This window comes from Pituophis catenifer, unplaced genomic scaffold (genome assembly GCF_029215685.1).
Source record: "Pituophis catenifer annectens isolate HBS135680 unplaced genomic scaffold, rPitCat1.0.hap2 SCAF_6, whole genome shotgun sequence".
Taxonomy (NCBI): domain Eukaryota; kingdom Metazoa; phylum Chordata; class Lepidosauria; order Squamata; family Colubridae; genus Pituophis; species Pituophis catenifer.
The window spans coordinates 264,245-402,630 of NW_027256886.1; the positions used below are offsets into that span (position 1 = coordinate 264,245).

At 53.2% G+C, this 138,386-nt stretch overlaps 5 protein-coding genes across 7 annotated transcripts; 4 read left to right on the forward strand and 1 right to left on the reverse strand.

The window, feature by feature from the left end:
- Nucleotides 1-15,163: 15,163 nt before the first annotated feature.
- FAM43A (family with sequence similarity 43 member A) lies at nt 15,164-16,966 on the reverse strand. The gene has a single exon (XM_070945567.1). It carries the CDS (start codon nt 16,964-16,966, stop codon nt 15,584-15,586), a length of 1,383 nt encoding a protein of 460 aa, XP_070801668.1. The 3' UTR covers nt 15,164-15,583.
- Nucleotides 16,967-19,933: 2,967 nt separating this feature from the next.
- On the forward strand, nt 19,934-36,841 carry LSG1 (large 60S subunit nuclear export GTPase 1). 2 transcript variants are annotated; one of them, XM_070945368.1, is made up of 14 exons: nt 19,934-20,005; nt 20,127-20,247; nt 20,323-20,437; nt 22,050-22,136; nt 24,781-24,867; nt 25,173-25,233; nt 31,448-31,624; nt 31,985-32,362; nt 33,196-33,297; nt 33,676-33,818; nt 34,379-34,503; nt 34,675-34,754; nt 35,355-35,537; nt 36,328-36,841. In XM_070945368.1, the coding sequence occupies exons 1-14, from the start codon at nt 19,934-19,936 to the stop codon at nt 36,505-36,507; spliced, it is 1,911 nt and encodes a 636-aa protein (XP_070801469.1). In that variant the 3' UTR covers nt 36,508-36,841. The 2 variants fall into 2 exon arrangements, with proteins under 2 accessions (XP_070801469.1, XP_070801470.1); XM_070945369.1 differs by lacking the exon at nt 34,675-34,754 and having other exon boundaries at nt 36,328-36,506.
- A 4,050-nt stretch (nt 36,842-40,891) lies between these two features.
- Nucleotides 40,892-92,836, forward strand: ATP13A3 (ATPase 13A3). Its single transcript, XM_070946419.1, has 33 exons — nt 40,892-40,950; nt 56,859-56,938; nt 58,856-59,029; nt 60,084-60,278; nt 60,568-60,638; nt 60,727-60,807; nt 61,128-61,197; nt 71,256-71,390; nt 73,031-73,103; nt 73,484-73,615; nt 73,709-73,888; nt 75,863-76,020; nt 76,274-76,462; nt 78,230-78,291; nt 78,506-78,656; nt 78,753-78,869; nt 79,120-79,137; nt 79,239-79,392; nt 79,491-79,611; nt 80,196-80,320; nt 81,038-81,216; nt 82,191-82,313; nt 82,811-82,890; nt 83,351-83,393; nt 83,496-83,605; nt 84,103-84,199; nt 85,346-85,418; nt 85,828-86,005; nt 87,994-88,175; nt 88,422-88,510; nt 88,804-88,884; nt 89,302-89,421; nt 89,947-92,836. Exons 2-33 carry the CDS (start codon nt 56,891-56,893, stop codon nt 90,142-90,144), a joined length of 3,807 nt encoding a protein of 1,268 aa, XP_070802520.1. The 5' UTR covers nt 40,892-40,950; nt 56,859-56,890; the 3' UTR covers nt 90,145-92,836.
- Nucleotides 92,837-98,729: 5,893 nt separating this feature from the next.
- On the forward strand, nt 98,730-111,100 carry LOC139318256 (chondroadherin-like protein). The gene is made up of 6 exons (XM_070945625.1): nt 98,730-98,813; nt 101,653-103,382; nt 104,211-104,373; nt 105,960-106,038; nt 106,198-106,351; nt 108,880-111,100. Exons 2-6 carry the CDS (start codon nt 101,658-101,660, stop codon nt 110,305-110,307), a joined length of 3,549 nt encoding a protein of 1,182 aa, XP_070801726.1. The 5' UTR covers nt 98,730-98,813; nt 101,653-101,657; the 3' UTR covers nt 110,308-111,100.
- A 1,635-nt stretch (nt 111,101-112,735) lies between these two features.
- LOC139317818 (carboxypeptidase N subunit 2-like) lies at nt 112,736-120,080 on the forward strand. 2 transcript variants are annotated; one of them, XM_070944909.1, is made up of 2 exons: nt 112,736-115,243; nt 119,538-120,080. In XM_070944909.1, the coding sequence occupies exons 1-2, from the start codon at nt 112,952-112,954 to the stop codon at nt 119,658-119,660; spliced, it is 2,415 nt and encodes an 804-aa protein (XP_070801010.1). In that variant the 5' UTR covers nt 112,736-112,951; the 3' UTR covers nt 119,661-120,080. The 2 variants fall into 2 exon arrangements, with proteins under 2 accessions (XP_070801010.1, XP_070801009.1); XM_070944908.1 differs by lacking the exon at nt 119,538-120,080 and having other exon boundaries at nt 112,736-117,437.
- The last annotated feature ends 18,306 nt before the right edge of the window (nt 120,081-138,386 follow it).

The following is a 138,386-nucleotide window of genomic DNA, read 5'->3' on the forward strand; positions in this document are numbered from 1 at the left end:
ATTGAAAATGAATAAAATAAAATTTTAAGTGATATTAATTTCACTGTAACGGGTTGGGGGGATAAATCACTGTGTGGTGCAAACGCAGCCCACCTGGAGAGATTGGGAGTATGGTGCAGAGCCAGAAAACGGGGAGGGGGCTCCCATTAAGGGGGAAGGATGGGAGGGGAGAAAAGACGATGTCCACTCTTGGGACTATGGCAAGTATCCCCCGTGCATCTCAGGGCCCGGCAGGGACATGGGTGGGGAGGCTTTGCCTGCCTCTTTGCAGTCCCTTTAAGCAGCCGGCAGGGCTCAATGGCAACCTTGACTTCTGCCTGGGAGGGAAGGAAGCCTCCCGCTTGTCTGGCACAAACTCCTGCCTCTCCCTCATGCCCGGTCCTCCCAACAAGGAGCACAAGAGATCTCCCTCCTAGTGGCTGGAGAGCCTTGCAAGCCCCGCCCAGCCTTGCTGGTGGACTCCCAGGAGAGGCACAAGGCTTGGGAGTGTTACGAGGATTGATGGATCTCTTTGTGTCAGTGAGTCGACACTTATCTTGGGATGATTCTCTTTCCATCCCTCAACCTTGATGCCTTGGAGGTTGGGTTTGGGCCTGCTCCCTTCCTGTCTATCTACTGTCTCGCTTTTGTTTTGAGCTTGCTCGGTTGGACTATCCTCTCGCTTGGTGGGTACCTCGTTTAAGTGTATTCTGGACCAGTTGGCTTGTTCATGGAATGCTGCTGTTCTAGATACCACGAATCTATTATTGCTGTCCACAAACCTGAAGCCCTTGGTTCCTGGCTTGTATCCCATAAACCTCAGACTTCTGGATACCTTATCCCCTTTCTTGCGTAACTGCTTGGGTATGTGTACATCAGCAGTCACGCCGAATACGTGTAAGTGTGCTATCTGGGGCTTCTTGTTATACATGAGCTCGTATGGTGTTTTGTCTATCACACTGGACCATGTTCTGTTAAGTGTGTAGTTGGAGTAGACCAGGGCTTCAGACCAGAAATGTTGGCCAATGCCCGCGTCCTCTAAGGCGCACCTGATCATTGTTTGGAGCGTGGAGTTCCGTCGTTCTACGACCCCGTTCTGAAAGGCAGAAAATGGGGATGACGTAAAGTGAATCACGCCTTTGGACCTGAGCCAATGGGAGAAGTCCTTAGATAGAAACTCAGATCCTCTGTCGGTTATGATTTGTTTGATCCGGGTGTTGTTTTGAGTTTCTACTCTTTTGTAAAACTCCTTGAATTTTTGGAAGGCCTCATCCTTTTTTCTTAAGGTATAGACGAAGCCATATCGGCTATAGTCATCTACTATGGTGAGGAAGTACCTTTTCTTATAATTTACGGATGGCCTTAGGGGCCCTACCAGGTCCATGTGTATTAAGTTGAATATTTGTTTGGCGGCACGTAACGACTTCTTGGGTCTGGGTTTTACCTTTAATTTAGAACACTTGCACACCGAGCACTCGAGGTAGTTTTCACAGTTTTTTATTTTGATACCCTCGGTACAATTGGCCATTTTCTGGACCACGGGAAAACTGGCGTGCCCTAGCTTCCGGTGTAGCAGGTGAGCACAGTCGTCATGTATGGGTTTGCCTATTGAGGGGCCCCTTTGGGTGTGCTTGTTGTGTTGTGTTCCTTGTGTCGTGTTACTATCGTTATCTACCTCTCTCTTGTCTACCTGTTCCCCTTCAGTCCTACCCTGGTCAGTGTCCTCTGTGATCTCCGAGTTGGTGTACACGCTGTGGGTGTCTTTCTCGTAGAAAGCTATATAAGGTAACCCTTGGTTGATGGTTACTCTCCCTATATCTTCCCCTTCCTTGCTAACTTTGACATTACCTTTGGTAAAAGTCACCTCAACCCCTGATTCCTTGCTGAGCTTCACTGCGGCTAGGATGTTGTGGGGTATCTCCGGGACTAGCAGTACCCCCTCTACCTTTCCTATGCCTGGCAAAGTAACTGTCCCCTTGCCCGTCACTTTAACCTGGTTTTGGTCCGCAACTTTGATCGAAAAGTCCTCCCTCTTAAATGATGAGAGTAGTTTCTGATTGTAGGTGGTGTGGTTGGAGGCTCCCGAGTCTAGGAGCCATGAGCTGGTACCTATGTCCTGATGTGTGGTGTGTGTGTGCTCCCCTATCCCGTATAAGGATCCCGTCCTGCTGTCGCGCGAGCTATCTCTGTTCCCTCTCCTGTCCCTGGGATTGGGTGAGTCCCTGCGCCTATATCTCTCTTCAGATGTGTGTCTTTCCGTTTGTCTGTACCTATGCTCGGGCCTGCTCCTCTCCCTATAGTTCTTGGGGCAGTCCCTTTTGATGTGACCCCTCGACCCACAGATGTAGCACTCTGGCATGTTGTGCTGTTTCTCTTAGAAGACTACTCTCTTCTCACTCTTGTGTTCTCTGGGAGGGCCGGGGCGGCCTCTCCTCAGGTTATCTTCCGCGATTAGCTTGTTGGATAGCTTCTCCACGGATAGCATTCCTAGACTAACGGTGTCTAAGTGTGTTAAAAAGTTATTCCATGAGTGATCTAAAGAGTTGATTATCACGCTCTTCATGATCTGGTCGGAAATAACTTCTCCCCTAAGGTGTAGCTCTGCTCTGGTACCACTTAAGGACACTAGGTGCTCACTCATGGGGGTCCCTGGTTTGAGTCTGGCGGAAAAGAAGTCCTTGGAAATTTGTGTGGTGGTGGACACACTCTCACTATAAAATAATCCAAACATTTTCCCTATAATTTCTGATACTGTGAGGTTATGGCCAATACAGTGATAAATTGTGGGGGATATGCTGGCAATTAAAATATAGAATGCTCTGTGGTGCATGCAATCCAGCTCTAAAGTCCATGGCCTATCTGGGGGGTCATTAATAAAATGAGACATGTTTTCTTTTAGGAACACCACCTGGAGCTGCTGTGACCACTCTAGGATATTGCCCCCATCCATTCTCAACTTGGGAAAGTCTACTGGTAAGTTCCCAGCACTATTTGTAAAGTTACTTACTGCTGGCTGCTGTCCATGGTTCCTTATGTGCCTATAGCAGCAGTAAGGCATGGGAACGCTTGCCGGTAGTTTAAAAGTCCCGCTTTGTAATTTTTTTCTTTTTTCTTCTTCTAGGCGGAAGAGCGCATGCGCGAAGTCCATTTCAGCTCCGCCGTTGCCGTGGAAGGACCTGTTCATCGCGGCTCCGCTGTAGAGGCCTCTATCGGTCGGGTAGGCCTCGGCTTCGGTCTTGGGTATCCAGGTGTGCTCCGGAAGGCGTCATTCAGCAGCTGCTTCTCCGGAATGAAGATCCTGGTGGCGCTGAGGCTCCCGCGACGGTTGTAAGTAGCTGCCCCAGTCCATGCGTTCCGGGGTGTGTGGCCTGGGCGATCGGAGGCGCGGTGTCCCTGGGGTGCGTAGGTGGGCTGGCGAGCTAGCACGGGCGTCGGTGGCTCTCGGGTGGGTGCTTCGTTGCCCCTCTCCTCGCCTTCCTTTCTGTTTTGGCCTCTCCGGTTTCTCTTTGGTAATTTTGAGGCCTGGGCCGAAGGCGGCAGCAAGGGTCTTCATGGCCTTATCTACTTGCCGCTCGCTGGGGGTGTACCAGGGGTCTGAGTCGGATTCAGTCCCCTCTTCCCGGTCACTTTCTTCATGGTTTATGGTCCGGCATTTTTCGCGCGCCGGCCATTTTGAATTCTGGTTGCCGATTGGTTGGAGGTCGGCCATCTTGTCCGACCACGTGGACAAAGATGGCCGCCGTTTCAAATTTTGAGCGGGGCTTCGGGGCTCGGTGGCCGTTGGGGGTGCCCTTTTGGGCGATCCACTCACCGAGTCCAGCTCCTCGAGTTCGGAGTCCGAGTCTCCTTCGCTCCTTGCCACCTCGCGGTCGATTATGAAGCTCTGCAGGTCGGCAAGGAGGTTCTTGTCGCCGGCTCGCTCTTTCAATAGTTGCAGGACGTCGAGTCGCAGCTTTTCCTCTTCTTGGTCGTTGTGGTGAGCCCTTTTCTCTTTCAGGATCTCCCCCTTTTCTTCCATCACGGTGGTTTTGGGGGCGGTCGGGGTTTCTACCTCCCCAGGCAAGTCCGATGGGTTGCCTTCCCGTTGCTTCAGACATGTCGCCATTCTGTAGGTAGGTATGGGTCCTCATCTTGTGGTTTGGTGTCACTGGGCCTTACCAACCATCCTCTGCTACCATTTTGTTACGAGGATTGATGGATCAGGCCCAATGAAGAGATTTGAGACATCGGATTAAATATCTCTCTTTTATTTACAGGTTCTGCACATCATTGCTAGTTACATCAGGATCTGGACAACATGGAGGAGTGTGTCCACCTTTTATACCTGTGGGTGGGGATTCAGGTAAGGAGGGGTCTATGGGTGGAGCTGACCAGGTGGATGTCTGGGTTAACCCCTGCACTACTGAACTGTAGCTGATCCTTGGCACGGGTAGGGCATTTATACCTGACAGGGAGGGGGGAGGGGGGGAGGGAGGGAGGGGAGGAGGGCAGGTTGGCCTGGAGTTGGGCCCGGGCAGGACAGAGCTGGCAGGGAGGACTGAGGAAGAGTGGCTGCCCTCTGGCTTTAGGTTGGCCAATGGTGGGGGAAGCTTCCCTGGCACAGGAGCTCTGCCCCCCCCCAAAGAAAAAGGTTTTCTAGGACCGAATCCATTGTGTGTGTGTGATTGTATGATAGGCTCTTGGTGCTGGGAAGGGTCACCCCCCCCTTTCAACAGAAGCCCTGGCTGTGAAGGGGGCTTTTCCTCAAAGGCCTTCTGCTTCCCAGCCATTTATTTATTATTGATTTGGTTTGATTTGATTTGATTTTTATGCGCCCTTCTCCAGCAGGACTCAGGGCGGTGGACAGCCAAAGTAAAAACATACAAAAATTAAAACAGTTTTAAAAGATATTAAATAATGTCGGTCCACAATTTAAAACAACCCAGTTAAAATTAATTTCAAATTAAAACCAAAGGATGGGATCAAGCCAGCCTGACTAGATGAAGTAAGTGAGTTTTAAGGGCCCGACGAAAAGTCCGGAGGTCCGGTATCGTGCGTATCTCTGGGGGTAGGTCATTCCAGAGGGTGGGTGCTGCCACAGAGAAGGCCCTCCCCCTGGAGAGCCTGGAGCCATGTCTCCTCCTACCCCTGAATGAAGGGTGCAAGTGGAGAAGGTGCCCAGAGCGGCTCCTGCTTCAACCCTGAGGTTCTTCGATCAAGCAGAATAGATCAGGAAGGGACTTTGGAGGTCTTCTAATCCGACCCCGGCTCAAGCAGAAGACCCTAGACCATTTCAGAGGCTGTCCAGTCTTTTCTTAAAAACCTCCAGTCATGAAGCACATATAACTTCTGAAGGCAACCTGTTCTACTGGTTAATTGTCCTGTCAGGAAAGTTTCTCTTATTCCAGGGTGCTTCTCTCCTTGATTAATTTCCATCCATTGGTTCTTGTCTTGCCTTCTGGCGCTTTGGAAAATAAGTTGACCCCCCTCTTCTTTGTGGCAGCCCCTCAAATACTGGAAGACTGTTATCATGTCCCCCCTAGTCCTCCTTTTCTCTAGACTGGCCATACCCAAATCTTGCAACCGTTCTTCAAAAGTTTTAGTCTCCAGGCCTTTAATCGTCTTAGTTGCTCTTCTTTGCACTTTTTCCGAAGTCTCAACATCTTTTTTGTAATGTGGGGACCAAAACTGGATGCGGTTTTCCAGGTGTGGTTTTATTAAGGATTTATAAAGTGGTACTAATATTTCACGTGAATTTAATTCTGTGCTTCTGTTTATACAACCAAGGATTGTATTAGCTTTTTTGGCTGCTGACGCACAGTTAACTCACGTTTAAGGAATCATCCGCTAGGACTCCAAAGTCCCTCTCACATTTCCTGTTTTTGAGCCAGGTTTTGCCTAATCTAAAAACGGTTGGTTTTTCCTGCCTAGGTGTAAAGCCTTGCTTTTCTCCACATTAAATTTTATTTTGTTGGATAGGGCCCATTGTCTGTCAAGATCTTTTTGGAGCCTGAGCTTGTCTTCTGGTTTGTTCCCCTTCTATTCCCGCATCTAAGTCATTCATGAAGATATTGAAGAGTCCTGGGCCTAAAATAGTGGTACCCTCCCTACTTACTTCCCACCATGTAGATGTAATACCATTAAGGACTACTCATTGAGTACGGTTTTTCAGCCAGTTACAAATCCATCTCATGGTGATGGTGTCTAGCTTACTAAGAAGCAGGTTGTGGTTTACTTTCTTGAATGCCTTGCTGAAGTCTAAGTATACTATGTCTACAGCATTTCAGTGATCCATTAATTTAGTCATTTTGTTGAAGAATGAAATAAGATTGATTTGGCATGATCTGTTTTTGACGAACCCATGTTGGCTTCTGGTTATAATTTCTAGGTGTTTCTTGCTTCTAGATGTTGATAGATCTGTTTTTTTATTATCTTTTCCAAGATCTTCCCAGGTATTGATGTTAGGCTGATTGGTCTGTAGTTTCCTGGGTCTGTTTCCCCCCCCCCTTTTTTTTTTTTTTGGAAGATGAGAAACGCATCAGCACTTTTCCAATCCTCAGGTAGTTCCCCAGTGCTCCAGGATTTTTGAAAGATGTGGTGCATTGGTTCTGAGATAACACCTGCCAGCTCCTTCAGAAGTCTGGGATATAATCCATCAGGTCCCAGTGATTTGTATTCATCAAGGCCAGACAGGTATTCTCTTACCGTTTTCTTGCTTCCACGGATCTGCTGGGCCCACAGCGCTGCTGGCTGGAAAAGTGCCTGGCTCCATCCGAGGTGTGACGTCAAGCCAGCCTGACCATCTTCATCCCCACAGATGACCCATGGATTCCAGCTCTCAGTAAGGGTAGAAAACAGGAAAGCCTGGAAGCCTCAACACAGGAAGCCAAGCCGGGCTGTGGGGGGAGGACCTGGGGGGGGAGGAAGGGGAGGCTGGGAGGAGGCAGTACATCCAGATTCAGGCTAAGGTCTCAGGAGGGGGAGAGGCAGGGATGTTTAGTGGGGGGGGGGACAGTTAATGAAGTTCTTATTTGGGAAAGGCAGCAGGGCTCCTCAAGGGCAAATCATACCAAGCCAACTAATCCTTTCTCCCTTTCTGGGTTCTGAAAGGGGAAAGAAAGGATCTATGGAGCCTCCACAAGTAGGGGCAGTGTACCTCGCAGTACCAAGATCAGGGACAAGCTTCACCCCTGCAGGCATTGGATGAATGCTGGAGGGCCTACAGGAAAGAAAGCCTGGCAAGGGAAGGGACATGCAGAAGGACAGTGCAGCCCCCACCCCCTAAGGGGCACCTAGCAGTGGCTGCCCTGGCTCTGTTACAAAAGGCAAGAGGACCAGTGGGCAGGGGACGACAAGCCGGGAGCTGTGAAGGGCTTTAAGCAAAGATCTCGGGGATTTGACTGCTAAGCCCAGGGTGTCTCTGGGAGGAGCAGAGCCAACCTTTGGAGCAGAGCCCCTGGCACACAGTAGGGCAGAGTGGGGGCCAGGGTCCTAAAATATGACCCCCTCAGAGGGCCGCCTCCGAGACCAGAGGTCGTGTATTAGAAGCCGCAGGGTAGCTGAGCAATGCTGCTACTTCACAGCTAAGGCCAGAGCAAAACGGGGGTGGGGGGGGGGGTGGGCTGGCTGCAAGGTGCAGCTGGGGAGGGGTGAGTCCTTCCGGGAGGAAGGCTGCAATCATCCCCTTCAGCGGAGCAGCTGCTGTCTCCGTTCTGGAACAACAGCAACCCATAATTACCCAGCCTGGCAATTGCCTTCAACAAGAATAGCTTTTGTGCCACAGACCTGCTGGGCCTCGTTAGAGGGGGGGGGGGGCTGCAGCAGCGGGGGGGGGGGGAGGAATTGCTGGGCTGGGGGGCAGTTTCAGAAGCAAGGCAATGCCCAGGCCGCCCCCCTCCACAACAGTCAGAGGAGCTGCCAAAAACTGGGCTCTGGGGCAGGCAACTCATGGATCGGCAGGAGGAAATTCTTGCCAGAGGACCAACTACCATTAATGCCCCAGATGCCACCCTGGACCCCCAGCCCCACTGCAATCAAGCTGTACATAGTCCCCACCCTGGCACTGCTTGCCAGCGGTTTTCCTTCGCAGCTGCCAGAGAGGGTGTAGGTCACAGAAGGGACGCTGCTGCCTAACCCCACCCCCCGTGAGGATGCTATCCAGTGTCCAGGTTCCACTTGTGCGAGTTCAGAGAAAGGAGTCGGCGGCTCTGGGAGTGCTCTGTGCCCTCCCTTTTAGAGTTCCTGATTCTGGGGTTCACTGCAGACTCCACCCCATGCCCAAAGAGCTGGCAGGTGGCACAAACCTCACAACTCAAGGGACACCCCTTGGCAGCCCGCAGAGATGTTCTCCTCCTTGGCTCAGCGTTGCCCTTATGGACCCCCATGGGCAACTGACACACACATTCCCTGTGTGCCACCCACAGTCTCCTCGGGCAGAGCTGCCCATCTTCACAGCAGTGTCCCTGGCACCTCATCCAGGACTGCTCAGGCCTTGAAGATGCTGCCAAACATGTTGTTATTTTATCTGGCCTGGCCTCCAAACCCCCAGAGGAAGGAAGGAAAATCCCCAGCCTGCTCTTTGTATCGTGACCATTTCCAAAACAAGCCCTCTTCTCCTCCTGTTGGGAAGCTGCCAGCCAGGCAGGGAGGAGGAATCAGGCAGGCAGGCAGCCTTGAGTCATTGTGCAGCTACAAGAGACCTTGGGCTGCCCCCCCCCTCCCCAAGCTCCGCAGGACCTTATCTCTTTGCTCCCAAGAGAAGGCGAGCCATCCAGAGAGGTTCTTGTAACGCAGGCAGATTGCAATAAAGTAGTCAGCTTGAACCTTCATCTGTGGATCTAATTGCCTGTACCTGACACATCCCAGTTGATACTACTAGGTCAATCCATTGAAAAAAACTGCCCTTTTACATTCCCATTTCCACTTTCTTACACAGGGGTAAAACTCAAGTTTGTACTGTAAAACCAGCAAAAAGGTTAAGATTTTAGAAAAGCACCAATCCGGAAGCAGATCAAGCAGAAAAATTGAGTCCTTCGATTCCTCCCCACTTCGGCAGCCCCACAGTTGGTCTGCAGCTGCCCAACATCCATTGTTTAAGCCAGGAAAGGGAAAGAATCTGCTGGAGGGAGGGGGGAGGGCAAGACCGCCTGCAGCTGCTTCCTTGCAAAGACCATCCAGGGATGTCCACAGCAGTGGAGAGGGAAGGGAGCCTCCCTCTCTCTCTCTCTCTCCCTCTCCCTGCCTCCCTCCCTCCCTCTCTCAGCAGGACAAAGGGTGGCCTGCTGCTCTCCTTTTCAGTCCTCAGCATAAGCAGGGCAGGGGATCCCCAAGTCCGGCCGGCCAGCAAATGTCTCACGACTGGCCTGGATGTTTTAATGAGTATCCAGAAGGAGGCTGCTTACAAAAGGCCAGCCCTTCCTACTTATTGTTGCCAGCTGCAAATGACTCCAACTAGATGATCATCACTTCCTTCTTTTGTCTCATCTAGGGGCTTGATACCCCCGAGAGCAACCTCGTGCCCAGCCTTGGGAACTTTTAAGACTTGTGGACTTCCCAAGGTTGGACACCCTGCTCCAGACACTTCATCCTCATCCATATCTAACCTTCCCTTGCTGGTGCCTCTGCTAAGCACCCTGCAGGGAGCAACCCAAAGTCCCCGTGGGGTCTGAACGGCCTGGGGACTCTATGGCCAGAAGAGCCTCTGGCAGGATGTCCCAAAGATGGACTCCCCCACCAGCTTTCCCAGGCCAGTGGAAGAATGAGCAGTGCTTGGCAGTCCTGGAAGGGGCAGAAAGGGCACCAGTCCTTTCCTTCCCATCAAGCTAGGAGGTGGCTGACATTACCCCAAAGGTCCCAAAGGAGACACCCCCATGTGGCTAGCAATGGGAAAACCCTTTTGCAGACCCCTAGGGCAGTTGTCCACCCCCACCCCAAAAAGCTGGGGGGGGAGGGAAGATGCTCAAGTCCATCCAAAGGGAGGCGTTGCACCGTTGCGCCTTAGGAACTGGGAGCTTTTTTCCTTCCCCAAGCTCTGGTCTTGGATCCACATGTTGCCACCTCCTGAGTGGATTCTGATTTGGGGGGAGGGGCACGGGGAGCCCTGTCATTTGCTGGTTGGGACTTTCTTCCTAGTTCTGCATCCGGGGGGGCTTTCCAGTGGAATTCTAACAGGATGTTTTCTGAAATTCCCGTGTTGCTGGCTAGTTTAGGATTTGCGGGATGAGAGCAGGAGGACATTAAAGGAGGTGCCAGGACTGAAGCAACCATCACTATGTTAAATTGTCCCATTATCTCCTTACAGCCCCAGGAACCTCTGCTAACCTACCACAGTGACCCCCAGAATGGTCTTCAGAAACCGAGGGTTGCTTTCCCACTGGCCGGCATGCCCACTGTTGCCCTCCATCCCCAGAGGTGCTTAGCAGAAGGTTCGCTATGGATGAGGATTAAGTGTCAGAGCAGGGCTGTCCAACCTTGGCAACTTTAAGACTTCTGGATTTCAACTCCCAGAATTCCCCAGCCTTTTGGCTGCAGCCAACCCTTGACAAGGCCTTCAGCCCCCCACCCCCACACCTGTGGATTTGCCCTTTGGGGCTTGTCATCCTGATTGATCTGCCCTGGTCTCCTTTTCCAGGCCAAACCACTAAGCTCCGTTAGCCTCCATGTTGGGCTTTTCCAGGGTTCTGCCATTTGGATCCTCCTGGGGATTTCTCAGGATTGGCCTTTCGGCCGGTGCTGCAGGGCACCGGCTGTGCCAGGCAAGAAGGGCGGCCTTTAAAGAGTGCCTGCTTCCTGGACTGCCAAGCACAGCTTGTTCTTCCACTGGCCTGGGAAAGCTGGTGGGGGAGTCCATCTTTGGGACGTCCTGCCAGAGGCTCTTCTGGCCACCCCACCATGTCCCCAGGCCGTTCAGACCCCACGGGGACTTTGGGTTGCTCCCTGCAGGGTGCTCCAACCATCTTTGGGCAGGATGGTTTTGCCAGTGCCAGAAAGAGGTGAGGCAGAGGAGCAGCTACTTCCTTCCTTGCCTTTCCTCAGAGGTGCCTCTTCATGCCAGGTGGCTGTGGCAGCGGCAGTGCTACCTCTCAGAGCCAATCCAGGCTGGTCCTGTGGCTTCTTCAGCGCTGGTTCCGGCTGGACCAGCTGCTCCGGTCATGGCTGCCACCTCCGCCAGAACAGGCTGGGCTGAGGAATCTTTGTTCTGCAGGGGGGGGGTTCAATCCCACTCACATGCCCGGCTGCTTTCACACAGATGCTCTGCTGGGCAGAGTCTTCCAAGCAGGGCTTGGATCTCCGAGCTTCCCCTGGGCTGATCAGATGACAGCAGCTGCCCAGCCAGCTGCTCCTGCTGCCCAGCCTCTCCCAACTGGGGTGGAACAAGACCTGTGCCCAGAGCCCCTCACCACCCCCTCCCTCGCCAACAGAGCTTGCTATGGCTTCTCAGGGGCAGCCTGGGGCTTCTGCCCGCCTCAAGCTGGCCTGGGGCTTTAAGGGTCCTGCAAGGCGTACCCCTGCTTGGCTGGGCTGAAGGGGAGTGGGGGCTGCTCCCTGGCCAGTGCTTGCGGCAGCGGCCGAGCGTTTCGCCTGCACAGGGGGCGTCCGGCGGCTCTTCACCGGGAGGCGGGACTGGCTCCTCCGGCTGGATCCTGAAGCTGCGCGGATGGAACGCGAGTCCCCTGAAAAGAGAAGCCGCCGTTCTAAAGAAAAACCCGGACGGCCACAAATGGCCGAGTTTCCCGCCACTCTCGAGGCCGCCCTTGGAAAGCGCCGAGTTCGGGGGGGCCGCGGTCCCTGACCGGCCATTCCCGGCCTCCCTTCTCCCAGGGAGGGGCTGCGGGCGAGCCCGGCCGGAGCGCAGCATTTGGCCTCCGGCCAAGCAGCCCCTCGGGCCCCGCCGAGGCATCTGGAGAAGGCAGAGCCGGGCTTTCGTTCCCCCGCTGGACCCCCGGCCGCCTTCTCGGGGCTAGAGCGCAGCTGGGCCCTCGGCGGCACCTGACGCAGGTGAATCACCGGCTTGGTGTGTGTGTGTGTGGGGGGGAGAAGGTTCCCGAGCGCGCCTGGCTGTCAGGACGGATGCGGCCGTCGCTTCTCTCTCGCTGAGGGCGGGATCCGTGGGCGACGCGCGCCGTGAGTCACCGCTCCGCCCGACGCTCCTGAAAGACCCTCTGGCTGCGGGAGACCCGGTTTCGCCCCGCCCCGCCTTGCCTTCTCCGCTTCGTGGGTGCTTCGTTATCCGTTTATTAAAAACATTTCTGTTCTAGTCCTTTGCTGAAAAATCCTGAAGACAACAATAATATTTGCAAACAAATACCTCTAAACAAAAGAACTCCAACAGATTAAAAGTTGAATTAAAACCATCCATTCAACTCCAGAGGGAAATGTTAGTAGAATTAATGACAAATGAAAGGCAACATGAAAAGTTATTTTTTCTATAGGTGCCAGAGAACCATCCGGCATTACTGGGCGCAGCACGAAGGGCGAGCTCCGTCCATGGGCTCCTCCTGCATGAATCCCACCACCTTCTTTCGCTCTGGCTGGCAGGCCTGGAACTCTTGGGGGGGCTACACCTTTTTGCTGTGTAAAGCCTCATTTCCTGCTCTCCACCTTTCCACCCTGGGTATTGGCCACTCTCAGCTCCCCCTCTTTCTTTCCCTGGTAGCACACTCCCCCATTGGGCAAGGGCGATGCCCAGAAGGTGGGCCGTACCATTTCCCCAAGTTATAGGGCAAAGGTTTCTTTGCCACTCGGAGCAGATCTCTGAAAGAGGCAACTGGAGTTCTGCACCTCCTCCTGTCGGTTTTCCACCTGAAGGCCTTTGCTGCTAGAATCATTCACACAGCAGTCTGCTAACCTTGGTTCGAGGCCTCTAGTACCTTTGGATTTTGCCCCAAGGTATTGTGTGAATCCAAAAGAAACGGTTCATCCAGTGCCCCATGCAGCCTGTTGTCCAGAGCAGAACTTCCATAGTTCCTGCAGAACAAGGGGTCTGTGGGTGACCATAGAGTGAATGGGGGCTGTGGGGCATCAATAAGCAAAATTAAAATCCTTTAAAAACTCCCAGTGGCTTTTCCAAACCCTGAGCAAAGGATTTCACTGACATCTCAGGACCAAACTGCACTGCCAACAACATTCCTATCAGAACAAACGGTGGCTGCCTCTCTCGGGACCATTGTTTGATTCATGAAACTCAGATTAAAAACCTCTCGGCTACATTCACACAATACACTAGGTTTGGCTACTTTTAACCTTTTTTCACTGGTTTAGCATGTTAGGTGATTGCAGGTGCTACATTTCTACCTGACCAAAAAGTATATTCTGCAAACTCAGCTCCTTTGGATAGCTTAGGGCAGGGGTCTGCAATCTTAAACGCTCAAAGAGCCATTTGGACCCATTTCTCACAGAAAAGAAAACACCGGGAGCCACAAAACCCTTCCCGTGCCTGACTATTTTTTGAGCGGCCACAAAACTAGCATATGTGGTTGAATTAAATGTTCTGTTTTCTTCTGAAACATTTCTTTTCTTGGGTTTATCCATGGTTGGCCTACTGGGGGTTGAACAGCTCAATAAATCACGTGCTGGCAGGTGTCGCACATTGGTGGTTGTGATGCATATTTTGAATGATAGGGAGCCGGAGCAGAGGGGTGAAAGCCCCGCATGTGGCTCCAGAATTGCGGGTTGCTGATCCCTGGCTTAGGGTCAAGGTTCCCCAGTGGGCTAATTAATTAAACCAGCTGTGCTGCATGGAACCTCCCTCCCTCATCCCAAGTGATGAGGCTGATGGATAGGCAGAATAGACATGGAGAGGCCAGGAGAGCCCCTGCCACCCCTTCAGGGCCCAGCCAGAGGGCAAAGCCGGCCTTCGTTGCATAGTGAGGCCAAGAGGCAAAGGGGAAGGAAAGGATCCCACCCAAAAGGCTGCTGGTTGGCCAACCTCTGGCCCTCCTGGTGCCTTCAGTGGGGAGGTTTCCTTCTTCCTAGCAACTCACCTCCCTCCAAGGCAGAGGTGCATCGGGGCCTAGTAGGACGGGGGCAGGGAGGCTAGGGATGATGGTACTACTTCCCTGCCTAAAGGCCCAGTGAATCTCCTGGATCTGTCCAGAGATCTGTCTGGATGGAGAAAGCAAAGCCCCATGAGCCACAGCCACACTGGCTCACCTGGACAGAAAGGACCAAAGGTGGTCTCTGCCCATCGGAGGACACTGCTGGCACCCACCTGCTGGAGTTCCTGCTGCAAACTCCCCACTTCCAACAGCCTACAGTCCCTCCCAGGCTGATCATCCAACTGTTTTGAAGGAGGATTGAAACCAAGCCTGTCGTGAGCCTGAATTAATTATAGCTCAAATGACACCCAGATAGGCGTCCCAGAGAACTGAGCTCTCAGCCTCCATGCTGCTCCATCCAGCAGGCTACCCGTCTGGTTGTGGGCCTTGGGGGCAATGTCCAAGAAGGCCCAGTCCAGCCCATTGGCCACATTCCTCAGAGCAGCATCCAAGGCCTCTCCATGGCCCCCTGGGAATGGCTCCTTTTGGCCAGGGGCTCCCACAGCTCCAAGTGATTTGAGGTCTGGGGCAGATGGAAGCTTGACTGAGAAGGCACCGAGAAGCTACCATCGCCCAAACCAGGTCTTGCAATGAAACCAAAAGCAATACAGATGGGGCTCCCTGGCCCTGCAGGTGAGATGGAGCAGGACTGGGAGATGCTGTGGAAGCTGTGAAGTGCCAGACCAGGGGTAGGGGGCAAACCTCCAGAAAAGCTCACCTATGGCAAGGAGGGCTGAAAAACAATCTCCCCCTCTCCACCATATCTTGCACCAGCAGGGAGATGCCAGGGCTGGGTGCAGGCTGCCCCATCAAATGAAGGGGTGTGTGTGTGTGTGGTGTCAATGTGATTAGCTGCCTCCCTGCCCAGAAAAGGTTGTAGGATCCAGTCCTGCTGGAAGTAAATCCCACGATTCTTATTCTTTAACTAAAAAAAAAAAAAGCTCCAGGAATCAGGCTGCAAACTGGGACAATTGTTCAAATTCTTGCATCGAAAAAGTTCCTCCCACCCCCAGAAGAGCCGCCTAAGACAGGACTCCAACAGGCAGCGCCAGCCCCTTCCCAATCCAACCCCCACCACCACCCGAAGCCCAGCTGGGCTGTGGGAGGGGCTCAAGAGCAGGACCCTCCCTGCCCGGGAAGCACAGCAGCGCTGCCGCTTTTCTGTTGCTTTTATTGTATGCAAGACAAACCGAAACAGCCAAAATCCAGGTACCCCCCACCAAAGGGGGCAGCGACTCCTCAGGTTCCAGTGAAGATCCACACGGTCCAGTTTCTTTTTGCACAGCAAAAGATCCGGGGTGGGGTGGGGGAGAGGGAAGGGAAGATGAGCCCCAGGGAAAGACGCCCCTCTCCCCGCAGAGCGGGACCCACGAAGGAGACCCCGCCCTTTCAGACGCCAAATTCCACGGCTGTAAACAAACGCGCCCCTCCCCCATCCCGAGGACCGACCGACGTTTGGCCGCAGCTGGCGGGGAGGGGCGCCAGGCAGGCCGACCTCCGGCGCCCATCCCGGGCCTTTCTCCGCCGGGCCGCCCTCTTTCCTGGCGCCGTCTGGGGCCCTGCAGGGCTGCGGGAGGAAGCGGGGCTGGTCAGCCGCAGTCGGGCTCCGGGCTGTGGCAGGACCGCAAGGACGGCGGGGGTGAGGAGCCCCCTCCGCCGCCGCCGCCCTCGTGTCCGTTGCTCTCGATGGAGGACTCGCTACCGGTGCTCTCCCCGGAGAGCAGGCGAGTGACGCGCAGGTCGGCTCGGAGAAGCGCCACGTCGTTGCCGATGGCCAGCTCGCCCAGGCCGCAGATGAGCTGCCCCAGGCTGGACCCCGCGGGCGCCGCGCCCTCCCCGTCCTCCTCCTCCTCCAGCGGGGCCAGCAGTTCGTCTTCCTCGTCCTGGGCGCCGTCGCAGTCCTCGTCCTGGGCGCCGTTGACGCAGCCTGGCCCAGCGGCGCGCTCCTCCAGTTCCTCGCCCAGCGAGTCCTCGGTGATGGAGCCCAGTTTGGGCGCGCTGCGACTTCGCTCGACGGGCGGCTTGTAGCAGCCGCCCGGCCCGTGCAGGAGCAGCTTGCGGAGCGGCACCAGCGGGATGGCGCCGTCGGCCCCGGGGCCCACCTGCTGCAGCTGCTGGTGCCGCGCGTCGGCTCGCTTCTTGAGGCGGCGGAACTCGGCCAGAGCCGCCGCCGACGTCTGGTACAGCAGCAGCGCCATGGCGCGGGCCTTCTCCGCCTTGGAGACCAGCACGGCGTGGCAACGGAGCAGCACCGCCTTGTGCTTCACCTCGTGGCGGTAGATCCAGGCGAAAAGACGCGGCAGGCGCGGGTCCGCCACGCAGTAGGTGACCCGGTGCAGCAGGTAGAGGTGGCCCGGGCGGGAGGCGGCCTCGGCCGGCACCGCGGGCGCCAGGCGGATACCCTGCGGCCCGATGGTCAGCTTCATCTTGGTGCCGTGGCGGCCGGCCTCGCTCTTGGCCCAGATCTTGGCCACGGCCACGTCGGTGCAGCCCTCGCCCTTGGCCTGCAGCGTCGTGGCGTTGCCCAGGTAGAGCGCCGTGTAGGTGGGCGCCTCGCTGCTCACGCGGAACTTCTTGCGCTTGGAGCGGAACAGGCTGCCCATCCTGGAGAGGGCACTCTCGGCCGGGCAGGCGCGGGCCAGAGAGCCGAGGGCGGCGGAGCAGGGCAGGCTCCCGGCGCCCGCCTGGCAGTGGTCCTTGGCCTTTCCCGACAGCTGAGGAGATGCGCCGCGCGGGCCCGTTTGCTGCTGCCGCTCCCGGCGGCGGCTCTGCTGCTGCTGCGGCGGCGGCGGCGGCTGGGGTTGTTGCTGGCACGCCTCGTCCGCGGCCAGCAGCTCGAATTTGTGCCTCTTCCAGGGCAGCATCGCGGCGCCCCCGCCGCCTCCCGACGGCGCAGCCAGTCCGGGGCGCTGCGGCTGCTGCTCCCGGTCCTCAGCTGGACGCGCCCGCCGTCGCCCCGGCCGCCCGCGCATCCCGAGGGACCGCCGGCCCGGGCCCCGCCGCCTGCCGCCGCCGCGCGCGCGCCCGCCGCCACTCCGTCGCCATCGCCGTCGCTGCCGCCGCGCGCGCGTTACATGCCGGCCTAGCCCCGCTCCGCCGCCGCGCCTCTGCTGGCGCTGCTTGGCCGCGCTGCTACATATAGGCCGGCTGAGGGAGGCCGCTGCGCCGGGAGGCGGCGCCCGCGATGCCGGTAGCGAGCCGAGGGGGCGGGCCGAGGCAGCCGCCGCAGGAGGGGCCGAGGATGTGGCCGTTGGGTCTGGGGGCTCCCCGCCCTGCTCGCTCCCGGGACCCTTGCGGCCAGTCGGAAGTCCCCGCGGCCAGGGCGGAGGGAGCCTGGCCTTCTGCCCCAGGACGAAGCACAGCGCCTTCTTGCCTCGGGAGAGCCCTCCAAAGAGCCCCGTCGCCCCGCGCGCCTGGAAGGGGCTGCGACCGGGCGCCCACCTGCGGAGCCGCATTACGGTGGCCTGCTCCCCGCGCCGCCGACCTCTCCGCCTCTGCCGGTCGCAGCCCTTCCACCGGTGGGGCCACCGCAACGCTTTCCCTTTGGACAAGCCTCGCCCATCTGAGCCATTTCCTGACCCGCAGTGGGGGCTTTAAAGCGCCCCCGGCCTCATCCCACCAGGCTCGGCCTGACAGGCCGGGTATTGCACCAGGAGGGCTGCTGATGCCGGGACTGGAAGCTTCTGGTGCTTTCCGGGTTTTTGCTGCCAGATAAACCAATCCTGAACAGCGGATTTTTGTTCCCGTTTTGCTTCTCTGGTTGATGTTATGGAGGATTTTACACTTCGGGTTTCAGAGGTAAACAGACCATCTCAAAAAGTGTATGACTGTGCACTTAACCTGGTAACTGAATTAACTGATATATTGATCGACTAATGGACAAAGCTGGGTTTGCTACAGCACTAAGCCACAATGGATTGAAGAACTGGTAAACCAAGTTTAATGTGAGTTCTCAGGTGTACCTGTTTACTCAGCTTTCTGGTCACAGTGAAGAGACAGACACTGGGACCAATTTTATCCTAGAGTTGTATGAACTTGTTCCAGCTGGCACTTCTGAGCAGGAAATGTTGTGGCATTCGGGCCTTTTCTCAAAGATGCTGGCTAGCCATGGGAAGTCCCAGGGGGAAGACTATCCCATGGACTGCAACTAAGGTGCTGCACTGGCATCGGGCAGACACAGGTTCAAACATCCCATAGCTATGGAAATCAGAGTAACAGAGTTGGAAGGGGCCTTGGAGGTCTTCTAATACAACCCCCTGCTGAAGGAGGAGCTCCTATACCACTTAAGACAAATGGTTGTCCAACCTCTTCTTGGAGCACCCACAACTTCTGGAAGAAAGCCGTTCCACTAATTGTTCTCATGTCAGGAAATTTCTCCTTAATTCTAGGTTGGATCTCTCTTCAATGATCTTCCACCCATTGCTTCTATCTGGTCCTGCCTTCAGGTGCTTTGGAACATGGGTTGACCCCTTCTTTTTGGCGGCCCCTCAAATATTGGAACATGGCTATCCTGTTGCCCTGGTCCTTCTTTTCACTAAACTAGACATACCCAATTCCTGCAACCACCCTTCACATGTTTTAGCCTCCAACCCTCTTAATCAGCCCCCTAATTAAGATGCACAGTCTGCCCTACCGCACAGGGCTGTTGTGGGGAAAAGAGGAAGCATTATGTATCCTGCCTTGAGCTCCCAAAAGGAAGGTGGGAATCAAATCTTAAGAAATAAAGATAGAAATAGATCTTTCTCCATTTCTGCTGGGGGGGGGGGGCAGGATTACCGATCTAGACAGAGGGGCAAGGGGAAGGAGAAGCAGTGCCACACAAACACAACTCCTTGCATGCTGTGCTAGAAGGGAAGATGGGGGTGGGCTTAGTCACAGGCCAGTGAAAGATTCTTCAGCCGGCAGGATCTGAGTGTTAGGGGGTGGAGCAGGATCTCAGGCAAGTCCCAGTAAGCGGAAAGGGGTTGTTATCCCTCTTCCCTCTGTTGGTGCTGGACTCCCAACCCAACGCACTCGATGAGGCCAAGATGTGCTTCCTGCCATTGCTGGACATCTTAGCTTGGAGGCTTTGCCTTTCTTTGTCCAGAAAGAACACTTTCTGGACAAAGAAAGTTGTCCAGAACTTTCTTAGGGCAGCCTAAAGCTGTGCCCAACCAAATCGTCATTCTCAGCTTAAAAGCCATCCCAGAACCTGCTCGGTGGAATGGAAGCGGCCTGAGACCGGCCAATTCCCCTTCTCTCTGCTGGAGCCTTAGCGTTCCCTGGCCTCGCACACCCAGCCCCGCCAGGTGCTCAGGCTGACTTCGGACGTTTTGGCGCTCAGCCGGTGTGTCCTGGGAGCAACAAACTCGCCAGGCTCCCCTTGCACGTGCAAGCGCTTACGCCGGCTCTCCCCCGCCCCAAGGCGTGGCCGGACGGGCCTTCGGACCAACCCCGCGGCCGGACAGAGGCGTCCCTTCCTGGCCTCCGCCTGAGCGTGCCCCTGGCGCTTGGGCCACGGCAGGCCTTCCGTCCCCTGCAGACGGCGAGGCCTCGGCCGTTTTCGGCACAAGGAGCCAAGCGGCGCCTTCCTGACACCGCCGCCCCCTTCAGCCGGCGCGAAGGCGGGATGGGGATGGGGATGGGGCGGGTGAAAAGGCCACCCGCGCTCGTCTCCGTGTTCTTTGCCCGGAAGCCTGAAGGGTCGGCCGCCATTAGCCAGCCGCCTTCCAGCGCTCCCCCCCCCCCACTTCAGCCTTAAGTTTCCGCTCCTCCCCCTCCCCCTCCGAAGCTCCGCCGAGGAAAGCGGAAGGAGCGGCGGCCCTTCAGCGCCCCCTCGAGGCCGCCGTCGCCGGAACGGCCGGTTTCCGGTTTCTGCCCGGAGCCTTCGCGGCGGCGCTCTCGGCCGCACCGCTGATTGGCTGCGGCCCGCCACGTGGACCGGAAGCGTCGGGCGCGCGATGGGCAAGAAGCAGGCGCCGGGGCTGGGGCGCTCCCTCCGTCGCGGGGGCCGGGCGGGCGGGGCGGGATGGGTGAGCCGCGCCGCTTCCCTTCCCTCCCCCCTTAACTCCCTTCCCGCGGGGCGGGGCGGGGCGGGGCCTGCCGGGGAGCTCCCGCGGGCCCTTCCCGGTGACGGCGCGTTTCCTCCCGCAGCGCCACACGAGCGAGCTGAGCGAGCAGGGCCGCCGCCCCCCGCCGCAGTCGCTGACGGAGCAGAGCCCGCTGGAGGCCTTCCTGGCGGCGGCGGAGCTGGCGGGCGCCGCCTTCGCCGCAGGTGAGGAGGGCCGGGCCGGGCCGGGCCGGGCGGCGGGGACGCCTCTGCCCGCCTGACGCCGCTTTCCGTCCGCAGAGAAGCTGAACGTGCGCCTGGCCCCCGGCTGCGGCGCTGCGGAGGAAGCCGGCCGGCCGCGGGAGGAGGAGGAGGAGGAGGAGGAGGAGGAGCGGGTCCTGCGCATCCCCAGAAGGTGCGTCTCCCGAAGGACCAGGCCGCTCCGGAGAGCGGAGCGGGGTGTGCGTGTGTGTGGCCGTGTGTGTTGGGGGGGGTCTCCTAGCAAAGGCCAGGTAGGCCGAGGGCGAAGCGCTGCTGGGTCCTTTCCCTTTTTCTTGGCTCAGGATGCTGGAGTTGAAATTTTCTCTGATAAACTTTCAGCCCCTCCGCTTCTCTCTCTTCTCTCTCTCCCTCCCGTCCCTCCTGAAGCCTTCACTCCCCTTTCCAGCTTTGTGATTGTTTGCAAATTTGATCCCTACGGTGATAACACCTTTATTGCTCAACTAAATGAGAGCTTGCTAAAGCTATAGGCAACTTTGATAATATGAATAAACTCTGTTGAAAGGTGTCTGGTTTTGTTTGTTTTAACCCTATCAAGATCTTTGTGAGCTTTGATTAATCGTGAAGAATACGTTGAGTGTAAAACTAGGTTTCGTATTTCTACTAGTACAATAATTGTGAGAATCGGAGCCTGTGAACTGTTCATCGTCTCATTGAGCCTTGAAATCTTGCGTGCTCTGCGGGCTGTTTCCTCCTCTGGTCGTGAATAATGGCAGGCGGCAAGATTAGGGCATCTTTTCGTTGCCTCGCCTGTCTTTTTAAAACATAACTTCCTCTAGAGAAATATTTTTGGAAAGTCGACATTGTGATATTTTGTGTTCTTCAGCTGACCTATGTAACATGTTGATATGGATTATTGCTTTTGTGTAGCATTAATGATAGGGAACCCTTTTGGTGAGATCTTTGCCCTTGGGGAAAACAAGGATTGAACATGTTCTTGTACTTGCCCTGCCTTTTTTCTAGGCCACCAAGGAAGGACTTTATGCAGGACAAGAGGCTGGGCTAGAAGACCTCCGGGGTCCCTTCCAATTCTAAGATTCTACAATTCTGCATCTCTTGTAGGCAGCTAATAGCCAGCTCTCTTCAGACTTAATTTCCATCACTTGTTTTCCCTTCCTGCTCTTTCCCGTGTTCTATGAAATCTGTCCTCCCATGAATTTTGGATAGGTACAAAATGTTTTGAGTTCTGTTCTTCTTTTCCTTCCGTGTTCCTTTTAACTATCCCTTCTCGGGTATAGAAGCTGCTTGCGAAAAGTTAGTTCCCATCTCCCCTGAGGGGCAGGAAGAACTGCCTGAATGGCTCACCAACCAGAAAGTCACCTCCCAGCCTGTCCAGCTAGCTCTCTTTTCAGCCTTCCTCTAGGGTCCTCAATCTGTGTGCCATGGCCCACTACCAGGCTGTGGCCTATTCTCAACCAGGCCGTGTGAGTGGCAGCCGGTGTGCGCGTGTGCACAGATTAACTTACACGAGCAGTGGGCACCAGCATTTGCAACTCCACTCACACAAATGAAGCTATACGCATGCACACAAAACCATCCCCCTTTTCCCCACCTCCCCACCCCCACCTGTGCCAGGCCACCAATCCAGAAAGGTTGGGGAACACTGCTCTGGCAAGTGCCTTTTGGTTTCCATTGCCAAAACTGTCTCTCCCAAGATAATTTTCTACTATACTGAAGCAAGTGTTTCTTTGTGGTGCATTCAGTAGGCTAACAAACCTCTTTTTTCATTTTGTGCTTGGTTCTTCTAGGCCACCATGGGACAAACAAACAAGCCCTGCAGCATTGAACCAGGCTGAAAGAGACAGCTTCCTGAGATGGAGGAGGCAGCTTGCTTGGTGGGTCTTCTCGCCTGGCGTTGGCCCAGGGAGTCAGCAAAGAACCCCTGAGAAGCCTAAGTTGGGACTTGGGGAGCCTGCCAAGGAAGGAGGGGGAGAGAAAGAGGGAGGGAGGGAGGGAGGGAGGGAGGAGCCCACAAGCCTCATCTTGGTTCTCTCATATCTATTGGAGAAAGAGGGATGGAGGCAGTTGAAGTCCTTTGTTGTCTAATCCTTTTGGTGGAAGAGGCTGTCTTAAAGTTGCCTTATACCTGGGCAAAAGGGCTATGGGTCCTCAGCCCCCAAGCATGACAGAAAAGAAGAACATAATCAGCAGCAGAAATTATATAATGTCGGCAGACAAACACTTTGATTTAGACAAGTGTCCTCATGACTGCTGTAGGAGGCCCCAGTCAGTAAACAGAGTAAAATGGAGGCGGGTAGAAGAAAGCCTGAGGTCGACCTTAATCTTTAGCCTGGTTTAATGTGAAGCCAGAAAAAGCCACAAAATCCTACCCAGCCCCTTTTAAAATACGTATTTGGCCACCTCAGGGCAGCTGATGCTGCTTCCTCCTCCTCCTCCTCCTCCTCCTCCTATTATCCCCTTAACAACAACCCTGTGTGGAGGGTTGGGCTGAGAGAAAGACTTGGCCCAGGTCACCCAGACGGCTTTCATGCCTATATAACAGCTGATGCCATTTGGTATTTTGCTGTTAATGGATATTGGTTTGCAGCAATGGCTTTTCATGATCTTTCTTCCTTTTTTAAGTTATGTCCTCAGGCGACAACTGTCTGAGCAATTTATAAGTGTAAAAAATGAGAGACTTCCAGACAGTGAGGCAAGTCATGAGTTCAAAGGACATGAGCAAGTTTAAGAGGCTGGAGTGAGTAAAAGAGGCTCTCCTCCCCACAAAGAAACTGATGGGGCATGTTGGGAGCTTCTTTGAGATGGTTTTTCAACCAATGTCAAGAAGCGCTCAATATACTGAACATCCAAGACAGGAAGAGGACGTTCGCTCATTGAACAAGATTATCCAGAATGAAGCAATTTTTAAAAATTGCCCTTGTGTTGCTTCCTGTTTTGCCATGGCCCAGCTTTAAAATGAAATCGACTGAAAATAAAAGTATAGCGTTAAATAAAATTCAGATAATAGCAAAGCTTTTATTAAATGGCAGAAACAGCCCTGAGGACAAAGTTAGCCAACAAATGGAGAAGATTGCTTCTGCAAAGGAAAAGGACACGCACACACACACACACCCCGCCATATCTGGAGGGAGAGGGCTCCAAGTTGCACCTCCAGGGGAAACTGGCAAAAGCCAAACTGGCAGAAGCCAGAGTCAGGAAGGAAATTTTCGGTTTAGGGTCAGCCATCTCATGCAGCAAAAGGGTCAGTGATGAGAGATCTCACAAAATTGTTCTTTCAGATCTATTGTATTCTGCAGGATTTATGCCCCTCAAGTTCCTGGTATCATTCATTAAATAAAAATGTGATTGTAACCAGAGATCAATCTGGATGAGATCATCCGTGGCTTTGGGGTGAATTGTCAACTGTATGCCGATGACACGCAGTTGTACATTTCAACCCCAGGCCACCCCAATGATGCCCTTGACGTGATGTCCCGCTGCCTGTAGGCCGTGCGGATCTGGATGGGGAGGAACAGGCTCAGACTCAACCCCTCCAAGACTGAGTGGCTGTGGCTCCCAAAGGCCCGATATAGCCAGCTAACACCATCGCTGGCTATTGGGGATGAGATCTTACCCCCCCTCAGAGAGGGCTCACAACTTGGGCGTCCTCCTGGACTCACGGCTGTCTTTCGAAGATCAAACGATGACCGTGGCCAGGGGGGCTTTCTATCAGGTCCGCTTGATCTCCCAGTTGCGGCTCTTTCTGGATCGGGACGCCCTGTGCAGTCATTCACGCCCTCGTCACTTCCCGGCTGGACTATTGTAATGCTCTCTACATGGGGCTCCCCTTGAGGAGCCCCCGGAGGCTCCAGCTGGTCCAGAATGCGGCCGCGCGAGTAATAATGGGGGCGTCTCGTCGCTCCCATGTAACACCCTTCTTGCGCGAGCTGCGCTGGCTCCCGGTGGTCTTCCGGGTGCGCTTCAAGGTGTTGGTTACCACCTTTAAAGCCCTCCATGGGTTAGGACCTGGTTATCTACAGGACCGCATTCTGCCACCGATTGCCTCCCACCGACCAATACGCTCCCACAGAGAGGGCCTCCCCAGGGTGCCGTCGGCCAAACAATGTAGGCTGGCGACCCCCAGAGGGAGAGCCTTCTCTGTGGGGGCCCCAGCCCTATGGAACGAACTGCCCCCCGACATACAAAGGATCCCCGACCTCCGCACCTTCCGTCATGCTTTGAAGACCCTATTATTCCAGCAAACTGGTCTGATGGGATAAAGGTTTTTAAATTGGGTTTTGATAGGGGTTTTAAAATGATTTTAGTGGGTGTTTTAAATTTGGCCAATGATTGAATTATTTTAATTAAGTTTTTTAATTTTTGTTGTATATTGTTTTTACCATGGCTGTTCACCGCCCTGAGTCCTTCGGGAGAAGGGCGGTATATAAATGTAATAAACTAAACTAAACTAACTAAAAGCATCTCTGAATGTGCTTCCTTAAAATCCCCAAGACTCACTCTTCCCCTGCATTCTTACAGGCTGGAGGAAGAGGAGAACCTCCTGCTGACCCCGTTTGAGCGAAATTTGGATTTCTGGCGTCAGCTCTGGAGAGTCCTAGAGAGAAGGTACCTCTGCTTTGACTGTGACAGTCCAGCCTGTGTCCAGGGGTGAACCAGGGGTCTCCTTGTGGACAAGATGCTCTTGGCAGAGCCTGAGCCCGGTGGCCCTTGTGAGAGGGGCTCCTGCCATGAAGGAACAGCCTCGGGAACATGCCTGCCACAACGTGTGTGTGTGTGTGTGTGTGGGCTGGCTGGCTGGCTGGCTGGCTGCTGCCTCAGGCTCCATGCTGGGATCCTGTAGGTCAGGACTGCCATGAGCTCAGGGCGTGCTTTAAGCTGGGGGAATAGCGCCCTTGCCTTCTCTTTTGCAGCGATGTGGTGGTTCAGATCGTGGATGCCAGGAACCCCCTCCTGTTCAGATGCCGAGATCTGGTAGGTAAAAGAAACTGAGGCAGCAACTCCACTTTCTGCTAAAAGTCACCTGTGTTCCAGGCCAGGCGAGCTATACTGCCTCCTGGTCAAAATTAGGGTGGGAACAGAATAGTTTGGTCCTTGGAAAATTAGAAATTGTGTATTTTGGCTTCTTCCAAAGACTGCATCTCACACAAATAACAGGTCAGAATGAAGCCCCTCAGGGAATTGCTGAGGCGGGGGGTGGTAGGGGGAGGACCTGGGCACAAGTGTGGCGACTCGTGCAGAAGCAGGAAGCTTCCTTTGCTTCCTCTGTTCAGAGCAGTTGTGCCTCTGAAAGTTGGGTTCCTCTGTTTAGGAAAGGCTGGGTCAGGCTGATCAGAGTTTTCGCGCATCTGGGCCTGAGGAAGGTAGCAAAGCTGCCTTCCACACCCTCCTGGCAGAGGAACACGTGGGCATTCAGGGTCCCAAGAGCTTCTTCCCAAGGTGTGAAGTGCTCCATTTGTGGGGCTGGGCTCTTGAAGGAGGTGCCACACGCAGGAGAGAAAGACGAGCAAAGAAAGGGAAGATGGCAGGGTGAGAAGACAGGAACTCTGAACTTCAGAGCTATTCAGATGGAGGGCCAGAATCTAAGAATTGCAGAGTTATTTGCTAGGTGACCATTTGTCCCCAAGGGACTTGCTGAGACTTTGCACATTTTTGCCAGCTGCGCATCACAGACTTTCACTTGCAGCAGTTTCTCTTTTCCCTTCAGCATCCATTACTCAAGCAGACTCCAGTCTTCACCAAGGCCAGGAGGAGCCTCTGTGTGACAGGCATTTTTATGCAAGTAGGCAACCCACTATAGAGCCTGGGTGCACGTTGAGCTCACTGATGCCCTCCGTCCCCCAGGTATTTCCTCCCACAGAGAAATGATAAATGTTCTGTCCCAAGGACAAATGGACGAGATGCCCAGGGAGCAAGAAATCCTGCCTTCCTCACAGTCCACATTATTAAGACTGGCAGCCATCCCAGTGAGATGGCTTCAGCTGTGGGCCGTATCTGTCCGTTCCCACCATGGTGCTTCCATCTAGGAAAGTGTCCCTTTGATTGAAAATTATGGGGTGTGACCCATTGCTCCCCTGGCGTCTGGAACCAGGGACAGGTGAAGTTCACTCTTGCTGGGACGGAATGTTCCAGGGTTCCAGGAACATCCTGTTTGCACTGCCTGGGCCATATCCAGACCATGACAAATCCCTTCCTGAACCCAGAAGGTATAGTTTTGGAAAATTGCAAGCAACTGCAGATTGGCACATTCAGGCAGGAAAACTGAACATTATGGGATGTTACAGCAAACTAACTTAAAGCCACAAACCTGCTATCAGGATTGCCGTTCAACTGCTCAGATCTGTATAGGTGCCAACCTCTGTTTTGGGGGGGGGGACTAGCAGGACAGATTGGTGCATGGTTTACCGTAAATGGATGGTGTTTAACAAGAGTCTCAATAAATCACCAGGGGGCTTGAGGAGAAGTCTTAATTCCTGTGATGGATAGAAAAGTATTTCGTTGCAACCGAGGACATAAATTGGTAAATGTGAAAACAGAATGGCTGAATCAGCAGCAGCTCGTGCAAAAAGAGTAGAAAATGCAGCCTGGAGGTTTTCAGCCTCTTAACAGAATAACAAAGTTGGAAGGGGCCTTGGAGGTCTTCTAGTCCAACCCCCTGCTCAGGCAGCAAGCCCTGTATCATTTCAGGTACAGGGTTTCCTCTTACAGTGGAATCTCCAAAGAGGAGATTCTGATTACTCTGGCATCTCCAAAGCTCTCCTGCCTCGTTCCTCTGATCTCTTGAGGTTGCCTCCAGGATTAAACCGCCGAGAGTCCCAGATGTCCTAAGAGCACCAGATTGTGATAGACCTGATAACAATGAGGAAAGAGTGTTTATCCGGTGCTTTCTGGTGCACATTAATGCATTGTCATGAGGTCCTCGTCTGCCTTCAGGTCCTTCTGGTTCCAGCTCTGAATACCAAAATTTGCTGTGACTTGCGCTTTCTCACTCATGCTAGATTGCTCAATCAACTCTACATGCAATGAAGGGTAGTCCGATTGGGGTCTGATGATGTATTGTTTAGTAATGGACATGCTTGTAGTTAGTAAAGAGCATGAATCACAGCATGATGGAGCTCAAGGAGGCTGTTTAGACCACTGAAACAAAGTCCTGGCTTCCTGCAGAAATAAATGCCTGTTTAGCCTTTGCCCTAAAATGCCCAGTGAAAGAAAATCTAAATCATCATAATGGGTTATGTGGTTCCATTATCCAATTCCTCTTATTTTTAGGATTATGTTTCCAATGATGATATATTAAGTTATAGTATTCTTAACAGCCTGTTATGTACATTAGCAAATCAAAAATGAAAGGATTAGTCTAGCAAAAAAAAAAAAAAAGATTCCTTGAGAGACCCATGCTGGTTTCTGGCAATTACATTTTTTCAGAGTGCTTTCAGATCATTCTGCGAGATGCTGTGCTGTGGGAAGGACCTTAGGGGATGGGAGGAGGATCCACAGCTTAGGTGACCTCTGATAGGAAGCAACTTGGTCTGCAGGTGGGCAAAAAGCCTTTCCCAAGGGACCCTCCCTAGTTTTTTGGGGACTAAAGAGAGAGGAAGGTCCCTTGGGAAAGGCTTCCCGTGCTTGTCCCACCTGTCCCTGAGGTGGCCTGAGCTGCCCCTCCTCCAACTGTGGCCCGTCTGTCTCCTGAGGCCCTTTCCTCAGGTATCAGGGTTCTTTTGTCATCTGCTCTCTCATGGAGATCCGTGTCAGATTGCCCAGTCTTTAGTCTTCTGTGTCTTCCGTGCCTTCGAAGAGAGAGGCAACTTGGCTTTTCTCCAGCTATTGGCCACACTTCAGTTAAGAGAAGCCTCCAATCCCTCACCTCCTTCCTTTGGCAGCACACGGTGCAGTTTCTCTGCTTCTGGAGATTGAAAGACGCCTTCCCTGACTGTGTTTCTCTCCGTTTCAACCTTCAGTCCAGCGCCTGGTGGCTTTTTTTTTCTTTTTTTTTGAGGTGAAGGGTGAATCAAAATGGGCCTTGAACAGGTCTGCCTTTTCTTTGTTACCTGTTGGTCTTTGGGCTTCCCTAACTGAGCAGAGTTGGCATTTCTTTTGGGTATAGAAACCATTTTTTATTCTTACCATCCTTAGAATTGCCTCCAGCAAGACGGGTGACTTACAAATTTGATAACTAAATCAATCCTCATTCTGAGTTTTGTTTTTATAGTTCTGACATACCTATCCATCCTCTTCCTTTGCCACCTGAACTGTACTTGACCTCTTAGCCTCTCTTGCCAAGAGATCCTACTAACCATTGCTAGCCCAGCAACAGGCGAGGAGGACGGTGCTCATCTCCAGCTTTGTTTCCATTTATTCCTTGAAGGGGGAACTGTGTTTTAACTGGATGTAACAAAAAAAAAAAAAAAAAGTTTTTGGCTGCCCAGGGAATAGACGCCAGTGATTTGGGTCAAGCTGAAAAGAAGTGACCAGAAGCAGAGCGTGAGGCTCAGGCCCAGACTCCGTAAGGGGCAGGATGATTATCCGATCTGGGGGGGGGGTGGCCATCGGGGACACTCCTAAGGCTTAGGACAGTCTTGCAGGCTGCAGTCATTGGGAGCGTATGTGTCAATGGGACACTCTAGCACTGGAATTAAGCCCAAGAAAGATGTTTGGTTGCATGCAGTTTTGGTTTCCTTCAAGAAATCTAGTGCTGGAGAGTCCCATTCCTCCAGCGTTTCCACTAATTTAATTGCATTAAATTTCCCCTGGTGGTTAGTATGGGATAGCTGATCACCTTCTGTCAGGAGAAAATTCTCAGCAGACAGTGGAGGAATTCCCTGGGAGGACTCTACTTGGTGACATTCATCGTCCAACTGATGCCGTCACAGGGCGACAATGTTTATAAATATAAGCTGGAAAATTTCATGTGACTGAACAGAGTCGGCTCCTCTACCGGAAACAAGAAGAAAGTTCTTGTGGCTGTGACTTTCTGCCTGAAGACAACTCATCCTTTCATGACCATAACTACAGAACCATCCGATTCTGGGGATAATTTAGTCCAGACATCTCCAAGCTTGGCAACTTTAAGGCTTGTGGACTTCAACTCCCAGATTTCCTCAGCCAACGTTCTGGGAGTTGAAGTCCACAAGCCGTAAAGTTGCCAAAGTTGGAGACGCCTGAATTCTAGTCCAGCACCTTGCCCAGTGCAGAGCTCCCCCACTGTCTAGCATCCCCAACAGGCGGCCTTTCGAAACGCCTCCAACAGAGGGAACTAGGCCACCTCATGAAGTTTCTCTTCTGTTGCTGAACAGCTGTTACTATTACAAAACATTTCCTGAGCTCCAGCCAAAATCAACTTCCTTGTAATGGAAACCCATCGATGCTTGTTCTGTCTTCTTACCTAACCCTGTCTTCTTCATAATGGCCCTTCAAATGTTTAAGGACAGCTTTCTTGTCTCTCGAACAAACCCTGCGTTTCCTATTGTCCCTCCTAAATTTTCCCTTCAGGCCCATTTTGGTTGCTTTCTGGACATGCTCCAGATGGACAACCTAGAAACGTAGAAAACAGATGGTAGAAAGAGAGCTAGTAGTCCATGGAGTCTGCCCTTTAGGTTTTGTTGTTGCTGTTTGTTTGTTTTTAAATTTTTGTCGGATGATAGACATGTGTTTCCCCCAGGGATGTTTAAACTCAATTTCTGACGATTGGCCATCTACCTCTGCTGGAAGTTGGCACCAAGCTTCCACGACTTTCTGTCGTCATCCCTTCTGAAATGACTTTTCTCAGTGTGCGCCCCCCCGCTTGACTTTTGATGTCTTTCCTAGAAGGTGCTCAGAACTGGATTTGGGTGCGATCTGAGCAACGCAGGTTAGAGCGGAGCAAGAGATCCTCTTGACCATCTTCCCTTTTGTTTGTATTGGCATCACACTCTTGGCTCACATTTGGATTGGGATCCACCAAAGCACTGAGATCCTTTCCACTGAGATCCTTGTTGCTCAGAATGTTCCCATCCGGGGATTTCCCCCCACCCCACCCAACCAGGTGTAGCACTCGGTGTTTGTCCCCGTGGAGGCTCAAGAGCCGCAGTGGTTAGAACTCAGTACTGCAGGCTACTACTTCTGCCTGCCGGCTGCCTGCAGTTTGACAGATCATTTGACAGTTTGAAAGTTACCGGAGCTGCTCTCCTTCTTGAATGTGCCGCCACCATCGCTACCCTGGTCCATGTGCCATGGAAGTGCGGATGGTGAGCAGGCAGCAGAATATAAATTTAAAATGTTTTCCTACCAGGTTCTGTGGGCGTGGCTTGGGGCGTCTTGTGACTGAGTGGGCGTGGCTTGGTCACAGGACACCCCCCCTCCAAGCCACGCCGACAGAACCCGTAGGGAAAATTTTTAGATTTCACCCCTGCCTCAGCCTTAGGAGCGCCCCCCTCCAGATTTGCTAATCGTCCAGTCCTTTACAGAGTCTGGGCCAGAGCCTGGCACTCTGCTTCTGGTCACTTCTTTTCAGCTTGACCCAAATTGCTGGTGTCTATTCCTTGGGCAGCCATGTTGGGTTACCGTTCCTTTCTTTTGTCCGGTTTTTTTGTTACGTCCACTTAAACCCAGATCCCCTTTAAGGAATAAATGGAAACAAAGTTGGAGGTGAGCACCGTCCTCCTCACCTGTTCCCGTCCGAGCCATGGGTCCGTCCCGTCCTTTCCCTCCATCGATAGAGCCAGAAAGCCCTCAGTGTGGCTCTTCTTGTGTTGTATTTGCACTTCCAGGGTCGTATTTTCGCACGGCTCCCAGTTCTCCTGTGCTTCCTTTGACTTGGTGGTTTCTGGCCACGAGAACTCAGCTAGTACTTCTCTGAGCTGGCTTTGATTGTCTCTCCAAAACTAGAAATTTCTGAGGAAGTTTTGGGATCTTGCTCTCCTGGCCAAGTTGTTCTTTATTTTGCCCCTCCTCCCTGAAGGTTCTGAAGACTCAATCAGACCCAAGAGGATCTAGACCTTCTGCCAGCCGGGAGCAGACCTTTTTCTCGTCTCCTTCCTGCCCGAATGTTCTCGGCTGGACTCCCACCTTCACGTTCTTGGGTCTCCACACCTCTTCCTCCTCCAGAGGGATCCTTCCTGTGAAGTCCAGCTGCCAGGTTTTCTTCCACAGCATCTTTTAGAGGGAGGGGATCCCCTCACTTCAGTCTCCCGTCGCTTGGCATATCTTGCAGGAATGCTACGCTAAGGAAATCAGCCCAGAGAAGGAGAACCTCATCCTGCTCAATAAAGCGGACCTGCTGGGGGAGGAGCAGCGCTTGGCCTGGGCCCGGTTCTTCGAGCGGGAAGGGGCCCGCGTGGTCTTCTGGTCGGCCTTGGCAGAGGGGAACCGGCTGGGGGCCAATCCTGGGGTAAGAGGAAACCGGGGGTTGGTTGGTGGACGAAGAAGCCCTGCTTGGCCTCCCAAAAACCAGAGGGTTACATGGCACCCAAACTTTCAGCTGCTTCAAGTGGCCGCCTTGCACTTCCTGCCCGGTGAGTGCCTTGCGTGGACCGCCTTGACAGGCGTGGTCTTCTGCCCTCCCCACCCCTTCTCTGGCTTTTCTTTGGTTCCTCTCTGGCTGGGGAGTGCTGTTTGTGTTACACCCGCTTCACCTGGCAGCTGTGCCACACCCTCTCTGGCAAGGAGGGGATGCATGGAGTCTGTTCGGGGGGGAAAGGGGGTCTCTTCTGTGGCTTTTGGCCACAGGCGTCCCCTTTCCTTTGCTCAGGAGCTGGAAACCATGGAAGCAGCAGAGCCGGTTGGCCAAGGTCCCAGCCCAAGGGAGGAGCAGACCACCCACCGAGGGAGCCCCCCTGGCACCCAGCAGGAGAGCGACACAGAGGAAGACGGTGACGTGTATGAGGACTGTGAAGAAGAGGAGGAGGAGGAAGCCTGGCTGACCTGCTCTGAAGATGGGGAGCATGAGACCCCCGTTGTGCCCTTGGGGAGAAGCAGGGCTGAGCTCTCACAACCAGCACTGCCCCCCCAGGACCTCCCCGTCAGAAACAGCAGCCGCCTGGTACAAAGAGATGAGCTCCTGGAGATATTTAAAGCCGTTCATGCTGGGAGGAAGAAGGTCAGAGAAGGAGAGCTGACCGTTGGCTTGGTGAGTTAATGGTTGCCCTGGGGACACGCTGGCTGTCAGGCCCTCCTTTGGCTTGACTCCCACCCACCTTCCCTGCAGAGCAGGCGGGGGAGGGGGGCTTGGGCAAGGGAACACACACACACACACACACCCTCCAGTGCTGCTGCCATGAGGGATGAAGTGGGGCTCCTTCCTGGTCCTGGATGGCCAAAGGCTGTGCTGGGGGAAGTGTGGACTGTGTGAGAAGGCTTCTTGGGGGGTGGGAGGCGGGGGAGACAGAGCACTTTTCCTCATTGCTGAGTTACAGTGAGCAGCGATGGCCAGGCTGAGGAGGGGAGGCCTAGAGGGGGATGGGCTGCTGGGTCTTGGGCTCAGGCTCCTCTACTTATATCACTTTTACAAGCAGCTTTTTCATTGTCTGCAGTCAGACCTCCATTTTGGCTTATTTCTTCTAGCACACCTAACTTTTCCTCACAACCTGTTGAAAAAAAACAACTTAAATTAACCCTTAAATTCCTGGACTCTTAGAGCCTGAAGAGGGGCTTCAGGAGGGGCTCCTGCTTGGGGCCGAAATCCCAGTCAAGACCTCCCCGAGGTGGCTGTGCAGCCCCTCTTTGAGTGGGACCCCTGGCCCCTCTGGATCACCGAGGGCTTGTCAGACGCCTTGTCTTCAGGGAGTGCCTTCCTGTAGCTTCTATCTCTTACTGGGAGGAAGCCCACCTGGCCCTTTCCCAAGCAGGTGGCCCTCAAAAGCAGCCAGCTCACACAGACATGATTCAGCCAAGCTCCTTGAAGTGACCAGTATCTGCTCCGGCCCCTCCCTTCCTCCCTCCCTCCTTCCCTTCCCTTCCCAGGTGGGCTATCCCAACGTGGGGAAGAGCTCGACCATCAACACCATTCTCGGAAAGAAGAAGGTGTCTGTCTCTGCCACGCCAGGACGCACAAAACACTTCCAGGTACTGTGAGCAGCTCTGTGGGCTGATGGTCAGAGACCCCTCCCTCCCTCCCTCCTGCTTCGTCACCCCCTGGCAGTGAGCCCCCCCCCTTTGAATCTCCATCCGGGAAAGGCCTGGCATCTGGCCCAACAAAGGGGTGCCCTGTTGTCTGCCTCCTTCTTTTCTTTGGAGAGCCCGGGAGGTGGCAAAGGGCCCTTGCCAGTTCCCCCGTGAGCACAAAGGCGGGGGGTGCGGAAGCCCTGGGATGGGAAGGCCCATGGAGCCCCCCTGGCTGTGCTGTGGAGGAAGCCCTGCCCTGGGCCGGCCTGCCCCCTCCTCCCCTGCAGGAGGGAGAGGCTTGTCCTGAGCTGTGGGGGGGTGGGTGGGGCGGCTTTGCAGACGCTGTTCGTGGAGCCCTCCCTTTGCCTTTGCGACTGCCCTGGCCTGGTGATGCCCTCCTTCGTCTCCACCAAAGCTGAAATGGTTTGCAGCGGCATCTTGCCCATCGATCAGCTGCGCGACCACGTCCCCCCCATCACCCTCATATCCTTTCTCGGGGTGCACCATGGCCGGGCAGGGGAGGTTACTGAGGGTGGGTAGGGAAGGGAGAAGCCTGGCCGGGGGGTGGGGGGAGAGAGGGAGGAAAGAACTTGTGAATGACTCTGCCAATATTCTTCACAGCCTTTGCTGTGGGGTGGGGTGGTCTTCCCTCTAGAGCAGTGTTTCTTAACCTTGGAAGCTTGAAGATGGGGGGGACTTCAACTCCCAGAAACCCCCAACCAGCGTTGCTGGCTGGGGGATTCTGGGAGTTGAAGTCCCCCCCATCTTCAAGCTACCAAGGTTGAGAAACACTTCTCTAGAGAATTGGTTTCCTGAATAAGCCAGTTTCCTGAATAAGGGAGGCTGGTGGTGGGCCTCTGGCCGGAGAGGGCAGGTCCTTCAGGTCCCCAATATCTGGAAACAACTGGGAGGCAGAAGGGGAGGGGCTGGCCCACCCAGGTGGGGCTCAGCTGTTCTAGAGTGAGGAGGGGAGGCGCGTGGGGTGGGGGTCTCAAAAGGGAAAGAGGGCCCCCACTCCAAAAGCAGTTCCTTCACTCCCCCACGTCTGCCAAAGGATCCCTCGGCCAGTCTTGGAGGCCACTTATGGGATCAGCATCCTCCGGCCACGCGAGGATGAAGACCCTGACTGGACACCCACAGCGGAGGAGCTTCTCTCGGCCCTGGGCTGTGAGTAAACACCCCCCTGGGAGGCCCCACCAGGGGCTAGGCTAAGCTCTGGGTGGCCCTCTTGTCTCCCCAGCAAAGGCCTTGGGGCCTGGGCTTGCTTCCCCCCCACGATGCTTGTCCTGCAGGTGTGGTGACCCCCGGCCTCTGGCTTTCTCCCTCCCCACCACACAGGCATGAGGGGCTTCATGACAGACCATGGGCAGCCCGACCAGCCCCGCTCAGCCCGTCTGGTGCTGAAGGACTTTGTCACGGTACGTTTTCTGGTATCTGAGCCGCAGTGCCGGCCTTGGGGCAGAACCGCTTTCAAAAGTGGAGGCGTGGAGGATGCATCCTTTTGTCCCAGGGGCTGGTAGTTCTGCTTGACCTCAGCCGGTCTCTGGCCTTGGAGGAGGCAAAGCCCCCCAGAGCACCACCACCCCGCCCCCATGATTCCTGTGAGGGGGGAGAAGCCTCCTTTACTCTAGGATTTCTGATCCAAATGGGAAGACACATCCTAGAACAGAGAAGTAGAAGCCGGATGGACCGTATGCAGCAACTGCCCAGCAAGTCTTCAACTGTTGATGTAGCCCACAGACCGGGCTTGGCTGCTTTTACTTGGAGAAACCATTCTACCTGCTTTCCCACCTTTACCCCAAGCCCAAACCAAACTGCAGGTGGTTTAACCCGATGTGTGAACCTGGCCAGAAAGCAAGGAATACCCAGGAATGGGGAGGCCAAGGATTAGTGGAACGCTGGCTGCCTGGGCAGGGACCGGGGGTCGCCCAGGGCTGGTTTGGGTCCTGTGGGCACGGCCTTGCTCCCCCAGGTGGCAGGCGGCTCCTGAATGTTTCTTCTCCTGGCCTTCCCTGCAGGGCAAGCTGCTCTATTGCCACCCACCTCCGGGCACGGATGCCAAGCTCTTCCAGCAGGGGCTCGAGCAGCTTCATCCCAGCAAAGGGGCAGCAGCACAGCGTCACGGGCAGCAGCAGCTGCCTGGCAGGGGCCCCAAGGCGAAGCAGACGGAGGACCCAATGGACCTGGCCTTCTTCCACCAGGTGAGGCAGGGGGAGGCCTCAGGCGGTCAGTGGTCCTGGTCTTGCTCCTCCCTGAAGTGGTGGGGGGGGTGCACCCCCGAACAGAGCAGCTTTCAGGATTTGGAGCACTGCAAATGGCCAGGACGACTGACGTGCCCGGTGCCCCCTCATCTTCCTGCCCTAATGGGGTTCAAAACAGACTCGGTCTCCAGAAAGGAGAGGGGAGAGTTGCTGGACTGACCCAGATGAACCTCCTGCCCTGGCATTTGCCCTCCTACGTGCCTCCGTCCCCCTACCCAGTCCCACCTCTCCTCCCTCTGTCTCGGGAACACTCCTCCCCCCAACGTTGATTGGGCTTCCACAATCTGTTGTTAGCCGGAAGCTCACTTCAGAGGAGCTGGCTTTGCAGAGTGCAGGAAGCCTAAATTAAGCAAGGTTAACTCTAACCAAGTTAACATGTTGTGCAAACGCAACCCAACTGGCAGTCTTAAGCACTTAAAATAAATGCAGCCATGGCAACGCCATAAGATCCACAAGGGCTCAACACCAAGTGTAGCACAGCGGCTTCTAAAGGGGTCGTGTGTTTTTATTAGGGCCGAGCAGGAGCAGGGTGGGCAACGGTTGGTTCTCCAGAAAGAAAGGTGATCTGCACAAGGCTTTTTCCCATCCCCCCTCCTCTCGCACAGCTAGTGCTTGGAAAGCTCCTTGGAGGGTTTGCCCTCCGGCCATCCAATACCCAGCAGCCTCTTCCCCTTCGGGGCAACATTTGCCTGTCCCTGGACGGGGCTTCAATGCTGTGCCTGTCTTCCAGGAGAATGTCCAGGCCCTGACCAGAGGCAACCGGGCCAGACTGGGCTATTCAGCAGGGACAGCTGCCCACCCCCCTTCTGGACCTGACTTGGCCGATGGAGCCGTGAAGCCGTGGAAGAGACACGGGAACAGGAACAAGAAGCAGAAGCTGCGCCGCCTCACCAGGCACCTAGAGGCCTGATGGGTGGAGGTGGGGGGGAGGGAGGAGCAGGGGCTCCTGAGGTAAGGGGTTGCCTGGTGCCCGGAGGGCGGGACGGGGGCCTCAGCCGGGGCCTTCAGAAATAAAGGAAGTTTTTTAATGGCATTTCCTGATCACTTGGGCTTCATCGTCTCCTGAATCATCACGAAAGGAGACGGACACCGATCGGATGGCTGACAGGATTGGGTGGTTCTGCCAGAGGGGTGGATGGGATGGGTTTTTTATGGGGTTTTTTTATTTATCAATTTTTTAAGCTGCCAGGAGCCGAACTGTATTATAACTTTGTTAAATAAAATAAATGAAATGTTGAGAACTACCTGTCGGCAGAATCTACTCCCCAAGGGGTGCTTTTTCCTTTTTCAAGCCCTGTCTCAGATCACTTCCCACTCTGGCCTGGCAGGCGTATTGTGGTAACCGAGTTGGTTGTAGAAGCCATGATGACCTTAGCAGCACCTGAAGCCCATCGTTGCTTAGCATGCTGTGTGGGTCTTGCTATAAGCCAAGGAGAAGGCTCAAGGGTGGGGGACAGGGGAGGGTCTCCGTTTCCTGCTGAAGAGCACCCCTAAGGCATCTGGTTGGCCTCCATGGAAGACAAAATGCTGGACTGATGGGCCCTGGCCTGATCTGACAAGGTTGCCCTTAGATTCCCCAAGGGGGCTGGCTCTATGGGCCGTCCTGCTGGCCCTTGCTTGGAGCCTGATGGCACTACAGCTGCCCCTCTTCCGTGCCCAGTTTGGGTGGGGGTGAGAATTCCTCTTGCGGGGATTCTCAGCAGGTGGAAGGCTCTCCCGGGGCTGCTGCCGGAAGTGTCCTTGTTGGCATCCCCTGCAGTTCTTTCCCTCTCTCTCCCACAGGGGGGCGCTCTTCCCCCTGGATTACTGCAGGAAATTGCAGGGAGAAACAAGCCTGTTTCCCCTTATGGGGAGGGGAGCAACCTTGGAAAGTCATTGAAAAAACACCCCCATGTAAGGTTTTATTTTTTTCTTTTATGTATGTGGACATCTTAATATTTTATCTTTATTCTAGCAATATAGCCTGTAGTACAGTGGACTAAAGCACTGTTATTAACATCTGCTTGCAATTACTGCAAGTTCAAATCTCACCAGGCTCAAGGTTGACTCAGCCTTCCATCCTTTCTAAGGTGGGTAAAATGAGGACCCAGATTATGGGGGGCAATAAGATGACTGTATAAATATACAAAAGTATGAAGGCTATTGCTTAACGCATTGTAAGCCGCCCTGAGTCTCCGGAGAAGGGCGGCATATAAATTAAAGCAAATATATAAAAAACCATGAAAAATTAGCTGGCAAAATTTGTACAAGAAGAAATTAACAGATGTGTGGTTCCATTCTGCAGAAAAAGTAACACACAGCCCTTTATTTTCCCCTTTGGCAGAAGCAACCTCACGGGGAATTTTTGTAACTGCCTCCCACCTGTGACATCCAAGCGGGGGGATTTTTCCCACCTCTCCATGCAGCGTGTTTCCAACACTTGAGGTGTTACACGCACAGCCCGTGGAGGATTTGGGGATGGCCAAGTCAAGCTCACCTTGATGGGATTTAGTGGTGGGCTTGACTTGGCCATCCCCAAACCCTCCATTTCTTTTTCTCAGCTCTGCTTTGGTGGATTTATTGGTATGTGGAGGACCAATGTCATGTTGCAAGTGGTGTGGTCCGCTGGCAGCCTGCGGAACTGGCAGCAGAGTCAGACAGTGAGGAGGTTGGGGAGGAAAATGGGCCAGTCCTGGAGTCTGGGGAAGGCTCAGACAAGGGCTCTGCATCGGAGGCAGAGAGAGGGCCAGGACAATCTGGGAGTTATGTGCTGCCTCCGGAGCCTCCAGAGTCATACATCAGCAAGGCAAAGGAACAGGGGGAGCCTGTTCCCAGTGCACGCATGCACAGAGCTGCCAGAAGGCAAGAACAAGTTAAAACAAAAGGGACAACTCAGAAGTAGGGCTTGGAGATGATTGGCCCCTCCCATAAGACATAAAGGAGGAGCAAAGGCACGTGAGCCTTTGCAGTAAGCAACTTTGTTCATGCTGGTCGCTTTAAATTCTGAAGCTCTGTTTTGACTCTGCTCCGTGTGGCCTTGCAAAGCTAATTGCCAGTTAGGTCTTTGCCAGTGTGTCAAGGGAGATAAAGGTGGGTGCTTATCAGCCTTATCCCCAAGGACTGTGGCAGACTTCTGTTGAGAGTCTTTACCAACTCTTTGTGACTCATTACGGGCTGTGAACAGCCATTGAAATAAAAGAGGGTTTTGGGGATTAATTGTATGCTTTTTACTGTCTCAGGAAGCCTAGGTCAGAATAGCAAGGTCCCCTTTGCCCTGAGCTCACTCTCCCAAGAGATGAAATCCTGCTAGCCCTCAAGCATTCCCTGGTACAATGAAGGCTTCATGGTGCCCTCTGGGATGGTGAGCTGGCCAGGTCCTGACACTGTGAAGCAGTTCCAGACCATAACTTTAACTCTCGCCGTGTCCCAAAGGCACTTTTTCAAGAGGCAACTGGACTTTGTTTTTTCTTTGAAAACGTTTCGCTTCTTAACTAGTTTTTTCTTTGAAGAGACGTGCCCTCCTCCCCCCAGGCCATCCACACATTCCATTCCAGGGCTGCAACCAGAAATGACAAATTTGGAAGGGGAGCCGCTTAGCAGGTGATGCGGGGTTCCACAGGGGTAAGTTCTGGAGTTGACCCTATTGCACAAATCCAGCTAGAAAGTCAAATCCAGCAGGCACCCACCCCACCCATGTAACTTGTCTATTGAACTGACCATTTTCTGGGCTCACAGCAATCCCTGAGCCAATAAGGACCCCCCGGGATAGCAGAAAACAAAAGCACAAAGGCTTGAATGAATGAAGCTCAGCCAGCCTGCTCTCTTTCTGACCTGGAAAGCAGCAGCAAAATGTACCCTCTTTGTTTTTGTTTTTCTGTGAGCTGCTCTGAGCTACTGATGGCAGATAGCAACTACTCGTTAGTATTTTGGAAGCCGCAAACTGCATGGAAGGAATGTTCCAGTGACATCACTGACTTTTGTGGGGTGGGGGGATCGGAGGTGCCCTTGCTGTGCTTGTACAGAAAGTGGACAAGGGGTCTCTGGCTTCGTCGGCCTTCACTGTCTGTGTAATTCAAACAAAAGTTGTGTTAATGCTCTTGACCCTGGTCCAGTAAAAAGATGGGTGTTTTCTGGCAATTCCTCTGGATTCCTTTTGCTGCCGCAGTTGAATTCCTCCGGCTCCTGGAACCTCTGGAAAGTGAGGGGGGGCAGAGCACTCCAGTGGGCCCACTCCACTCCTTCCCTTTCCTCCAGGAGCTCTGGGGCAGCCCCAGACCACCTCCAGCATTGGGGTTTTTCTTTGGGGGGGGAATGCTTCCCTGGCCAGTGGGCAGTTCTGCCTAGCTTGGAACGTTTCATGGGGGGGGGCTTCTGGGTGGTCCTTGGGGACTCTGCAGCTATCCTGGGTGCCAGAGGAGAGAAAACGCCTTCTGCAGCAGCTGTGCCCACCTGTTGGGGTGGGGGCTCGTCAGCCCCCCAACTAAAGCCCTGTTCCCAAGACCCATCGGCTGCCTCTCCATGGTCCCCCACCTTGTGTCGCTACTTCTGCTTGGTCCAAGACAATGGGGGGTGGGGGGAGAAGCAGCTCATGGCCCAGGACAATGAGGGCCTGCATTGGCCGAGGCTCCACTCGCTCCCCTCCTGAGAAGGCCCGGATAACCGGCTCCCGGGACAACACCCCTCACGCTTTCTGCCCGCTGGGGCGGGGGGAGGGGGCTGCTCCAGGGCCCTGGGTCGCGTCCAGGAGGAAAGTCCTGCGGGAGGTTCGCCCCGTCCTAACCCCAACCCTTTCACTGCAGCTTCAGCCCCGGGCAGGGGGCGTCCTCGGCCTGGTCGATCAGGGGGCTGCCCGGACGCTCTCCCCCCCCAGAGCCCTGCCGGTCCTGCTGGCCGAGGGGCTGAAGGGGCGCTGAAGGGCTGGCCGGAGGGCAAAAGCCCCCCCCAGACGGGGCTTTTGGGGGCTGCGGCGGGGGAGGCCTTCCGTCGGCCGCTGCACCGGCCGCAGTTCCACGGCGGGCACCGGCGCTTCGGAGCCGCGGGCGGAAAGGAAGCGGCTCCCGCAGGGCCCGTTGGCGGGGTTGCCCGCCGCCCCTTGGACGCCGGGAGGGGGTCGCCAGAGGCCCCGGGGGGAGGGGGGCTTCCGAGAGGCGGGGGGGGGAGCCCGGCCTTTGGGGGTCGTGGGGGCGGGGCTCCCCGGAGGGCGGGGCCGGCGGCGAGCGCCCCTCCCGCAGAGGCACGTGGGCCCGTCGGGAGGCCCGGCCGGCGCGGCCATGACGTCACTTCCCGTCGCCGGCGCGGAGGGGGCCGCGGAGCCGGTTGGACGCGTGCAGCCTAGCCTGGCCGGGCGGGCTGGCGGGCGGGGCGGCCTCGGCAGGTAAGTCCGGGGGGGGGCGCCTCTCTCGGGGGAGCGACGTAAGTCCGGGGGGGGGGGAAATCTCTGGCTCGGGACCAGGCCGGTTCCCCGGAGGCTCCCGGGCCGCTCGGAGGGAAGAGGCGGCGCCGGGGACGAAGCGCGGGGTCCCCTTCGGGGGAGGCTCCCCTCGGAGCCTCCCCCGAAGTCTGCCCAGGAGGCCGCTCCAAGGAAGCGGGAGCCGCCAAGGGATCCAGCCCCCGTAACCAATCAGGAGGGGAAAGCGGGGGGCTCTCAGATCCCCACCTCCGCCTCCCTCCCTCCCCCCCAGCGACCCCCCCCCCGCGGGAGAAGCCGCCTTGGCTGCCCCCCATCGCCCCTCCCCCGTGTCCGGGAGCTCCTCGGTGGGCCTGGAGAGGCAAGCTCCTTTCCCCGGCTGGTTCCCTCCTCCTGGCGGGCCTGGGTTTCGCGGCCGGGCCTGGGTCCTGTCCTCCCTGGCAAGGTTGGGCCGGGAGTCCGGGACCCAGGCAGGGCTGGAGGGCTTTGGGGTGGAAGGACCTGCCCTTCCCGGTCGGAGGAGGAAAGGACCCCGCGGCCCCAAAGGGCTCTTCCCCCCCCTCCCCGGCCCAAGGTAAGGCTCCGGGTTCAAGAGACGCGCCTCTCTCTCTCGCTCCCCCCCTTCCTGGCCTTGCTTCCCTCCCTGGAGCTCTTACCTGGTGGTGACTTTGAAGTCGGATTTATGAAACTGCTGTAATGTACATTTAACACACCGGGTGTGATTTTATGAGTAAACCAACAGAAGGTATGTTTTATGTTCATAAAAATAAGAGGGTAGCTTTGGGATTGGTGAAGTTGGAGCTAAACCAATTTTTCAAAGGTTCCCTCTAAAGGTGAAGGAGAGGTGGGCACAATGCAATAATTCTGTACAAAAGGAATCCTCCTCAGAGGAAACAAACACCTTTGCATCTTGCTTTTGAAAACCCCGACAACCTGGGCCCTGCAGGCTCATCCTTTCCCAGACGTTTCCCTGCTGGATTCCTCAAGGCTCTCAACAGTGGCAGAGCTTCTAATGTCCTGCCTTCACTGGAAAAGTTGGGATACATTCATGATCCCAACTGCCTTAAATGTCACCCGTATTGAACTGTATAACATAGTCAGAATATCAGCACGGTAAAGGTTTAATGACATTTTGCATTACATCATAAATCACTTTAATGTCCTAAAAATTTAATGTTCTTTAAAAATTGCCAAATTTCAATTCTGTGGGAATCGTGCATCCTGGGTTTTGGATGCATTCTGTAAATTAGTCCGTTTGAGGTACCTTGGTTCAAAACATTTTGCCCTATAATGCACCGTTTTGCCAAGTTAAAGGTTACAGGCATCAGACTTTTATTAGTGTATAGATTTAAAACAGCTTAATTCCAACCACTGCATCTAGTTTTATAGTATGATGGATTCCCTACCAAGAGAAACTTGCACCATCTGTTGATTTCATGTCATTGTTCACCCAAGAACAAGGAGGATTAACACATCTTTTTAAATTACTCTGAATTTCTTTACACAAAAATGCCTGTGGTTATATCCTTCCAAAAAATCCTTATTGTGGATATTTTACTTTTTATCATACTTTATATATATCCCATTCTGGAGAGTAAAAAAAGCAGAAAATAATGAAAATTTCCCCATCTTTGTGACTTAAGGCAGCATTTTCTTAGAAGCCCATATTGTGTCTGCTGAGTTCAATCCCTTCAGAAAATAAAACTTAACAGCTATTGGGGGGGGGGGGGGCGCTCTGAAAGGGCAAAGACATTTGAGATTGGTTGTTTTCATCAGTTTTTATTCCTTCTTTGTTTAATATGGCACTAAAAATTCAGAACTTTTAAAAAAGAAAATAGAGAACTAAAACTCAGCCAAAGAAACCAGAAAGGCATATGTGTGTTATTTACATTACATAGACAGTCTTAAGGAGAGAGGCCCACAGTTGGAGTTACATATTCAATATTCCTAGAATTTCATTAGAAGAGACCGCAGTAACCTTGGTCAATATAGACAAGAATAGGGCCAGATTTGAAAAGAAAAAAAAAAACTCCTGTCCTTTAATAGCAGGGTTCATTAAAGTTCTTTAACTGCTGCTTTAATCAGAACTCCGATAAGTAGGGATTTCATTTCTGAGTCAGGCCTAGAATTTAGTCTGGCAGCCAGTTAAAATTGTTAAAATTGAACTTCCAGGTTGGACCTGAATGGTATCTTGTGCTGGTGATGCAAATCCCTATCTTAACTGGGAAGCAGGTCAGAATGTCTTGACACAGCAGATCTGCTCTCCACACCTGCCGTGTTACGAAAGAACGTACTATTCCGCCTGGGCATATCTAGAGCCCTCCGCTCGGGCGTACATTGTACCTTAGCTGTGATGTAAGGTTTTGCTTGTCTGATTTGTTAGCATAAGGTACCTTTGGCCTTAAGTCTCACTGTCCAAATGAAATACATTTTTTACAGATGGCAAAATCCATAATTCTGTAAAGAATGCACTTTTCAGAAATGTAAATATTGTTTTAGTTTGATGGGTGCTAGATACAATGGTCTTCCTTAGGCCTAAACTTTGAAACAAAAGCTTACATTATGCTGCAAATCCCAAGATGGGAAACGATAAAAGAGAGAGCTTTGTTAAAAAGTTGCTGGTATACTTGTAAAATTTCCAGGTATTCATCCAGCAATGATGTCATGCAGATTTCCAAGTGGCGTCAAGGGGGCAGCTTGACTTGCCATTCAACTGCGGAGCCTTCTGGCCGCACAGAAGCTCCTTGGAGGGCTGGAGTGGCTGCAAAGAGGCAGGAGGAAAATCAGGGCCAGGGGCTTTTTTTAAAAAAGAAGGCCCTTGTGGAGCCTCTGCCTTCTTGTCTCTTCACGGAGAATACCTCAGAAGAGGAGGCAGAAATGTGAGGGAGCCATTGTCCATTTTTCAACAGGAAGAGGAGATGACCCTCCTGTGGGCCACTGAGGGAGGAGAAGCTTTAGATCTGCTTTACAGTTGCGCACTCTCTTAGACCAAGGGCACGATGCCTGCCGCCGTGAGGTGTGACGGCAATGGCCAGACCGGACTACTGCGCCATTAATACCTTAATGGCATTAGCTCTCTTGACCCAGAGTTTGCTGGCGTGTTTTTATTTATTTATTTATTTTGTGGGGGAATGAAAGTGTGGTCCTTCTCATCTCATACGGAAGGCTGCTTTTTCAGTTTTTCTTTGAGCTGAGCACAAAACAGGCACCTGGTCGTGGGGAAGGCTCTTGAACCGAGGGGAGGGTGATGTCAGATTTTGAAAGTCAAGACTGGGGCTTCTCTAACGAAACCTCCAGTAATGTGGGTCCTTAGAAATGTTATCGCTCGGAAGATAGGAACAAGGACAGACAGGGCGGCTGCTGTTGCATGACATAGTTCAGGTATTGTTTAAGCAAAATATACACTATTTTTAGGTACCTCCAAGTAGCTCTTGCCAATTTCCTCTGTGATTTCATCTGGCCTCCCAACTCTCTGGCGAGCTGTGGGTCATACGGGCCACTCTGGGAGGCGCCTTTCTCGGAATGCGCCTGGACGCTCCGGAGCTGCTGTCCTGAGGTCTGAATGATGCCTATGAAACAAAGCGTACGCTGCCTTTCCTGAGCCGTTTCTGCTTTTCGGGGAGGGGGGGGAGGAGAGAGAGAGAGAACTTCCGTGGGATCTGAGGGGAGCTGCTTCCCGGGTCCAGCGAGATCATTGGCCTCTTGGCTAGTGAAGCATGGAGGCCCCTGGGGGTGCAGCTTTACCCTCTGTTCCGATGATGGGGAGCCCCAAAGAAAGTGCACTGTAAATAAACCATTCTCTGCTTCGGAAACAGATTGAAGGAGCATCACTTCTACTTGAGGGTTGGTGTGATGCCCACATTATGATCCCACAACATCATCAGTGTGCAAATGTTATTGTCTCACTTTCATAGCTCTGCCTCTTCTAAAAAGGCCCATGTAGCCCTGTGCAAAGTTACAAACTTCCTTCAGAATTCCTTGGTGAAGGCTGCTGTTGTGGGGTACCTCCCCAGCCCCCTCAGAGGTCTGGATTGCCCTGAAGACCTGGCTCTTCCCTCGGGCACTGAGGCAGCTGCCAGGATAGGCATGTGATTAATTTTCATCCTGAAGCTGTTGGTGCTTGTTTGTGGTTTTGTCTTATTTTGGTTGGCCAGCGATGATTGAGTTGTTGCTTTTCATGTTGTCAGTGGCTTAGTTGCTTAGTGAGTGAGCATCTGTACAAATTGAATGAATGAATGAGTGAATGAATGAATGAATGAGTGAATGAATGAATGAATGAATAAACAATTGCATCAGTGAGGGATGCGATCCGGTTGAATTCTGTGCATGCTTTTCCTTCTGCACTGGCAGCATTTCCGGGTTTGTGCACATGTCATAGCTTTTCTCACCATAAGCCGTGAAACGGAAGTTGGGAGGGGGTCTGACCTCATGCTTCTGAGGCAGGCGGCCCCCTTTGAACTGCACCTGGTCTTTAGGCACCTCTGTTTCTTCCCTGTAGGAAGTTGTTCTGTGAACCAGGAAATACATTCTTGGGAAGTCTTTCAAGGGGTGTCTTCTATGCCAGTGTTTCTCAACCTTGGTGACCTTAAGTCATGCAGACATTGATTCCCAGAATTCCCCAGCCAGCAAAGCTTTGAGTGGCAGTCCATCTGACTTAAAGTCACCAAGGTTGAGAAAGACTCTTCTGTGCTCTTCAGCCTGCTAACAGAGCAGATGAGAGACAACGCTTTGCAGGGGTGGCGAGAGGCTGTAGCCAGGTCTGCATGCAGACTTTCCTGCTGATGGGGAGCAGGCAAGACCCCCTCATTCCTGCCACAGTTTGACCAGTCTGCCACACGTCCAGCCGAAGCCCAGTTTCCCCCCAAATTCTCTTTCTACAGAAGCTAAAGATGACCTCATAAGCCAGTCTACTTTTCCTGATATCTGACCCCAGCAGAGGCCTGGATTCAGGTGCATCTGCCTATTTTCTCATGCAGAAATAAGAGTTGGGTAAGTAAAGGCCAGTTCAAAGCATGCAGATGGAGGTCTTAATAAAGATGTCTGGTAAAATAAGATATAACAGAGTCAGGAATGAACGGGTGTTGAACGAACGAATGAGTGCAAAAGGGAGTGATCGGTGGAAGTAGTCATTTGGAGAGAATGAAAATGCCTGAAGAAAAAGTGTTTGTTTGTATCCCACCTTTATTATTTTTACTAATAATCAATACAGGAAGAAGAGATCAGCCCATTTTATGACTGCCTGCTTGCCACATGATTCGTTTTGGCTAACACAAACAGAAAAAAAAATCCACCAGAAATACACAACTTGCTGTGCCAAGGACAGTTCACGCACACCGGCAATTGAAGCCACTCGCCCACCAACTCCGACCCGGGGCTCGGGCAAGGCCAGGTCTTCAAGGCTCTTTCAAAGGCAGCCATCTGGGTCTCTGGCAGTCACTGGGGCAGGGCAGGCACAGCCAGGACGGAGAAGCCGGAGGGAGGGGAGGCAGGTTTTTCTGAGACCATCCCTAAAGTGAGAAGATGAAAGAAGAGGTGTGGAAGTGCAGATGGTTGGATAAAGTCCTCAAACTTTTTAAACGGGGCCAATTCACTGTCCCTCAGACTGTTGGGGGGCCGGATCAGCTGGGAGGGCGTGGCTAGGTGGTCATGTGACTGGGTGGGTGTGTCCAATTTAACTGTCCATTGCACAATGCACACAAATTTTAATTTGTTTTGCTCCTAGGGGTGTTTTATTTGCTTTTGTTTGCATATTGCTCTACTGGGTGCCTTTTCTTTTTAATAGATCGTTTTTTCAGTTGTTTAGGAGTCTAGTGGTCCACTTCAGGAAACTCAGTTTTGCAGCAATTCTTCTCAGCCCCAAGGAGTTTGAGAAATCTCTTTATCTCTTTGTCTCTCTCTCTCTTTCCTTCTCTCTCTCTCTCTCTCTCTCTCTCTCTCTCTCTCTCTCTCTCTCTCTTTCTTTTTTTCTCTCTCTCCTTCTCTCCCTCTTTTTCTCTCTCTTTCTCTGTCTGTCTCTTTGTCTCTCTCCCTCTCTCTCTCTTTGTCTCTCTCCCTCTCTCTCTCCCTTTCTCTCCTCTCCTCTTTCTCTCTCTGTCTCTCTTTCTCTGTCTCTCTCCCTCTCTCTTTCTCTCTCCCCTCTTTCTCTCTCTTTCATTCTCTCTCATTCTTTCTCTCTCCATCTCTCTCTCCCCTTCTCTCTTTCATTCTCTTTCTCTCTTTTTCTCTCTCTCTCTCTCTGTCTCTCTTTTTCTTTGTCTCTCTCCGTCTCTCTGTCTGTCTCTCTGTCTGTCTCTTTCTTTGTCTCTCCCCCCTCTTTCTCTCTCTTTCATTCTATTTCTCTCTCTCTCTTTCTCTCTCTTTCCCTCTCTTTCTCTTTCCCTCACTCTTTCCTTCTCTCCCTCTCTCTCTCTTTCTATCTCTCTCTCCCTCTCTGTTTCTCTCTATCTATCTTGTGGAGGCGGGGAAGGTGAAAAACGGGCTGGTTTTTTTGCCTTTTCACCACCCCCACCTCCACAAGCATTCTGCAGGCTAAAACCAGGCAAAAACGGCTTGTTTTTTGGCCAAAAACAGGCCGGTTTTGCCTCTTCTAACCCCCACCCCTCCACAAGCATTCTGCAGGCTAAAATTGTTGAGCTTACCTTTTGGTTCCAGCCCAAAGAGCTCCCGAAGGCAAGTCCTGGGCTCTGCTGAAGAGTGGGTGGGGTGATGTGGGCGGGGCAACCTCGTGGCCGGATTAATTGCATCAGTGGGCCGCATGTGGCCCACGGGCCGTAGCTTGAGGACCCATGGGATAAAGGGATGGAAGGCAGGAAACCTTATACCATTTCAGACAAAGGGTTGTCCAGTCTCTTCTTTAAAACTTCCAGTGTTGAAGTTGAAGTGAATGTTCCAACATTGGAAGTCTTTAAGAAGAGACTGGATAACCAAGGTAAAGGGTCTCCTGCCTGAGCAGAGAATTGGACTAGAAGATCTCCAAGGCCCCATCCAGCTCCCTTACTCTGTAATTCTGTTAGTGAGTAATGCTGGCATTGAGCCCTCCCTTCCTTTTTCTTGCCTTTCTTACTCATCTACTGTTCTTGGCTGCCCCACTCCCCCCCCCAAAAGGGAAGAGTGAGATAGTTGTGTGTTTGTGTGTGTGCAGGTATGTCCTATTTGTTGGATGAATTGCACCAGTCATGCGGGCAGTTTGTGAGCCTGGGCCCAACCCCTGTCCCCATCCTGTCTCCCTCCTGGGCAGCCTCCCCGCCTTGTTGGGTGCTTCTTCGTGGGCTGGGTGTCTTTGGGCGTCCTGCACGTCTGGGGTGCTGTCCCTGCCTGGCTGACTCCCCAGGGCAAGCAGTGACTGCCGTACTTCAGTGCCAAAGTGTCGGCGCCTTTTCCCCTGTTTTGGGGTCTCGTGCTCGTCCCAGCTCTGAGCACAAAGCCACCCATTGTGGAAGCAAGGAAGGGTTTGGTCGGAGGCATAATATCCTCCGTGCTTTTAGCCCTGCAGATAACATCAGGACTCCTGCCCGCACGGCCCCCGGCCCCAACTGCCCATTTGTGTGCTTTGAATAGAGTGCGCTGCTCCCTCCGTCTGGGGGCTGCCGGCACATCCTCCGGCCCAGCCCCCCCATTCAAGCCAGCCATTGTTGGGTTTTTTGGTGGTTGCGCTCCAAGGCGAGCTGTGCCAAGAGCTTTCTTGATAAAAGAGTTTAAGCACTTTGGAGACTTTGTTTTTTAAAGGTTTTGACAAAACAGTTCATTGGCAGGACTTCCTCTCAGATAGCAGGATGGCTATTAAGGACCGGCTGCAGCGATAAAAGCTGGCCAGGCAGCGGAGAGGATGGAGGGGAGCTACTGCTGGCGCTGAGGGAGCCGGGCCGTGGTCCATCTGAGTCTCACGAAGGGCCGGCTTGCCCTTCTGATGCGGTGCTTTTCCAGGCTTTCATCCCTGGGGGTGAGCGAGGGACCTGGGGGCCAGGAGATGATGGGTGCTTGGCAGTCTGGCTGAAGCAGCAGCAGAGGGGAACAGGACAGACGGGGGAGCAGCAAGGGTGGCAGGGGAAGGGAGGAAAGGGAGTGCTTCACCCACCAGGGTCTCCTTGGATCCTTTCAGCTTTGGTGTCTTGCCCTGCAGGGGGGCGCCAAGCTGCAGAAGGCAGGACTTGCTCTGGGGTGCGGGGCTCGCTTTCTGCTGGAGTTGACACTCTCCAGCTTTCTGTTGTAGATTGGGTGGCTTTTCTCCCTTCGGCTCCATTGCTTGCAAGGGCAAAATAATTTTGAGGACCAAGCTCAGCATTATGGATTATAAAATAAGTTCTGTGCCCGGTTATCATTTCTTACATCTTCCGATCTGGTAAAGAAGTGGGTACCATTTGCCCTTTCCGAGGGGCAGAGCCAGCCCTTCAATGGAACAACACATTGAGAGCAGCAATATTATGATTATTTATTATGGTTGATCAGTCAGATGTTTAGAGAGGATTTGGCCTTCTTATCCACTTATAGGAACCTGGAATGGTCAGGTGTTGTTGTTTGATGGTATTAAAGGTAAGCGCTTTGGAGCCAAGCTGCTTTTTGCAATTGAGTGACAGTGATTTTGTTAATGCCATCCGTGTTCAAGCGGTGCTCCAGGTGTCTTTTGATTGCATCCAAAGCGTCTATCATTACTATTGGTCTGATCCTTGCTTTCTTTGGCCACAGTCATTCAACTTCCATTTGCAGGTCTTTGTAAGTTGGATTTTCTCCAGTTTTTCTATTCTGTGTCTCCAGGTATTGCAACATCCATTATTCAGATTCTTTTTTCTTTTTGTCTTATCAAAAGTTGTAAAGTCTGGAATGGTCGGTGTCGGTTTGCATTCTAAAGTCCCGGAGCGCTTTAGAGCTTCTTTGTTTTCTATGACTTTCTCTATTTTATGATCCCACCAGTTCTTGCTTGCAGGCAAATGATATTTCTTGAAGATCATTGTTGTTACCTTGTCATGCCGTTGTTGGTAGTTGGTCCTTGTGATCTTCTTGCAGCAGCTAATCAAGTGGGCCACTGTTTCTTCACCTTCTTTGCGGAGGCAACATTTGCTGCTTGTCGTGGTCTTCTCAGTGCATTGGTTCTCAAGGCTTGGTCATGTGCAGCCAGAATTAGCCACTTTCTTCAACTTTCCTGCTCTTAGCCATTGCCACGTCTTGTTAGCTGCTTTGCCTGCTATTTCTTTTTTAATGTAGTGGCCACATGATACTTTGTCTTCCCGTGTCTCTTTCGTATTCTTCATTTGGTCTTTCTTGTAGGCCATTTTGGTCTCTCCAGTACTCAGTAAGCTTTAGTGCATCTTCCTCACTGTCCTTCAGATAGTCTTCCCGTGCCCTTTTTGCTTCTTCAACTGCCTGATGTACTTGCAACGTTCTGCGCCCATCTGTTTACCTTGGGAGGTAGAGCCTGTCAACGTTGCTGTGTGGATTCATTGTCATTATTTTTCTGATCTTCCTATCCAGGGCCTTTAGTTCTGCTTGAATCCAGCTCACTGTGATGACTGGAATTGCCCAGGTGTTGATTGCCTTGATGCTATTTCCTCCTCTGAGTTTGGACCTCAAAATATTTTTCACTCTCCCGATGCCTTCACTTCTCACCACCTTGACTTCCGTGTGCTTGGCGTTGTCGGTTTGAAGGATGCCCAGGTGTTTTTTTTTTTTGAGAAAAACATTTTTTATTTTCAAACAGAAAACAAACAAAACCTAAAAACGTCATCATTCCTAATCATTACAGACAGTGTATAGAACGGTTTTCATCCTTTTGTGCTCCTGCAATCTTCATAATATCAATATACAAGCTTATTTTCCTAAAAGAAGAGTTTAAAATATTTTATCTTATTGCATTTCATATTTCATATCTCATCTCCATGTTTTATTTTCTATCCATTGATAAAACAAACCCTATATCAAATAGTATTGTTTATCTTCCTGTTCTCGTATTTCAAGTGTCAATTTACTCATTTCAGCACATTCTATCATTTTCTTAATAATTTCTTCATCGTTAAGTATTTTCTCTCCTTTCCAATTTTTAGCAAATACAATTCTAGCCGCTGTTAAGACATTCACAATTAAATATAGCAATTCTTTATTATATGACTCTGGTAAGATCCCTAGTAAAAATATCTCCGGTTTAAAGTCAATATGTCTCTTTATCATCTTCTCCAGCCACATATATATCTTAGTCCAGTATCTCTTAGCGTCTGCGCAAGTCCACCACATATGGTAATATGATCCTGGGGTCTGATGACACTTCCAACACTTCTCAGATTTGTTCTTAAACATTCTGGCTATTCTCGTCGGGGGTAAATGCCACCTGTAAAACATCTTATACAAGTTCTCTTTATATGCTGTAGACATTGTCATCTTATAGTTATGTGACCACAATTTTTGCCATTTCTCTAAATCAATGCCATGCCCAAAGTTTTTCCCCCAAGCTATCATTGGTTCTTTAACTTCTTGTTCTTCCAATTTCATCTCTAATAAATATCCATATACTTTTTTTAATTACATGGTCCTCAGAACCCATTAAAATCTTATCTAAATTAGTCAAAACATTATAAAAACCTCCTTGTTTAAAGTCTTCTTATCTAGAACGTATTTGCATGTAAGAAAACCAATCCATCTTATATCCCTGATCTTCTAATTCTTGCTTTAACTTAAGGATGCCCAGGAGTTTTTAGTGGCTGTCTTCATCCAGACAGACTTGGTGTTATTTGCAGAGGGCCTCTGGATTCCTTCAGCATTATTGTTTTCTCCTGTTGATGCTAAGGGTGGCACCTTCATCCAGCCTAAACTCCACTGCAGCATCTTCACTATCTATATCCTCTTATTCCTCCTTTCCTCCCAGAACAGGTTGGATCTTTTTTTTTCCTTCTTTTTCCAAGGAGACATTCTTAGATCTGCTCGGACAGTAGTATGGATTCTGGAAGGTGCTTTATTTTGGGGTCCAAATCTAAATGGCAGACTTCTAACTTACTCGGGGTCAGGTCTTAAGTTGGCTTTACTAGTATAGTAAAAAACTTGAGTTTTCCAAGGAGTTTTAAGAGCTGCTCAGCTTGAGGTGGCATTTTCTCCCACCCAGTGACAACATCTGGGGCTGCGCTTGTGGGGAAAGAGCGGTTGCCTCGTGGCCTTCTTGGGGGCCGGTTGTCCCTTTGGGAACAGACCCTGGCCTCTCTCTTCCGGGGATCTCCTGAGAGTTTGAATAACTTGGTCTTATTCTCTCAGGGAGCATCAGTCCCACCTTTACTGTGGAACTGCCGTAGGCCCCAATTCTCTACTGGCTCTGGAAGAAATGGGGAGGCCGAGGCTGGCTGCTTGTTTCTCAGAGGAGGCCTCCAAAGGCAGCCTAGGCCCAGCAGCAGAGTGGGTGGTGGTAGCCCTCCTACCTCTTGGAGGTTGTGCTGATCGCCAGCTGGGTACAGATGGTACTGGGCGAAATGAGTGTCCTCGCAAGGACAATAGATAGTGCAGTTAGAGCAGAGCAGACCAGGGTGGGAAAGCCCACTGGGCAAAGTTTTCAACGTTTAAAAGGCCTCCTGTTTGCTTTGGCCTGTAAAGCCTCTGGGTATCGCTCGTAGCCCAGCCCAGCCCTGTGGTTCTTTGCCTCCATCCCTGTTCCCTGCAATTGGAGTGAAGTCCAAACCTTCTGGACTCCGCCGGCAACCCTTCCCCCCTTAACCTAGATTGATTTAGATTTATCGAAAGGTTTTAAACTAAAAACTGGAGGGGGAGGGAAAGAAAGAAGGGGAACTCTACATACAAAACGGGAGACGGAGGAAGCAAACATGGGGTCAGTCAAAAGGCACCCAGATGCCCTATACACTAATCCTCAAAGTATGAGGAACAGTCTTTGGGGAAATTTGAAGTCCTGGCACATTGCTGCCTTTAATGAAACTTGGTGGGATGGAACGCAAGACTGGAATGTACAGCTAGAAGGATTTAAATTGTTCAAAAGAAACAGACCTAATAAAGGAGGAGGTAGAGTAGCACTATATGTAAGAAATAACTACACCTCTATAGAAACTACACTTCTGCCCAAAAAAAATGGATGAAAACCTTCTTGAATACATTTGATTTAACATCATCAAAGGGGGGGGGGAATGACATTGTCATAGGTGTATACTACAGGCCACCCAACCAGAGGAAATAGGTGAACTTTTTACTAACCAGTTAGCTAAAGTGTGTGGGAAACACACCACAATCATAATGGGGACGTTAACTGCTATCAACTGGGAGACAAACTTTGCACTTAGTGGGAGATCAAACAGATTCCTGACGAACCTAGCTGACAACTTTGTCTCCCAAAAGGTAAAGAAGATGACTAAAAGGCCAGTTATACTGGGCTTAATTCTTGTTAACAGAGATGGAAATGATAGATGGGGTTGAAGTGGGAACTTTGGATGTGAGTGACCATGTCACACTGGAATTCAGTATAATGCAGACACAAGCAATAGAGGAAAACCAAATGAGTGTCTTGGACTTTCAGAGGGCTGATTCCAACAAACTTAGAGCTTGGGAAATAGTCCATGGATGAAAATCTTCATCTCAAGGAGGTTGGGAAACTCTGAAAAATGTGATTATTAAAGCCCAGTCCAATACTATACCACTGAAAGAGAAAAATAAGAGATCCAGGAGGAAACTAGTGTGGTTGCATAAAGAACTCTCAGATAATCTGAAAGACAAAAAAGACAAGTATAAAAAATGAAAAGAAGGACACATAACTTAGCCCAAATACCAGCAAGTAGCCAGAATCTGCAAAGACAAAGTCAGGAAAGCTAAGGCTCAGTATGAACTAAGACTTGCAACAAATGTCAGAAATAACAAACAGTTTCACCATGTAAAAAACAAGAAAAAAGTGAAGGAAATGATTGGCCCACTAATGGGAGAAGATGGCAAGGAAGTGACAGCTTTCAGGGAGAAAGCAGAACTGCTTAATTCATTCTTTGCATTTGTCTTTAGACAAAAGGGAAAAAAACAGGCCGACCTATCAAAAGCTGTACCATAAAAGACAGAATAGGAATGCCGGCCAAAATAGGCAAGAGAAACCAAATGCCACAGGTATAGAATAGGTCCGTGATGGTGAACCTATGGCACGGGTGCCACAGGTGGCACGTGGAGCCATATTGGTGGGCACGTGAGTGTTGCCCTAGCTCAGCTCCAGCGCGCATGCGCGCACCAGCCAATTGATTTTCAGGTCTTCCAGTCCCACTGGAAGTCGGGAAACTGACTGTTTCTGGCCTCCGGAAGGCCTCCGGGGGGGATGGGGAAGGCTGTTTTTGCCCTCCCCAGGCTCCTAGAAAGCCTCTGGAGCCTGGGGAGGGGGAAAAACGGGCCCACCGGGCCATCGTGTGCCAAAAGCAGGGAGAAGTATGGGGGGGTCACGTGCACATGCGTGGGAGGGCGGGGTGCATTGAATTATGGATGTGGGCACACACACACACGACCCCCCCTTTTGGCACGCGACGGCAAAAAGGTTAGCCATCACAGGAATAGGTGGTACCTGGCTCAACGGTAGTAACAGTGAGAGGCATCGTGGAGTCCTAGTGGACAATCCCTTGAATATGCAGCCGTGTGCTGCAGCTGCCAAAAAAGCCAACACAGTTCTAGGCTGCATTAACAGAGGGATGGAATCAAGGTCAGGGAAAGGGAGAGTGCTGCTTTATGCTGCTTTGGTAAAACTTGGAAGACTGCATCCAGTTCTGGTCAGCACAATATGAAAGAGATTCTAGAAAGAGTGCAGAGAAGAGCAGCAAAGATGATTTAGAGGGCTGGAGGCTAAATGGTATGATGAACGGTTAAGGGGACGAGGTACGTTTAGCCTGTTGAAGAGGAGGATTAGGGGTGACATGTCTCCCAGTCAGGGTGGATAAAAATCTGTGACTTTTATCAAATTTATTTTAATAAAAAGCTTTTGGAGTAAAAAAATCTTATCTAAAGATTTCTATTTAAGTTACATTAATAATTTAGTTTATTCAGCATGAAATGGAGCTTAGTTATGTAGCACGAGGAGGCTGTATATTCTGCAATATTGGGACTGTCGGTGAGTCAGCATCGGGTCAGAGGAGGAGCTGCTGTGGGACAGCAATGACAGTTGTTCTTTAAAAATTATGATTTAAATCGAGTTGATTTAAATCAAGCCTTTTTACTAGTGATTTAAATTGTGATTTAAATCAAATCCATCCTGCTCCAAGTGCTGGAGGGGCTGTCCCAGGGAAGAGGGCCAAAGCCCCTGGTGGCAGGTCGAGAAGCAACAGGTGGAAGGTCACTAATGAGAGACGCAACCTAGAACTAACAAGAAATTTCCTGGCAGAAGAATGAAGCAGTGGAATGCCTTTCCTCCAGAGGCTGTGCTTGCTCCACCAGCGGAGGTTTTCAACGAGAGACTGGGCAGACTATAAAGGGTCTCTTGCCATGAGCAGGGACTCGGAGAAGAAGGTGTCCCTTCCAACTCTTGTTATTCTCTATTTGTCTTCTGGAAAAATGGTCTTTTTCCTCCAAGAGGCTTGGAAACGAGGTGGAGCCCTTTGGCAGGGAGAGGAGAGAGCAAAGGTCCCCTCGGGAGCCCTGATAAAGGGCAATTCTGCCATTTCCCTACCGAGGGGGAAGAGCCCAGGGCTTCTCCTGCACGCAGGTAGAACCGGGGGTTGGTTTGAGCTCATCTGTTTCAAAAGCAAATCAAACCTCTGAGGGAGGTGCCCGGTATCATTGGCAATATTACCTTATTTCCTGGTAAGGGGGAATCCAGGATGGCGAAAGAATGGGATAAACACCCTTGACAACCATCATGTCATGTCTTCAGCAGAGGAACAGAAACCGGAGGGGGTGGGATTTAAGGGGCAGAGATAATGCCAAGGAGGTGGGGGGGGGAAGGAGTGGCCAGGTGTGGCTCTTCAGGTGGAGCTGCCTTCCACAGTTGACAGGTTTGCTTTCTGTTTACTTCAAGAGGCCCTTATTTCTTGAACAGGATTTATACACAGATAATCCTCCACTGAAGCTGAATTTCCATTGCTAAGTGAGTTGTGCCCCATTTTGTGATCTCTTTCTGCCACAATTCAAGCGAATCCCTGCAGCTGTTGAGTGAAGGGGGGGAGGGGTTTAAGTAAATCTGGCTTCCCCCATTGACTTTGCTTGCTGGAAGCCTGCTGAGAAGGCCACACGAGGGGACCGCGTGGTCCCAGGACGCTGCGGCCGTCCTGTAGCCATGCCAGTTGCCAAGTGTCTGTCAAGAAGAGATTGGACTGCCATTTGTCAGAAATGGTGTAGGGTCTCCTGCTTGGGCGGGTGGTTGGACTAGATGACCTAGAAGGTCCCTTACAACTCGGGTTAATCTGTAAAGTGTCGAAACTTTGACCCCGTCACCGTGGGGAGGCTGCGGTGGTCGCAAGTGTGAAAACCGGTCATAAGTCACTTTTTTCAGTGCTGTTGTAACTTTGGACGGTCACTAAACAAGTGGTTGTAAGTTGAGGGCCACCGCCATTTGTAGCAAGGGTGATGAGGAGCAAAATCTTTGTATACTTTTAAGAGCTCCATAGTTGAGTCTAGGTCAGGAATTTCTTCCGGGCTGTTGACACAGAGATGGTGCCCCCCTCTTCCCCTCCCCCCCCAGGTGAAGGCTTGCTTCTTCTCAACTGCACTGCGGGTGGCATGAGAGAGGGTTGCGGGGTTTTCTCCAGGTGGCCCACTTGGCGTGGGCCTGGGGTGCTTCGCTTGAGGGAGGCCAAGGCAGAACCGCTCTTCGTAAATGTGCTTTAAAACAGCGCTTCTCACCCTTGGCTGGGGAATTCTGGCAGTTGAAGTCCAGAGCTCTTAAAGCGGCCAAGGCTGAGAAACACTGTTTTTAAAGCTGCTTCCCTTTTCTATCCCAATCCTAGGTTTCCTGGGACTGAGCTAAGAATTCAGCATCATGGACAATGAAGAAAACATGCTCCAGGAAGGTGAAGAAGAGGAGCTGGTAATTCCTTAATCCTGATCTCTTTCTTTCCCCCCACCCCACCCCAATTAACTGCATGGCATGACACACACACACACACCCGCAGCTGCAGGAAATAGTTGACCAGAGATTAAAGGCTTCCTGCAGCCATTCTGAGCCCTCCCACAGAAGCTGAGCCCACATGTTGACCAAGATCTTGCCTGCCTTCAACATGCTCTCACCCATTGAAGTTCCCTGGGCAGCTTGGGTTAAACACTCTGTCTCTCTCTCAGCCCAGCCTGCCTCACAAGGCTGTTTGGGGGAGATAAATACCCATGCAGACCACCTAGACCTCTGGGAAAATCATGAAACTCCTTCCTTCCTTCCTTCCTTCCTTCCTTCCTTCCTTCCTTCCTTCCTTCCTTCCTTCCTCCCTCCCTCCCTCCCTCCCTCCCTTCCTTCCTTCCTTCTTTGGCTTTCTTGAGAAGATGCAAAGGTCACAGCTCCCACAGGGGCCCTGGAGACTTTATTCCCTCCAACAAGCTGCACCACTATCTCTTGGCAAATTGCCCTTCAGGGAAGCTCCAGAAGGGCTCCCCCCCCCCCCCACACACACACACAAAGGCAGTGCTTGCTTGCAGGCCTAAAGGGCAGCTTTCAAAGGGAATCCTGGGAGATCCTTACCGGGAGCAAATGTAGAGCGGCCCAGCCGGGGCAGAGGCTGCCTGTTCCCCCTTCCTCCCACAGGGCAGCTCTTCAGAGACCATGGAGGGTGGGGCAAAGTTGCCTCAACTTTTGGGTAGGCCTAATGGAGGGGATCCTGCCTGGAAGCCCCCGGGGCTGGGTGAGCCCCATTTGCAGAACACTCCGTTCAGCCCCTTGGCCAGTTGCCATGGAGACAGGTGCCCGGCTGAATATTGATTGAGGGCAACGCACCTTTAGGGCAGCTCCATCCTCACAGGAAAGGAGCATCGCAGAACCCAGCCACTCAAGCTCATTTCCAAAACGGTGGCCTTGGTAGGAAGGGCTGTAATGGCCCTGGAGGGGTCTTGCATGGCAGGCTGACCCCATAAAGAGTGAGGGGGCACCCGGGGGTGGGAGGTCTGGGGTGGCCTCAGGGCCTTTCAGAGCCCCAGGAAGCTCCCTGCCTTCTTTGGCCTTCTTCCTAGAGATCTGTGGTGCAGACTGTTTCATTGCCACTTCTGGATACGCTGAATTTCCTTACCAGAACCAAATCCTGGAACCCAGTAGAGTTCAATCCTTCTTTTGCTTGTATCTAATAGACAGAATCTTGACAGACTGAAGCTATAACTTTCTAAGCCACTAAATCTATCTGGAGAGATTCTAGAGTATTAACCCTGAACTTCATTCCCCTTCCCCCCCCCCCCCAATCCAGTTTGGGACTCTTCGGTCTCTGGTAGTCTTTGGGTTGTCCAAGTCTTCCCCCTACTCCCACCCCCCGCTGCTGCAGGTGCCCAATCCATCACTCGCCTGCCACCTTCCTTGTTGCCCCCACTGGGCCCTTCCTGACCCCGCCCTGCAGTGGAGGTGACCTTGCAGCTGGGGTGAGGGGCCGGGCCCTCTTGTGCGTGGCCCAGGGCTGCTAAGGCTTGTCCTATCACAGCCCTCTCCTTGTACCACCTTTGATTATGGCCATGCCCCACAGAGCCAAAGGGCGTCGCTAGGTGACTCATTGTAGGCCGCTTTGTCCCGTTGATGCTCTAGCTGTCCCTTTCAGCTAGGCGCCGCTTTTTGGGGTATTTATGGATGGGATGCCTGGGGTGGGGGCACTTAGGGCTCCTGCCTTGCTTTCTCCCTGTTCTACTGATGCCAAAATGGTATGGGGGGGGCAGTAAGACCATAACTCCTGTGCCAGGGCCACAAAAGCTCTTTGGGCTGGTGGCATCTGGTCCAAGAGCTGCTGGACTGCCAGGCTCAGCCTCCTCTCTTTCTGTGCAGAAAATCTACGGGTACAACTTTTGCCGGTGGAAGCTGGTCTTTGTGGCCGGAGGGGTGCTGTGCTCAGGCGGCCTCCTCCTCCTCCTCCTCTACTGGATGCCAGAGTGGCGAGTGAAAGCCACCTGCCAAAGGGCTTCGCTGAGATATTGCCAGGTGGTCCTGCTGAGAACAACCGTAAGCCCTGGGAAGCTAGGGGGGGGGGGGGTATCTGCGTCTTGGATGGCTTTTTGGGTCGGGATTGCCCCCATCTACTCCTCTGGATTCAGGAATGGTTCTTAAGGCCGTCTGGATTGCCCCTCAGGCCTTTCTGCTTCAAAAGCCAGCAAGTGGTTGGGACTTGCTCGCCTTTCATCTTTTGATCCACCTTTTGAGGATGTTGTTTTCCTGGCTGAAATGTTGTCAGTGTAGGACAGTACAATAATAAAAAGCAGAAAACATAAAGGAAAATTGAGGTTAGGTTAGACAATATGCTAGCACCTAAAACTGGGTTAGCAAAATGTAGTTTGTGGGGCCACATGAGTTAATAACAGCTTAATACTCAACATGCTAAGACAATCACTAGGTCCACCCAGTTAAAGAGCCGAAGAGTCTTTGAGCAACAAGAGAACCGAGAGATTCAACAAGAAGGAGAAGGAGCAGCTGGCTTTGGAAAGTGGCAACCATTTTGTGCGTCAAGTGACAGGAGGGTTGTGGAGAGAAAACCTGGCCAGGAGGATAATTTAAAGCTCAGGCGCTTAGCAAATACCCAGATGGAACATTAAGAGAATTCAGCCGCAGTGGAGAAGACAAGAGGATGAACTTTGGCAGAGGCCCTTTAGAATTCACTTTGGTTTAGGCCTTTAGGAATTGGGCCTTTGGGTCTGCTCCATCGGCAGACCTTCTCAGGCCAGGGGTGTCCGCTGGCGGCCGCAGCATAGTGGCTGCCCCTGGGAAGGGCTCTCTGGGCTGGCCTCTGGCCCCCCTGCTGCCTGTCCTGGGTGGCTCCCCCTTTGCTGCCTTGGCCCCAGAGAGTCCGCCTTGCATGGCCAGGTGGCTCTGAGGGCAGGAGGAGGGATCTGTCAAGGCGGCCCAAGCAGGTCTCAGAGGGTTGGCAGCTGGACCCGTTTGGTCTCCTGTGATTGCAGGAACCGAAATAGAAATTGTAAGCCGCCCTGAGTCTCCGGAGAAGGGCGGCATATAAATCAAATTAAAAAAAAATGTGTTCTACCTTTTTTTTCTTCCTGCAAAGGATGAATTCCAGACCTGGTTCTGCGCAAAGGTCCGCACAGTCTTTTCCCTAGGCCCCCACCCCTTACAGGCCCCCAAAGAGCTGGCCTCAGAGAAGGTGGCCAATGGCTCCAGCACTCCTCTATGCGTCCCACCCTCGGAAGAGAACGGCAGCAGCGCCTTGGACGGCCTCTCCCAGGCTCCACAGCTCCTCCAGGTACCCAGCATGGCCAGAGCAGCCTGGTTAGGCCTTGTTTCACGAGGGAAGCTTCCGGAAGGTTTCTGTGGGAAAAGCGGCTTCCCTGATGGGGCCAAAAGCGAAGGAGCTCCCCGCTCTGCTTGCCTCTCCTGCGGGTAAACTGACCCAGAGAAGTGGGGCGAGGGGGCAGCAGGTGGAAGGGTGTGGAGGCGTAACGCTGCCGCCAGTGCTCCGTCCGCCTATATGAGCAGCACCTGCTGAGTCTCCCCCTGAAGCGGCAACACAGCCTGTGTTTCTTCCCTTCCAGCTGCGCTATTTCACCCACCACAGCGTGAAGTATTTCTGGGATGATGCGATCCAGAACTTCACTTCCATAAAGTAAGAGACAGACGCTGACCCTGGCAGCACGAGGGCTTCTCCTGCCTGGGCCGCCCTTTCACACAACCCTCCTCTCCCTTTCCCGCAGGGGTTTGGATGACTCCACCACCTGTGCTTCCATCCACCGGGAACACAGCATGGGGCTGACAAAGGAGATGCAGGACTACAGGTGAGCCGCTGCAAGGAACATGGGGGAGGGCTCCCCGCCAGCTTCCCCCTCAGCACCAGCTGCTTCTTCTCTGCCTCGGCCACCAATATTGCCTCCCTCTCCCCACTCGACTTCCACATCCTTGTGGCCATCCGGAGAGGGCCCAGAGGTGCCCAAGAACCCCTGCAGGACCCTCGGCCTCCCGGTCCCCCTCTCTCTCCTTCCTATCTGCCAGCTCTTCCTCCTCCTGGCTGGCTCTCTAAGTGCTGGGTGGCTGTTTTGGGTAGCAGCTGTCAGCTAAATTTGTGTACTTTTTGTTTTTTTATCTCTTTTGGATGCAGGAAGATTTTATACGGACTGAATGAAATTGCAGTTAAAGTGCCTTCCATTTTTAAGCTGCTGATTAAAGAGGTGAGCCTTTTGCTGTGGAAATGGAGTGGGGAACAGCTATTGTTGGCCGTCTGAGTCTTGAGAAAGAATTACTAGGGGCAGCGGGAGACTAGCAATCTCTCAGCTCCCCTGTCTCAGGCTGCTGCCTACGTGGGTTTCTGGGAGAATCAGTTGACTGTCTCAAAAAGCAGACAGGGTTGGGTTATGCACAAGAACACTCCAAAATCTGTGTTGGGGCATCTCTTCGTGGGCCAGCCTGTTTTTGTTTAAATTTTTTTTTTTAATTTTCTTTTTTTTTATTGAAAAAGTTTTTAAAAAAAACAAACATATTTTCCCCACAACCCCCCATCACCCCCCACAACCCCCCCTCCCCCTCCCCGACTTCCCAGAGCAGAACACAAGGTATTTCTATTGATCTCTAACAATAATCTAAATTGCATAACCAATCATTAAACTAACATCCCTAAAAAAAAAATTCTTAACCCCCCATATATAAAATCCCATTTCTTAAACATAATACTTCTAATGTCACTTATATAACGCTTATACAAATAAAAAAAATCATTCATAAGCTATTTGATATTTTTTGGTCTGATACTTATTTTGTATATAATCAATCCATCTTCTCCAGTCCTGTATGTACCTTTCTTGTGTGTGATCCTTCAGATATGCTGAAATTTTAGCCATTTCAGCTAAATTAGTTACTTTCAGTATCCATTCACCAATAGTAGGCAAAAAGTCCTTCTTCCAGTATTGTGCTACCAACAATCTTGCTGCTGTTATCAAGTTCAAAATCAATTTAGTCTCTGCAACTGTACAGTCCGTAGTTATACCCAATAAGAACAACTGTGGAGTAAATTTCAGTCTCTTTTTGAGAATATTCTGGATCACCCACCAAATCTTTATCCAAAATGCTTTGATTTTTCTACAAGTCCACCATATATGATAATAAGTTGCATCATCACAGTCACATCTCCAACATTTAGCTTGCACATTAGAATACATACATGATAATTTTTTAGGATCTAAATGCCATCTATAAAACATTTTATAAAAATTTTCTCTTAAATTTTGTGCTTGTGTAAACTTCACATTTCTAATCCAAATCTTTTCCCAAGTTTCCATCATTACTGGCTCTTGAAAATTTTGTGCCCATTTAATCATACAGTCTTTAACCAATTCTGTCTCAGAATCTATTTCCAATAAAGCATTATACAACCTTTTAATATGCATTTGTTTTTGATCTCTAATTTGTTTTACCAAATTCTCTTCATTTTGCACAAAGCCAGTTTTTTGATCTTCCTTCCATCTAGCTTGAAGTTGACCATACTGAAACCATGTATAAATTATACCTTCTTCTCTCAGTGTATCTAAAGATTTCAAATACATTGCCCCCCTTTCCATAATAAGAAGCTCTTTATAAGTAATCACCTCCTGTTTTTGTTCTATACTTATATTTTCTATTGCATGTCTAGGATTTGCCCATAAAGGTATCTTATAATTTAACTTATATTGATATTTTTTCCAAACCCTTAACAAAGCATTTCTTAATATATGAACCTTAAATACTTTATCCACTTTTTTGTCATATAACAAATAGGCATGCCATCCATATAACAAATCATAACCTTCTAAATTCAAAATTCTCCTCTCAGTTAAATTAAACCAATCACTGATTTGTGATAAAACCGCTGCTTCATAATATAATCTTAAATTAGGCATTTTAAGACCCCCTCTTTCACGTGTATCTTGTATAATTTTCATTTTTATTCTGGGTTTTTTCCCTGCCCAAATAAAAGTATTAACACCTTTCTGCCATTCTCTCAGATTTTCATCTTTCTTAAGCACAGGTATCATTTGGAACAGAAATAAAAATCTAGGTAAAACATTCATTTTAATTGCAGCAATTCTTCCCAATAAAGACAACTGTAATTTTTTCCAATTTTCCATATCCTTCTGTACCTTCTGCCAAAGTACCTCATAATTATTTTTGTATAATTTTGTATTTGAAGCTGCTATGTATACCCCTAGATATTTAACCTTTTTAACTATTTCAAAATCTGTTAATCTTGCTAATTTGTCTCTTTCAAATGTAGTCATATTTTTAACTATCATCTTTGTCTTATGTGAATTAACTTTAAATCCTGATACCTTCCCATATTGATTAATTATATCCAATATGTATGGAGCCGACTCTGTAGGTTGAGATAAGGTAATAACCAAATCATCTGCAAAGGCTCTTAATCTATAATCTTGTTGTCTAATTACAATACCCTTCAGTTTTTGTGAATCACGTATCTTATTCAGTAATACCTCCAAAGTCAGAATAAATAATAATGGGGACAGAGGACACCCCTGTCTTGTTCCTTTCTCAATTTTAAAAGCCTCTGTTAAACCTCCATTAACTATGATTTGTGCTGATTGCTGCTGGTATATCGCTCTAATTGATTGTGTAAAATATTCCCCAAAGCGCATTTTCTCTATTATCTTAAACAAAAATTGCCAGTTCAAACGATCAAATGCCTTCTCTGCATCCAAGAATATAAACGCTGCAGGGACTTGGTTATTTTTTTCCAAATATTCCAATAAGTTTACAATTTGTCTAACATTGTATCTCATTTGTCTACCTTTTATAAACCCTGATTGATCACTGTGAATTATTTGTTGCATAACTGGCATTAGTCTATTGGCTAATATTTTAGCAAAAATCTTATAATCAGTATTCAGAAGTGAAATTGGCCTAAAATTCTCCGGTTTAATGGAATTTCGATCCTCCTTTGGAATTAATGAAACAAAGGCTGTTTTCCAAGAGGGTGGTACTCCTCCTCCTAATTGTATCTTATTAAATAAATTTTTTAGTGGTTCTAACATTTCGGATTGTAAGTGTTTATAATAAACAGCTGTTAGTCCATCTGTTCCCGGAGCCTTACCTATTTTTAATTGTTTAATTGCTCCAACAATTTCCTCAGAAGTTATTGGCTGATTCAATCTATCTCTCTGTTCCAACGTTAATTCAGGAATCTCCATCTTTAGATATCTATCAATATCAACATCTCGAATTGCATCTTTGGCATATAGTTTTGTGTAAAACTCCAAAAAAGCCTTTTTTATTAAATTCTGTTGATAAATCTCTTTACCTCTAAATTCTATTTTATCTATAATACGTGATTTCTGTTTTTTCCTCATCGTGTAAGCCAACCATCTCCCAGGTTTATTAGCATTGCAAAATGTGTTATGTCTGGCATATTGTATGCTAGTTGCTACTTGCCCCGCCATTAACATATTAAATTGCTGTCTTAAAATATTAATCATATCTTTTGCCTTTTTATCTCCTGGATTAATTATAAGTAATTGTTCTTTCTTTTTAATTTCCTCCTCTATCTCTTTCCGTCTATTTTGTTGTTTTAATCTATGTTTATTATTCAAAAAGATTAATGTTCCTCTCATATAAGCCTTACACGCATCCCATACCATCTCCATCGATGTTCCTTTATTCATATTATTAATAAAAAATTCTTTCATTTGTTTTTTAAGCTCACACAGATTGTCTTCATATCTAAATAAATTCTCATTTAGCCTCCAAGACCTCCTTTCCCCTCTCTCCTGCTCTAATTCCACCCAAACTGGGCTATGATCAGTTAAAGTTCTTGGACATATCTTCGTACTCTTCACCCTAGAAAAAAGATTGTTTGTAATTAATATAAAGTCAATCCTCGAAAAAGATTGGTGCCTGTCTGAGAAAAAAGTAAAATCACTCTCCAATACGTTCCTTTCTCTCCAAACGTCTCTAAGCTCCATATCCTCCAAAATATCAAAAAAAGATTTAGGCAACTTAGCACGCATGGAGATCTTGGAAAGACTTTTTTTATCTTTCTGGGTATCTAATACCCCATTCCAATCACCCATTAAAAATAAGGATCTATAGTCCCATTGTAGTATTTTAGTATGTAAAAGTTTGTAAAATTTATCTTGTTGTTGATTAGGTGCATATACTCCAATTACAAGCAGCTTCCCACTCTGTGTTATTAATTCAATTGCGATATATCTACCTTGAGTATCAGCCTCAATTAAATTGGCCACTAAGCCTCTTTTAACATATATTACTAGGCCGTTTTTCTTTTCTGGTGCTGATGCCACAAAATGTGTACCTAATTTCGAATTTATCAGGTACTTTTGATCTGAAGATTTAATATGCGTTTCTTGCAAACAAATAACATCGTTCTGAAATTGCTTCAAATAATGAAATATTTTCTTTCTTTTTTGTGGAGAATTTAAACCGTTAACATTCCAAGATAGAAATTTATTTGCCATCTCTGGGCGTTCCAAGCTTCGAGAGCATCAGCTGAACCTCCTCCGCCATTTTAGACTTTGGCCTAGCTCCTCCCACAGCTTGCGTTTTTTGGGCTTGTTGAGTTGGATCTTGAGGCTGTTGCGCCATATGTTGTTTATAGGTAGCCCTTGTCAGTCGTTGATCTTTTGGCAGCTGAATCATCGTTAATGACTCCAAAGTTGGTGGTGAACCCCCAGTCAGTAATGGATCTTCTTCCAGAATAGCTCCTCCAGCTAATACTTGAGCATAGGTTTGTGGTTGCCCTCCATCTTTCTCTTGTTGAGTAATTTCCAATTGCTTTCTAGCACCCCCTGGTGAGGGTGGCCTTCCAGCCTTTAAAACATTGGCATAAAAATCTTTTGCTTTTCCAACTGTGTTTAAGCGATGTCTTTGCCCAGCGTATGGCACTATTATCCCAAATGGGACATCCCATCTGTACTGAATTTGCTGGTTTCTTAGTTCGTTCACCAAAAAGCCAAACTGCTTTCTATCTCTTAACATTTTAGGAGGAAGCTCTTTCAGGACCACCAGCTCTTGTCCTTCCACTTTAATCTTATTTCTATAAGACGCTTGCAAAATATCATTTCTAACTCTCCTTGTTGTAAAATAGATCACCACATCTCTTGGTAGCTGCTTTTGTTTTGCCAGCCAGGAGTTGACCCTGTAAATTTTGTCCATTTGAATTGCCACATCTGCTGGCCTTTCTGGAATCAGCTCTGCTAAAGCATTGGAACAAACATCTTTTAAATTTTCACCACTCTTTTCTTTCAAACCTCTCAGCCTCAGGGCAAATTCCATTGACCTGTACTGTAACATAACCATCTCGTCATCCACTTTCTCTGTCTGTATCATAACCTCTCCCAGTTTAGTTGCAATCTCCAAATTAGCATCATCAATTTCCCGCACTCTCTCCTCAATCTTTAACATGTGAGTAGCCAGTCCTGAAACTGCAAAGACAATATCATCTCTTATTTCATCATGTTTTTCCTCCACCACACTTGTAAGTTTCTTTAACTCCTCTGAAAATCCTTTCATCATTTCTGTCTGATTATTCAGGGCACCCATTATAAATTCTTTAAGGTCTTGTGACTGTGTATCAGCCGGAAGTTGTTGTTTTTGAGTCACTACAGGGGAACCTCCTCCCCCTTTAGAAGTTGGTGGCTTTAGTTGTTTAGCAGCCATTTTATTTAAAAAAAAAGTTTTCCTTTTACAGCCAGAAAATCTTGTAAACAGTCTTAGAAAGTATATTCCAAAGTTTTTCCAAAATAAACAATCCTCTCTTCAAACTATACTCAAAGCCCAGTAGTTTTCTCTTCAGGCAGAGGGCTATTAACAAACAGTTTCCTTTTAACTTTCACTTTCCCTTCCGCCCATAACAAAGGCTTCCTCCCAGCCTCCAGCTCCAGAGAGCTCCGTTTGCAACAATGTATTCACAGAGTTAAGTTCTGTTTCTCTTAAAAAGCTTGCACTCTTGCTTCCGCTCTGTCTGCCTTGTTGAAAATCATTAAAACTCACTGTTTGCCGGCAGAATTGGACGCAGACGTCTTGCTCTGAAGACAGAGGCACCAGCGATCCGGAGCGATGGGAGGGGTGAACTGGGGAGCTCTCACCCTCCGAGTCCCTGGAGTTAATCCAGTGACTATCGGGGAGCTCTACCCACCCCCTCCGGCTCTCCTCTCCTTCTTTGCCCGAAGGAGAGTTTTTTCAAACCGCCGGACAGCTGTTTAGCGCTGTCAGGGCGGTTTTTACAGATCGGGTGGCTGGCGGTCTATGGAGACCGTCCTCGACGTCTGCGGAGCCACCGGAAGTCCGGGCCAGCCTGTTTTTAATGTGCTACGTCATCTAAAAATGTTCCTGCTCGTTAAGCAGAGTCTGGTTGCTCTGCTTCCAGGATCCTGGAATGGGAAGAGGCCAGGCAAGGACAGAATGCTTGGAGGGGTGTGGGGGGAGGACAGGGCCATAATCACCCTGAGTGAGGTCTTTGCAGGTTGGTGTAGTGCAGGGGTGTCTAACCGTGGCAACTTTAAGACCTGCGGACTTCAGCTCCCAGAATTGGGAGAGGGGACCTAGATATTAAACCCTTGTCATGGACAGATCATTCACTCCTTCAACTAGACTTTCCTACCGCTTGCCCCCACCGCAGGGAGACGGAACCGACCAGATGGTTCCGTCCCAGGCGCCTGATGGATCCCGAAAGGTTCCTGACGGAGCTTGGGCCGTTTCCTGAGACTCTAACACATGACTCGACTGAAGAGCTGGTGGCCGCCTGGGAAAGGGCGGCCGCCGGAGCTTTGGATCGCGTCGTGCCTTTGCGGCCTCTGACCCGATGCCGATCTCAATTAGCTCCTTGGTTCTCTGAGGAGCTGAGAGAGATGAAGCGTCGGAAAAGACGCCTAGAGAGCATTTGGAGGACTAGTCAATCCGATTCCGACCGGACACAGGTGAGGTCCTATATCAAGACCTACCTAGTGGCGATAAAAGCGGCAAAATCTAACCATTTTTCCGCTCTTATCGCATCTGCAGAGAACCGCCCAGCCGCCCTGTTTAGGGTGACCCACTCCCTTCTTCGGGGGGGAGTGCGGGAAGATCCCTTGCAGGGTCGTGCTGAGGATTTTGTGCAATTCCTGCACGATAAAGTCGCTCGGATTCGGGATGGCTTGGACTCCGATTGGATGAGTCCACGGGAGGAGACCGGGGCAAGCCTTGAGAATGTTATCTGGGAGGAGTTTGATCCTGTGACTCCCGAGGATGTGGACAGGGTTCTGGGTAAGATTAGTGCCGCCACGTGTTTATTGGACCCGTGTCCCTCCTGGTTGGTACTGGCCTCCCGGGAGGTTACACGAGGCTGGCTCCAGGGGATTATAGGTGCTTCTTTGGGTGAGGGTGCCTTTCCTGCTGCCTTGAAAGAGGCGGTAGTGAGGCCCCTCCTCAAGAAGCCTTCCCTGGACCCGGCTGAATTAGCCAACTATCGTCCAGTCTCCAACCTTCGTTTTGTGGCGAAGGTTGTTGAGAGCGTGGTGGCACGACAACTTCCCCGGCACCTGGATGAAGCTATCTATCTAGACCCGTACCAGTCGGGCTTCAGGCAGGGGTACAGCACAGAAACGGCATTGGTCGCGTTGGTGGATGATCTCTGGAGGGCTCGGGACAGGGGTTGTTCCTCTGTCCTAGTCCTATTAGATCTCTCAGCGGCTTTTGATACCATCGACCATGGTATCATGCTGCAGCGGTTGAGGGGGTTAGGAATAGGGGGCACCGTTTTGCGGTGGTTCTCCTCCTTCCTCTCCGACCGCTCGCAGTTCGTGTTGGCAGGGGGGCAGAGGTCGACCTCGAGGCGTCTCGCATGGGGAGTGCCGCAAGGGTCGGTCCTCTCGCCCCTCCTGTTCAACATTTATGTGAAGCCGCTGGGTGAGATCATCCGTGGTTTTGGAGTGAAGTGTCATCTGTACGCTGACGATACTCAGCTGTACATCTCCACCCCAGACCACCCCAACGATGCCCTTGATGTGATGTCCCGCTGCCTGGAGGCCGTGCGGGCCTGGATGGGGAGGAACAGGCTCAGACTCAACCCCTCCAAGACCGAGTGGCTGTGGCTTCCGGCGCCCCGATATAGTCAGCAGGTGCCATCGCTGACTATTGGGGGTGAATCTTTGCCCCCCACGGAGAGGGCTCGCAATCTGGGTGTCCTCCTGGATGCGCGGCTGTCTTTAGAAGAGCATATGACGGCCGTGGCCAGGGGGGCCTTTTATCAGGTTCGCCTGATTCGCCAGTTGCAGCCCTTTCTGGATCGGGACGCCCTGCGCACGGTCACTCATGCCCTTGTTACTTCCCGGTTGGACTATTGTAATGCTCTCTACATGGGGCTCCCCTTGAAGAGCACTCGGAGGCTCCAACTGGTCCAGAATGCGGCCGCGCGGGTGGTTATGGGCGCAACCCGTTATGCCCATGTGACACCCCTCCTGCGCGAGCTGCACTGGCTCCCGGTGGTCTTCCGGGTGCGATTCAAGGTGTTGGTTACCACCTTTAAAGCGCTCCATGGCATAGGACCCGGGTACCTCCGAGACCGTCTTCTGCCACCAATAGCCTCCCACCGACCAGTTCGTTCCCACAGAGAGGGTCTCCTCAGGGTGCCGTCAGCCAAGTTATGTCGGCTGGCGACGCCCAGGGGGAGGGCCTTCTCTGTGGGAGCCCCAGCCCTGTGGAATGAACTGCCCCCGGAAATTCGTAAGATATCTGACCTCCGGGTGTTTCGCGGCGCATTGAAGACCCTGTTGTTCCGCCAGGCCGGACTATCAATACAATAGTTTTAAATTGGGGTATTTAAATTTATTGGGGTTTTAAATTTGAGCCATTTATTTAATTATTTTAAATTTTATATCATTGTTTTGTTTGTGTTTTTAAATAGGCTGTACACCGCCCTGAGTCCTTCGGGAGAAGGGCGGTATAGAAATAAAATTATTATTATTATTATTTATTATTAGAATTCCCCGGCCAGCATGAAACACTGCTGCAGTGCCCAATTTGTTTTTGCTTTTATTGAATGAATTTTTAAAAAAAACAAAGAGAAGGAAAAATAACGATAAAGAGAAAGGAAATTAAATTAAATTAAAAATCAAAAGTAGAATATATATGCACAAAGGCATTTCAGTGAAGGTTGTCTGTCTTTCCTTACAATCATTCTATAGCTAATCTATTTCAATACCTGATTCAGTCCTAAATTGCTAATATCATCAACTCTGCAAGGTATTGAATAGCTGAGGCCCTGTATTTATCTTTCTCGTGCTGGAGAATATTTAAGTAGGACACAGAGGATCCAATTTCTTTGTCCAGGTGCCAGTTTTCACACAATAAGAATGTAGCTCAAAAGAATCTAATATTAAATCTTGTCTCAAATTGAGCCTTAAACATTTGGGACCAACAGCATTTAAGTGAAACATTATTTTCCTCCCTCAAGAGCCCCCAAATAGGGGTCCTGCCTTCCACCCAAATGACAGCTCTCCCCACCCTCAGAATTCATGGTTCCTAGAAATAGTGCTTGGACGAGGGACCCCTGCGGTCCCTCCTCAGGATTGAGGCTCTCGCAGCGACCCCAGGGCCACAGGGATCACCCTCTGCGACCTCCACTATGGTTGGCTTCTGGCAAGTGAATCCAATGGGGAAGCGGTGGGAGATCCCAGGTGGTGACCACCCGGTTGCCGGACGCTGCGGTCATGCAAGGTTCGCCTCGTGGCGGCAACTGGAACTGCTGCAAATGCCATGCGTGAGCCAGCACGGCCATGCGACATCAGCGCCCCGGACAACCGGGTCGCTCAGGGACAGAGTTCCCAGGCCCTTTTGTCCCTGGAGTAGCTGTCTTTCGTCTTGCTCTCAAGAAGACTACCAACTAAGATGCATTATGCAAACCTTTGAGAAGGCTCCCAAGAACAGTTTCCAATAAGGGGAGTCATCCAAAATTTGATGCTGTAAGATATGCAAAAGGCCTAATTCAGGATGTGATAAACCAGATTCTCCTGTCCAACAGACAGCTGCATGTATTTAAATCCCCACAACCGTTTGTGAAATGTTGGACCAAACATTAGAAAATACTTTGTAGATTGCCTTATGTATGTGTTTGAATTCCATGCTGGGTCTGAGGACTCTGAACGTTAACCCTGAGTAGGGAATTCAGCATTCGGACAACCAGGTGAAGGAGAGGGCTTCCTTCTCTCCAACGCTAGTTTCTATTTTTCTCTCTCTTCCCCCCCCACAGGTCCTCAATCCTTTCTACATTTTCCAGCTGTTCAGCGTGATCCTCTGGTGCACAGATGAATATTACTACTATGCAATTGCCATTGTGATCATGTCTCTGATCTCCGTCGCCAGCTCTCTCTACAACATCCGGAAGGTGCGGGGGGGGGGGGGGACAGGACAATAAGCCCTGCCGGGGCTTGGATTCTTTTACTGCTGCTGTACATGATCAGCTGGCTGGGGTTGGCGCAACAGGCCAAGCTTCGGTTATTTTTAACTGATCGAGTGAGTTGCAGGAATCCAGGCAGTTCGGTTAGTTTAGGATCCTGGGTCTGGAGCAAACACTCCGATCGGCTACTGTGTTACTTATGTTAGTGTACAAACGCAGCCTTCGTGTTCCCAGCGCATTGTGTTGTCCTGCCCTAAGCCATGGATGTGTCTGGTCCTGGAGGATGTCTTTCCTTGGCATCAGTTTGCCTGAAAGATGTCCCAGATCCTGCCATCATTTGGCCGCCTACTTTGGGCTGACCAAACCTCCTAACGCTCAGAGGCATTTCAGAGGAGGTAATTGTGATGCTGAAAAGCTTATGAACCGTTTTGAATGTTCAACATTTCTGCATAAATGAGTCAGAAATAAATATGTATAGTTTTGGATTGCTTTCTTCAATGAATAGATTAACAGGTCTAATAATTTTGACTAATTGGATTCGCTTTATCTGGTTTTAAGACATGGGGAGAAGAGAGCACATTTAGGTCATATTTATGCAGAAATAATGAAAATTCAAAACGGTTCACATACGTTTAAGCACCACTTCAGCTATGAAAACAGAAAGTGCCGGTCGCAGGGGACTGCTGCTGGGACCTGTTTGGGTCACCCCCATTAGCAACATCTGCGGAGAATCAGATAGAAGGATCGTAATGGACCCCTGGGTGGCCTTCAGGAACCCCCAGAAGTAGCTGACAAGGATGGGGTCTGAAGGGCTTGTTCCACTGAGGATTATCCTTAGCTCACAACAATCAATCAAATTGCAATAAGATGAATAAGTGATTAAGATAAAAGATAGCGAGCACGATAAAGCGAAAAGTCTTGCCGAAGTCCTGGGCAATCAGCCAATTCTTCACATTATTTCAGAATGTGTCTTCTAATGCCTCCCCCCCCTCCAATTTGTCTGGTGCTTCAAGACTTTGCCTGGGGTTTTGGAATTGGTGCCACATCCTGCTGGGGGTGCCAGGCGCGGCTTCTCAAGCGAAACCCAAGGGAGCTTTTTAAGCTCCGAACCAGGGGTGTGTATGTGTGGCATCCTTTGAAAGGAAGCCCAGGATTATGGTTTCCTCTGCATACTCAGTACCCAGGTGCTCCTTAGTTCACCCCTGAATTTGGGTTTTGGGAACGAAGAGGTTAGGTCCGTCTGCTGCTTTGGCCATACCCGGAGGCCTCGGCTGGCTGGCCCAGAGGATGTGGAGGTGCTCTGCTTGGGCCGAAGAGAACCCCTCCTGGGAAGCCTCCCAGCTCTGCTGGGGGTTCCACAAAGAGGCACAAGGGTCAGGCAGGCTGGACCCTGAGAAAGCTGGGGGCCAGTTCAGAAAGAGTACAGGACACCCCAGAAAAGGTCTTCCAGCTACACGGGCCTTGTCTGCATCTGTGGGACCGTGTGGCTCCAAGAGAGGGGGCTGCCACCCAGAGTAGTCCGCCTAATAGGAGCTGCTCCCCCTTCCCCTTTGGCTTGTGGGGTGGCTGGGATTGCTCTGTCAGGATTGGGGCATCTAGCTAGCAACGTTTTCCTCTCCTCCCTTCAGCAATACACGATGCTGCACGACATGGTGGCAGCTCACAGCATCATCCGGGTCTCCATCAGCAGAGCCAACCACGGTAAGATGGGCTGGGCAGTTTAGCCAGCAGGAAGGGTGAGGGCTCCAAAGGGGCATCTTTGGGGATCCTGCTTAAGCTTCTCCTGAGGTGCAAGTGACTGGGGGGTGAGGGAGCTTTCCAAAGCAACAGGCGAACAGTTCAGAGCTGGGGTTGGTCTTGGGGCAGAGGGCCAGTCCTTGGCTTGTTGCTGCCAACTGTGTTGCAGGACAGGCTTCTCTGTCAAGGGACGGTGGCCCTTCTGGGGTGGGGGTCCCTCTGCCAGCCTCAGGCTCCTCCCAGAGTCTTTGCCAGCTGGTCTCTGCACCATCAACCTCTGGGTGGGGGGGGGAGATGTGAGGGGGTTGGGTTTTACCTATTTTCAACTCTCTCATGCCCTTCAGGTGTGGAAGAGGTTCTGTCCACGGACCTGGTGCCTGGGGACGTCATTGTGGTCCCGCTTAGGGGAATGATCATGCCCTGTGACGCGGTGCTTCTCAGCGGCACCTGCATCGTCAACGAAAGCATGTTGACGGGTGAGTCGGAGGGGCACTTGCCCCATGCCCGGAGCCAGGCCACAACACCGCGGGTAGCATAGGCAGTGAGCGAGGCTCTCTTTCCCTCCTCAGGGGAGAGCGTCCCTGTCACCAAGACCAACCTGCCCAACCCGTCCAAGGACTGCCAGGCCCTGGAAGATGAAGTGTACGACCCGGACGAGCACCGGAGGCACACCCTCTTCTGTGGCACGACGGTCATTCAGACCCGCTTCTACACTGGGGAGCTCGTCAAGGCCGTGGTCGTCCGAACAGGTACGCCAGCACCAGGTGGGAAGGAGGGTCCAGGTCTCCCAAATGCGTCTTTGGGGAAGGCTGCCTCCCATCCTTCCCCATCTCTTTCCCCCATCGCTGCCCCAATACCCAGTCAGAATAGAGCTAGAAGGGACCTTGGAGGTCTTCTAGTCCAGCCCTCTGCTCAAGCAGGAGATCCTAATACCATTTCAGGCAGGCAGGTGGCTGTCCAGTCTCTTCTTAAAAACCTCCATTGATGAAACACCCACAACCTGTGGTAGCAAGCTGTTCCACTGGTTAATTGTCCTCCCTCTTAGGAAGGTTCTCCTTAGTTCCAGGTTGCTTCTCTCCTTGATTAGTTTCCATCCGTTGCTTCTTCTCCTGCCTTCTGGTGCTTTGGAGAATTTTTTTTTGGAGAAAACCCCCCTCTTCTTTGTGGCAGCCCCTCAAATACTGGAAGACTGCTATCATGTCACCCCAGTCTTCTTTTCTTTAGACTAGCCAAACCCAAATCCTGCAGCTGTTCTTCATATGTTTTGGCCTCCAGGCCTTTCATCATCTTAGTTGCTCTTCTCTGCACTTTTTCCAAAGTCTCGACGTCTTTTTTGTAATGTGGTGACCAAAACTGGATGCAGCATTCCAGGTGTGGCCTTACCTAAGGCTTTATAAAGTGCTATTAATACTTCATGTGATCTTGATCTTATGCCTCTCTTTATACAAGCAAGGGTCGCATTCGCTTTATGGGCTGCTGCCACACCCTGCTGACTCGTGTTTAAGCGATTGTCCACTAGGACTCCAAGATCCCTCTCACAGTTACTGTTTTTGAGCTAGGTTTCACCCAATCTCTACTTGTATCTTTGGTTTTTCCTGCCCAGGTGTAAAATCTTGCTTTTCTCCACACTGAATTTCATTTTGTTCATTTTATTATTGTCCAATAATAATATGTTTAAGCTCATAAATGCCAAACAAGAAACTTAAACAGAGGCTTGAGTAAAATAGCATTTAATCTTGATCAAGCTTAAATGGTTAGCTGTTCCAAACACATACAAGATACATGCAGGTAACAACTACAAACGAGAGAGGGAAAGTCATAAACCTCCAATTCTGGCATCTTTGATTTGTGTATTCCCTGGAATTTGGTTTGTAAATAAATATTTACAGCATGGAGGTATACAAAAATATCATATGTCATACACACACACACACACACACACACACACACACACACACGTTGCAGGAAACAAATCACAAGTTTCTACTAATTCTAATATTTCAGTATATCTATTTCCTTACAGTTGGATAGTCTTTTTATATCCCGAGCTTGTCTTCTGGGGTGTTGGCTATTGCTGCCAGCCTCTGCCAGGAGGTCCAGCTCCCTCGGTGCCAATCCATTGCTTGCCCCACAGCAAGGCCCCTTTGAGTGGCTGCCTGGGTACCCTTTTTGGGGTCCTTCTCTGGACCTTCTCTGCCACAGACATGCATGAGGCCTGTGGGCTCCCTGAGGGGGGGCGGGGGGGCGGGGCAGAATCCCTCTGGAGAGATTGCTGAATGGCTGTGCTGCAGCCTGTCTGGGTCTGGGTTACCTGGCCACATCTCTGACCCTACATGCCTCTCCTGAGGGCTGGCACAAGTGAAACAGGCCATGCCCTCTGAGCCTCCATTTTTGGTGAGGCTCCATGCAACTCTTCATCCCTCCTGAAAAAAGGAATGGCTCCAGACGGCCCCTGGCTCCTCGGAGATTGTTTTGATTTCGTAATGGTCTTTCTTCTCTGCCCTCCGTTCCACCGGAAGATGAGGCTCATTTCCTCCTTTCCCCCAAGATTCTGCTTCCCCCACTGGAGGGAGCTGCCCTGGGTCACCAGCTTCACCCACCTGCCTGGGCCTCCGGCTCTTCTAGGGGGCGGTAGCCTCCAGGCCCCTTTGGCAGCTTTCTGGCCAGGCTGTGGCCAAGATGCGGGGCAGGCCTCCCTTCTGATCCGCTCTTTGGGGATCCAGGCTTCAGCACTTCGAAAGGGCAGCTGGTGCGCTCCATCCTGTACCCAAAGCCCACCGACTTCCAGCTCTACCGCGAGGCCTACCTCTTCCTGCTCTGCCTGGTGGGTGTGGCGGGCATCGGGTTCCTGTACACCATCGTCATCAGCATCCTCCACCAGGTAGGCAGTCAAGGGCTGGCTGGCAACGCCCCCCCTGTGGCAAAACCAACCGTGCCAGTGCTGGCTCAGTTCTCGGGGTCTGCCCTTAGGCAACGGGCGAGGGGTTGGCACGGGTGGCACCTCTGCTGTCCACAGAGCCACCTCCTGGGCCAGGCTGGGATGGCTGGCCGGGAGCACCTGCCCTCTGCCAACTGCCCTCCCTGAGGCCTTCCCCAGCTCCAGCAAGGAGGTTGATGCCCAGCCCTCCTTCCAGGTTCCCGCCCGCATCATCATCATCGAGTCCCTAGACATCATCACCATCACGGTCCCTCCGGCTCTTCCAGCCGCCATGACAGCCGGCATCGTCTACGCACAGCGGCGGCTGAAGAAGGTCGGCATCTTCTGCATCAGCCCTCAGAGGATCAACATCTGCGGGCAGCTGAATCTCGTGTGCTTTGACAAGGTCCGGCCTCTGGCCACGCTCTCCTGGGCTGCAGGGAGGGGGGAGCCCCCAGCCCCAGCTCCCTTTTGCTGCCCTCAGGCCCCTGTTGAAGAACAGAGGGAAGGAGGGGGAGCAGGAGCTGAAAGAGCCCCTCCCCCCCCCCCCCGGTCCTCTCTGGCCTCAAGCTTGCTCGGCCCCTGAATCCAGTCCGGGGGGCAGGGCTGCTGGGTGGGGGCCCTGCCGCTAGCATTCTCTCCAAGAGTCAGCCTGACCCCTCCTAGGTGATAGGCAGTCCTTAACTTACAGCCGTAACGGATTCCAGAAATACAGTCGTAAGTCATGTTGGCTGTTAACTGGGTCACCACATGCATGTCCTCAATTACGACCTTTTTTTGTGGTAGTAAGCTAACACTCCTGGTTAGATGAATCTATGACATCATTTTCTGCCGGAAATCAGGAGCAAAAGGGAGTTTCCAGCAAAAGAAAAGCTGAAATCATGGTTAGGTCACTGACTGCAAAGAGTTGCAAATGCAGACCGGTTGCTAAGCGCCCCAAATGCCATCACATGACTCAGTAGCTTTAAATTGAGAAGCCAAGAAGCCTCCTAACTGATCGGCTAGAACTGATCCGCTCCTTGTAAACCGCTCGGTGGTGGTAGATCGGCAACTGAGGCCAGGCTGCCTGAAAGCGGTTTCCGATGCTCTCGGTGGTGGCAGAGCGACTGGGGGGCGTCGTGGTTGGAACTTGGAAGCTGGTGGAGGCCCCTTGTCACTTGGAAGAGGCCCCTGTACGCAGCCCCCTCCCCACCCAGCCAAAAAGCCAGCCTTGCTTTGCAAAGGCTCAGTGCCCCCCCCCCTTGAGGGCTCCGTGTGTGAACGCCCCTCCCTTGTTTGGCTGGGAAAGCCAAGGAAAGGAGCCATTTGGGAAGAGGGGAGATGGGGATGGGGGGGGTGGGAGGAAGTCTGCACAGCAGGGGCCAGCAAGGAATTCAGCCCCGGCTGCTGCCGTGTTGACAGAATCTGGGGAGGCGGAGGGGGATGGAGAGCAGGACAGGCAGAGACGCTGGCCCATCCAGGCCTCTCAGGGAGCTGTGGGGGGAAGCTGAGAGCCCCATCATTGAGCTCTGAGGCTGCCCATCCTCTTCTCTGGCTGGGCCAGCCTTTCCCCCCTTGGGAGCCTCTGCGAGTGGGGTGGTGGTGGCGTGATGGGGCAGAGGCCGAGAAGAGGAGGTGCTTGAACTGGGGCCTGGCCAAAGCCACTAAGCTCCTCTTGTCCTGCTCATCCTTCCCCACTCTGGGCTGCAGGCATCCTTGGGTGCCAGCCAAAGGAAGGAAGGCTGGGCTAGGGGAGGAGAGGAGAGCCAGGGGGCTTCCTTTGCTCGGCTTTGCAGGGGGAGCAGGCACAGGCACAGCCTTCCCAGCTGCTGCGGGGGCTTCTCTCATCTTCCAGGATTGTAATTGCAGTCCTGTCTCTTGGGGACACCTGGGAGGGAGGGAGGGGGCCTCGCGTATCCCCTCCCTCAGCTTTGCGGTGGGGGGGGGGCAGCACTCAATGCAGTCTCAACCACCAGAAGGAGCCAGCTTCTCTCCATCTCCCAATGGGTTGGTGTTTCCTGGCCAGTTTTGGGAGGGTTTCTGTGGCTCTTCACTGGGCCTGGCTTGTCTCAGATCTGCTGTCGGGTCTTTCTGGCTGTGGCCCCCAAAGGCTGCCAAGCGGCTGGTGAAGCCAGGGGTGGCCCTCTCAGCCTCACGGCCACCACTCTGCATAAAGTGCCCTTCTTCCCCCTAGACCGGGACCCTGACGGAGGATGGCTTGGACCTCTGGGGCATCCAAAGGGTTGAAAATGCCCGGTAAGTCAGAGAAGAGCAAAATCCTTGGGGGGGGGGGCAGTTCCTGCTCCTCAGCCACCGGGTGGCCAGGACCCTATTGACCACCCAAGCTGTCCAGGGTCTGGGGTGGGCCATGCAGATCAGCCCCCTCATTGGTGTTTGGGTTGCCATTTCCACTGAAGGGCAGGTGAAGGGCAGGAGCCTTCCTCATCCTCCCTCTCTCTGCTCCATTCAGCTTCCAGCTGCCCGAGGAGAGCGCCTGCAAGGAAAGCCTGATGCGGTCGCCCTTCGTGGCCTGCATGGCCACTTGCCATTCCCTCACCAAGATCGAAGGGGTGCTCTCTGGAGATCCGCTCGATCTGAAGATGTTTGAAGCCACCGGATGGGTGAGTACCATCCCTCTGGGAGGAGAACAAGCTGCCTGGGGGGAGTGGGGAGGGAGTTTGTGCTGATGGATGCCTCGGGGGCTCCGTTCCCTTCAGGTGCTTGAAGAGGCCACAGAGGAGGAAACGGCCCTTCACAACCGGATTATGCCCACGGTTGTCCGGCCGGCTAAGCAGCTTCTTCCAGACTTCAACGCTGGAAACAACAAGGAAATGGTGGGTCCCCTGGCCCCTTCCTCCTTTCCCACCCTCTGGTTGGGCTGCCTCTGCCTCTTCCAGGAGCCGTCCCCAGGGCCACCTTGGGAGAGCCCAGGCTCTGCCCGGCTGCAACGAGTGTTCCTACCGTGGCATATTGGGTGGGGGGCTCCCACATGGCTCAAGAGCCCCCTGGGCTGCCCCTGCTGCTTGGGGCGGCTTCCGTCCCAGGCAGTCCTGCAGAAAACTCTCTTCTCTTCTTCCCTTGCAGGAGCTGTTTCAACTCTCGGTGAGTGGTTCCCCTCCACCCCCTTGGCGGCTGCGGCCCCCCTTGGCCCCCCGCCGGATGGTCATCGAGCGCCTCCCTTCACCTGCTCCTTTCTTGACTAGGCCAGTTACGAAATCGGGATTGTGCGGCAGTTCCCCTTCTCCTCTGCGCTTCAGCGGATGTGCGTGGTGGCCCGGATCCTGGGGGAGAAGAAGATGGACGCCTTTATGAAAGGGGCCCCGGAAGTGGTCGCAGGGCTGTGCAAGCCAGCCACCGGTAAGCCTCGTCCCCTCCTGGCTCCGGCTCCCAGGGGGGAGGGTGGCCGAGGTCCTGCTGGCGTGACACTCAGCCGGTGGCCTCTCTCTCTTTCCCAGTGCCGGCTGATTTTGAGCGGGTGTTGGAGGACTACACCCGGCAGGGCTTCCGGGTGATCGCTCTGGCTCACAGGAAGCTGGAGTCCAAGCTCAACTGGCACAAGGTGCAGAACGTGGCCCGGTGAGTGGATGGGGCTTTGGGGGAGGGGGGCGGTGGGGTAGTCCAGGCACTCCAACACACACACACACACACACACACACACACACACACACACGAGAGGAGCAGCATCTCCTAGAAAGCCTCTGCTCTCAGAGTGGCCTCCAGCCTTGCCCGGTCCTCCCAGGGGATCTGTTGAGCAGGGCTGAGGGGTCCCTGGCAGGTGCTTCCTTCTCTCTGCCTGGGTCTGCTCCGTCCCCTGGCAGAGAGGGGCCTTTGCCATTCCCCCCTCGGAAGTGGGTGACCCGCCCTGCCTCTCCGGCAGCTCCTCCTCCCCCTTGCAGCCGAGTCTGGGTGGCGTCCTCCCTCCTTGCACCCCGGGTGTCTACCAGCACCTGAGAGAGACCAGGGTTCTTTCAAGGCTGACTGGGTTGGGCCTGGGTCTGCCTGGGCGCCCGTGCCGGATCTGAATCCTCATCCTCTCTAGTGAAAAGGGGTGAGGTTGAATTCCAAGGGGAATTGGTGCTCGGCAGTCGTAGCAGCTTCCCAGGCTTGATCCCGCTGCAAAGCCCAGCCTGATTTTCATGGCGCCGCCTCTCCTGCCCTAGAGACACCATCGAGACCAACCTGGATTTCATGGGGCTCATCGTCATGCAGAATAAGCTGAAGCCGGAAACTCCCGCTGTCCTCCACGACTTGCACAAAGCCAACGTCCGCACCGTCATGGTCACAGGTTGGTGAGGGGGCCTTCCCTTGCACGCTTCCTCCAAAGGGGCCTATGCTTGCTTAGCCACGGTTCTCTCTCATTTGGAGCACTTCCCTTCCCCGGCTTTGCCCGTGAAGGAGGGCATAGGAGGTGGCAGGGACCCTGGCCCAGCCAGCCCCCCGTTTGTGGCTGAGGTGATTCAGCCTCTTGGGCTGGGATACGAAAAGGGTCAGAGCCACCATCAGGTAGAGGCTATTGTGCTTTGTTCCCCCCCTTCCCCCCCCCCCCCCGGACACGCTTTGCTGGGTTCAGGTGCTCCTCACTGGAAGGAGGCTGGACTTCCTTTCCAGCAGGTTTCTAGTTTTTCTGCAGTCTCCCCTGGTGGGGAAAACCTGAAGTCCTAATAGGGATAGATTCTTAAATCAGATCCAAACCTAATCTTGCTTCCAGTTCTAAATCCCCATCTTTGCTCCCTTAAGATAAACATTTAAGCCGAGGGATCAGCACAAGGGGATGAAAATCAGCAGGAAAGCACTGGAGGCATTCAGAACATCTGTTTGCTTAAGGAAGGACTTCCAGGTCCCTTCCAGTACTTTGAAAAGGCCAGATTGCTAAGGGAGGGGGGGGTGAGGTGGGGGTGGGGGTGTTTATGCATGTGTGTGATTGTGTGTTTATGTGAACTGCTGCTGGCATGAGGACTGTCGGGGAGCAGCTGAGCCCTGGCCAAACTCTGTTTCTTCCCAGGCGATAACATGCTGACCGCCATCTCTGTGGCTCGGGACTGTGGCATGATTCTACCTCAGGACAAGGTCATTGTGGCTGAAGCGCTACCTCCCAAGGATGGGCACCCCGCCAGGATCAAGTGGCACCACGCAGATGCCCTCGAGAGGGCTCCCAACGCCACGCCCACCATCAACTCAGAGGTGAAGGGGGTCCTCCAGAGGGCAGGGAGAGACCCTTAAGTGCAGTTCAAGGGAGAGCCTCCCCCCCACACACACTTTCCCCCAATCTGCACTTTCAGCTGGGAGGGAAGTTGTGCCATGGGAAGAAAACAGGTCCTGGGGGAAGGAAGGAAGGCAGGCAGGCAGAGGCACAGGAGGAGAAAGGCCCCGGCCTCCCTGAAGAAGCTCCCTGGAGGAGGAGGAGGAGGAGGAGGAGGGAAAAAAACCCAAGACGCTCCAGCCGCCTCTTGCAAAAAAAAGCACCTTCTGGGACAACCATGGGACCTGGGTGACGGGGGCTCTCCAAAGGCCCCCAGGCTGGATTTTATCCCTTTTATCCCCTGGGCCCTCCGGAACCTCCCTGCCCTGGAAGGGCTTAGGCCGAGGATGGGTCCGTGCAGTTCCCCCCTTTGGGTGGGGGTGGGGGGGAAGGCTGCCCTGAGTTGGATGCCTGCCTGGGCCTGGAAGGTGTGGCTTTCATATATTTATTTTTAAGCTGGGTACTCCATGGACACGCCTTGTTAATGATGATTGGCTCAACACCCTTCCTTCCTTCTGGGTTTTAATCATATTTTAATCTCTGTAGGTTTTAATGTTTTGATACTTTAATTTTTTACTTGTTTTATAAGTTGTAAGCTGCCCAGAATCACATCTAAGAGAGATCGGCAACATAAAAATTTAATGAATAAAATAAGTAATTGGTCTCCCTTAGATAGGAAGCCTCATCAGTGCTAAATTTGCAGGTGTTTCAGATCAGATATTAGATCTGTGGCAATGTTGAGTCAGCGCTCCCCCCCCCCCCTTTGTCAGGTCTAGGTGGCAGTGACAAATTTTGTTGACTTTACACGTCAAACATCTGTTCAGGAGGTGCTGCTTTTAGCACCTGCGCTTAACTATTCACTGGAAATTTAGAGGTCCTAAACTGAAACGGGGATGTCGCTTCTCTTCTGTTGCAGGATATTCCTATTAAACTTGCCCAGCAGAACTCTGAAGATTCCCACAAAACCAGGTTCCATTTTGCAATGAACGGGAAGTCCTTCGCTGTCATCCAGGAGCACTTCCAGGACCTAGTGCCCAAGGTCTGTCTTTGCCCAGCTTTGGGGGTCTCGCTCTGCCCGTGGGGCAGCTCCGCCCCTGAGTGCGTCTCCAGGGAGGGCCTGTGCATCCCTGTGGGGAGGGCCCCCAGGCCCCCACGCTTCCAACAGAGTTTCTCCCCTCTGGCTTTTCCCAGCCTTGAAAGAGCCAGAACTGAGCCTGTGCTTCCTTTGGACTTTCTGAGGCTTTTCCCCCTGGGGGGGAGCAGGAAGGGGGGCCACAGCAGCAGTTCTAGAGAGGCGCCCCCTCTCCTCCTCCTGAGAAATACTGCAGAATGAAAAGATGCTAAATGTTTCCTCACAGTTAAAGGTGCATTCTAAAGGAAAAGAATGATGCCTTGAACTTTTCCCCCTGTTGCCAACACACACACACACACACACACACACACACACACACACACACACACACACAACACAGCAACTGTTGTCCTTCCCTCACCCCAATCCCCGAATGCTGAGAGATTCCTCCCCTTGCCTTCCAGCTTGTTCTGCACGGCACGGTCTTTGCCCGCATGGCCCCAGACCAAAAGACGCAGCTGGTGGAGGCCCTGCAAAATGTGGAGTAAGTACAGGATGGCAGCCCCCCCCCCCACTTCCTCCCCAAGAACAGGCAGAACCTCGCTGCTGCTGCTCCTGCTGCTGCTCGGCACCTGGCGACAAGCAGGATCTCTGCCCTTTTGTGGGGGCAGGGCTGCCAAGGTCACCAGACCTGAGAGAGGCTGCTGCCTGGCCTTGGGCTCTGCTGCTGCTGGGGGGAATGGGGGGGGAGGACACGTAAGAAGCATCCCCTCCTGCCCATGGCCCATCAGCCTCTGGGGTCACCTTTCCCAAAAGTGGGGGAGGGGCTGCCGAGGAGGGCTTTTGCTTCTGTTGACCCCTTGAAGGCTGGTCATCCAAGGGGGCTGGTCGGGTACATCCAGGGAAGCAGTTTGTGGGAACCTTTGCTGGATGACTCTCCTGGGGGATCCCTGGAACGCCCCCTCCCCACCCACCCTGCTCATCCTCTCTGCTGTCTCTTGCAGCTACCATGTGGGGATGTGCGGGGACGGAGCGAACGACTGTGGCGTGAGTATTCCCCCCTCCCCCTCCCCCTCCCCCTCCCCACTGCAGCTGCTCAGTTGGGGCCAAAGAGTTGGGTCCCTCTCAACCTCTCTTCTTCCTGGGCAGGCTCTGAAGAGGGCCCATGGCGGCATTTCACTCTCCGAGCTGGAAGCCTCCGTTGCTTCTCCCTTCACCTCCAGGACAGCCAGCATCTCTTGTGTGCCGAACCTGATCAGGTAAAGGGTTTGGCGTTGCATAGCCGGAGGGCCCTCCTCCATCGGGCCGAGCACCAGGGCGGCTGGCCCTTCAGGGGGACCATGCTGAGGTCTGCCGGCCACTGGCTAAGCCCCTCCGGACGTGGTGCTCAGGCCACAGAGCCGAGGCTCCACCGCCCATGTGGGTGTCATGCCAGAGCAGCCGCTTCCTTCCCTGGGAGGGTTGGGGGTCACGGAATCACCCAGGCTGCCTCCTGCTTCGGCCCCCACGTTGCAAGAGCCGGAACCTTTTCCTAGATGGGCCTGGCCTTTCGGGGTCCTGGACTGCCCTGAGACGTGGTGCTTCCCTTTTGCACAAGATGTGCATGGGCGAACAGCGGGTGGCTCTCCCCGGCCACACAAGCCCCCTCCCTTATGAGATGGGCTGAGCAGGAATTCTTGGCTCCCCCCCCCCCGGAGGAAAAGTGGAGATGGGCGGGATTGTGGTTGTCTCCATGCCTGCTGCTTTGCTTTTGCAGGGAAGGCCGGGCTGCCCTAATGACTTCCTTCTGCGTGTTCAAATTCATGGCTTTATATAGCATCATCCAGTACCTCAGCGTGACTCTGCTGTACTCCGTGAGTCTCTGGCCATTCTGGGAGAGGCAGGATGTCCCTGGGCACCTTCCCCGAGCTCCTGTGGCGCCCGTCCCGGGGGAGGCTTCAGGGGCCGCGAGTGTGTTCTGTGTGATGTGCTTGCCGCTTAAGGTGGGCCCCAGACCTGCTCAAAACGCACCCAGGGAACTAGAATCTGCTGTGGAGCCAAGCAGGTTTCATAGAGCAGGAGGAGAGGAAATTTGCACCTGGGCTTCAGCAAGTAGGCACCCAGCGAGTGAAGCGGCTTTCCAGGGGAGAGAAAGTCAGCCTGGGTGAGCAGGAAGCTGAGCCGATTCTGTTTCGTGAAGGTCGGAATCTGGGCGCTTCAGGAGGAGGAGGAGGAGGAGGAGGAAGCGTTCAGGACACCACGCCCCCTTTGAGAGAGTAGCGGTGCGGCAGAGGCCTGGATTGCCCAGGGCTCGAGAGAGGAGACGGGGAAGTGCAGGGTCTGGACTACCAGCAAAAGTGGGGGGGGGGAGGGCACAGATTGGTACAAGCCTCAGAGGGAGGTTTAGGAGGATCTGGTTAGCAGAGATACTCAGCGACCGCAAGAAGAAAGTGAGGCATCCCCCTCTCTACTCTGGAGGATGGAAGAGTGAAGGAAATCAGTATACGTACAATTGCTATTAATCTTAAGGAAAATGTAATGACAAGCCAGGGTGCTGCTGGGATGACAGAGGTTCCCCCCGCTGAGAGGGCAGGACAGGGGGGTCCTTCCAGGTGGGCAGAATCGTCTTTACAAAGTCCCTACTTTAAAATCCGGCCATCCGGATTTCAGGAATAAAAAGCAGAAACGGTTCTTCCCTTCCCTTCTTGTTCTGGGGAGAAGCAGCTGCGGGGTGCTTTAGCGGGGAAGGGGCTGCCACTTCCAGGCACTCAGAGGGGAGGGGGAAAGTGCTCCTTTCCATCCCTGCCCCTGTGCCTTTGCCCAGACGAGACGGCCGCAGGATGCCTTCCCTAGCAGCCACCTGGCAGGGGTTCCCAGGACTGGCCCCATGGAGGGGACTCAGGAAGGGCTGTGAAGGGGGAGCACGAAGCTCAGCCTGGTGGGAAGGGGAGGTAGGGGCCAGGGGGGAGGAGTAGCTGCATCCCCCACCCCCTGATGAAGGTGCAAACTCTCTTCTGCAGGTCCAGAGCAACTTGGGAGACTTCCAGTTCCTCTTCATCGACCTGGCCATCATTTTGGTGCTGGTCTTCACCAGTGAGTAGGACAGGCTGGGGCCTCTGGGTTGGGGCTTGTGCTGGGGGAGCAAGTAGTCTCTCCCCTGGAGGAGAATCTGGAGCACTGGGATCCCTACCTGGCTGCAGAGAGATGAAGGAGGAGGCTCTTGTCCTCCCCCTCCCAGCCTGGTGGCTTCCTTGAGGGGCCCAGGCAAAGGCTTTTCTCCAGTGCAAAGGTTCCTGGGCCGTTTTGCCCTGCAGGGGGGCAGGAGGGGAAGGCCCCCCGACAGGCTAACCTCCTTTGCAACCTAATTTGTCATCGTGTATGAACTCAGCCAGTCTCTCCCAAAGAGCTTAATTTGTGTCAGTCCAAAGACTTTTGCTGTCCTTTGTGTGGTTTCTTCTGGTGGGCAGATTTCCCTAACTGCCCCCCTCTCCTCTCCCTGCAGTGAGCCTGAACCCTGCGTGGAAAGAGCTTGTGGCCCAGCGGCCGCCTTCCGGCCTCATCTCAGGGGCCCTCCTCTTCTCCGTCCTGTCCCAGATCCTCATCTGCCTGGGCTTCCAAGTTCTGGGCTTCCTGTGGGTCAAGCAGCAGCCCTGGTACGAGACTTGGAGCCCCTTCTCAGAGTAAGTGGCCAGCATGCTAATCCAGCGCGCTTGAGGTCACCCCTGCGGCCCCAGGGAGAACAGTGGCCCTGGCAAGCAAGGCTCTCCCAGCTTTTACTGGGAAGCCCCTTTCCAGCTGCTTCCATACCTCTTCAGAAATCGTTTCAGTTGCCACGGCTTCGGGAGTGGATAATTGTTCCCGAGCCGTGGCACAGAGAAAGTGTGCATGACAAGAGGCCACGGAGTAGGGCACGCATATATTTCTCACTACCAGAGTCCTGAGCTGGGATTCAGGAAATCTGCATTCTGAGCCTTCCCCCACTAGATGGCAGCCGGGTGTTATAGCAAGTTGAGCATTTTGCTGTCACCTAGTGGCTGTCAAGACTTCTGCACCCTGTGAAACTGTCTAGCTTGGCAAGCGGTTGCTTGGTCCTCCCCTTTCCTCAGCATTTTTCTGCTTTGAGTTCTGACAAAACACGGGAGAGGCACCCGGTTGGACCCCGGGAAAATCCAGGTGCTGGGCTAAGGCAGGCCCTGACCCGACCCAGCGGAACGGCTCTTGCCTTGTTTCCGGCTGTCTCAGCAGAGCCCAAAGCCTCGGTGCCTAAGGCTGAGGTGCTGCTGTGTGGCCCCACGGAAACCCTGTCCGCACTCACTCACTGTGAGGGGACGTCGGCCATGTTCTGTTTCCCCACCACCACCCAAAAGTTCAGAGAAGGCTGTTAGTTACCCACCCGGAGATGGGAAGAGTTGCTCTGAGAGGAGGGGCCGCAGAGCCTGTGAACCAGTGCTCCTTCCTTGCCCCTACAAGGCTGTGGCTAGTAGGGTGGCGGCTTTGCCACCAAGATTTCTGCCAAGTATCTGCAAGCATACTTAGAAGCCGTGGGCAGGTGGGTGGGTGTGGGGGGGGCGGGGGAGATGCGTTCCAGGTGAGACCTAACAGCAGCAGCAGCAGCAGGATCCTGACGGCTGCTGGTCTCTGCATATTTCAAGGGCAACCGAAACCCTCCTCCCCTTCCCCAACCCCAGGTGGGTTTCATAAAATGGGCTTCTCCCCTGCCACTTTCACCCTCTTCCTCCAGCAGAGGAAGGCGAGACCTCTGGCGGGAAGAGAGCCACGCTCGTCTGCGTGGCCGAAAAATCAGGACCAGCTTTTCCGCCTTATTTTTTTTTCAAAGGCAGAACATTTTCACCATCTGCACTTTGGATGCTGGGAAGAGACTAGCCGGTTTAGGATCTAAATATTTTCTTCTTCACCATATTGTTCTTTTGGAACAAGGCTTCCTAATGTTTTAGCAAAAATAAGGAGTCTCTAATAGCACTTTTTCAGCCAATTTTATTACGAGGCAGAAACTAAGATTGGGGTGAGATGGGAACGGAAGGGAGGTTGGCCATGCAGGTTGCAGACCTGTGAGAGGGTTTTCCTGCTCAGTTAAACATTTTATGCGGCTTGAGCCATTTCTCGCTCAGTGGTGCCTCAGCCTAGCCGTTCCCAGCATCTGATGAAAGGAAGCTCAGATTCTCCCTGAGTTTTTGCTGCCAGCCTGGCCGGGGGTCAGAATAGCCCAGTTCAATCCTGGCTGCAGTTTAAAGTGAGCCTCTGGAGGGAGACAGGTAAAGCCGCCCAGCTTCCTTTCCCCTTTACAGAGCTTGCCCAGCTGAGGCTCTGGAGCCAAGAGTGGGAACATGGGCGCCTCCTACAGTGTGAACGAGAAGGCTGCTCAGGGCGGGGGGGGGGGGGCCTCGGGGGCCCCTGCAGCTGAGCTGGGACCGAGCAGAGACCAGGTGCTGCGGAGCAGGATTGGGTCTGTTCTCCCCCCCGCCCTCCAATGAAGACGATGCTTCCCTGCTTAGGCTGCAGAAAGCCTGGCAAGGAGAGGGGGGCAGCTTGTTTAGGGTCTGTCTGGTTGCCGAGTCCAGAGTCCCTCCCGCCCTGGGCCTGGCTGTGCTGGATGCCCGCGGAGGAAGCCAGTGGCAGAGCCCAATCCTCCCTTCCGTTTGTCTTCCAGCGCCTGCAACCTCTCGGCCATGGCCAACGCTTCCCAGCCAGATAACGTCTCCCATCACGACGAGCACAACATCCGAAACTACGAGAACACCACTCTCTTCTTCATCTCCAGCTTCCAGTACCTCATCGTGGCTGTGGTCTTCTCCAAGGGCCGGCCCTTCCGCCAGCCCTGCTACAGGAATTGTACGTGGCCCTGGGGAGGAGCAGAGCCACTTGGCTTGGGGGGAGGCCGGGAGCCTTGCAAAGGCTGCATGTGTACACGCATGCACACACACCCCTGAGCAGAGACTGGTTGGCAGGGAAGGTCTTGGGGCCGCCACTAGAGGGAAGCGCTGGCATGCAAAAGGTATCAACGCTGGCCCCCCATCAGGGCGGGGGTGGAGCAGGCAGGGTTGTTCTGTCGTCTGCTGACCCCTCTTCCCTCCCCAGATCTGTTCGTGGTCTCCGTCGTGGCCCTTTACGCCTTTGCTCTGACCATCCTGCTGCACCCGGTGGCAGCCATTGAATCCTTCTTGGAGGTAGGCGAGGGAGGCGTCTGGCCCCCAGCCACAGCCTCGGCCCCCTCCCTGGGAGCTGAGCCCTTCCCCCCACCCTCCTTGGAGTGGGCTTTGCGGCAGTGGCCCCTCTGGCTCTAGAGCCAACACCCGTCTGGGGGAGGGGCCAGGCAAGGGGGGCTGATTGGGGAGCCTCGAGGATGGCATTCCCGGGAACCCGCCTAGGGTGGGCTTCTCCCTTGTCCCAGTGTGGCCCTCGGGGGCTCCTGCCCAGGAGGTGCAGCCGCCCAGCCTCTGAGTGTGTGGTTGCTCCACAGCTCGTCTGCGTGCCTCACGCGTGGCGTGTCACGGTGCTTCTCCTGGTCATGGCCAATGCTGCGGTGTCCATGCTGGTGGAGGTAAGCCATGGGAGCCGGTCTTCCTGCTGGAGGGGAGGCCGAGCAGGCAGCCCCACGACTGGCCCTGCCAGACCCGAAAGGGGGTGGGATTCTGCTTAGCCCCCTCTTCCGAAACAGGTGGGCTTCTTCAAGCCTGGCTGTAGTTGGGACTTAGTTGAGCCTCTCCTAAGGGGGAGCTCCGGAGGCCCCCCTGGCGCTGAGAGCACGAGGGACCCACGATCCAGGCACCGGATGTGCTGGGCGGGAATGGTTGCCCTCTGCATGCGCCTGTCTGCCGCCCCCCCCCCCTCCTCCTGGGAGCCCCCTCCTCAGCTTTCCTTCTATGCACTGACTTAATGGCCCCGACTTTGCTCTGGTTCTGGAGCCTCTCCTGATTGTGCCTTCTCGATTCTCCCTGCTTCTTGGATCAAATCACAGAACTTTCTCCTTGACATGGTCCTTTGGAAGGTCCTCTTCAGTCGAGACAAGCAAGGGGAGGACCGCCTAGCTTCCTCTTCCTCCTCCTCCTCCTCCTCTTCCTCCTCCCACCCATCTCAGGTTGGAACTCTGCATGTTTCCCCCCTCTTCAAGCATGCAGTGACCCCCCTTCGAAGGCAGTTGGTGGGGGGGGGCTCAGCTGCCGGTGGAGATAGAGCTTGTACTCGCCTGTGGAGGTCTTGGCGGGCAGTGGGGAGGGCCACTTGCGGTGGGGAGAGTAGGCAGGGTTAGGATCTTGACTTTGCTGCAGTCCCCCACCCCCAGAAGCTCCAGGGGATAGAGAAAGTGGGTGGCAAAGTGGGCCAGATGGTGAGTGGGGATGGGGGTCGGCTCTAGGTCTTCTCTCCCAGTTTAGAGGACTGGCAGGTTGGGCAACAGCATTCCCCTCTCGGCTCCCTTGTGGGCAGGGGACGATGCTCAGTTGGTCTGCAGCTGAATTAGAGCACCCTGGGGAAGGAGGGGGCAGTGGGGGGGTTAGGAGGTACAGATAGTCGGCTCAGGAATCCTCCCCTTTTTGCCTTGTTTGAGGGGCCAAGGGTCAGGCCAGCGGGGCTGCCCAGCTTCCCACCCTCTGTCTCTTTCTAGGAGGGGCTGGACCGTTGCCATGGATGCGTCCTGCTGGGGCTGCTGGGGCTGAAGAAGAGGCCGCCCAAGGCCCGCTACGTGCACCTGGCCCAGGAGCTGCTGGTGGACCCGGAGTGGCCGCCCAAGGGCCGCACCACCACGGAGGCCCCCAGCCCCTCCTGCCAGAACGGCGCCTGCCAAGTGATCACCATGACGTAGCAGAGAGCCCCCCTGGCGCACGGCCTGGCCTCTCTGCTGCTGACCAGATGGACGGACGGATGGACGGACGGACGGGCTCCGCTCCCCTCCCCTCCCGCCCTGCTGATGCCAGTCTTCCTCCCACCAGCTGAGCACCTGGAAGGACTTTCCCTCCCCCGAGGCAAGGCTTAGCGACCCGAAGGGATGGTGCCTGCCTGGCACTCCTGGCCACTCTTGGTGTCCCGCAAAAGACCCTCTGCATTTCCCAACGGCCAGAAGTGCTTCTCCATCTGGAACTACGCATGGAAAAGGGCACTCGGCCCCACCTGAAACATGGGGGACACTCTGGCTGATCTCCGGGAGAGGGGAGGGTTGCTCCCTCTGTCCTCCCCCGACCCTGGGAGGGCTAGATTTGCCCCTCCCTGCCTGGCTGTATGGGGCTCTCTGCTGCTCGCTCTCGACCTGGCCTCCAGGAAAGCTGCTGGACCTGTTTGGGGGCTTCTCAGGCTGCTAGTTGCCAGATGGTGAGCCTCCCTTCCCCCCCCCCCCCAAAAAAACCTCTCACCACACCAGGAGATACAGCCCCCTCCCCATCTGGACTTGAAGGTGCTTTGCAAAGCCCAGGGGCCGGTCCCAGGAAGCAGGAGGAGCCGGCAGCTTCCCATCCTCATCTTCCTTCCACAAGAGCTCTACGCAGGCGCAGGCTGGCTGCCTTCTGCCCTCCTCCCCAGGCCCCTCCCTCCGGGAGCCCCTGGCCGGCTGGAGCGCCTTGCCTTAACCGGTGGGAGCGCTTGGCAGAACCCTGGCTCAGAACAGCCATGGCGGCTCCGTCAGTGGAGCCAAAGCTTTTCACTGTGACCGCATCACTCGGGGCATCACCAGCCGTCCCTCAAGGCCGCCTGCCAAGAAGAAGGCCGGAGCAGGCAGGCAGAAGGGGCAGCAACCCCAGCTGCGCAGTCTTTTCAAGGCTACCCAGAGGCCGAAGCTTTAGGCTGGGCAAAACATGACCTCTCAAACTGCAGGCCTGTTGAAACAGTGGCTGTGCCAAGATCACAACTCCTCCACAACGGTGCTAATAGTTGGACGGTAGCAACAACCAGGAAAGGCTGCCAGAGAAGCCCGCTGCAGTCAGGCCTTCAGCCCCGTACCACATGCAAAGGAAGGGGGCCCACGTGGCGTTTCCCCCTTCTGCATTTGAAATTCACAAGGATCTGACTTTGGCGGTGGTGATGAAAGAACCTGCGAGGCTCATTTGACCCTGGAACTGTTGCTTGCAAGCACCTCCTGCTGCTGGGAAGCGGTGGCTGCCAGAGAATGGGGGACCCTTTTCTGGTAAGGGGCCACCGTGACTGCCAGCTGCACCTACCAGCTCTTCCCCCCCCCCCACTAGGCAAAGAAAAGGGGGCTGGTCAGCAGACTTTGAGGGACCCGTAGGGATTGCCCGCACAGCGTCTGCACAGGGTCATCGGACTAAGAGCAATACTGTTAAACCCACCCTTTGGTGAGCAGTTGTGGGGACCCCCTCAGAGCAAGCTGGTCTCCCCTCTGGAAGAGATGTGATGCATCTTCAATCTTCCAAGGAGGCTTAAAATTCCGAAGTTTTTAAATGATTATTTTCTTATACTTCCTTGAAGCTTGTGAATTCAGGTGAAGAAAGGTCACTTTGCTAACTTGGATTCAGAGTGGTTCGTAAATTATTTGAGACAGACTTACCCCTAAAGCTGTTAAGATTGTATATATGGCCAATTAAATATTATTTTATTATTTATGCATAGCTCTAAAAGACTTGCTCAAAAAAAGAGCAACTCTTAAATTATACTTTTTAAAATATCCAGATTTTAAAATAATATATATATACACAGACACACACACCTCCATCCCTCAGGGTTATTTTTTTATTTCTTTTCTTTCTTCCCAAATAACGGTAATTATAAGACTGCTGGGTGTCATGGCACACGTGGGCAGGACACTCACACCCCTTTCCCTGGAAGCTGCTTGTACCCCCAGTGCTTCTCGCAGCTGACACACAGCAGCCCCCACCCACCTACAGGGCAGCCTCCCCCCCCACTCCAGAGTAAATGGGGAGGGGGCAGGAATCCTCTCTAATATTGGGGTCTTCGTGTTCTGCTGGTGGAAAGATGGCTGCCTCAAAGGGGTAAAGACTGCCACCCAATTCCCTCTGGCAGTGTTTTCATTCGGCCATTTTGAGAACTTTCCCTCCTCTTCATTTTTATTTATTTTTCCAGCGGATAAACGGTTTTCCTTCGCTGGGTGATTTTATCTACTGTAATATATTATGGCTGCATATCAGTAGTTACGAGGTGAAGAATAATTCTTAATGCTGCAAATGATCTTATTCTCAAAAGTTTTCCTTGTCACAGACTTAAAAGGGCTTCTTTAGCTTGCAAAGATTAAATTCTAAAATCAAATGTTTGTATATGTGATGGAAAAATTGATTTAAAGGTTCAAATATGATCATTTTAGGGCATAGAAATGTCCAATTTTTAAAAACTGTATAAATATGCAAACATTTGGATAAATTATGTATTCTCTGCCACCAGCACCTCAGGTCAGGATTGGCAAGATCCCATCATCTTAAAATGTTTAAAAAATACTTTTGTTTTAACAAGTGGCTCCACATAAAAAAATTATTTTGCTGTTTTTTATAATGGTACCCAGTTGTAATAAATACATTTTATGTAATTGTAGTAAACGGCTTTGTAAAATCCCATTATTATTGGAGTAAATCTGATGTGCCCTTTCCACGTTCCTGGGCTGCTGTGGCTACTAACCACACTGGCTGCGTTCCCTCTCTGGCTGCTGCTTTCGGTGGGTCAGGCCCTTGAGGAGGAAGCAGAGCCCCCAGCCCTGAAAAGCAACGGACAATAACTGGACGTATGGCAGGGAAATTCTGTGTTAGGGGACCTGATCATGACACGAAGGCCCATGACTGAGTGGAGTCACCTCGCAGGGTGAAAAATTCAGCCAGGCGAGGAGGAGACCATTAGCAAAGATCCAGCTAAAAAATGGTGTGGGTGGGGTACAAGGCTCTGCTCTGGGAAACAGCCAGGACCACCCCCCCCCAAGCTCTCTTCTCTCCACTCCATATACCTGCAGAGGCCCAGGGTGGAGGAGCCTCCATAGTGGAGGACCTGGCAGGGGATGCCATCGCCTGCCCCACTGATGCCCTGGGGACCCTTCAGCCCACATTCCCATCCCTGGGAGCTCATTTCCAAGGCTTTGGAAAAATCACAGTAAGGGTCCATTCTGCCCTGAAGGAGCTCTGCTTCTTGAGTGGAAGTTGGCCCACGCCTATCTTGCTTGAATGGGGCAGTCGGGAGCCCGCTTATCTCCCTTACTCCCAAGTGTCTTGGAAGCTGGCACCTCGCAAGGACCACGCACACCATGGGGCTGGGAAAGCGGAAGGAAGGAGGAGCAGAAGCTGGGCAGGAGGGGGGAGAGCTTTGGGCCTTCCCTTTGCGACGGAGGCGGTGGCAGTCGGGAGCCCAGGCAATCCCTGCTCAGTCCCCTTCCCAGAGATGCCAGCCGCCGTTGCCGGCAAAAGTCGGGACATCTGCCGCTGTGACCTGAGCCCAACCGGAATCGAGCAGGAGCCGTTTTGGAGCCAGGGCAGGAGGTCGGCTGCCCTGGAGTCTCAGCAGGGAAGCCGTCTGGGCGAGTCTAGTCCAGTCTCAGCCCAACCCACCTCACAGGGTTGTTGTGCGGGAAAATAGGAGAAGGAAGGGGGGTCAGGGATGCTCGCCTCCGACGCCTCTCATTCCAGCCTCTGCCGGGGCTGGCAGCGTCCTTCTCCCGGACGCAAAACACGCGCTTTCCTCGGCCATGTGCTTGGAGAAGCCCCTCCGTCTGCCAGGAGCGCCCCGAGAGGCTTTCCCCGCTGCTTTGCTCAGGGCGCATCTCTGCCCTCCGCGGGGATCCACTTCCGCCTCCCCGCCACCCTCCCCGGGCCAGCCGGGTAAAAGGACGGGTAGGATGGGCGCCGCTTCCAGGTGCAAACGGCCCTCGGCCCGGAGCGCCGCTTCCTGCAGAGAAGCAAAGCAGCCTTTCTCCCGTCTCCCCCATCCCACCCCATCCCCCGTTTCCATCTGGAGGAAACCCACTGTCAACTCGCTTTGCCTTCCCTTTCCTTGGAGGCGAGGACCGACCGTTTGGCCAAATGGGACCCGAGGAGTGTTGGGCGGCTTCCTCCTTCCTCTATAATAGACCATCATCACCTGGTCGCGTTTTCTGAGGCTCCAGGCTTCATCCCCTAGTACCGCTTTATACTGTGTTGGTGAGACCGCCCTTGGAATCCTGCTTCTAGTTTTGGTCACCATGTCATAAAAAAGATGTTGAGATTCTGGAAAGAGTGCAGAGAAGAGCAACAAAGGGGACTGGAGGCTAAAACATAGGAAAAACAGTTGCAAGAATTGGGCATGTCTAGTTTAATGAAAAGAAGGGTGACATGATAAGAGACTTCCAAGATTTGAAGAGGTGTCATGGAGAGGAGGAGGTCAACTATTCTCCAAAGCCCCTGAAGGCAGAACAAGAAGCAATGGATGGAAACTAATCAAGGGGAGAAGCAGCCTGGAACTAAGGAGGAATTTCCCGACAGTGAGAACAGTTAACCAGTGGAACAGCTTGCCACCAGAAGTTGTGGGTGCTCCATTGCTGGAGGTTTTTAAGAAGAAATTGGACAGAATGGTATATTATCTCCTGCTTGTGCTGGGGGTTGGACTAGAAGACCTCCAAGGTCCCTTTCAACTCTTATTCTGTTCTGTTAAGTCCTGAAATGAATCCTTGAGCCCCACGTTTTCTCATTTCAGGGGCCAGAGAGTCAGAAAGGCTGAAGAAACGTTTGTTAGCCAGCCAGTTTCGTGGGCTTTGTCAGTTTTGGTATCCTTCCAGCCCCTCCACCCCAGGGGTTGCCCATCAGCTTCAAATGTCCCCCTACTCTATAGGCATCAGAGCCAAGCTGGCAGGCTCTGCTCCCTCATCTGGAAGGCTGTTCCTGCTTTGGCAACTTTCCACAGGCTACTGTCTTCCTCTCCCTCTCCCCCCCTCTCTCACACACATACAGAAAGGTGGGGGGATGCATAGAGTCCAAAAACATGATTTATTGGACTGTTTAGGATAAAGGACTGAGAGAAGAACTAGGCTAGTCTGATTAACTATGCAGGATCCAGCCAAATTTGGTCTGTCATTTTATAAGTTGTAAGGAAACTCGTAATAAACCGCCTGGGTAAGCCAAGGGAAATCAAAACCATAAAAAAGTGAAAGTTAGAATATTTCAGACATGTGATGCCACACCCAAAAAATACAGCATCCTTCACTTAATCCTCCAGGGAAAGATTGAAGGCAAACGATGTCTAGGCAGAAGAAGGACATCATGGCTTCGAAATCTAAGGGACCGGTTTGGACAAAACTCAGCAGCATTTTTTCGTGCGGCTGTTGATAAAAATGGGATTGCCAACATGATTGCCAACATCTGATGACAAATATGGCACAAGAAGAAGGAAACTCGTGGTGACGAAGATGGTAAGTGAATGTACATTAATATGGAGTTATTTCCATTTGGCTGACAAGTCAAGTAATCTGCAGCAAATGTTGGAGAGATTATATGAGGCAACAAGAAGAATGGATAGGAATTCAAAGTTATATAGGATTATATAATTATATAAAGTTATATAGGATAGACTTCAAAGTTATGTTTAACAGGAAAGATGAACAACTGCAAGTCTATAGCTGGATGGCAGGACTCAGATGTTTGGGGTGGATTATATGTAACAGGGCTGTCTGGCTTGAGCCTGAGTGTCATTTCCTTATTTCCTGCCTCCAATTTCTGAGGTTACTATTTTGGGGCAGGCAGGCAGGCAGGCATGGCTATGTTCATTTCCACTTGGAAATGCCCAGTGGGATGGGGGTGCCTGACTCTGGCCGGTCCAATACAGACCATCCCAGCTGCCCCCTTTCCTGCTGCTCCCAGCTGGCAACCTGCTGAAAGGGCAGTCAAGCCAGAGGCAAAAACCTGGCCCAGCCCATGCCAAGTCAGCAGGGCCCTTCAGCAGCCGCTTTGAAGAAGAGTCCAGCTTGGTGATGTGGACAGGCACTTTCCCAGTGGTGTCAACAGCAGAGGGGCCTTGCAATCTGGATGGAGGAAGTGGTGACGTGGAGCTTCCAGAAGGATCCCTGCCTGGAAAGGCTCCATGTGGCTAACAGAGGGGGAGGAGGGAGATGCTCCAGGCCACAGCAGCAGCAGCAGCAGCCGCCCAGGGAGGAATCCAGTCAAAGAGGACTGAACAGCAGCAGCCCAACCGCAGCAGTTTCCCTGCCAGGGAACACATGGCCCAGGATGCTGCTTCTCCCACTGAGGCGGGGGAGGGTGCTGAGCACCATCTGTCCCTGTCAAGGGGGAGCCTGCAGGACCCCCAAAGGGGTGGGTAGCTGCTCCTATTCCTCTTCCCTGGCAGGAAGGTCCCCTTTGAACCTGGGGCTTTGCCTCTCAGAGCGAAAGTCTCACGCGAGGCTCCTTGGGGCACCTCAGGGAGGTCAGGGTGTGAGAGCCACTGGACAGTGTGGCAGAGGATCCAGCCCTCTAGATGAGAGGCAGAGGGTTCCTTCTCATCCACAAGGCAGCCCACCCGCTGCCAGCCTACATGAAACGAGGAGGGGGGGCATTGCCTCCAAGGACAGACAGAACCCTACTCCGTGGCCCTGTTTGGCTGCTCCTACTGCTGGTCCTGTCCGTGGGAAGGCTGCCACAAACTCTGCTCCAGCAGGACTGGGGCATCAGGTGCTGGCCAGACTGGCACAGTCAGATGCAGATCAACCAGTTGCTCAGCACAGCCTTCAAATATCATGGTTGGTTTTGCTGAGGAGGCCGTCGCGCCAGCCCAGCTGATTTGGGCAATTTAGGGTAACCAGGAAAAGATTGCTTCTAGACTGCGTCCAAAATGCCATTTGGGGCCTGTGGAAATCTGCTTTCCTTGAAAGAAGGAGGGGAGGGGCTCTTTTTCCTTTGCTTCCCCCGCCAAAAAAAGAGGATCGCTTGGGGGCCCCTGCTCTGCCTGGGAGTCACACAAAATCCCTTTCCTTCTCTTTTTAATCCTCTGCCTCTTTCTGTGGCTTTGTTCTCATTTAAAGGAATTTTGAATTCCGAGAGGTCTTTGGGACATCCTGTTGTTGATGTTCGCTTTATGCCATGTTACTGCTGCTTTCATCTCTGGTTTTATGGTGTTGATTTTGACTGGCTGTATGTGGATTTGGCTGAAGACGGGCTGATTACCGCAGGCCCCTGTGAGAGCTGTTGGCTGCCAGTGAGGAGAATCAGGCTTGGAAGTCATTATCGGGAACCGTGGGGGGCTGCCAGATTTTGAGCAAGTCCTGGGACAGTAATATCCTCCCCCAACTCTCCCGCTGCAGACTCTGACATGGGAACTGCTGAGCCCAGGAATTTGGTCAGGAAGCTGCCTGTGGACTCATTTTCAGAGGCCTGGAGGAGCCGCCGGGATGAAACGCTGACACTGCAAGCAATCTGCAGCCTCCCTGCAGGAAGGCAGCCGGAGAAGCAGGGAAGGGCCTGATGGCGCCTATGAAGATGTCTCCTTCTGCTGTCTCTTTGCGGTCTCCCCATTCAAGTGCCACCTTTTCCCCTACAGGACTACCCCCCCAGCATCCACCCCATGTGAGGCCTGGGGCACCCCAAAGGATTCTTGCTGCCTTCCATGAGGGAGAGAGAAGCTCCATTTGGGGGTCATTTTGAGGCTCCTCTCCTCTTCCTGGGGGGTGGTTTCTGCAGAGTAGAGCACCCAGACGAGGGGGGCAGCTGGGGCTTCAGCTTGGTGGAACCAGAGCATGGATTCCAGGGAAAGTCTCCCAGAGGGGTAGGGAGTGGGGGGGCACAGGGTGGAGAAGACGGGCAGAAGGGAAATGGTTTTATCAGGGAGGGGCTCTGGCAGGCCACTCAGCAGAGCCCCCAGCAAAAGCTTGCACAGGTGTGGGATCCAAAGGAAGTCCTTTTCCCATAGGACACAGCAGGGGATTCAGCAGGATCCTGGCTGGGTCTACAGCACATGCTCACTTGCAAAGGGATAGATCCAGAAAAGGATACCATATTAGGCAATAAAATCAAACCAAGGTCAAAACTACTGAAGCCCCACCTGTTGAACACAGGCAGCCCCAGCACTTCACTGAGGTGCTCAGAAAGGCAAAGTGGGCCACTAAGACTGAACTGGCCCAGAGGCTGGCTTGGGGATCACAGGGGGCCTGCAAAGCCTGAGCATCAGACTAGATGACCTCTAAAGACCCTATGACTTTAGGAAGAATTATATTGGCAAGCAGGTGGACTCTCCCACCTGGATTGCCTACATTCCCTCTGGTGCACAGAGGCGCAAGAGTCATTGCTGCAGCTTCTCTTACTTACTTACTACGGATCGTGTGAATCCAAGTCCCAGGTCGGCATTTTAAGAGACCCAGGACAGAGGGAGGAGGGACGGAGGGAGGGAGGGAGGGAGGCTGGCTCTCGGGCGGGTCTCTTTCCCCGCTCCTCCCGCTCCCTGCTCGGTTGCAGCAACCTTTGACGCTTCCCCTCGCTGGTGCTTTAAATACAGAGAGGAGGAAGGCGGAGGGTCGCAGCTGAGCCAAAGCCCGGCAGCCCTCGGCACGGGGCCGTCGCCTTTCCTTGGTCTCGGGTAAGTGCCTCCCGGTGCCTCTGCAACGACGGCGGCCTGTTCCCAGGGCTGGCTGCGGGACGGAACGGTGGGGATTCTCCCTTTCGCCTTTCCTTTCCTTTCCTTTCCCTTCGCTGCTGGCGGGGAACCGAACCGTTAGACTGCAAGCCAGACGCCAAACGGAGAAAGCGGTTCAAACAAAGAGGACAAAAGTGATCGGAAGTTCCCCTCTCCGAGTTGCTGGGCGCAGGGGTGGGCGTGGGAGGGAGGGAGGGAGGGAGATGCTAAATTCCTTCTGCAAACGAGACCCCCCCCCAAGCGCTCCTGCAGTGCCGAGGAGGGCGGGACCCGGAGACAAGCCCGTCCCGCACCGCGAACTGCTTCCATATGGCCGAGGCAAGGCTGCGGCGTGGCCAGATTCCTTCCTCGGGGAACCGGCGGGGGGCTGATCTGGCCCAGCTGCCGCCGCAGGGAAAGTTCTCTCTTGGAGGACGCGCGCACGTCCGGAGCCTGCGGGGCGGGTCCGGGAGGGAGGGAGGGGCAGCTCGGGATTCCTCCCAGAGGGATGCTCTCGAGAGCACGGCCGGGGGTGGGTGGGCGACCTGGAAACGCCTCTCCCTCGGAGCTCTCCGGGAAAGGAAGGGCGTGCTGGAGATGCCCTAGCCGAGAGCACAAGCAGCCGGCGGCGGCCTCGGCGGCCCGGCGAGCTGAATGCCTCAGGTCCCTCCGTCCTTCGGCCGACGTCCGCTTCCCACGGAGTAGTTCCCAGATGGGGGCTTTCTCCCCGCGACTCGATTCCACACTCACACACAAACACAGGCATAGCTGGGGATGGGATTGCGGGGTTGGTTGGGGTACAACAATCGGCTCAGGGAAAGGACTCTGCATGTTCAGCGCGTTCAGAGACACGCGTTGGCCGTGTTCGCACAACACACTCCCTGATCACAAACAGACTTCGCAAGTGGGTTCGCACAACAGGTAAACTTGGTTAGTCTTCATTTGGCTTAGGAGTCTGCTGTGTGAAACGTAGTTTGATCGATTCGGGTTCAAAATGTTTATGTACTCAGTGAGTGAATTCAGGAACCAGGTAAAGTGGTTCCTGCGAATGCAGCCAAAGGACAGCGACTCTGCAGCATCGCGGGCGAACGCGACGGAGCGGCTGCGAAGGTGCAGGCGGTGTACCCTGCCTCTCCCTCCTTCTCGGGCCGGCTGGACCGTCTGAACCACACGCGGGCCCGGGGGCTGCTGGTTTTGCGGGTTGGCTTTGCGCTCAGCAGCTCCCATGACCTCACCCGTCGAGAATACGCTCCCGTGTGTGTGTGGGGGGGGGGGGGAAGGAGGTATTGCTCCGATGCCTCCCCTGTCCGCTTGCCCCCTCCCTCCCCGGACTAGAGGCTAGTCCAAGCTCGGTATGATGGTGTGTAATTATGGTGGCCGCAAAAGCTTCGCTCAGCATTTCCGTCGAGAGGCGATTATAGGCTGGCGGGGAAGTCGCGCTGAAAAGGACAGCCTGACGGGGAAGGTGGGCACGGCCAGGCCTCTGAGGTTGGGGCTTCGGCCTCCGTCGCCCCCTCTCTTGTTCTGCGCTCCGGGAGGAGGCAGCCAACGACCCTCAGGAGCACCCGCCAGAGACCAGCCGCGGTCCCTCCGCCCAGACTCTCCTGCCAGATCCGCGCATCATATGACAAGGACAGATCCTGTTTGAGCAGAGGTTCGGAGAAGTTTCGGCCAAGCAGCCTGGAGGCCGGCTGAGCTTGGCCGTCTCCCAGAGAGGAAAGGGGATCCCCTCCCTTGCCCAAAGCTCAGGAGTCCCCCCTGTCGGGATAGAGCAGGGTTGGTCTAGAAGACTTCAGTTAATCCCTCTTACTGATTTCTACTTGTGGTTTCAGGTTGTCTGGTTCCGTCTGATTCTCGAACCTGTCCTCTAACTGTCCCCTTCTGTTTGTGTTGCGTGACATCAGGCAATCTGATCTTCTAACGGCCCTCATTCCGCTGTAAAGATGAAGGTTTCCCTTGTCCAGTCGTAAGTGACTCCAGGGGGCGCTGCTCATCTCCGTTTCTTGCCCAAGGGAGCTTCCGTTGTCCCGAAAGACCCTTTCCGTGGTCATATGGCCAGCATGGTTATATGTCGAGGCACACGGGACCACTTCCCACCGAAGTGGTCCCCATTTGTTCGCATTTGCATGCGAGGCGGGCTGGATCCCTCAGCCCGTCACGCAGCACTCGGGCCTCGAACCCAAGCAGGCAACTTTCCTGCTCGGTTCTGCTGATAGGCAGTTCCTTGGGTATGCGCAATCGCTGCCCACGTGAGCATATTTGGCCCTGGTCTGCCACCGGGCGTGGTGCTTACAGGCCACCGATGTTCCCTGGGGCTCCGACCTCTCATTCTGGCCCAAAAGACGGGAGCATCAGCGTTGCAGGAGCTGCTAGTCGTCCTCCATCCCTGTCCAAGATTGCCTCTTCTTTGCGACGGCTCTACTTTTTAGCCATTCGGCTTTTATGGACAGAGATCTCCGGCCCAGCTTCCATCCCCTCGCTCAGCCCACCGGACTAATCCAGAGTCTTCCATAGTGAGGGGCAGACAGGTGGGGGGATATACAGGCAGGAGGGGCCCCTGGAGGCCGAATGCTCGGAAACTGGGCTAGGTTGGGGGGGGGGAATACAGGAAATCCTCTGCTTGCACTTTTTCTACCATTTAGCAGCATCAGGCGGGGAGGGGGGGACAGCCCGGAACTGCCCCGGCACCTCCCCAGAAGGCTCCAGGCTGCCTCTCTGCCGGGAGGGAGCGAGACGAGAGGGTACCCGGTCCGTGTGGGACAGCACAGAGTCGAGTCTCACGCTGGTTTCTCTTTCTCCTCAGGCAACATGGCGCTCCGCTCCGTCCTGCTTCTGAGCTTCCTGCCGTCGGTCCTGGTGGGCGGCGGCTGTCCCCGCTGGTGCTCCTGCTCTAGGACGGCCCAGGTGGAGTGCTCGGGCGCTGAGGTCACGGAGATGCCCGCACCGCTGCCCAGCAAGGCCATGAGCCTGCAGGTGGTCAACACACGCCTGGCCGCTCTGGGCCCCGCGGCCTTTGGCAACGCCTCGCAGCTGCTCGCCCTACGGATGGAGAAGAACCTGCTGGAGCGCCTCAGTCCCCGCGCCTTCTGGGCCCTGGGGGCGCTGCGTTACCTGAGCCTGGCGAGCAACAGGCTGCAGGAGCTGCCGCCCGAAGTCTTCCGGCCGCTGGCCCGGCTGGAGGCACTGCTACTGTCGGGGAATCAGCTGCGCCGCATCCAGCCGGCCCACTTCACCGGCCTCAACGCGCTCAAGGAGCTTCAGCTGCACGGGAACCGCCTGCAGGCCGTGCCCCCGGGCACCTTCGACCAGCTGCCCAACCTGGCCCGCCTCAACCTGGCCCGCAACCAGCTGGTGCGCCTGCCGCCCCGCCTCTTCACGCCCCTGGTGCGCCTGCAGGTGCTGCGCCTCTACGAGAACCAGCTGAGTGAGCTGGCGCCCCGCGCCTTTGGCGGCCTGGGCGAGCTGCAGGAACTGGCCCTCTATCAGAACCGGCTCCGCCAGCTCCCCTCCGGCCTCTTCGCCGGCCCGCGCAGGCTGCAGAAGCTGCTGCTGTCCGGCAACCTCCTGGAGGTGCTGCCCGAAGGGCTCCTGCTGGGCCTGCCCGAGCTCTCGCGGCTCTCACTCTTTGGAAACGCCCTGCGCGAGCTGCGCCCAGGTACCTTCGGCCCGATGCCGCAACTGCGAGAGCTCCGGCTAGCCGACAACCAGCTGGCCTCGCTGCCCGGCCGCGCCCTGGCCAACCTCACCGCGCTGCAGATCCTAGTCCTGAGCAAGAACCGCCTCGCCTCGCTCGCATCCGCTGCCTTCGCTGGTCTCCAGGGTCTCGAGGAGCTCACCCTGCACTCCAACCAGCTGGCCACGCTGGACGGGGAGCTCATGCGCGGCCTGACCTTGCTGCGGAACCTCTCCTTGCACAGCAACCAGCTGGCCACCTTGCCCGCGCGCCTCTTCCAGGGGACCCCGGGCCTGCGCGCCCTTCAGCTGCAGAACAACTCGCTGGAGGAGCTTCCAGCAGGCATCTTCGACGGATTGCCGGAGCTGCGGGACCTCCAACTGCACGACAACCCCTGGCATTGCAACCCCGCCCTGCGGTCGCTCCGGCGCTGGCTGAGGGAGAACAGATCCAGCCTCGGCCGAGAAAGCCGCCACCCCCGCTGTGCCTCTCCGCCTTGGCAGCTGGGCCGGTCCCTGCTGGAGCCGGAGGCCACAACCTTCGGTCCCGGGACCTCCGCACTGCCGGAGGGCTGGGGAACCGTCTGGAGCCGCACGGAGGCCCCTTTGGAGAGCGAGCCGATGCCGGAGACGCTGTCGCCTGAACGCTGGCAGCCGCCGCTGGATAGCGAAGCGGGCAGCGGAGAGGTCGCGCATGAGTTCCTGGAGGAGCTCCCCGAAGGGGGGCGAGGGGGAGGCGGGATTTGGGGCCTGACCCGCACCCAGACGGGGGTCGTAGTCACCTGCATCGTGGTGGGCTCCGCCTTGCTCCTGGGGATGGTGCTGGCAGCGGGCATCTACGGCTCCAGGCGGAAGCGCTCTGTCCAGGCCAAAGCCTAGGTCTGCCATGGGCCTGGCCCAGTTCGCGCCCTTTCTTCCAACACTCACGCCTTCACCCGCTCCACCACGCCGGCCCCTGCACGAGCTCAGCAGCGGCCCGCCGCACCACAGCTCTAGGCGCTCCTAGCTGACTTTTCCCCCTGGGAATCTGTGCCCAGACGGACGCTGGTGCTCCTCCGCTCGACGCTTCTTTGAGGCAGGTTGCGCACCTTCGGCTGAGGGACGCCCAGGGCCGGATTCACAGCAGGACGGCTAGCACGGCCGGGCGGTGCCCGGTCCCCGCACTGGGAAGTCGGGACAGCTTGAGACACTTAGGAAGAGGTGCCAATCCGGGCCCGCTCTTTCTTTATGCAGGCCGCAAATCTGGGCTGTTCGAAGGGGCGGGACCCCCATGCAAGCCCTCCCATCTCCAAAAAGGCGCTTGACTCGTGAATCGTCGATCCCAAGCGGTTGGAGCTTACGCGGGTCACCACCGACCAAAGGCCGGCAAAGGGCTTCTGGGGCGGGCTGGGATACCCCGGGGGTGGCGCGACTTGTACGTTTCCTATAGAGGCACAGATAGGTCAGCAGGTTCCCTCTAGGGAGGAAGACACCCTTCCCCCCACCCCCACCCCGATTCCGGAAGCCCTGTGGCTAGCTAAATGGGAACCGGCCTGGCAATTAGCGGTCTCGCCCTGGTTGAGAAAGGCCCGAGGCTCTGCCGCTGCTTCTCAGGCCAGGACGGTGCTCCAGTCGCATCTGGCATCCACTGGAAGAGGACCGCGCTGCGTCTCGAGCCGGCAACGCCCGAGTGATTGGATGTTGCGCTAGAGCAGACCGGTTCCCCAGAAGCCGAGGACGGAAAGGATCCCGGGCGCTGCTACGGTGAACATGGCCGGCTTCGGGGCGCGGGGAAGTTCCCCAGCAGCAGTCCGAGGCGCTCAAATGCATTTTGCATTTTTGGGGACCATGGAATCGGGCAGAGACTTTGCCAGTGAGCCCGGAGAGGCAGAGACAGGCGGGACGCACCTTCTCTGGTGCCTGGCAGTTCCACCGGCGAAGAGTGGCTCGCAACGATGGTAGCGCCTTCGTGGCAGGGGAGACTTGGTTCGGGGGGGGGGTAGCTCTGGGAGGGAGCAGACGAGCCTCGTGGAGCGGCTGTGGACTAGTGCCCGGGCCTATTAAAGCTGCTCTTCTCGCTTCATTTCAGCCCCCCCCTTTTTTTCCTGCATTGCCTTCCCCGGCCTGGCCCCGCGCGATAAAAGGACAAAAGCCCAGGTGGGATGAGAGGGGCACAGAGGTCGCCCAAGAAACGAGAGGAGGGAGGAAGGTCAGCACAGCATTGAGTGCAGGGGGTGGTGGTGGTTTCAGATAGCAAGCACGCCAATTTTCCCTCTCCCCTGGATCAGCTTGAACGTCTTTATCCAGCACATGGTTAATACCTGGAGATGCACTTATGCCCTCAACTCCCACCCCCTCCCCATGGCTGCCAAGCCTGGCTGGGAGTTTGGCCTCAAACTCAAGGTCTTGGTGTGTACACCCCCGCCCACCCCACCCCCGCCATCAAATCAATGTCAGCTGCAGCTTCACCTGGTTCACACGGCATCAAAGCTAGGTCAAGTGAGTCCCCAGCAGCAGCTCTTTTTCCTATGAAGAGCAGTGCCACCCCCCACCCGCTTCACAGCATGACTAGCGCTGCCCAGCCAGAACGGCACTGGACAGAGCGGGGGAAAGCGGGGCGTCTACGGTGGAAGAGTGCCTGGGAGTATCCAGTCGCCCACCCATCAGGGATGGCTCTGGGGCTGCCCTCTATCCCTGAGGCTGGAGGTCCACAGCAGTTCCAGGAAGGGTAGAGCCCCCTGCAGTGCAGGCAGGCCAGTGCAGAGTTCCAAACCCGGGAAGAAGAGGTGTGGTGCCAGTCTTCCAGCAAGAAAGAAAACATGGGAACAACTACACCCACCAAAAGACACTCCTCCCCCATTCCTATTCTTGTTTCCTGCCCTGGGTTGTGTTTGGCCAGGTAAGAGAAGAGGCATTCCTGACTTCTGAAGCAGAAGGGACACGGACACAGGGACACACTAGGCTACTAGGATGTCTGGCCACCACCAGGCCCCTAAGGATCAGGGGAAGGCAGCCAGGGGTTATAGCCCAGGCATGTGTGTGTGTGTGTGTCTCACAGGTGAGGTGAAGGTGGCCAAAGAGCACTCCTTCTCCTCCCTTCCATAGGAAGGAGGGCAATCCTTGGTTGACAGAATTGGGCAGGCATAATGGCATTCACATAACATATTTAACCTGACTCCACTTTGTTGAAAAAAATCAAACAAATACAGGATATGCAAAGCTACAGGAAAAGTCTTCTGCACCAGGGTCACCTATCAGGGCCGGTGCCTGCTTTTGACATGAACACAGCTGTGTTCATACAACACAGGTTGTATGAACACAGCCAGCGAGAGCCGCCCCGCCCCCCAAGAACTAGGCAAGGCAGGAGACCTGGAAGTGGGTAGCCCTCAGCAGAGGAGGCCATCCTGCTCCCTTCCTGGGCTCAGGAGGCCAGCCCCCTGCCCCTCTGGGGCTCCCAAGCACTCGGGGGACTTAAGGAACTGGGGAAGCTACTGCTGGGGCTTTGTGAGCACCTGGTGAACCTGGGGCCTTCTCTCCGGTGAGTGCTGCCCAAAGGCCATGCAGCTGCCGCCAAAGTGTTCAGATGCGATTGGAGGCCAGGCCTCAGTACCTCTCCCCTCCCTTCCCCAAGGGGAGTGTCCCTTGCTGCTGCAGCTGTTGACTGAGAGGCCAGTGCCCGCCCTGCTCCCCTTCCAAGGCTACCAGCCTTTGCCCCAATCTCTGCAAAGCAAAGTCCTGCAGCCGCCTCTGCCCATTGGGTCACTGACTCGGCCACCCTGTTGACCAAGGCTGCTGGTGGAGGCCGGGGACACAGGGTGGGGGGCTTCCTTGGCCACCTGGTCGCACAGAAGGTAAGTGAGTATCTGGGGAGCGGGGCTTGGGCTGTGCATGGGGGGGTATTCTCCTCCCACCTGCCATGCTGGGCTGGGAAGTAATGATACTTCTGACTCCCACTACTGAGAATTGGCAATCCCATTTCCAGAATTCTGAAATAAGAAAATGCAGGAAAGTATCTGGGAAGCTCACAAAGTGCAGCATTAGCAAAGCAGAAAGAAAAAAGAACCCCCCCCCCAAGCTGGTCTCCTTTGGGCCCTTCAGCCCTTGTGCATCACTGCCTTGCTTGGAGCTGGGAGGGAGACAGACTGATGCTCATTGTCCAGCATTCAATGCAACTTCCAGTCACCCGCCATTCTCCCCAACCCAAGTCTTCTGTACAGGATCCAGCCCCAAACCACATCTGTTTCAGAGGGCAATCCACCCTGGGCCAAGGATGCCTGTCCGTGTACTGGGAAGGGCGAGGGAGGGGGTGCACATCCTTGGCTTCCTCTCTGCTCACTGGAGTGAGGAAGGTTTTCCACGAGGGGCTTTGACCTGAGAACCAACCAAAGGAGAAAGGATGCCATTATAATGGGGGCATCCTGAACAAGTGGGAGTCTGCAAGAAGGCAAATCTGTGGTCAAGGGCTTAATGACTGAATCTGTTTCATTAAGTGCCTAAATAAATAAACACCATGGACTTGGAGGGGACTTTAAAAGCCATCTAGACCAACCGCTAGCTCTGTTCAGAATCCACAGGGGCTCTCTGACCCCTGAAGTCCTCCAGCAGAGAAGCCTGTCCTGAGGCAGCCTGTTCCACTGGAAGAGTCAGGAAATTCCCCTGAGCCCTTGTGGATTCCCCTTGGATCCACTCGTTCTGGCTCTGCCCTTTGCAGCCACAGGGAGTCCGTCCATTCCCTTCAGGGTGGGATCCCATCTCCCCCACACCTTGGGTGGGCTGAGAATTCCTAGATAGTCTGGGTAGACTTCCTCTAAACTGGCACCGCTTGGCTGGTGCCCTTTGCCCAGAACTGAACCTGCATTCCAAGCAGGGCCTGGCCAGGGCAGAGGGGAGGGGAGCAAGGGCTTCTCACACATTGGCTTCCAAACAAGCTGTTTTGCAAACCCTCAAAGGATTTGTCCAGCTGCTCTTTCAGTTCGGGAAGCCTTGTTGGGGGGGTGGGGGGTGGGGAAGGGAGCTAGGACAACTTGCCCAGCTGGCAGTAGCTCATGGGCTGCAGCCCGGTGTCCCATTCCAGCCTTCAGGACCCCAGATAAGTTCCATTGTTTGGCCCCTTGCCTTTGGAAGATGGGAGAGAAGGGACCTCGCCATCCGCTGCCAGCATTCTCAATGGGCCCAGCCCCATTGCCCTCTCCTGCTGAGCCTCAGGACACCTCCTCTCCGGAGGCTTTCCAGCTGATTGGCTGGATCCCCACTGCAGTGAACCTTGTCTAGAGGTCCCTTCAGCCTGGGGGGGGGGGAGCAGAATGGACAGGCAGCCCCTTGCTTGCCTCCTCTTTGATAAGCAACATATTGAAAACTCACTGGTGGGTCACACTGGCTGAGGCAGCAGTGGTGGCCCTACCTACTTGGACCTGGCCACGTTATCTCATGCCTTTCTCAACGCTTGCCTAGAAAGATGACAGCAATATTATGTTTTATCCTGTCATTTTTGTATATAATTCAAAGGGGAGAACAAGTCTAATCGCGCCCCCCTTTGTACTTCCATTTTTTTCTGCAACAACCATCCTGTGAGGTGGGTTGGGCTGAGAGAGAGGGTACTGGCCCCAGGTCAGCCAGTTGGCTTCCATACCAAGCAACGACCTAGAACTCACCGTCCCCTGGTTTCTAGGCACAGTCACACCATGCTAAACATACTCAGGTGGCTGCCTTTAAAGACCATTTGGGAATGCAATGGGCAGGGCGTCACCCAGCAGTTGTGGGTGGGAGCAAATGACCCTCCTGGGGCCCAGAGCCCTCCAGGCGCAGCTTACAGCACTGAGACCCACCTTTACAGTTTGCCAACATTGGCCCAACCTCATCTGGCAGGAAGCACAGCTGGTGGCTCCCCATTTTGGGGAGTGGGGCTGGGCTGAGGTGCAAGGGGGCTGCTTTCCTGGAACACAGCCAGTCCCTGCAATGCCCACCTGCCTGCTTTTATCCGAGCCGCCTGATCCCCCTGGCCGACTGGCTGAGCCCCTTGGCCCTTTTTCTGGAAGCTGCTGTAGATGCAGCATCTCCAGGGAACTTCTTTTTGAGACTGGTTTTTGGATTTTCTTGTCCGGTTTTTGTATGCTTCCGGTTTTCACTTGGGCTGTGGGTGTTTGGATGACTTTTGAGTCCTGTGGGTGAGTGATAGATCTGAGGGGGGCACTGCTGCCACGAGGTCCCCGATCTCTCTGCCCTATGCCTCCCCCTCCCCTGGGCAGCTAAGGAAGGCTTTCTCCGCCTTGGGCATTGGGAGCTGGGTGAGCTATCTTGATGCCGCCAAGGGTGGGAAAGAGCGAGACCCCTCGCCCACTCCCACCCGTCTGACCGCGGCGCTTCTGCCTTTCCTCCGCAGGCAGAAAGGATGCCCTCCCGGCCTGTGCTGCTGCTGCTGCTGCTGGCCTTCTCGGGGATGGCCCCGCCGGGGAGCGCCGCCTGCGCCCGCCTGTCCCCGTGCCGGTGCTTCGGCGGCGCCACCGTCTTCTGCTCGGGGCGAAACGTTTCGGGCGTCCCGGAGGAGCTGCCGCCCGAGGCCACCCGGCTGCTCTTCGTGGGCGCCTCGCTGAGCTCCGTTCCCTGCCGCGCCTTCGCCCCGCGCGGCAACGGTAGCAGCGGCGGCGGCGGCGGCGGCCTGCGCCACCTCTCCTTCCTGGACTGCCCGCTCCGGACGCTCCCGGGCTGCGCCTTGGCGGGGCTGCCGCGGCTGCGGGAGCTGGACGTGGCCCTCGCCCAGCTGGCCGCCCTCCCCCGCGGGGCCCTGCTGGGCTTGGGCCGCCTGAGCAAGCTGGCCGTCCGCTTCAGCCGGCTGGAAGCCCTGGAAGAGGGGCTCTTCGACGGCACCCCGGCGCTCCAAGCGCTGCAGCTGCAGGGCAACCGGCTGGCGGCGCTGCCCGCGGGGCTCTTCCAGCCGCTGCGCGGCCTCCAGGCGCTCTCCTTGGCTCAGAACCGGCTGGCCGAGCTGCCCGCCGAGACCTTCCAGCCGCTGCTGCGCCTGCGCGAGCTCCGCCTGAGCGACAACCTCCTGACGCGCCTCCCGCCGCGGCTCTTCCGGCCTCTGGCGGCGCTGCGGGAGCTCTTCCTGGACGGGAACCGGCTGGCCGAGCTGCCCCGGGGGCTCTTGGCGGGGCTGCCCCGGCTGCGGCGGCTGCACCTGCAGCACAACGCCCTGGGCCGCCTGGAGCCCCCCGGGCTCTTGGCGGGGCTGCCCAGCCTGGCCTTCCTGCAGCTGCAGGGCAACCGGCTGGCGGCGCTGCCCGCGGGGCTCTTCCGGGGGACGCCTGGCCTGGTGGAGCTCTCCCTGGCCCGCAACCGGCTCCGGGAGCTGCCCGCGGGGCTCTTCGGCAACCTCTCCGAACTCTCCGTCCTTAGCCTCGCCCACAACCGGCTGGGCCGCCTGGCTGCCGACACCTTCCAGGGCTTGGCCGGGCTGGGCCGGCTGCAGCTGCGCCACAACTGCCTCGCCGTCCTCCCCGGGGCGGCCTTCGCCAACCTCAGCAGCCTGGAGGCCTTGGACGTGGCTCACAACCGGCTGGAGAGCCTGCCCGAGGGGCTCTTGGACGCCAACGAGGCCTTGGTCAGCCTGGCGCTGGAGGGCAACCCCTGGCGCTGCGACTGCCGCCTGAGCCCCCTGGCCGACTGGCTGAGCTCTCTGGACCACCCGCTCGGCGCCCGCGTCTTCTGCCGGGCCCCCGCCCCCTTGGAGGGCAGGACTCTCCTGGCTGCCAGGGAGGAGCAGCTCCTTTGCCCAGGGAAAGAGACGGGCGCCCTGGACCGGCTTGCTTAGAGGCTGCCGGCACCGTTCAGGGCAGAGGAGGGCCGGGAGGGGACGGGGTCGCGGCCTGGTGGCCTTGTGCTGGACAGTGGCCGCCTCTGAGCGTGACAAAGGAGGGGCGGGGAGCTGCGGAGCGGGCAGCGCCGATCCCAAGGGCTGCAAGACCCAAGCCCGGGAGCCACCAGGAAGCGCTGAGGTTGCTCGCCTTCATCCTGGACCAGCTCCTGCTACAGAGGCCCCCTCGCTCCTCTCCCCCGCCAGGGCTCCTTCTGCAGAGCAGATCGCTGGATCCCAGGGATTCCCGTCCCTCATCATCGGTGAAGGCTGTTAGAGAAGAGCTCCGGGGTTCCTGCAACAGCACATGCCCCCGCCCCCTCATTCCTGTTGGGACAGCTCTGAAGACCTTTAGATTCTAGCTAGGCTTGTTGTCTTTCCTCCTCCCCTTTCCCTCCCCCTTCCCTTTCCTCTTCCCTCCCCCCACCTCCTCCCCTTTCCCTCCCCCTCCTCCCCCTCCTCCTTTCCTTTCCCTCCCCTCCCCCCCCCTGTTCCTTTACATTTCTTTTTGCTTTTTGCAGTTCACACCCATTTATATGTTGCTATTATGGTTGGTGTTACAATGTTTGAGGACTTCGACATTTTTGTGATTGTTGTGTACTTTTTCAGGGGCTGAATTAAACCCAATCCTGTGTTTAATCCAACCAAAGTACATGTAACATGTTTTGCCTTAACCAATAAATCATTATAGTCAGTTATTATCTGTCCCCCCCTCCAAAAATCTGCATCTCTCCCTTCCCCCTCAAGCTTGCTTCCCAGGGGGCTTCCGAAAGGCAGTGGGTACAGACAGACCTGCCCTTGGTCTCCCTTACACTGACCATTCTGTCCCTTGGGCAGGGGATGGCCTTTCCCATAAACCAGTCCTGGGCACTCATTCCCCCCAAAGTGGCTCTCTCCACTTTAGCCCCGTGGGGTTCTGAGGGCTCCCAGCTAGGGAACCCCTTAAGGAAGAGGGAGTCCCTGTGCCTGCCTATCTCTCCTTCCAGAGTGCAGGGGGCTTTTTCAAGAGGCAACTGGACTTTCTGATTTTCTTTAAAGCCACCTTTAAAGCCTTAAGGACCCTCTAAAACAGGGGTGTCAAACTCAAGGCTGGCGGGGCAGATCTGACCCGCAGGGTACTTAGATCTGGCCCACGGGGCCAGTCTGGAAACAGCAAAGGACCTGCCTGTGGTGCCTCTGCTATCAAAAATGGGGCACAGGTGGGGTGCAAGCACCCCCCCACAACCACTTTTGGCCTCTGCAGTGATCCAGTGGTCAAGTGTCCTTGACTCAGGAGGTTATAAAAGGGAGGAAAAGTAAAATATTTTACCTTTCCGGCTCACAGGATTCTGCTACTATAGCCTATGACAACAATTTACAGTTCTAGACTTCCTATGGAGTCAGTTTCTTGATCTGGTCTCTCTCTCATAAGGTGAGCAAGTAAGTATTAAAAAAAACAAAACCACAGAAATGTACACCTCTCTATTTTTCTAAGTTTATAAAACCATGTCTGCGGAGGTGCAGTCCCGTGTCACGCCCACCCCCCACAGGCCCTCCAAGGTCAAACCCAATCCTGATGTGGCCCTCAATGGACTTTGACACCCCGGCTCTAAAAGAATGCAAGTGACCAGTTGTCTGCAAGGGGTATTAAGTCCTTCCATTTCCCCACCATCCACTCAGAGCTGAAGAAGGTTCTTTGATGAGAAGCGAAGGGTCTTCAAAGAAAAAACCAAAAGTCCATTTGCCTCTTGAAAAAAACGCACCTTTGGGAAACTATGGCCTGGAGGACTGAGTCTCCATAGACATGAGTGCAGGGAATGTGTCGGGGTGCTGACCCTGTTCTGGGAAGATGGGGGCACCCTTGACTAGGGTGTGTCTCTCTTCCTTCTGGTCAGCTTTGGCAGCACCAGCTCCTGCCAGCTCAAGGGGTCTCTGCACTGTGGAGAGTGGGTGCCAAGGGAAGGGCACTTCCTCTGCCAAGGGAGGGGCAGTTTAGCCCCAATGTGCCCCTCGGGGGGGAAGAGAGTCAAGCGTCTCTCGCAGTTTATCAGACCAAACCAGAGAGCAGCAGGTGCCTTGGGTTGCACCCAGATCTCCTCCACCCTTCTGGGACGTCTCCTGGAGATAAGGGCCATCTATCTCTCGGCAGCCCATCTGGATCGGGGGCAGATTCTCCAGGGAGGTGAGTGGCGCATTCTCAAGACCTCCTGCTATCCTAGCCAGCAAGGATTTCCAGGGTCTGCTTAGCAAACAGGTGCGTCTTCTTAGCTGCCACATTGGAGACCTGTGGGGAGGCCCTGGAGGGAAGGGTGGGCAGTCTGTGTCCCCTTCTGGTCTGGCTGTGGCTGCGGCTGCAGCAGCAGAGAGCAAGAGGGGGGATGGGGACCTGGGCACATGCCAGTGGCCGACTTGCTTGCCTTCACACATTTACTCAAGAGGGAAGCCCTGCGGTGTTCCTCTGGGTATAAATCCATTGCAATGACTTGCAAGAATTAAAACGACAGGTTGAAAATCTGTCAGAAGGGTGGAAGAATTGATTCAAGGGGTCCTAGAAATTGCAGAGAAAGTTGGTAGGCCCAGGGAATACTTTGAAAAAGGCTCAGGGCTGTTGGTCTCTTCCAGCATGTGGCTCAAGGCCACCATCCTCCTCCTCCTCCTCCTCCTCCTCCTCCTCTTCCGGACCAGCCAAGGGAACCAGGATTGCGGTGGCACTTTGAACAAGAGCTGCCCTTATCAAGACGTCTACACAAGGACCCGAGATGTCACAGAGATCCCTAAGTCAGTAGCTCCCATTATCACCGAAATGTTCTTTGTGGACACCAGCATTGTAGAAATCAGACAGGGAGCCTTCCTGAACATGTCTAACCTAGTGAGAATTGAATTTATAAACAGCAAGATTAAAAGAGTTGAAGCAGGAGCGTTTGATAACTTGGAGAAATTGATGGATTTGGAAATCAGTGGGGCTGAGTTAGGGGATCTCCCTTTGGGCACCTTCCGGTCCCTGGGTCGCTTGCGGAAAGTGAGCCTGAGGGACTCCCAGATAAGAAGGATTGAAAAAGGACTCTTCGATAGTCTTGGGGACTTGGAAGAGATTTATCTGCATTGGAATGAAATTGCGTCTCTCCCCGATGGAGTTTTTGATGGGCTCCCTAAACTCTCCTTGTTACAGTTGGGGTGGAACCAGATTTCCAACTTCTCACAGGATGTTTTCCAGCAGCTAACCCAGTTGAAGATTCTCCGGTTGCAGAATAACCAGATCGGGAGTCTAGGGGAGGGGAGTCTGGACAGCCTGCAGGAGCTGGTGGAGCTCAATCTTGAAAGCAACAGGCTCCAGACTCTCCCGCCCAACTTGCTAAGACGGCTGGTCAATCTGGAGAGGATTTTTCTGGGCAAGAACTCGATTGAAGTTCTCCCAGATGAGATCTTCCTTGGACTGAGAAAAGTGAAACAGCTGAACGTGGCTTCCAACCACTTGAAAGCCTTCCCGCCCTTGGGGGCCCTACGGCTGCTGAAGGAGCTGGACCTGAGCAGGAACAAGATCTCCTCTCTGGAGAATTTGGCGGTGGCTTCTCTCCCGTCCCTGACAACTCTTAAGCTTCAAGGAAACCTCCTGGAGACCATCCCCACAGGTCAGCTGGACCAATTGGGAAAACTCTCTTCCCTGTATCTTGGAGACAATCCGTGGAAGTGTGACTGTCACCTTCTCTATCTTCATCAGTGGATAAACATTAATGCCAAAAGAATAAAGGATGCCAAAAAGTTAACCTGTAGAAGCCCAGGAGACCTGGCTGGCAAGAAAGTGAGCTCACTGTCAACAGACCAGCTGGTCTGTTTAACAGCCACACCTATTTTAGCCACCTTCAAAACCACCCCGTTGCCCACCTCCGCTTCTCCCACCCCAGCAAGGAGAAGTACAGCCGGTGCCTCAGCTGAGTCCCCCATGCTGCAGGAGGCCACCACCACGTCTCAGGCCTCAGCCACAGTTCCTCAGACCCATCCTACAAAAAGCACACAAATCGTTACCAGCAGGCCTGCAACCACCCCCACGAGCACCCAAACCCCAACTTCAAGCTCCCCCTTCACCCCCACTCAGAGTTCCACCTCAGCCAGGACAAGTCCTGAAATCACAAGTCATCAAGCCACAACTTCCATAAGTTCTCCAACCACAAACAAAGACACCACAACTGTCTTTGAGATTTCTTCCACAATCCATGAAATAATTTCCACAAATACTCCAGCCACAACCAAAGAAGCCACAACTCTCACTGAATTGCCTTTTACAACTCTTCAACACCCAACTTCCATGACTTCTCCAACCACAACCAAAGACACCACAACTGTCTCTGAGATTTCTTCCACAATCCATGAAATAATTTCCACAAATACTCCAGCCACAACCAAAGAAGCCACAACTCTCACTGAATTGCCTTTTACAACTCTTCAACACCCAACTTCCATGACTTCTCCAACCACAACCAAAGACACCACAACTGTCTCTGAGATTTCTTCCACAATCCATGAAATAATTTCCACAAATACTCCAGCCACAACCAAAGAAGCCACAACTCTCACTGAATTGCCTTTTACAACTCTTCAACACCCAACTTCCATGACTTCTCCAACCACAACCAAAGACACCACAACTGTCTCTGAGATTTCCACAACTCCTGAAATAATTTCCACAAATACTCCAACCACAACCAAAGACACCACAACTGTCACTGAACTGCCTTCCCCAACGCTTCAAGCCACAACTTCCACGAGTTCTCCAACCACAATCCAAAATGCCACAGCTGTCTCTGAGATTTATTCCGTAAGCCACCAGTTCACCTCTCGTACAGACACTCTGACCACAGACGATGAACCGGGTACCCGAGCCACGGAAGCCTCTGTGCCCTGGGGCACTCCCACCAAGGTACCCCCCACTGCTCTAACTAACATCAGCTCAGCAACAACCTATGAACAGTTTACAGTCCCCAAGAGATCCACAGAAAGCCAGGATCCCCCCACTGGCAGTCCTGTGATCGCCACATCATTCGTGTGTAGCTCCAGAGACTCCGCGCCAGACCCATCCACCAGGCAAGCAATGACCATGCCCGGCCCCACAGCCCCCAGGGTGACGCTGGCACAGATGCCTGTTGCAGGCTCAGCCCCGGCACTTCCATCTGCAGCGGAGCTCCCCTTTTGCCCTTCCTCTTCTCTCCCTTCTTTGCCCCCGAGTGTTGGGAGCCCCCTTTTCCCCAACCGCACTGCCCTTCTGCCACAGCACCAGGCCTGGGGCTCCCTGCTGAGCTCCAACTCCCTGTATTGCCAAGTGTTCCTCTTGCTATATCTCTCCATGCTCTCTGTGGCCATCTTCTGTGCAGTAGTCTTAGGGCGCCTGGCCTACGTGCTCCACAAAGCCACAGAGTCGGTCCACTTGCATTCCAGGACAGTGAGATTGGTGCACGTCAAGGCCAGGCGAGGGAGTGAGTGAAGGGTGGTGGCAGAAAAACAGCCCTGCCATCTCAGCTCTTGCCTCCTGGGACGTCCACTGACACCTAGGGCAGAGTGCCCTGCGCTGGGCTGCCTCTTAATACTGCCACCTTCTGGACCCCAAGGAAGAGGGCAGATGGGGAAACTGAGTCTACCAGCTGTAGCCCTACCTTTCCTCTCCACGATGTGGTGGGGCTATTATAATGCACTTGTGGTAGTAAAAGGTCTCCCATACCACAGACATAGAACCTCTGAGATGCCCCCTGTCCCACTACCTATTAATCCCCCCCCCCCGCATCAGGAAACCTTTACAGCCAGCTGGATTAACCCTGAGTGGCGACAAGAGGAAGACTGCTTCTATTATTAGCATTAGGGGCATTGGGGGCCCAGGGAAGCAGACTGCTTCTATTCACTGGCCAGGTGTATCTCAGAGCCTTCCTATGGACGAGGTCACAGGGGTGGGTTTATCTAAAACCGTTCAAGCCCAGGCTGTGATTCCACTGGGTCTGCCTCTTCCTTTGCCATGCAGCCTTTTGATCCCCTTTTGGATCAAGGCTCTCAGCAAGCGCCAAAACTGTGTGGAGGGCCCACTGCATGCATGCTAATAAAAAGAGAGCATTAGATCTTCAAAGTGATTTGGTTGTTTAGAGTGACTGCAGCCCACTGACTGTGGGGATGGGGTTGAAGAGCACTCAAAAGCTTCGCTTGGTCCAAAATACACCCACCTAATTATTGGCCAATCCAAATGTAGGATCCCTGCGCCCTGAGCCCCCACTGGTGTCCAGCGGAGGGCAGTTCCAGGTGCTGGAGGGTCACCTGTGTGGGTTGAGATGCAGTACCTTCAAGGCTACCCTCTCCTTTGGATGGTAGGAGTTTACCTTTCCTCTGGTTGCCTTTTCTGTTTCCTGCGTTTTATTGCTGGAAACCACTGAGAGTGTTGGGAGTGCAGAAATACACTGATAAATAAACAAGCAAGTGCCTTGGATTAATCCCACCTGGGTGTTTTCTGCTGCTCTTTGGTGTCAGGCAATCAAGGGCTTACTGAGTGGATCCATCTTCCAGCTTGGCCCAACGCACAGAATGCCCAGAATTGTGTGTGGTTCCCACCCTGAAGCTGTTCTGAAAGGCTGAAACAGAACGGAACAGAATAGAAAACAGAATAGAAAATATAGAGTAGAACAGAAAATGGAGCAGAATAGAATACTTTATTTGGCCAACTGTTTGGGTTAGGAAAGCAGGTGAGCTCTGGGTTGCTTCCTGTACTTTTTCTGGACACTCTTCCTTTGCTCCTTTATTCTGCTTTTTTTTATAACATAAGCACCCAGAGATATTGGGAGTGTGTCAGCACTTCAACCTGCATTTACTCTAGTGCTGACATAAGAAGGAGAAGAGGGGGCAGCTGGCAACAGGACGCTTGACATTTCACCTACTTATTTTCCTTGAAGATAATATCCCCTAGGAGATGAGAGGCAGGGGGGACATTCCTGGGAGCTTAAGTAGTAGATATAGGGAGAGTGATTTGGAAGAAGGCCAATGAGACGCAGAGATTTGGGGAACGGAAAGGGAGGGTTTGGGGTCAGGAAGTCAGAGGGCAGATTGTCGTGCTTAATAAAATGAAAGATTTCTTCAAAGACTATCTGTTTGGAAATGCAATTTATTTTATTTGAGACGATATCGAAACCTGACAGAGTGTATTTGTTATGTAAAATAAGATGTGTGTGAGAGAGAGATCGATAATAAAAGCAATCTCTAAGCATCCTATGGTGGCTGGTTTTGCAGAGCCTGCCAAGCCCCGGATAACCAGCCTGAAACCTCTTCCGGGGCCCCTTTCCCACCTGGCGCCGAAGAGCGGAACCGGGGCAGAGCCCAGGACTTCTTGCAGAAACTTTGCCGGGCGAGGCGGCCTCCTGGGGAGGAAAAGTCCCCGCCAGACCAGCCCCAGGTAAGGCCGTCGGCCAAGGCGGCGAGAGTCCCGCCCTTACTTAGGAGAAGGGCGACATATAAATCCAACCAACCAACCAACCAACCAACCAACCAATCAATCAAACCAGCGCAGGAAGCCGCTGCGAGCGCTGCGGAAGGCTCGGCCTTGCGGGCCGCTGCCGGCGTCGGCCCTGGCCAAGTTGCGGAGTGCAGTCGGGGCGAGCGTGGCCGGAGAGGAGAGCGGGGCAGCCCAGCGCTGTAATCCGCTGCTCCCCACCCCTCCGTCTTCGGGGCGGGAGAGGCGAACTGAGCCGCAGCGCTTCCTCTCCAGCCTTTCCTTCCCTGCGAGCAGAATTCGCCGCTGCGACCCACCGCACTGCGAGCCTTGGGCCTCGCGGCAACAGCGCCTCCCTCTGGCTGCTCACCGGAGCGTCTGTCCCGGGCTCGCTCGCTACTCCTCCAGCTGCGGCGGCCTCGCTCAAGACGGCGTCGGGGCGGAGACCCTCCCGGCCTTCAGACGGAGCGCTTGCCGGCCCCGAACGGCTTGCGGGGGTGGGGGGGCTGCCGCTCTTTCTCCGGACTGGCCTGACCTGGGGAGGGCGAGGGGCCGCCACCAACCGTGGACCGTCTGGGCCGAAACCCGAACCCTTCTCCGCGGAGGAGCGAAGGGCGCACGTCGATTCTTCAGCAAACCAAGCGGGGAGGGCGGGGGTGGGGGGCCGGTTGGCGCGCCTTGATTTTGTCTTTCTCGCCTGTGGTCACCTTCACATTTGCGGTCTTCAACTCGCCTGTGTCCCGTCGCTGCTCCGCCGAAGGCTCCTCCGGCGAACTCCTCTTGCAAGCAGCCGGCAGATGGCGCCAGAGGACACCTCTGCTGGCTGCTCGAGGGCGCGGCAGGGGTGGATACCCCCCATCCCCACTGCGAGGGTGTCGGTTCCCGGGAGCCCAGATGATGCCTGCTCCCACCCCCGGGCTGGATGCGGCTCTGCCCACGCGCAGAAGGGGAGCCGGGCTAAATGTAACGGGCATCAGAAGAGGGCAGTGGCAGGGGTCGCTGGGCTCCGCGAGAAAAGGAGTACACCCCCCACCTCCTCTCCTGCAAAGTCCTGAAAGCGCTGGTTCCACCTGGGGTTTGAGCTAGAGAGTTAATGGGGCCCCTGATTGTATTGAAACTCATGAGGACTGGAAGCTTGTGATATCAGTTTTTATTGAACATTTTCCAACTTTAAAAACCACAAGTAATAAAAAAAAAGGAAAAGAAAAAAATAAGGCAAATACAAGCAAATAGAAAAAACAAACAACACAATTTTACAGCTTTCCGTATCAGCATGCGTATTCTGCTTTTGTAATTCATTATTCAATATTTGCCTTCTCATAGATTTTAACAATTCTAGTAATAGTATAATAAATATATTATAATAATATAATACTGATTATAACCGTTCTGATTATGGATATATACATTTATCTTTATATTATAGTCAATGGTCTTAGAACTTTTATTTCTTGTTTTGGCTTCTATTCTCTAGCCACTTGTACAGTCTACTCCAAGTTTTATAATAGTCCGATTCTTCTCTTTCTTTTAACTCCATGGTCATCCTATCCATTTCAGCACGCTCAAGTATCTTTCTAATTCTAATTTCATCTGAGGGGGTATTTATTTGTTTCCAGTTTTGTGCGAAAACGATCCTAGCAGCGGTTAGTATGTGTAATATTATGTATTGATAATTCTTACCCATTTTTGGAACTAGTATTCCTAATAGACATAATTCTGGTTTCAATTCTATCTTATATTCCGTGATTTCTTCCAGCCATTCCTTAATTTTGAGCCAATATTTCTTGGCATTGGGACATGGGCATCTTCCTTCTTGAACACATCACAAATGACACCATTTGCCAACACTTTGGTATGGCCCCAATTACAGAGAAGATAAGAGAAAGCCGACTGCTGGTATGGACACATCCAGAGAGCAGCACCTTCCAACTAGAAGTCAATGGCCGATGACCTCGCGGACATCCAAAACAGAGATGGCAAGACACCATCAAGAAAGATATGCAAGCTGCGGGCCTGTGCCCTGAAGATGCAGCTGACTGTGCCAAGTGGCATTCTGTCAGTGTATATAGGTTCATGAATTGGAATAGACATGGTAACAGGTCAGCCAATGGGGAGCTGACCCAGACAGCTCAGAGCCTGGGCGTGACTTTGGTTCACTGATCTATATATATATGAGTGCTTCTGTGATTATATTGATTCTGTGCTTCTGGATTCTGAGTTCTGGTTCTGGCTTCTACTACATGGGTATTGTATACATGCATCGTGCTTAATATTACTTTATATAAAGAAGTTGCTTTTATACATGAATCCTGCTGAATTCTTTACTTGTGTGCTGGTTGGATTGCTGCAAACTCTTAACACGTTGAATGATCCAAAAAGCGGACTCTGCACCTGCGGGAATACGCTAGGAAGAAGAAAAAGACGTTTAAGAGCTATTTTTTTCATGGGTAAAAGACCTCTTTAAAAGAAGCCATTTCTGGGTGACCAAGGGAGGGGCTCTGGGAAATCATGGGTGGTCCACTTAGGCTAGGGTGCCAGAGAAGCTGGATACCCCCCCCCCTTGTAACTGGCTTGTCCAAAGCCCTTTTCTGTAAGAAATAAAGTTGCTTCACATCAATCTATTCCCCCTGGCCATGGCTTGGCTTAAGCAGGCCATATAAAGCCCCAGCCATTGAGGCACAAGATCTGCCATTCCTGGGTAACTTTAACCCTGGCTAACTGCTTGACTGCCAAGGATGCCTTTTTGTGGTATGGGGCCTCCCACAGTCCTGGGATGTGGGACATTCAGAGACTTTCTTCTCTGGCTTCCCCTGGAGACCTGGATTCCTCCGTCCTCTTGCCCCTTTGGAACAGATGGTCCCTCACCTGGCATATGCCACGAATTGCAGCAGAGCCGAGAGCAGAGTCTTCAGGGGCTTCAGCCGGGCACGTGGTCCTGGAGCAGGGATTTTGGTTTGTTCCCAAAGGCTCCTCCACCTTCCAGCTGAGACCTTGCAGTGGATTTAAGGGGCTTAGGTTTCAGCTGGTCTGTCAAGACCCTTCAGAAGATCTGCTTCAAGCAAGGGCAAAGCACTAACCCCCCCCCAAATTTAACCAGGTTTACTGTTTCCATGTTTAAGCAGCTTTCAGGGATCTTCTGTAGTCCAGTGGCAGACAGATAGAATCTATTGCTGTAAATGATTCAAAATAACATTTCAGAGCAAAATATTCCCTGGATGACAAATATGGAAAAAACCTGGCTGAAATCTGGAGACAACCCCTCCTTGGAGTCTGCATTTACAATTACCGTGTTGATGTTTTTGCCACTTGGAATTTGCCGGATCCCTGCAGAGCGGTCCAAAGCCTCTGAGCAGGGCTGGGTATGGGGGCCATCTGGAGGGGGAGACGGTCAAAGGGCATGCAGGGACATCAATTTGCAAGCGCCATAGGAAAGGTTAAGGTCTGGGAGCAGAGAGCTGTAATTGAGTCATTCCATCAGAGGCGTCTGGATCAGCAGGGAAGGCTGCTTGTCTCTGGAGGAAAATGCCCAGACAAATTCCAAGCAGCAGGATGGGGGGACTCCCCTGCGTGGGGGCTGAAAGGTACCTGCCGCTGCTCTGCAGCCCTGGAGTCCCTCCTGCCGGGAAAGAGCTCCGTCTCGGCTCCAGCAAATCTCTGGGCTGGCTGCAGAGGCAGAGACCCTGCCACGTCCCCCTGAATGGCGAGTTGCAACCCCTCAGTCACACACTCCATGGCCTGTGGGGGAGAGCCAGGACTCCCCTGTTTGGGAGACCCCACCCCCCCTTGCCTCCCCAGAGTGGTCCCCAGAGTTTTCTGGCTCTTCTGTGAAGGTTCTCCAGCGGAGATCAGGGATGCCCCCCTCAGCCAGGGAAATGGCTCACCCTAGGCTTGGTGTGGTGTGCCTCACGAACATCTGACTTAGCCTGATGTGCAGATCTGGCCACTCTCTAGTAGTTCAAGAAACCCCGACTGACACAGTTCTAGTTTTGTGTTGCGTATGGACCCAGAGAAGAAGCTCCATCCAGGAGGCCTCCTTGGAGCTGTCCAGGGTCCTGCCCCCAGCCCCTCTTCTCCTGGGGCTCTGCCTTTGCTTGACCTCCCTGTCCTCCCGCAGGGCAAGGAGAAGCCCAGAGCCTCCGGGCCTTGGAGAAGAGGCTGCAGAGGCAAGAAGACACACCAAGAGATGACCCCGGGAGGTGGGCTTGGGTTGTCTCTTGGCTGCTTGTCTTGGAATTCCTCCCTAAATGGGGAGGCCCCTGGCTGAGGTGGCCCTGACTAAAAGCCCCCCTGCCGTGGGGAGGCCCTTCCTCCAGGCAACACCTCCTGGGCTCAAGCCAGGTTGCCACGAGAAGAACTCTCCTCCCCCTCTTTCCCCCTGGAATATAATCTGGGAGTGAGTTTTGGACAAGAATGCCTGGATCTTTTAATGAGAGGGTTGTACTGAAAAGAGTCTCCAAAATAATAAAACGGGAAGGCTTTTTCATTCTCCAGGAGGAGAGGAAAAAAACCCGCTAAAGTAGCAGCTCTAGAGGAGGCTCCCTCCCCCTCCCTCCTTTCTAACAGAAGGAAAACCTGCTGAGATCAGAGGGACTTTGGTCATCTCCTCCCTTCTGACTTGTGGACCAGATAAATGGTGACACGGGGGGCGGGGGGGAGCGCAATGAGCTGCATGACTTGGTTGGTTGATGGTGGGGAAACTAGTGTTTAGCTCCCTCCCCTGGAGCTCTGAAGCCCTGGGATGACTCTGGTCCAGCTCCTCTTCTAAGCCTCCCCTCCCCTCCAGCTGCAAGAATAACATTGGCCGAGATGGGGAGGAGGAGGATTCAGAAGTTTTCCTTGGAGGAAAGCTAAGATGGACATGCAATTAAACAATCAATGAAGGATCTGAATGGGGACCTGCCCAAACTTTTCTTCTGTCACGGGTGCCTTTAATGGATTCCCATCCTGTGCAGGGTAAAAGACTCAAGTCCTCTCCACCCCCCACCCCTGACCTCTGGTTGCTATTAAAGAACAAACAGGTCAGGAGAACTGAGCAAAAGTGCCTTTAGAGCCAAGGGCAACTTTAAGCCATCCATCGGTGAAACGTCTGAGGTGGCTCGAGAGTTCATGGCTTCCATGACGGCCATGGACCTTACTCAGTTAATTCATGACCCCACTCACACAGGGGGACACACTCTGGACTTAGTTTTTGTCTCTGGTCAGTGGTTGAGTGGCCTTGATATAGGGGATATAGTCATCGAACCCTTGTCATGGTCTGACCACTCGCTCCTTCGACTGGACTTTCTAACCGCTGCACCCTGCCGCAGGGAGGCGGGACCGACAAGGTGGTTCCGCCCCAGGCGCCTGATGGACCCAGACAGGTTCCAGATGGAGCTTGGGCCATTTCCTGAGATTCTGGCTCATGACTCGGCGGAAGACCTGGTGGCCGCCTGGGACAGTGCGGCTGCCGGGGCCTTGGACCGAGTCGTGCCTTTGCGGCCTCTGACCCGGCACCGAACTCACCTAGCTCCTTGGTTCTCCGAGGAGCTTAGAGAGATGAAGCGCCGGAAAAGACGCCTGGAGAGTAGCTGGAGGACCAGCCGCTCCGAATCTGACCGAACACGGGTGAGGTCTCATATTAAGACCTACCTAGTGGCGATAAAAGCGGCGAAAACTAGCTATTTTGCCGCTCTTATCGCGTCATCAGATAATCGCCCAGCCGCCCTGTTTAGGGTGACCCGCTCCCTCCTCCATCTGGAAGTGCGGGATGACCCCTTGCAGGGTCGAGCTGAGGATTTTGTGCAATATCTGTATGACAAAATCGCTCAGATTCGAGAAGGGCTGGCCTCTGACTGGGTATGTCCGGACGGGATGACTGAGGCAGGTCTTGAGAGTGTTATCTGGGGGGAGTTCGATCCTGTGACTCCCGAGGACATGGACAGGATCCTGGGACGGCTGAACGCGACCACATGTTTATTGGACCCGTGTCCCTCCTGGTTGGTACTGGCCTCCCGGGAGGTGACGCGAGGCTGGCTCCAGATGATTGTTAACGCTTCTTTGGGTGAGGGGGTCCTGCCGGCCGCTTTGAAAGAAGCGGTGGTGAGGCCCCTCCTCAAGAAGCCCTCTCTGGATCCGGCTGTTTTGGCTAACTATCGTCCAGTCTCCAACCTTCGCTTCGTTGCGAAGGTTGTTGAGAGTGTGGTGGCGCAACAGCTTCCCCGGTACCTGGATGAAGCTGTCTATCTAGACCCGCTCCAGTCCGGCTTCCGGCCTGGGCACAGCACGGAAACGGCATTGGTCGCATTGGTGGATGATCTCTGGAGGGCCCGGGATAGGGGTCATTCCTCTATCCTGGTCCTGTTAGACCTCTCAGCGGCTTTTGATACCATCGACCATGGTATCATGTTGCACCGGTTGGCGGGGTTGGGGGTGGGAGGCACCGTTTTGCGGTGGTTCTCCTCCTACCTCTCCGACCGGTCGCAATCTGTGCTGACAGGGGGGCAGCGGTCGACCCCGAGGCACCTTGCTTGTGGGGTGCCACAAGGGTCGGTACTCTCGCCCCTTCTGTTCAACATTTATGTAAAGCCGCTGGGTGAGATCATCCGTGGCTTCGGGGTGGAGTTCCATCAATACGCTGATGACACCCAGCTGTATATCTCCACCCCAGGCCACCCCAATGATGCCCTTGAAGTGTTGTCCCAGTGCCTGGAGGCCGTGCGGGCCTGGATGGGGAGAAACAGGCTCCAACTCAACCCCTCCAAGACCGAGTGGCTGTGGCTTCCGGCGTCCCGATATAGCCAGCTGACGCCATCGCTGACTATTGGGGGTGAATCACTCGCCCCCACGGAGAGGGCTCGCAACTTGGGCGTCCTCCTGGACGCACGGCTGTCCTTGGAAGATCATTTGACGGCCGTGGCCAGGGGGGCTTTTTATCAGGTTCGCCTGATACGCCAGTTGCGTCCCTTTCTAGATCGGGACTCCCTACGCACAGTCACTCAGGCACTCGTCACCTCCCGCCTGGACTACTGCAACGCTCTCTACATGGGGCTCCCCCTGGGGTGCACCCGGAGGCTCCAGCTGGTCCAGAACGCGGCCGCGCGGGGGATCATGGGGGCGACGAGGCGCTCCCACGTGACACCTCTCCTGCGCGAGCTGCACTGGCTCCCGGTGGTCTTCCGGGTGCGCTTCAAGGTGTTGGTGACCACCTTTAAAGCGCTCCATGGCTTAGGGCCGGGGTACTTACGAGACCGCCTTCTGCCACCAATAGCCTCCCACCGGCCAGTACGCTCACACAGAGTGGGCCTCCTCAGGGTGCCGTCCGCCAGGCAATGTCGGCTGGCGACCCCCAGGGGGAGAGCCTTCTCTGTGGTGGCGCCTACCCTCTGGAACACCCTCCCCCCAGAATTACGCATAATAACAGACCTCCGGATTTTTCGTCGGGCCCTAAAAACCTATTTATTCCAACAAGCTGGGCTGGCTTGACCAAATTTTTTAATTTTTAAATTGATTTTAAATTGGAAATGGTTTTAATTCGGCCAAAACATTTAATTATTTTAAATAGTTTTTTTAGATTCACCATGTTTGTATATATGTCTTGTTTTTACTTTGGCTGTGCACCGCCCTGAGTCCTATTTTGGAGAAGGGCGGTATAAAAATTTAATTAAATAAATAAATAAATAAATAAGACTTGTGGATTCAACTCCCAGAATTCCCCAGCCAAAACATGGGATTCTGGGAGTTGAAGTCCACAAGCCTTAAGGTTGCCAAGGCTGGGCACCCCTGCTGTAGTTGAAGGTTGTTCTGTCTCCTAGGAAAGAGATGTTCCCCCCTTCCCAGGGTTGGAGGTGGAGCTCCCTCCTTGAAGCAAAACCTGAAGATGTGAAACCTGAAGATGTGAGATGGGGGCCAAAAGGAGGATGCATGTTTATCTTCTTGTTCTCTAATTTCAAATGTCAATTTGCTTATTTCAGCACATTCCATTATTTTCTTAATAACTTCATCCTGCGTTGGTATTTTCTCCTTTTTCCAATTTTTAGCAAACACAATTCTAGCCGCTGTTAATACATTCACAATCAGATATCTCACTTCTCTATTATATATTTCAGGTACAATCCTCAATAAAAAAATCTCTGGTTTAAAATCTATGTGGTTTTTTTATCGTTTTTTCCAATCATGTGTGGATTTTAGTCCAGTATCTTTTGGCTTCTGCACACGTCCACCACATATGCTAATATGAACCTGGTATCTGATGACATTTCCAACATTTCTCAGATTTGTTCTTGAACATTCTGGCTATTCTCGTCAGGGGTAGATGCCACCTGTAAAATACCTTACACAAATTTTCTTTATATGCAATTGACATTGTCATTTTATAATTTTGCGACCACAATTTTTGCCATTTCTCTAAGTCAATTCCATGTCCAAAATTTTTCCCCCAATCAATCATTGTTTCTTTAACTTATTCTTCTTCCAACTTAATCTCTAATAAATATCCGTATAATTTTTTAATTACGTTTTCATCAGTACCTGTTAAAGTTTTATCTAAGTTAGTCAAATTATTATAAAATCCTTCTGTTTTAAAATCTTTATCATATCTAGATTGTATTTGCAAATAGGAAAACCAATTCATCTTTATACCTTGTTCTTCTAATTCTTGCATAGATTTAAGTTCACCCTTTTCATTCAATAATTCGTTATATCTAACAATTTTATTTGAGAGGTCTTGCTTTTAAACTGGGAGAAGATTAAAAGACAATATTATTTAAAAATTCCAGTCCGGTTATCAACTATTGAAGCATTCTCATATTCAATAACATTTAGAAAGAAACAAATTGTTAGATATAGGAGGACCCAAGAGTCTTCAGGATAGCCAAAAGTGAGGTGGTGAGAAATTTCAAGAGGAGGTCCATCTTGGCCAACAGAAATCTGAGTCAGGCCATTTGTTCATCACTTCAGCATGGGCAGGATGTGGCCCATGGACCTCACTGGGGGTGCCTTAAATCCAGAGGAGGCTCTGCCTATCAGTGCACCCCAGTTCTTGCAGCCTACTTCATGGGCGCTTTCGCTGCTGCACATGCTCCCAGCATCTCCCAGCGTCACCTGGTCAAGCTTAGTCCATAAAGCATGAGGCTTTGATTGTGGATTTCTGCCAGGGAACGTGGCTCCAAAAAGGGTTTTGGGGCTGCACACAGAGCCCTGCTCCGGAAGGTCCAGTCTGGAATCCAGGGATGGAAAGGCCAGGCCACATCTTGACCTACCCAGCAAAACACAGTGCTGGGCCACACCAACATGTCTCTGGGGATTCTCAATCCTGCAGGTCCTGGTTGTCCCAAGGGTGCTTTTCAAAAGGCAACTGGACTTCCTTACTTTTTTCCTTGAAAATATTTTGCTTTTCTTCCAAAAGACTTCTTCAGTTCTGGCTGAGTGTTGGGGCTTGAAAGAGGGGTCAGAGAGGCCACCTGTATTAAAAGTCAATGGCCCTCTTGCACTCTGATTCAGGTGACCATGAGAATACAGATAAACCCCCAAATGGCATCAATGACTCTCAGAGGGAGTACGAATGACCAGAGGACTGCTAAGGAATATAACCATTCTCTACCATTCAGCTAGAACCGAAGAAGCTTCTTGGATGAGAAGTGAAAAGTCTTCAAGGGGTAAAAAACCACAAGAAAGTCCAGTTGCCTTTTGGAAAGCACCTTTGGGACACCGCCAGAGGAAACCCCTTTGACGAGGCTCTCCCAGACAGAATCTCCAGAAAAAACAGGTGGGAGACAGTCTTTCTCCAAAAAGGCTGCTGTGCAGGCCTGCCTCGGCCGGGAGAAGGGCCTGAACTGGTCCACGATCCCACCCAGCTGGACATCCTGGGAACTGAGCAGAGGACCCCTCCCCCCTTTCCCACAGGAAAGCACCAGCCGGGTCTTCCTTCCCTGTTTCCATGCAGAGGTTGTCACCCTCCCTTCTCTTTTGTGGCCCAGCGACCCCTTTACAGCCAATTGTGGCCGTAGGAGAATCCAGTTCCAGGCACAAAGGCCCAGGTATGGGGGGGGGGCTGAGCTGCCACTGACCTTTCCATTGTTGGACAAATAGGCCGCCTGAGTGAGAGCCAGCACAAAGGGAAGGAGGAAACGCTGACCTTGCCGGCCATCGCTACCCACTGCTTCGCCACAATGCAGAGCAGGAGAAAGAGCTGCTGGCGACACAGCCCCCATGATGACTCCTCCAGGGGAGGAGACAAACCCTCCTGCATGATAACCAAGGGGTAAAGGAGGGAGAAGACCCTTTGGAGGGAAAGGCCAACATCTGGATGTCAGAGCAACAGCTGGCTGGATTCATTCCAAAAGGCAGAGCAACAATGATGTGTTCAGCTTAAAGACCCAGATTGGGCCCCAGCTTTCTCCTGTGCCATTGGGCAAGGGCTGCCAATGCCCCCCCCATACACACACAGACATTGAAGGACTGAGAAGTGGAGGGGATTTGGGTGGGCAGAAAGGAGCCGCCAAAGGGCCACGCAATCCCACTACCCAGGGGTGAAATGCTACCGGTTTGGGCCGGTTCGCCCAAACCGGTAGTAAGAAATGCTACTGGTTCGCCGAACCAGTAGTAAAAAAATATTTTAAAAAAGTTCTGATGATCAGCTGAGGGGTCAGGGGTCAGTCTGGGCCAATGGTTTCTTCCAAGACGATCTTGATGCTGAGCCATCCCCCCCATTTCCATACTTGGGCAAGGGGTGTCTTTAGGAAAGAAGGTCCAGCAGGAGTTGGCCCCCAATTCCTGGGGACTGTGGGGAGGCTGCTTGGGGGAGACGGGACAGTTGGAAGACCTGCCTGTTCTTCTACTGTAATCATTTGACTAAGCAGTTGGGGGACAAAATTGCCACAGAGCCCAGCGAGAGGACAGGATGAGATCCCCTGGGATCTGTAGATAGAGCACACTTGGTCCTGTGGATTCAAAGGAAATAGAGGCCCCCTCTATGCCTCTCCTGGTTTCTTTCAGAGATGGATTCAAGCAAGCGCTGTTGGAAACAGAGGGGGGGGGGGTGATGTCCCTCCTTCTCAAGGAGTCTCTCAAGCCAGCCATTCTGGGCAGCTTCTATCTCATCTCCGCCCTTCTGTTTGGGGCAGAAAGGGTGGTGGGGCGGCAACTACAGAGGTCTTTGGGTGAGGCAGGTCACCTAGATCCCTTTCAATCTTTGTCCAAGCCTGTGCATAGGGTGGAAAGCTAAATAACAGAATAACAGATTTGGAAGGGACCTTGGAGGTCTTTGTCAAGAGTTTGCTGCAGAAATCAAATCCAGAAAGCACACACAGGTAACTGATTCAGCAGGATTCATTAATTTCTCTTTATACCAATGGCAGATTCTCCAATGTGGTAGTAGTTACAAGCAAAATACACGCAGAGAGGAGTTTCAGTTTCAATTCAGCAGACCAGCCTAGACCAGACTTGTTTGCTAAGCCACGCCCAGGCTCCCTGCTGCCTCCAGCAAATACTGTTACAGTTTCCAAAAAGTCCCCATTGGCTGACCCAGTTGCTATGCCTATTCATTGGCTGACCTTCTTACCATGCCTCCATTCCAGTTCATGAATATTCTGACAGTCTTCTAGCCCAGTGTTCTGACCTTGGCTTCCTGAGTCAGTAAAACACACCAGTAGTCCCAAAAACCTGTTTTATTTTAACAGCTGTGAATTCTGTTCATTCACAGATGAGTCCCAAATAGTTGTAAAGAGTCCTTCAGGATAAGGCTGATAATCACCCACCTTTATCTCCCTTGACACGCTGCCAAAGACCTAATTGGCAAAGCCACACGGAGTCCAGAATCAAACAGAGCTTCAGACTTTAAACTGCACAGAATTAACAACGTTGCTTCCTGCAAAGGCCCAGGTGCTTTTGCTCCTCTTTTAAGTCTTATGGGAGGGTCCAATCATCTCCAAGCCCTACTCCCGAGTCGTCCCTTTTATTTTAATTGTTCTTGCCTTCTGGCAGCTGTGCACATGCGCACACTGAGAACAGGCTCCCCGTTCCTCTGCCTCGCTGAGGTCCGACTCTGGAGGCTCTGGAGGCAGCACGTACCTCCCAGATGGCCCTTTTCTGCCTCCGACGCAGAGCCCTCGTCCAAGCCTTCCCCAGATTCCAGGACTGGCCCATGTTCCTCCCCAGCCTCCTCACTGTCCAACTCTGCTGCCAGCTCCACATGCTGGTGGCTGACCACAACACCCAGCCCCCTATTCAAGTAGGAGATCCGGTACCATTTCTGACAAACGGGTGTCCAATCTCTTCTTGGAAACCTCCAGTGATGGAGCACTTATGGGTGACTGCCGCAGGGCTTGGATGGGAAGATGGGGGTTCTGCTGAGCATCACAGTGGCACCTGGTACCCCTCGCCAGGTTGCCTTTCTGGGCTGCGTGAGAGGTTGGGTGTTAGGAACTCTTTGGTGGCAGCTCTGCTCTTTCTGAGTGGGTGGATCCAGTTGTGTGTGTGTGGGTAGGGCAGGTTGAGTCTCATCAGGGTGGGTTCATCCATTTCCCCTGTTCTTTCAACACATGCATGAAACTTCTGGGACGGATCACCTGTCAGATCAGGTGCCCATGACACCTGATTGTATCTCTCTGCCGTGAGCCAAGCTGGGATTCCTGTCCTGATGTCCAGACGCAGTGGGGAAACAGCATTGGACAAAATTCAGATGGAATCCCAACAAGACTGAGTTGCTCTGTGATGGAAGCCCTCTGGCTTGGTTTGTCCCATCTGTCCGTCCATCCATCCATCCATCCATCCATCCATGAATGATGTAGATGAGGTTTCAGTTCCTCTAAAGGACCAGGTCATAATGTGGGGTTTCTTCTGCTGCGTCAGTACCATAAAGACTACAGCCAAAAGCTTTGCTCAGGTAATGCACCAATTGCTCAGGTAATGTCCTTCCCTTCTCACAGGTGAAGTGCTGCAATCTGTACTCCACAGGCAGCTGCCCTTTTAAGACTGCCTGGAAGTTACAAAATGAAGCAACTCCACTGCCAGTGAACAGCAACCGGTGCCACTGAAAGGGTAGTTTAGATGATTGTATTTGTTGTTTGTTGAGCATGTTGTGAGCTGCCTTCGAGTCTAGGATGGAGGTGCAGGACCAATGATTACCAAAGGTAGAGAGGAAGAGAGAGGTCTACGGATAGAGGAAGCTGCTGGATTTCTGGCGAAGATAGGACATCCCTTCAGCTAGACTGGCCACTGTGAGGATCCCGCAGCTGGCCTACAGCAACTAGGACCAAATGTCCCTTTTAAGCCACAGGAACATTGGAAGATGCTTAGGTCAGATGGACCTCCAATGGGTCAGTAGAGCATAGTTTTCTTTGCAGGCAGCCACAGCACAGAGAAACGTGGCTGGTAAAGACTCAAGGCTTACCTTGAGGAGGAGCTAGTCTAGAACATGCGAGGCAGAAGTGTGTCTCCACCCTGTATTGATTCATTTTCACCTGAACCTCTTCTCGCTTCTTTGAATCTTTTAAAACAGGAGTGTCAAACTCAACCCCGTGGGCCACTTCCGGCCCACGGGGTGCTTAGATCTGCCCCGCAGGACTACCCTAGAAACAGCAAAGGACCAGCCCGTGGTGCTTCTGCCAGTGAAAACGGAGCTTGAAGGGCTGCCTCATTGAGCTCCATTTTCGCTGGCAGAGGGTTGCAGCAGGCTGTGGCAGCTGAAAACGGAGCTCGGGAGCCCATTTTTGCTGGCAGAATGCTTGGGCCACCACACGAGTGACATCGAGCTGGCCACCCCCACCCCAGCCCCCCGAGGTCAAACACAACCCTGATGCACCCTCAATGAGATCGAGTTTGACACCCCTGTTTTAAAGGTATGGTGCCCAGAACTGAATAGAAGTCGCCTTGAACTCTCTCTCTCTCCAGTTGGAGGTGAAATCCCTGCTGTTAGTCCATCCTTAACTAGCTTTGTCATCAGAATATTGGGTAGTGCTTTGTCAAATGCTTGACTAGAAACAAGCTATGTTACAGCATTCACACAATCCACCGAAGAACTTACATGATCAAATATTACGTAAGGTTGAGATTTTTGACAAATCCATACTGACTTCTGCTTATCATTATATTATTTTAAGGTGCCCAAAATCAACCTGAGATCTGCTCTAGATTTTTCTCATTATATTTACTTGTCCATAGTTCCACAAATCCTCCTTTTATTTGTCCCTGTCACGAACTCCTATTAATAATTGCCTCCAAGTTCATTAAAAATTTCTTCCCTTGAAATCTAAGGTGGCTGTTCTGCTATCATCAGCAGAAGTCCAAAACTCCTGTATTTCTTGTTCCCCGCTCTTTCGATCTTCTTGCCTTCTGGGGGGTAGCAAGCCTAAGATGGCTGCAACTTTGTTGGGTGACGTTCTCTCTGTATAAGAGCACCAGCGTTCCCTGTCCAGGCCATTGGGGGCTTATGGAGCTTCTGCCCCATGTTGAAGGGCAGTGGGAATGGCTCACCAGGACTGTGACCTTGAGGGTGCCCAGCCCAGGCCTCTAGAGGGCTTCCACGCACCACCAGCCTCAGCGAGGGCTCACAAAAAAAAATAAAAAAGAACGAGTTCCTTGCATAGAGGGTTGGGTTAGGGCTGGAGGCAGCCCACTCCTTCCCCCCACCCCCACCCCCTGGGCTTCACCTGGAGATCTGATGTGGCATTCAGGCCTCCTGGGAGAGGCTCACCAACGCAGCAAGAGCAGGGATGAGCAGGGGGTTTTTGTTTGTCTATCTGTAGGGCGGACAAAAAGGGAATGGGGAAAATTCAGAAAGGAAGATAGAAGTAGGAAAAAAATCCTGGAATTGTTTCTGCAGTGAATCTGGCAGCATCAGTTTTAGCCTTTCCTCTTCCTCAAAACCTTCCTTCCTTCCTTCCTTCCTTCCTTCCTTCCTTCCTTCCTTCCTTCCTTCCTAATTAATTAATTTTTATGCCATCCATCATCCCTACAAGATGCCTCTGGGCGAGTTCCTGTTGAGGCGGCCTGTGACACGAATGCTTCTAGGCCTAGGAAATCAATTGCCTCAAATTTTTGTTTTTATTCTTTAATAATTAAAGTGGATACCTTTAATTACTGGTTTACACTTTCCTTTTTAAAAAATGCTTTTGTTGTTAAAACAAAGCTCTGCAGCATCAACAAACAGGGCAGAAGGAGAGACAGGAGCCACAAATAGGAAAGATTTATCAGGCTGAGTGACCTGGATGTAAATGCTGCACCCGGAGAGCACTGTGGATAATTTAGTACTGCTTTAATAGCCATCAGGAAAGAATGCTATTTTCCATTGAGGATGGAAAGGCCGGCTCCTGGCAAGAGAGGCCACCTGTACAGGAGGCTGTCACAGGTTGTCCTCGACTTACAACAGTTCATTTAGTGACCATTTAAAGTTACAATGTCACTGAAAAAGTGACATGAATGTTTTTCACACATACCACCGTTATAGCATTTCCATCATCCTGTGATCAAAATTCAGCCGCTTGGCAAGTGACTCCTACCTATGATGGTTGCAGTGTCCCAGGATTCCCTTTTGTGACCTTCTGACAAGCAAAGTCAACAGGGAGGCCAGATTCACTTAACAACCATGTTACTAATTTAACAACTGCAATGATTTGCTTAACAACTGTGGCAAAAAAGGCTGTAAAACGGGGCAAAACTCAATTAACAAATGTCTCACTTAGCAATAGAAATGTTGGGCTCACTTGTGGTCATAAGTCAAGGACTATCTGTACTGACAACATTTTGCTGATCAGGTAAAAGCCCAACTGAATGCCAAGTTCTCAGAAGCTAACAAGAAGGTCTCAAAGATTGACCACGATTGTGGGACATGAGCCGGTTGGCAGCGCCTGAATCGCAGTCACGTGACTGTGGGGTGCTGTGATGACTTTGAGACTGTGGGTAAGTACCCTTCATTCAAAACCGTCATAACTTTGAACTGTCACTGAACCGTCATAACCCAAGGACTACCTGCATGGCATTTGAGCCAGCTTAATTGTTTTGCAACCCAGCCCACCGTTAACTGCTTTGCTAATCAGCCTGCCATGCAGATCAGCCTTGTCAAAGGCCCTGGGTTGCTTACGAAAACATGAAGACGGTTTGCAGCGCTCATCATTGTTTCTATCCCACTTCCTCATTTTTCTCAGCCCTCCAGACAAAGCGAAAGTGCACAGCGGCAGTTTGCCGATTCCCAGAATCCCGAATTGAGTTCGGCCATCAAATCCGAACCTTGGCCAATGCAGGCATCCAGGTAGCAGCATCCCCGACTTAGGTGGGTCCACCGATAAAACACCTGAGCCTTTCTCCAGGGGCTGGTGCAACATTCTGAGCATTTTCCTCTACTCTGCCAGTCCTGGCTTGGATTAGCAACAGTTTCTCATCATGATAAAATGGAAAATTAAGGTGTAAATTAAGGAGATCCCAAAAGAATCTGGCACAGAACATTCCAGAACCACTGCAGACATTGCACATGGATGGGTTTTCTTTTCTGGTGGAGATGGCCAAGCGTTCCTCTCCGGCTCCCAAAGCGCCAGCAGTGGCCATCCAGCCATTGACCTGTCACAGCTGGGACACCTGGACTCTTCCACTGTCGGAGGAGGGGAATGATAGTCTGGGGTAGCCAATTAATCAACTGAAACGATTTTGACATCCAGACTCAGAAGAATGACAAAATAACACCAAGAGAATTTCAGAGCATTCCAACCTCCCCTTTGCAAATCTTAAGAGTTGCCAGTTTTGAGCAAAGGAAGGAGACAGCATCACAGACGGACAAAAGCCTCCCAGCTCTTGGCCTCCCTGTGAAGCAGGAGAGCAGGCACCGTCTCTTGGGAGAGGGGCTGAATTTGGGGGGGAGAACCACCCCTCTCCTTGCCCCATTCCATATGTCCTCAAGGTGAATTGGGGTTCAAGCATGTGGATGGCTGGGTGTCCTGGGGGGGGAGTCCCCCTCCCCCAACAATCCAGGCAGTGATACCAGCAACCTGGTCCATGTCCAAAGAGCATTCCTCTGGCCTGGCCTTTGGGAAACCCTGAGAATTCTTCCCCAGGAGCCTTTCCTGGAATGAGCCAGCCCCCCCCCCCCCCACAAGCCCCAGTGCTTCCAGGGAACAATTAAAAGCTACCCCCCCCCCCCGACATTAGCTGCATCCGCTGGAAGGGAGCAATGGTGGAGAGGGAAGCAGCTGCAGTGGGCCCTTCCATCTGCTGTCCCTTTGAACCTTCGAAAATGCCTCACCCGAGGGAGGGGAGAGGGGATGCTCTGGAGTGGGGGGTGTTGTGCAACATAGGGAAGCTCCACCTTTTCCAGCTGACCTAGGCAAGGCTTTGGCACTGCAGAGGGTTTGTCAGATGGTGGTCACAGGGCAAGAGTCTGCTTCCACAGGCCCCCCCTTCTGGCAGTTCAGCTCCCTTCGGGGGTCCCAGCAGGTGCCAAGAGGGAGGGCATCTTCGTTCGCTCTGCAGATGTTGCAGCCAGCCTGGCTGAGTTCTCTGAAAGGAGGGGAAGCTGCACCCCACTTTCCTCAAGGTCTTTTCTTTTGAGGGTCGCTCTAGAAAGAAAATACAACGCTGAAGTTGAGAGGAAGGAGACCTCGCGGTGTACCCAGCAGGCCCCTCCAGGCAAGGCAGCAGCACCCCCACTTTGGGACCCAGAGTAGCCGGGCCGGGCCGGATCGCCCTGTGAGCGCGCAGGCCAGGCGAGGGTCCGCGTGGCCAGGGGAAGCCAGGCGGACCCTCCCCAGTACGAGGCGCACCTGCGCAGGCGCCTTCTCCGGAGGGAGGGATGGGGGGGGGCTTCCCTGTTACTCGCTAATTGCTGCTCCCCGAGGCCCTTCAGCGCGGCCGCGGCCCTAATGAAATTATGCTGGGCGGCGCTTGTCAAGGCCAAACTGGGCTGACCAATTCCGAGCCTCGGGGCGTGGCTGCTCTCCTACCTGGCGCCCTGAAAGTTTGTTCAGGGTTGTTGGTCCTTTCTTAAGGACATTGACTGCCTGCTTTCTTCAGAATTTTCTGCCCTAAAGTCCCAAGCAAACTGCACAGAAGAAGAAGAAGATGCCTCATCCTGTCTCCTCCCGCACAAGAGGGAATTCATGGTTGTGTGGGGGAGGGATTGGGGTTAGTTCACACAGAATGCCAGTCTAGGCTCAAAAGGGGCTGGTGGGATGTGGGCATCAGTCCTTGGCAGAGCCAATGCTGTGAAGTGCCAGTTAGGGCACTCAGGGAGTGGTTTCTGCAAGGCGAAAGCTGTGTGAACAGAACCATGCTCTTTTGTTAGCCTGGGTTGAGTCATTGTGTGAACTGCCCAGCAAATGGGTGTCTCTTGAAGGTCTCAGTTCCACACTCCTTCAGAAGCTGGACCAGAAAGAAACCCTCTGATGGGTAAGTCTCTAAGCTAAACAGCCAGGAAACCTGAAATGCAGGACCAAGGCCAGTTCCTGGGGCTTTGCTTCCTCCTCCTCTAAGCACCTGAGTGACCAGGCTATGGTCCCTCTCCTCAGCCTCCCCCAGAGCCCTTGGCCATGGCCAGCATAACCTAAGAAGGAAACACTGGTTGGCCTCAACCTCAAGGCCAGGCTTATCCGGAGGTAGCATTTTGCCGGTGTCTTTGCGTCCCTTCTGAAAGGAGAGAGGAAGGAAAGGAAGGAAGGAAAGAGGGAGGGAAGGAAGGTCTGGCCTGTCCAGAAAATACCAGCACAATCTTCTTTGGTTCTACAGAGGCATGAGGATTTGGGAGGCCGAGTAGCCCAAGAGCTTCGCTGATCCCCTGGAAATGAATCTGTGCTCCTCGCAGCTAGATCTCCAAAGGAGGCCCCTTGCATTATTTGCTCTGAATGGAGAAGGCCCCCCCCTCACCCCATAGAGCCTGGCCCTCTCCTCCGCGGCTAATAAAGGCATTGTCCATCTCATCTTCTGAGTCTCCACCATTAAAGGGCTCTTGCTACAAAAAGCACACACTGCTAATCTGGAAATAAAGGTCACTCCGGCCAGCCCTCTGCCCTCTGCCACAAAGGCCCAGGTACGGTGTGCTGGCAGGGAGTGACCTTTGCAAGCAGCCAGAGAGAAAGCGTATCGCAAACAGTTGCACAAAGGGAGCCGGGCGCTGGATGGGAAAGGATTTTGCCTGCCCGGGATACCTGCTGATCTGGCACAATGGAGGCTGAGGCTTGTGCTCTGAGGATGTGAAGAGAGAGGCCGGAGACAATGCAAAGATGGGCTGTGTCAAGAAGGGCCTCCGGGGGCCATTTGATCCACCATGAATAAGTGATGCACCCCCTCCCGCAGCCACTTCTGTGTGCCCCCTTCTCCAGCCGAAGAAAGGCCTCCGATCCCAGGAACAACATGGTGCCACCCGGATGCCACTAAATTAGATGCCACCTGCTGCCACTGGGGAAGAGGGTCTGAGGCTCAAGGTATCCCAGGCTCTGTGGCTCTTTGGTTTCTGGAGGCCCATCAGCTGCGCTCACCCGGCACTCGGCCTGGCCATGCAGAGCTGGCAAAGATGTTCCTACACCCTGCTCAACTTGGTTAATTCTTAGAACAGGTTTTCTGTGGCTTAGCCTTCTGTTGAACCCGGCCTGTTGGGTCACTTTATCTGCATTATGCGAACCCAGAAAGTGAATTAAATCAGCTCCAGGTCAAGAGGTTTGTGTGAATGCAGTCAGGAAGAGGATTAAGAGCAGCAGGCTCTTTGGTCAGGGGTCAGCCCTGGGGGCTACCTCCTGTTCTCCCACCACCAGGGGTCCTGGAACAAAACACAATACCTCCCCCCCCCCCGAGGAAAAGAGCTCAAGTTCCGAAGATGACATGCCCTTAAGATGGATATTCCTTATAATAAGGAATTTAGAATATGGGCCTGTCCCTCTGCAACTTCACTGGCTGAATCCTCACAATGTGCCGAATCATATGAGTTGAAGAAGCCCAGTTAGTATTAAACCTGGTTGACTCATTTCTGGTTTGAGAGTTCTTGAAAACCCAAAGAACCGGTCAGTAACCAGCTGGGTCATAGAAGTCTGCCTCTTCCATAATTCCCTCTTCTGTAATTCAGTCATCGTCTTGGTCCCCTTTGTCATGTGAAAGCTCCACATTCACGCCTTTAAAACCTGCAAGCACTCCTGTAAAAGTGAGCGTGTGACTTCCACAGCAGGGTGTCTTGGCATCTGAAGGTGCCATCTCAGCTCTTTCACACAATGTGCTAAAACCCCAAACAATGTTCATTTGTATGCTTAGGTAGCACGTGAAATTCCTCTCCTGTCCCTGGCTTTCCTGTCTGAGAGTGGTTGGGGGTGGGTCTCTGGCCGAGAGCCAGGAACCCTCCTTGAGTGCCTGGGAGAAGGACATCCAGCAGGAGCCGTGCAGAAAACGGATCTGGCAAGTGGCAGCTCAGAAGGACAGGACGAGTCTTCTCTGCCATTATCAGCCTAAAATACAACCTCACAACTGGCAAAGAGAAGATTGAGGCCCCATTAAGGAGGGATTTACTGCTTTCCCATTATGAACAGGGGAGGAGGAAGGGGACTCTGTGCCAAGCAGACCGCAATCCTTAGAATGGAATAACAGAGTTGAAAGGAACCTTGTAGATCATCTAGTCCAACCCCCCCCCCCCGCCCAAGCAGGAGACCCTACACCATTTCTGACA

Coding starts and splice junctions, on each gene's coding strand:
- LOC139318256 (XM_070945625.1), top strand. CDS start 101,658: ATGGCGCTCCGCTCCGTCCTGCTTCTGAGCTTCCTGCCGTCGGTCCTG. Junction 104,374..105,959: donor ATCGGGCAGAGACTTTGCCA/GTGAGCCCGGAG, acceptor GGGGCTCCCAAG/CACTCGGGGGACTTAAGGAA. Junction 106,352..108,879: donor GCCACCTGGTCGCACAGAAG/GTAAGTGAGTAT, acceptor TTTCCTCCGCAG/GCAGAAAGGATGCCCTCCCG.
- LOC139317818 (XM_070944908.1), top strand. CDS start 112,952: ATGTGGCTCAAGGCCACCATCCTCCTCCTCCTCCTCCTCCTCCTCCTC.
- LSG1 (XM_070945368.1), top strand. CDS start 19,934: ATGGGCAAGAAGCAGGCGCCGGGGCTGGGGCGCTCCCTCCGTCGCGGG. Junction 20,248..20,322: donor GGGCGCCGCCTTCGCCGCAG/GTGAGGAGGGCC, acceptor TTCCGTCCGCAG/AGAAGCTGAACGTGCGCCTG. Junction 35,538..36,327: donor ACCTGGCCTTCTTCCACCAG/GTGAGGCAGGGG, acceptor CCTGTCTTCCAG/GAGAATGTCCAGGCCCTGAC.
- FAM43A (XM_070945567.1), bottom strand. CDS start 16,966: ATGCGCGGGCGGCCGGGGCGACGGCGGGCGCGTCCAGCTGAGGACCGG.
- ATP13A3 (XM_070946419.1), top strand. CDS start 56,891: ATGGACAATGAAGAAAACATGCTCCAGGAAGGTGAAGAAGAGGAGCTG. Junction 76,463..78,229: donor ATCTCGTGTGCTTTGACAAG/GTCCGGCCTCTG, acceptor TCTTCCCCCTAG/ACCGGGACCCTGACGGAGGA. Junction 85,419..85,827: donor TTTGGTGCTGGTCTTCACCA/GTGAGTAGGACA, acceptor CTCTCCCTGCAG/TGAGCCTGAACCCTGCGTGG.